This window comes from Scophthalmus maximus, chromosome 20 (genome assembly GCF_022379125.1).
Source record: "Scophthalmus maximus strain ysfricsl-2021 chromosome 20, ASM2237912v1, whole genome shotgun sequence".
In the NCBI taxonomy this organism is placed as follows: domain Eukaryota; kingdom Metazoa; phylum Chordata; class Actinopteri; order Pleuronectiformes; family Scophthalmidae; genus Scophthalmus; species Scophthalmus maximus.
The window spans coordinates 17,523,195-17,667,373 of record NC_061534.1 but is presented as its reverse complement, the minus strand read 5'-3'; the positions used below and the strand labels follow the sequence as shown (position 1 = coordinate 17,667,373).

Below are 144,179 nucleotides of genomic sequence, written 5' to 3'. Positions count from 1 at the left end.
AAGCTTTTGATATCGTTTCATCCCATGGGTCTTTAGATGACACACGACAAATTTGAAGTAGCTCATGTGAAATTTGTAGTAGTAGTTCATTAAAATATGGCACGTGAAATATGGATTTTGACACAAAATGGCCGACTTCCTGTTGGTCATAGGAAATTTTGCCAAGAGGTTTTTTGTCAGGTCCGACAAGATGTATCTGCCTCCCAAATTTCATTTATGTAGGATACTCCAAATTTTTTTTTCCTATACCTGCTGATTTTTCCAGGGGGCGCTGTGAAGCCCCTGGGCCACACCCAGTGCCGGGCCTCTAGGCCTGAGTAGCGGGAGCAGTTTCTGACGTGTGTGCCAATTTTCATCCGTTTTCGCATATGGGAACAGGGTGTAAAATGAGTGAACGATGCTGAATAAGAATAATAATAATTAAAGCTGCGAGCAGCGATGATCGGGCCCTCGCACTCTTGCCGTCGGGGACGCGCCGGCAGCCGCTCTCCACGCGTCCGCCGGGTCTCGCGACGGCCGGTCGGGACGCGACGATTTCTCTTCACCACCCTAGGGAAGCGGGCTCCGGAAACCGTCCAGTGGCAAGAAGCGGCCCATGTCGCGGAGTGGACGTCCCCAACCCCCCCTTGCCCGGCTCCCCGGGGGTCCTAAAAATAGGCGGCGAAGTGTACGTACACTTCAAAATACCTTAGAGCTGAGGTCAGGGTATTCCAACTGGACAAAGGCAAGGTGGTCTCTTCCACCCGGCCAGCACAGTCCTCCTCAGTGGGGGGAACATGTCCACTCGGTGGAAGTGCAACCTACCCCTGGTACCCCTGGGTTACCCCCCGGCACCCCTCGGGCCCTCCTCCCAAAGTCGGCAAGTGAGTTTTGGGCCGATTGGACTCTTGGCCCCCGGGGGCCCCCGGGGGCCCCTTGTGCCAGAGCCCCCGGTGTCGGCAAGTGAGTTCTGGGATAATTGGACTTTTGGCCCCCGGGGGCCCCTGGTACTCCCGGGCCCCCCTCAGGCCTCTCCCCCCGATGTCGGCAAGTGAGTTCTGGGCTAATTGGACTTTTGGCCCCCGGGGGCCCCTGGTACTCCCGGGCCCCCCTCAGGCCTCTCCCCCCCGATGTCGGCAAGTGAGTTCTGGGCTAATTGGACTTTTGGCCCCCGGGGGCCCCTGGTACTCCCGGGCCCCCCTCAGGCCTCTCCCCCCCGATGTCGGCAAGTGAGTTCTGGGCTAATTGGACTTTCGGCCCCCGGGGGCCCCGGGGGCCCCTGGTACCCCGCCCCAGAGTCGGCAAGCGAGTTTTGGGCAAAAGGGGGCCATTTACCCAGAGTGGACAAATATTCCTCCGATTGGACATATTTACTGTACCGTACTGTACTACCATGACAAGTTCTGCGATGTCGACAAATGTACCACGAAGCGGACACCCAAAAATTTACAAAGTGAATGAAGTGGACAAAAAGGTCCATCAGTTGGACAGGTGTACGAGTTAGGGAAGTGGTAGGGGCCCCTGTGTCCAACGGCAATACCCGGGGCCCCCCTCCCCCAGCCCAGAAAGGAGTGATAGCGCCACCGACAGGCGCAGTGGCTTCAGCACACTTTGCGTCCAATTCGTGATCTTAGTCACAGCCATATGACACCCTAACAGGGACGCAAGTCCATTGTGATGACCTTTGACCAATGGCAGGAAAATGCCCATTCATTCTCAGCCACGAAGTGGAAAATTCCCTTACCCGTGTCCCGTAGGAGGAGTTCGTCAAAGTGCGTCGCCTTTCGTTCACTGCTTACCCCAAGGTAAAATCCAAAATGGCTGACTTCCGGTTGGGCGGAGCTAATTGCTCCAAGAGGCTTTTTGGTAGGTCGTCGGGAGGTACATGAGCCGACCGAATTTGGTTCTTCTAAGTCAAATTTAAAGGCGTTAGAATTGACTTTGAAATGTTGTAGGGGGCGCTATGGAGCCATTTTGACACAATTGGACAAAAGACACATATCAGACATATTGTCTTTCCACTCTGAACATGTCTGCCAAGTTTCATGAGAAACAAAGCATCATAAGTGCCTCAAATATGTAACGTATTTGATGGCGAACAGGGCGTCACCATGGCAACAGCGTTTGACATATGGTCAAAAATTTCACAGTACAATATCAGCCATGTCTCACAACTACGCTGACCAAATTTGAGGTTTCTCCAGTGAACCTGCGAGGCAGAGGACGTAAAAGAAGAATTTCAAACTTCCTATCACCATTAGGTGGCGCTATGACTTATGTCCAATATTGACATGTAGATGTGTTTAGGGTTGGACTGTTATCACGCCTGAGAAGTTTGGATCAGATTAGACCATGTAGCTTTGATTTGGAGCAACTTCCTGTTCATGGTGAATCACGCCTCACCGCGGCCACGCCTTTCGATGTGGAGTAAATCTTTTGATATCGTTTGATCCGGAAGGCCTCCTCTACGCGTTGCTAAAGTTTGAGGCGAATCCGAATAACCGCCTAGGAGGAGTTCGTCAAAGTACGTCACCTTCCGTTCACTGCTTACACCAAGGTAAAATCCGAAATGGCTGACTTCCGGTTGGGCGGAGCTAATTGCTCCAAGAGGCTTTTTGGTAGGTCGTCGAGAGGTACATGAGCCGACCGAATTTAGTTCTTCTACGTCAGATTTAAAGGTGCGATAATTGACTTTTAAGTTTTGTAGGGGGCGCTATGGAGCCATTTTGACACAATTGGACAAAAGACACATATCGGACATATTGTCTTGCCACTCTGAACATGTCTGCCAAGTTTCGTGACAAACAAATTATCATAAGTGCCTCAAATATGTAACGTATTTGATGGCGAACAGGGCGTCACCATGGCAACAGCGTTTGACACATGGTCAAAATTTTCAAAGTATCATATCAGCCATGTCTCACAACTAAGCTGACCAAATTTGAGGTTGCCTCAGTGAACCTGCGAGGCAGAGGACATAAAAGAAGAATTTCAAACTTCCTATCACCATTAGGTGGCGCTATGACTTATGTCCAATATTGACATGAAGATGTTTTCAGGGCGGGACTGTTATCATGCCTGAGAAGTTTGGATCAGATTAGACCATGTACCTTTGATTTGGAGCAACTTCCTGTTCATGGCGAATCACGCTTCACCGCGGCCACGCCTTTCGATTTAGACAAAATCTTTTGATATCGTTTGATCCGGAAGGCCTCCTCTACGCGTTGCCCAAGTTTGAGGCGGATCCCATGAACCGCCTAGGAGGAGTTCGCGAAAGTACGAGGCCTTCCGTTCGCCCCTTACGCCAAGGTAAAATCAAAATGGCGGACTTCCGGTTGGGCGGAGCTAATTGCTCCAAGAGGCTTTTTCGTAGGTCGTCGGGAGGTACATGAGCCCACCGAATTTGGTTCTTCTACGTCAAATTTAAAGGTGGGATAATTGACTTTTAAGTTTTGTAGGGGGCGCTATGGAGCCATTTTGACACAATTGGACAAAAGACACATATCGGACATATTGTCTTGCCACTCTGAACATGTCTGCCAAGTTTCGTGAGACACAAAGCATCATAAGTGCCTCAAATATGTATTCGTATTTTATGGCGAACAAGGCGTCACCATGGCGACAGCGTTTGACATATGGTCACAAATTTCATAGTACCACGTTAGCAACTTCTTACAACTTAGCTGACCAAATTTGACGATGATGTGGTCAACCTATAAGACAGAGGGCGTAAAAGTGTAGACACATGTTACTTCCTGTTGCCAGTAGGTGGCGCTATGACCTATGTCCAATATTGACATGGTAATCTGTTCAGGGCGAGACTGTTATCATGCCTGAGAAGTTTGGGTCCGATCGGAGCATGTACCTTCGATTACGAGCGACTTCCATTTTCATGGCGAGGGATCGAAATTCGCCACATTTTCGCCACGCCGTCACAGCATGGGCCTCTGACGTACACTCAAGCTTTTGATATCGTTTCATCCCATGGGTCTTTAGATGACACACGACAAATTTGAAGTAGCTCATGTGAAATTTGTAGTAGTAGTTCATTAAAATATGGCACGTGAAATATGGATTTTGACACAAAATGGCCGACTTCCTGTTGGTCATAGGAAATTTTGCCAAGAGGTTTTTTGTCAGGTCCGACAAGATGTATCTGCCTCCCAAATTTCATTTATGTAGGATACTCCAAATTTTTTTTTCCTATACCTGCTGATTTTTCCAGGGGGCGCTGTGAAGCCCCTGGGCCACACCCAGTGCCGGGCCTCTAGGCCTGAGTAGCGGGAGCAGTTTCTGACGTGTGTGCCAATTTTCATCCGTTTTCGCATATGGGAACAGGGTGTAAAATGAGTGAACGATGCTGAATAAGAATAATAATAATAATCCTTACGGAAACAATAGGGCCTTGCACCTCGGTGCATGCGGCCCTGGTGCATGCAATGCCCCAGGTCCGCGCACCTCGTGCTCGGGCCCTAATTAAAGCTGCGAGCAGCGATGATCGGGCCCTCGCACTCTTGCCGTCGGGGACGCGCCGGCAGCCGCTCTCCACGCGTCCGCCGGGTCTCGCGACGGCCGGTCGGGACGCGACGATTTCTCTTCCCCACCCTAGGGAAGCGGGCTCCGGAAACCGTCCAGTGGCAAGAAGCGGCCCATGTCGCGGCGTGGACGTCCCCAACCCCCCCTTGCCCGGCTCCCCGGGGGTCCTAAAAATAGGCGGCGAAGTGTACGTACACTTCAAAATACCTTAGAGCTGAGGTCAGGGTATTCCAACTGGACAAAGGCAAGGTGGTCTTTTCCACCCGGCCAGCACAGTCCTCCTCAGTGGGGGGAACATGTCCACTCGGTGGAAGTGCAACCTACCCCAGGGGCCCCCAGGTACCCCCTGGGGGCCCCTGGTACCCCTGGGGTACCCCCCGGCACCCCTCGGGCCCTCCTCCCAAAGTCGGCAAGTGAGTTTTGGGCCGATTGGACTCTTGGCCCCCGGTGGCCCCCGGGGGCCCCTTGTGCCCAAGCCCCCGGTGTCGGCAAGTGAGTTCTGGGCTAATTGGACTTTTGGCCCCCGGGGGCCCCTGGTACTCCCGGGCCCCCCTCAGGCCTCTCCCCCCGATGTCGGCAAGTGAGTTCTGGGCTAATTGGACTTTTGGCCCCCGGGGGCCCCTGGTACTCCCGGGCCCCCCTCAGGCCTCTCCCCCCGATGTCGGCAAGTGAGTTCTGGGCTAATTGGACTTTTGGCCCCCGGGGGCCCCTGGTACTCCCGGACCCCCTCAGGCCTCTCCCCCCCGATGTCGGCAAGTGAGTTCTGGGCTAATTGGACTTTTGGCCCCTGGGGGCCCCGGGGGCCCCTGGTACCCCTCCCCAGAGTCGGCAAGCGAGTTTTGGGCAAAAGGGGGCCATTTACCCAGAGTGGACAAATATTCCTCCGATTGGACATATTTACTGTACCGTACTGTACTACCATGACAAGTTCTGCGATGTCGACAAATGTACCACGAAGCGGACACCCAAAAATTTACAAAGTGAATGAAGTGGACAAAAAGGTCCATCAGTTGGACAGGTGTACGAGTTAGGGAAGTGGTAGGGGCCCCTGTGTCCAACGGCAATACCCGGGGCCCCCCCCCCCCCAGCCCAGAAAGGAGTGATAGCGCCACCGACAGGCGCAGTGGCTTCAGCACACTTTGCGTCCAATTCGTGATCTTAGTCACAGCCATATGACACCCTAACAGGGACGCAAGTCCATTGTGATGACCTTTGACCAATGGCAGGAAAATGCCCATTCATTCTCAGCCACGAAGTGGAAAATTCCCTTACCCGTGTCCCGTAGGAGGAGTTCGTCAAAGTGCGTCGCCTTTCGTTCACTGCCTACCCCAAGGTAAAATCCAAAATGGCTGACTTCCGGTTGGGCGGAGCTAATTGCTCCAAGAGGCTTTTTGGTAGGTCGTCGGGAGGTACATGAGCCGACCGAATTTGGTTCTTCTAAGTCAAATTTAAAGGCGTTAGAATTGACTTTGAAATGTTGTAGGGGGCGCTATGGAGCCATTTTGACACAATTGGACAAAAGACACATATCAGACATATTGTCTTGCCACTCTGAACATGTCTGCCAAGTTTCATGAGAAACAAAGCATCATAAGTGCCTCAAATATGTAACGTATTTGATGGCGAACAGGGCGTCACCATGGCAACAGCGTTTGACGTATGGTCAAAAATTTCACAGTACAATATCAGCCATGTCTCACAACTAAGCTGACCAAATTTGAGGTTTCTCCAGTGAACCTGCGAGGCAGAGGACGTAAAAGAAGAATTTCAAACTTCCTATCACCATTAGGTGGCGCTATGACTTATGTCCAATATTGACATGTAGATGTGTTTAGGGTGGGACTGTTATCACGCCTGAGAAGTTTGGATCAGATTAGACCATGTAGCTTTGATTTGGAGCAACTTCCTGTTCATGGTGAATCACGCCTCACCGCGGCCACGCCTTTCGATGTGGAGTAAATCTTTTGATATCGTTTGATCAGGGATGCCTCCTCTACGCGTTGCTAAAGTTTGAGGCGGATCCGAATAACCGCCTAGGAGGAGTTCGTCAAAGTACGTCACCTTCCGTTCACTGCTTACACCAAGGTAAAATCCGAAATGGCTGACTTCCGGTTGGGCGGAGCTAATTGCTCCAAGAGGCTTTTTGGTAGGTCGTCGAGAGGTACATGAGCCGACCGAATTTACTTCTTCTACGTCAAATTTAAAGGTGCGATAATTGACTTTTAAGTTTTGTAGGGGGCGCTATGGAGCCATTTTGACACAATTGGACAAAAGACACATATCGGACATATTGTCTTGCCATTCTGAACATGTCTGCCAAGTTTCGTGACAGACAGATTATCATAAGTGCCTCAAATATGTAACGTATTTGATGGCGAACAGGGCGTCACCATGGCAACAGCATTTGACACATGGTCAAAATTTTCAAAGTATCATATCAGCCATGTCTCACAACTAAGCTGACCAAATTTGAGGTTGCTCCAGTGAACCTGCGAGGCAGAGGACATAAAAGAAGAATTTCAAAATTCCTATCACCATTAGGTGGCGCTATGACTTATGTCCAATATTGACATGAAGATGTTTTCAGGGCGGGACTGTTATCATGCCTGAGAAGTTTGGATCAGATTAGACCATGTACCTTTGATTTGGAGCAACTTCCTGTTCATGGCGAATCACGCTTCACCGCGGCCACGCCTTTCGATTTAGACAAAATCTTTTGATATCGTTTGATCTGGAAGGCCTCCTCTACGCGTTGCCCAAGTTTGAGGCGGATCCCATGAACCGCCTAGGAGGAGTTCGCGAAAGTACGAGGCCTTCCGTTCGCCCCTTACGCCAAGGTAAAATCAAAATGGCGGACTTCCGGTTGGGCGGAGCTAATTGCTCCAAGAGGCTTTTTCGTAGGTCGTCGGGAGGTACATGAGCCCACCGAATTTGGTTCTTCTACGTCAAATTTAAAGGTGGGATAATTGACTTTTAAGTTTTGTAGGGGGCGCTATGGAGCCATTTTGACACAATTGGACAAAAGACACATATCGGACATATTGTCTTGCCACTCTGAACATGTCTGCCAAGTTTCGTGAGACACAAAGCATCATAAGTGCCTCAAATATGTATTCGTATTTTATGGCGAACAAGGCGTCACCATGGCGACAGCGTTTGACATATGGTCACAAATTTCATAGTACCACGTTAGCAACTTCTTACAACTTAGCTGACCAAATTTGACGATGATGTGGTCAACCTATAAGACAGAGGGCGTAAAAGTGTAGACACATGTTACTTCCTGTTGCCAGTAGGTGGCGCTATGACCTATGTCCAATATTGACATGGTAATCTGTTCAGGGCGAGACTGTTATCATGCCTGAGAAGTTTGGGTCCGATCGGAGCATGTACCTTCGATTACGAGCGACTTCCATTTTCATGGCGAGGGATCGAAATTCGCCACATTTTCGCCACGCCGTCAAAGCATGGGCCTCTGACGTACACTCAAGCTTTTGATATCGTTTCATCCCATGGGTCTTTAGATGACACACGACAAATTTGAAGTAGCTCATGTGAAATTTGTAGTAGTAGTTCATTAAAATATGGCACGTGAAATATGGATTTTGACACAAAATGGCCGACTTCCTGTTGGTCATAGGAAATTTTGCCAAGAGGTTTTTTGTCAGGTCCGACAAGATGTATCTGCCACCCAAATTTCATTTATGTAGGATACTCCAAATTTTTTTTTCCTATACCTGCTGATTTTTCCAGGGGGCGCTGTGAAGCCCCTGGGCCACACCCAGTGCCGGGCCTCTAGGCCTGAGTAGCGGGAGCAGTTTCTGACGTGTGTGCCAATTTTCATCCGTTTTCGCATATGGGAACAGGGTGTAAAATGAGTGAACGATGCTGAATAAGAATAATAATAATAATCCTTACGGAAACAATAGGGCCTTGCACCTCGGTGCATGCGGCCCTGGTGCATGCAATGCCCCAGGTCCGCGCACCTCGTGCTCGGGCCCTAATAATCCTTACGGAAACAATAGGGCCTTGCACCTCGGTGCATGCGGCCCTGGTGCATGCAATGCCCCAGGTCCGCGCACCTCGTGCTCGGGCCCTAAAAAGTGTACTGTCTTCCTAAGCAGTCTTGGCCTTGAATTAGATGGTATGTACAGTGAGTACATACAAACCAAAAAAGGAAAACAATTATCAACATACAGAATCAGTTCACATGCTTTAAACTGCCAGAAAAATAAAAAAAAACCCTGCTGTGGTGAACAGTCATATTTAAGGCTCTATCTCAAAACACACAGCATAAATAGGAGCGACAAAGATATCTCTGGTTATCACGAAACCTGCAAAACACACAAGACAAGTGCACCCTTCTCCTCGTGAGCCACACGAGAAACAAAGCCGTAGTGTGATGGCAGAAGTGGCTTGCTTCCAGGATTAGCCTCGGTAAGCCTCAGGATGAAGAGACAAGTAAATACAGTACACTCGAAGACCTGTAAGCACATAGACACAAAGGCTACAGGAGCAGGTCGTGGCAGCGAGCTGACCATTACCAACCCGCTCATGTGAGAAGAGATTCTGCTCTGGACCCCCATCGTCTTGTTTTGGCAACAGAGGGCAGGGGGACTGAGTGCTGAGCCAGGACAATATGTTTTTTCAAATGCCCCTCAGCCAATATTTATTTAGCTACAAGCTGGCACATCTGAGGAGCTCGGAGCAGCCAAGAAGGGCGCACAACGGTGAATTTAAAGATGTTATAAACATCAGGCTATAATATGATTCTGACATCACTAATGTTCAATGAATCACAGATGAGTTTTGTGTGTGATGACTGCAGCAATGCCACATCTGATGATGCACCTGGCACTTTAAGAGGACAAGTTAGTTATTAAGAAGGGAAACAGATGGAATCAAATAGAAATTAAAATGTTTATTTCTCATTCTGGCCAGTACATGGCAATAGAGATGTGATACAATCACAGCATTTTTCTTAATGATACTGTAGTTTACAAATGGTGAAGGATGAGGTGCAGGATAAAAGCAGAGGTCTGCATATACTGTAGAATTGTGGTAAAAGAAGAAAATGGGGTAAAGAGGAAGCACGAGAGAAGAAGAGAGAGAGAGGGCCCTTTATTTATTTATTTCTAGCTTTTAAAACAGATGGTTCCTTATGTGGTGAGCGGAAGTGTCTGTTAACTCGGTTGGCTCTCGATTGGTGGCTGCCGGCCAATGACAACAACGGGATCGGGGAGTGTGAGCAACAGTGCAGTTTGGTTTCTTCTGATGCTCTGCGAACAGAAGGAATGGCAGCCTGCAGATACTGTTGCACGGCCGCCCGAGCCTAGCAGTGCCAGAGCCGGCACTTATTGCACCTTGCGGCGGCACCCACGCCGCCTCTCTGCTGCAAGTGTGGGCCATAGGACAAACAGAGGCCAAGAGCACAGGGAGGAGATTGAGTTGTAAATCTAAATATGAAACTCACTATAACAGGTTGTTGATTGATAATACTTGGTGGGAAACTTGTTTATGATTTGGTTTAGTATTTTTTCTGGGGGGCGGTTGCTTTTTTTCACCGGCTTTTAACTGGTCCCACAATATGACCCAATTCAATTCAATTCAATTTTATTTGTATAGCGCCATATCACAACATACATTGTCTCAAGGCACTTTACATAGTGAGGTCAATATTACAATATTAAAGGGAAAACCCAACAAATAGCACAATGAGCAAAGCACTTGGCAACGGTGGAGAGAAAAAACTCCCTTTTAACAGGAAGAAATCTCAGATATCAGATAAGTAGGACTTAAACCATTCTACTGCTGTTCCTTTAATCCCAATGTGTTCTAGTCTCTGTAACAGAATTTTGTGATCGATGGTATCAAATGCAGCACTAAGATCTAATAGGACGAGAATAGAAACATGTCCACTGTCTGAGGCCATGAGAAGGTCGTTGGTAACCTTCAGTAGTGCTGTTTCTGTACTATGATGTTTTCTAAACCCTGACTGAAAGTCTTCAAGCAGACTATTCCTGTGTAAATAGTTACATAACTGGTTAGGAAGAGTTTTTTGTATACCAAAACGCATTTGGACAAAAGTATCTTCCTAAACGTATGTCCTTGTTGTATTGTTTTGCTTTAAGATTATTAACTTCTTAATCCTCTTGAAAAAGACATTAAGTAAGTCATGCAGCATCATACTACTTCCATATTTACAGCTCGCAGTCATTACAGTCACGAGATGTTGGAAAAAAACTTAAACAAAGGTAATTTTTCTCGGTGAGGATGTTCTTGTTCCAACAAGTCCTCCTAAAATATCCCCTTTCCTGGCGGTGTACGCCACAAATATTTTTCGCCTCAGAGCATCGTGGGGTTTTATTTGATTTACCAACACATGGTTAACGAGCTTGTAAAGGTAAGGGTGATGGTTAGGGCTAGGGTTACATTGCATAGAACCAGCACGATTACTTTACGGTATATGAGCATAACCCTTGAAATACACAAACTTGACGGACTTACCAGGTCCACCGCTGACCTCTAGTGGCCGTGTACATAACGCCCGCTAGAGGGCGTTATGTACACGGCTTATATATAAGTTATATATATTTATTTAATAAAACAAATATTTCTGCTGTTGTCTAGTTTAAGGATTGAGATGTCCTGTTACTTCTCTTATTTGGCTTTAAATGCTGTTTTGATGCAACACTCTGGACTGCCTTTGTGTTTGTGCTATACAAAAAGAAAAGAATCTTACCTTACCTCTCCTGACAGAATAATGAAATTACTGATGAACTCTATATGTCTTCACACCAAGAGGCCCGGGAAGCATAATCAGCCTATAGGAAATCTGTCTAATTACCCAGCTGATTAATCAGTATGCTAATGAAACCATATTGATACAGCTTCATGTATCTGGTTTGGGGCCTAGCAAGGGACGAGATTAAATCACAGCAGTGGGACAGTTGCTTCGCTAAAAAGATACAACGAATGTCTGGCAATATGTTCCTCCACACTGAGGAAAAAAAGAAAACAACACAGAAACACTTCTCTGTCTATCCATATGGCTGCGTCTGCGGTGCATCTGGCTCAGCATGCCGTATACAGTTACCAACCTATATTTCCAGTTGTATTCGCACCTCACGATGCCACGCGCAAAGTGAAAATTAAAGGCAGAAGGCTTGTGTGACGGGATTAATTAGACGGAGGCCAAGTGAAGTCACACTCCTCGTGGCAAACATGCTCCAATCCTCAATTACTCACAGTGAACAAAGCAATTAAAAGGTCTGTCCTATGGAGTTACCTGGGACTGGATTGTGAGCTGTATATAGTGAAATCCCCGGGGGCCAAAGGAGCTGTGCTTGCCAGGTCCACAGGTAGGTAATTACTATTGATCAACTGGCGTTAGAGCATGTGAAACAACATTGTTATTTTTGCCAGCACTATTTTAGGTGTCCACAATTCGACAGCAAGAACAGTAGATAGATAGATAGATAGATATTTTTATATTAAGTGTTTAAAACCTAAGGTTAAGTGCACGGCTAGTTTGTGGAGGGAGGAGTAAAATGAGGAAGCAATACAATTCAATTGAAATGGCAACTTTTGAGAAACAGAAATCCCATTATTCGCTATTTATTAATATAATTTTTGTGTTATTTTGAGTAAAGGGGCTGCTAAGTTATACTTAAAAAAGAAGATTCGCCAAGTTGTGTCCTATAATTATCTAAATGCAATTTCAGTACCTGGAAAAACTCACACCATGTTCAACATGTTTTTAAAATTCTTGCTGTCTGCAATAACAATTCAAAGCAACTATGGTGTTGATTAGGTTAAGGAAAAGATTGTGGTTAAAACACAATGCACGTCCTTTGAATGAAATGACAACATAATAATGACAAACGTTTGTCCTCAACATATGCTGAAATAAATATGTTTCTTCTGACCGTGACAATCACAAAAATAAATCTATAAATCCAGGGAAAAGTAATGGTTTGGTTAGAATTACTACGTTGTGATGGTTGGAAAAACTTTGTTCTCCTCCATGGAAGTCGAACGGTGCCACCGCATAGACCTCTACATCCTGTCTACATAAAGAACTCATTCTGTCCTGCAAAGGCACTGAATGCTGACACTGGACATGAACTGTGACTCAATCCCCCCATATGGACATAAGTCGTAGGGAGCTGGATGCAGACGCATGACATCTCTGATAACGTGGCAGTGAACTTTCTGTGAGCTTCCTCTCCCCCATTTGCTACAACCACAGAATACGAACCCTGTGCTTACCCAGTCATTGTGTACATGCTGCTGCAATACAATAGACACAAACAATGCTCTTTTATGAACTCTGCAGCATGCTTCCCATCAATAGATTAATTCACACATGCGCGCGTGCACACACACACACACACAGACATGGATATACAGTAAACATGTATTTCAATTCCTGCTCTGACCACATCAGTGACCTCGTGTCAGGGTACACCCCGGCACCACACTGATACCACACACACACACACACACATTTCAGAAACTTGATTGATTTAGATTGATCGTTACAGTGACGTGCTTTGTCCCCTGCCAGATCACCAGATCCCACTGATGATGTTTTCTTCGTTTGACTCCTTGACAGAGACATTGTCTTATTCACACTCCCTTCTGAGTTATTTTTTTCTCTGTCGCCCACTACCTATTTTTTTTCCTCCCTCTCTCTCCCTCTCCACCTTTCGTGTTGCCTCACTTTCCTCACTTTGGTGCTTTCCCCCCTCTCCTGCAGCTATTCTTAGCCGGGAGCTGTGTGCAGTGACTGTCTCTACCTCACAAACAAAAAACCTTGAGGGAAGAATGATTAGAATACAGGTTTGTACCTCAAAGCAATGACTTTTTTTCTTCTTTTTTTTCGAGACGGTAGAAGTCCATCCAAAAAGTGCCTGTACTCTGGTTCCTTGGAGGCCTTTCAAAGTTTAATGTGCTGTAATTGAAACTCCAACAGAAGATCCAAAGAGTCTTCCAAGAAATTATCCTCTAGCATCAAACTAAACAGCATTTTAGTGTTGACTAAACAGGATATTTTTTTCAGATGTCGGCTTTTTTATATATATTTTTAAATAGAGTGTCACCTTATTGTAAACCTTTGTAAAATACTAGGCTATTCATGTATATAAGGGTATACAAAATCTACTAAAGGCAAATTAAGTTAAACAAAATGTTTCTGCAATTGTGGACAAGTACTCATAAAATGACTTCAATGGTTAGGGTTAAACATTAATTTAGTAGCCAACAACTATTTCTTAAGATATTGTGGTGTAAAGGTGTTTTAAATTGTGAATGAGTCAGAGTTGTGGTGTGAGCGTCTGTGCTCTTTGGTTTGGTAGCCGGGCGCAAATTCATGTATTGCACATGAGCGAACGTGTCAGTGGATGTGAATCCCTCCCATTACCAATCAAAACCATTAGTTTTTCTTACATTTTTAAAGTGAGATGGCTCCAGCTCAGATATCTAAATTTTCTCAGATGTCCTGCCGTGAAGTCTTTCAGAGCAAACAAATACTGTTGAACCAGAAACACGGCAGGTACATTTTATTTTTATTCAGTCTTGTGATGCGTTCATACCAAACGTGAAGCCAATTTTTTTGGGGCCCCCCCCCCAAAAAAATTGGCTTCACGTTTGGGGAGTTTTTTTGGAGTTTACATAAGTCAACTTTTGCAAATTTGCGTCGACGTCCACAATAGAACTGGCAAATGATTTCTGGGTTGTTTATCTGTGTTACTTGAGTGAGTAAACACAAATGATCTTGTGGCAAAACTGATAAAACACAAAAATTTGCTTTGCGTTTGGTGTGAACTTGGTGTAAGTGCTATGCACAGAGCAGCAATGTTAGCCATGCTCACTAGCTGCTAGCCAAGAAGCAACAACCTGCAGACGAGACTCAATGTATCAATTTTTACCAGTTTGCACGGCAGCTAGCTGAATTATTATCATCATTATATGTTGTATTTGGCTCTCATGTACACAGTAACTTTATTCAGTTAGGGTCTTTTGGTTTGGGGGCTAAACCTCGCGGGAGAGTATTTGACGCTGGGAGCATTGGTTTTGGTCTGAGATTCTGGTGCTGGCAGTGAACATGTATATGTACATTTCAAATATCTACATTTTCGGGTTTACTTGGCAAGTTACGTAATGCAGAAGACGATCATGGAAATGTGAGCCCAAAGTCTGAAGATGCTAAATGGAACCCAAGACTGCTGTTTCAAAGGTCCATAAGCTAACCTGGATGAGAAAAATCTACATCTACATTTCATTGACAACTTGGTGCGTTGTATTTGATGAAAAGGATTGTGTGCTGTGATTGAAAGCTCCAGAACAGTCACTAAATCGACCTTGTGAAGAGACTAGGCTTTTGAAGCAAAAATGAATGTTAATTACCTTGATGGTGGAAAGAAAAACAACCTTATAACTAAACAAAAATCAACATATTTGCTTCTCGGGAATGCCAAAGCTAGAAAACATTTACCTCAGCTCCTTTCCTGTTCAACATCAACACATCAATCAGGGATTACAAATTAATTCTTGAATATCAGATTGACTCAGAAACAGTTCTATGTCTGTTCTACTGCTGCTGCTGCTGTGTCTGTGTGTGCGCACTGCTAATGAAATCAAACCTTCTTAGGGAGAAGGAAAAAAAAACAGGCTCAACTTCAGCAATCCTTGGCTTAATTCTCATTGAAACCCAAAATTGACATGTCTCCCTTGTGATCTTGACATATTATTAAGATTTAATGGTGGAATTATGATCATTAAAACAACATGACTGATACAGGGGGCAGATGATGAGCTATTCATTTAACCTACTCTTCCTGTAATAATATTGAAACAGACAGTCTGCCAGTTATTAGATCATAATTAGCTGGTGCAATCTGTACGGAATCTGAGGAAATGACGCCAAGTTAGCTGCACAGTGCGGTGAAGCCCGCTCTCTTTTTAGCCTGAGAGAGACATGCAGACTGGCGTGTTGGGGTTTTAAAGCAGCCGTTTTCTGTCAGTTTCATGAAACAGGCAGAGTGCATGAGTCCATGTTTGAATAAGCAGGAACATAATGAACCAGATGGTGGCTAATGAAAATAACTGGCACTGTTTTAATGATACCACTTCCACCCAAACATCAGGCGTTGTTTTGACTGACATTGAATGTGTTGTTGTTGTTTTTTTTCTGACTTGGAACCAAGAAAAACAAGTGAAGGTTCATATAATGGATCATCTTTGTGTGTGCACCTTTACTGTGCCAGTTTAGCAATGAAAAATCTGCAGCCTCAGCTGTTTTCCCCCTTTGCCCAGAAGATACAAAAGTGCACCACGCTACTCCAGGCATCCCTCTCTTCCAGCTCCCCCCTCCCTCCGGCATTTCTCCAGGTAGCGTTCACCAAAGTCGCCCCATTAATAAGCAACATATTTGATTTTCAATGTGAAACGCGTCGTCTGTGAGCCGTATGGTCGGGGCAGAATTATTCAGAGGAGTCGGAGAGTGTGGGAGAGGTGTCACGCTACCCTGGGGCGCCCAACATGCTTTGGGTGGGTGAGAACGTGGAACCGTGGAGCTCACCAGCTCAGACGCCCCAGGTGAGCAGGGAGCCGAGAACGCCTAAACCTCAGAATTAGATTCATTCATTTTCCTTGTCACAACATGAAATGTTGAACACACACAACCCACGGAAGCTCAAATAATCCTTTAACAACTGATCAGAAGACGTCAGTTATGGATTAAAATGTCTTTATATACAAATATGTAAATGTCAAAATTATAAGTTGTGCTTTCATGGGACATTTCTTTAGTGACTTTCTAATTTTGCTGTCTAGAGATAGCCAAATAGCAGTTTACTTCTGCCTTCAGTCCTTATGCTAAGCTAAACCAACCATCTCCTGGTTCTAGCTCAATAGATAATGTACCTTAAATCATCATTCTTTTTACATGTAGTTGTTTAACTGTATGTTAATATCAAAAATAAAGCTTAATGCTTGTTGTGGCCTGGTATTGAAAAAAACACAAAGCATGATGGTACACAGATTCTGAACCGTTCTGCAGTCAGTTTTTAGCAACACATCTTAAGGTTGTTCCTTAAGAGTGGAAGTTGGCGTTTTCCTTTTATACTGATTTGGATAAACTTCCTTCCTTGTTCTTTTTGAACACTTCCTTCATAGATTTTACTTGGGCTACTGGATCGATTTTCTTTTCTTCAGTATTTTAAGAGCTCTATTCAAAGGAACCTGAAATTGTGCTCAAGTTAAAATAAAATATAATGTTACAGCAAGCTTGAGTCGCTCCAAAAGCACAATAATCAGGACACACGGTCCCATGTGGAAAAAAATAACAGTTCAGACAGTTCATAGACCTGCAAAACTAAAAGTAGTTCTTGTCATAATTATTATAACAAAAGTGTTTTCAATCTTAAGCAAACCTGCTATTTCACATAAGTGTTCGAAGAGAAGAACGAAGGAAGTTCATCTGTCATGGTCTGCGAGGAACAAGACGTCTTTTGGACATTTTTGAGATTGATGAACTCTTGGAGTTCTCTCTGGACTCTGTTGGTTATTATTTCTGAGATTGCCCTTCCTTTTGTGTCTCTGTTCATGTACAGTTTCTTTCCTGTGATCCTTGTGTTTTTCTTCATCTTGAGTGCTGTATTTCCTGTTTTATTTTGTAATTTATTTCCTGTGCTCCTGTGTCTGGTTTTCTGTTACTTTACGTTTCTTGTGTTTCCCTGTGATTGTCTGCACCTGTTGTGTTTAATGTGTCTCACCTGTGTCTCATTACCTGTGCCCTCTTGTGTGTTTATAGTCTTTGTGCCGTTCTTTGTTCTTGTTGGAGCGTATGTGTAGCCCTGTGTATCTGTGTTATGCGTCAGCTTTGTACTTTGTGTCCAAGTTAAGATTTGGATTTCCTGAGTTTGGGATTTAGTTTATTTTTCCCCCCTAAAAGTCTGTTTTTGTTCTTTATGAAATACCCTTTCCCCCTCTAACCTGCATTCTGGGTCCTGCTCTACCAAATCGTAACATTACACAAATCCGTGTAAAAGGGAAACACAACCTCCCAGGTTTTCCTTCCTTGTCTTTTGTCTGTAAAACTGGTCCTTGTGTGTCATTGTTAAGAAATTTGTTTTGTTTTGTTCTTGGGTTTTTGGGGGACTTTTTACTGTACAGCACTTTGGTCAACTGTTGTTGATTATAAATGTGCTTAATAAATAAATTTGATTTGATTTTCCTTTTCATGCAGCTGTGAAAAGTTTTAAGTCTCATGACAACATGAAACTCTGTTGTAGCTTTCCAGGGGGGAAATCAAACATGTAGGATGTGGAGACTCAAACAAGAACACGTCAGACTTTCTATATGCAGACAAAACAATATCACGAGATGGAAACCTGCTGCTGGGCCTATTGCTGCCCTTGGTTAGGGAGTGGTGATCAGCGGTGACTGTGTCCTGTGCTGATTACAGAACTGATGGGCCTCCGTTTGTCACTGCTCTTGCTAGCTCCAGCTCCGAGCAGCAGGGTTCCCTGATTACTTAATTGCTTGTAAGAGCTCATTAAAGCTTCCTATCCATCATAAGTCGTATGGCGAGTATCAATTTCAGAGTGAGAGAGGCAGAGAGACGCCAAGAACTCTGATGAGCAATTAAGTGACGTGAAACGCCTTTGAATTGTTATAGTTTAATTTCTTTGGGAAATATGTGGAATTCATCACATGGATGGATGCTGCTGTGTTACCAAGTGATAAACACAACCCCACTTTCTCTTTCTTCTTCACCTCCGAAAGTTTTTGTGTGAAAAAAACTGGGGAGAGTGGGTCTTGTTTTCAGACGGTGGATGGGTGAAGTTGTTTATTGTAGAAATTAAAATACATTCTAATAATATATAAATTAGGGAGGGTGCTTGTTTTTCTTCCTCTTTGTGGCATTTTTCTATTGTTGCTTCAGGATAGACAACACACTTTCTTACATTTCTCGCTTATGAAACTTCCTCACCTAAATAACCTTTTTTATCATCTATCATCTTTTATCAACAACTCTCAAGCTAAATGGTCATTTTTACGGTTTCCACTGATGTTTGCCTTGCCGGGTTATGGACTTTTTTTTTTCCTGCTATGATCCCAAAAAGAAGGCGAGAAAAAACAAAAACATCGAGTAATTTCGATCCATAACTTAGAAGAGCTTTAAAAGATACTCACAATCTTACCAGGTGCAAAATTAGAATTGGATGCTGTTCATATTAATTGGTGATCATTTGCAAAGCGGGTGGAAAAAACGTCTTTTGCCAAGAGCAAGTCTTACAAGCCCCCAGCTGGGGTTGTCAGGGGCAGGCTTGTTGGCATTGTGGCAGCATATGTTTGGTGCCAAGAACACCATTGATTTGCATTTCTTTTATATGAATTTTACAAAGCAGAAATGCTCTTTTGTCTAGAAGTGATCCCAAAAGTGAGTGTTGCAATTAATCACAAGTGAAATTTATCTGCTGATGAAAAGCCATAATTCTACTTGCAATCTTTTTTCCTTCTTTTTGTTTTTTTTTTATAAGAAAAAGTGGCAGCATCTGCAGTGCACTCGCACTCGCTTTTTGATGAATGTGCCTTTAAAGCTGTGCAGTTTGGCTCCATTTAAAACTGGCTTGAAGGAAGAAAAACAGCAGTGCGATTTTGAGACACTGCAAATGCCATAAGTCATGAAAATAGTTCTGTCTCGAAAAAAAACACGGCATAATGTCATGGTGTGGCGCAAACTTGAAAAAGTGCTTGCATGTTTGAAATGAGATTCTGACATGAGAAAATGAATATTAAATATGATTTGAAACTGCATCCGAGATGCAAATGGCTCCCGGCACTAAATAACCTGGATGCAATAACCACACGGTTCTTTCAAATATTTGGATCATCATTTTTTTATGCACCTACTGCTCGTCATTGGGACCTATTGGGACATCTAATTGATCCAATTAAGCAATTAATTCTTTGGTAGGATTAGAGACGATCAGCCTTGTATGTGCGGAGATAAAAACCGGCTCTGCCAAGAGATGGACAAGCTCCAGATTTTTGCTTCATCTCCAAGATGGCTCCAGATGGGTCGGGGGCTTGAGGCTCCTCTGTGGCCAACTGGTCTAAAACACACACTGAGACTAGGCTACAGTATTACAAACCCACAGTCCCTAAACAACACTCTGCAAATTATTCCTGTATAATTTCAATATTGGAAAATCGTTATGAAATATGCATTTCCCTGCTGACTTCTATCCTCTATGTGCTTTTAAGGAGCCCTGTGGATTTTCCTTGTAGACAAACAGTCGTGTATATGTTCTCTTCTCAATGCAGTGTTTCATCGTGGTCTAACAAACAGGTTGAATGTGTTCCCTGTTAAAGCAGCTGTAATTTATGATAATGCATCAAAAGACAATGTGAAAACAATGTGAAAGGGGTCTGTCGGTTATACAATAGTTATACTGTGATTTGGCGCTATACAATAAACATTGATTTATTGATTGTCAAAGTGATGAACCACCACACAATTATCCAACAGATCTGAAGGTCCCCTGTGTCTATTTGTTGGTTAGGTAAAAACTTCCAAATCCATTGCAAACTTGGTGGAAGGATGGGATCGAGGCCTGAGAGGAACCCCTTGAATTTTAGTGGGAATGCAGATTAAGGGGCAGATCCAGGAATTTATTCTAATTTCTTTTACTGTTTTTGTTCTTTCCCTTGTTGAGTTTGCTCCTCACTGCTGTGTGTGTGTGTGTGTGTGTGTGTGTGTGTGTGTGTGTGTGTGTGTGTGTGTGTGTGTGTGTGTGTGTGTGCGTACGTGTGTGCGTGTGTGCTGTGGGTGTGTGCTGTGGGTGTGGCTATCCTCCTTGGCACCTGGCTGATGGGCTTTACAACTGCTCCTGATCATGTAGGGATGCTGCTCAGTGCTACGACATGCAGTCCACACTCTTGTGATTCTCATAAGTAGTTTTTGATTCTTGTGGATTTTTCTTGCTGGAAACATATGCCAATCTGTTTTGCCCAAGACTTGACCTGTCTGTCCTGCTCTCATGGAGATTGCCGATGCCTGGAAGCCTCAGCCTTTTGCCTCAAGCCGTTTGCCTGCCTCGCCCCTGCTCTCCCTCTATCCGGCTCTGTATCACAATCTCTGTTCATCATCCTATAACCTGTTTTCTATTCAATACTTTAAACGTCTCCATGTGTCTGTGGTCTGCATTCGAGTCCTAAACCTTGGTGAAACATAACCATTTTATAACGAACTAGAGCACTCATAGTGCACAGACCTCGGCCAAGCCCTTGCAACCCCCATCTAGTTTTTCATTGGTTTCCAATCTCCATCTGACCTACATATTTAAAAAAAATTGTAGAAAATAGAAAAATAGTAAATAGAAAAAACATTGCAGAATGCTTTTGCAAAAGCACCTAAAAGGCAGAGAGAATTAAAATACATTTTATGACGAGATGTATTTGAGATGATAAGACTTAAAATATCAAGTTTTGCCCTCATCTCACCATGGTGAAAAATCCTTCAAAAACCCTCCCAAGTTTTAATCAACTGTTATCATGACTAAGAACTAGCTTTGATAAAATGTTCTTGCAAATCCTTCCATAACTTTTTGAGTAGTCTTGCTATTTAAAAAAAAGAAAAGAAACAATAACCTCCTTGGTGGAGGAAATAAATCAGTTCGATTTTCAGACCACTTCCTTTCCCTTTTTCTTTTCTTTTATATTCCTTCTAGTGCCACTTTTAGTTGCTAGTACAGCGCTTAGTGTCATGCCACATTACCTCTAGATGTCAATGGACATGGACATGTATCTATGCTTTTGGTCAAAGGGGGAGGAGGGAAAAAAATACTTCTCCAACCTGTCCATGGCTCACAGTCCCAAGTTGATTAATTCTTTACAATCAGTTCACAAATATAAAGTTTGAATTAAAAAAGAAGGGTTTCAAGAAATGACTAATGTCGTAGAAGGCCGTGTATTTGGAATATTTTCAACAGCTGAGTGTATGTGGGACTGAATCAAAATAAACTGATAACTTTTTAGAAAAGACGAAGGGGAATACGTTTCATCAGGCATTGGCCGCACAGACAATAGTTCCTTTTTTGATTGGTTGATTGTTTTTGACTTTCCATGCTATTTGTTCACTATTTGACAAAGATTTCAGGTGCAAATCATGCAACGACAGTCAGTTTAACAGACATGGTAGGAGATGTGAAACAGTTCCGGACAGTCGACGAGCAGCAGAACACTCAAACTGGCCCTGGTGACAGAAAAGTATTTGGTGTGAGAAAGAGTAAACTGTTGATCCAACAAACTTTCCCAGCTTTCCAAAGCTACTTTGCATCCTCTAAGAGATCCCCAGTGATCAATATTAAACAGGGGAAGTACAGAGTTCCACCAAGGGCTCCGTGGATAAACCTGCCCTTCTCCTCCTCGTCCACTATAGCGACTCTCTGAAAGCCTTGAGTTATGTTCCTGTAATTAGCTAAGTATCCACACTGGCTCTCTCGCACATGGAGCTCCTGCAAGAGTCCCTGTCGGCTCAGTGCGCTCATCCCTGTAGATAGAAGATGCAATCAGAAAAACAGCAACACGGGAGGTGAAGGCAGGGGGGGGAATCAACGCATCAAAAAACAAACTTTTAACAATGACCCTACTTCTCGTCTGCAACTTTTTCCCCTTACACCAAGCATTTTTTTCTTCTGTCACGAGCATAAGGGGCAAGAGCGATGCATCCCTTTTTTCCTCTTCCAAGGATAATGATTTACAAAATGCCTCTCATCAAAGAATTCATTACCAAGGAACGTTAATTAAAAAATAAATGAGTAAACATCAATATCAAATCTCAGCACTGTGGAAGGGAATACATTATGCAGAGTAATGATGTTTGAAAGGGGCTTTAGCACCTCTGTGGGACTCTTTTAAACCCCTTACCTCTTAGGCAGTTGCTTATTTTGCAACCCTTTGTTGTTTAACAACAAAGAGAATGGGCTCTCATAATGTTATATTAATCAGTGGATTAATATTTCAATTTGATTTGCTTTATAGTTGAGGTGCTGTTGGCATTTCCATTTTCCCTCCATATGTGCAGCGATGTTAAGTGGTATCATTACCATTTTCTACCTGGGGGTTCAGGGAGATAACAGGCACCAGTGATAGCTCTATTTTGCAGAGGGAGAGAGAGGTTTTTGGGGGGCGCTCATGCATTTTTAAAGGGCGTGTTTGGTTTGCCTTCACATCCATTATTCTCCAGTGTTGCATGCAAACCGCTGAGTCACAGCCTTTCTGGCCGCCACAGGACAACGTGAAACAATAACAACCTCTGATTCAAAGTCAGCGTGCCCAGTATGACGCCGTCCGCAGAAGACCAGTCAAAGGGGATTTATTAATTCTAAAATGTGTTTGACAGCCGTTGATCCTGCAGGAGTCTGCAGATGAAGTTGAGACCTGGGTTATAATGTAATGGGACAAAGAAGAGTCTGTGGTGCCCTGATTTATAAAATAAAGACTCTGTAAAACTGTAGTTATTACTAAAATGTTCACTTTGAGTAATAACTTACTACACCCTGATATATATTTTTATAAATATGGATCTCTGGACCTGTTCATACCAGACATTGACAAGAATCTTGGGTGATCCCATCACAAGTAGACTGCTCATAGTATGTCAGTTCTCAGTATGACGTACAGGAGTTTCATCACATCACACTTACCGCATAGACTTCAACCCTCAACTTCCCAACTTACTTACATTTTTGAGTTAATCACTTATCACTCGCTGCTTCCTTTTTTAATTGACAAACTGAGAAAATTTAAAATGTAATCAATAGAAGTGATCCAGGATTTGTTTCCTCATAAGTTACAGCCTTACAGCTAGCTTTCAATCAAATGATATCCACGCCCCAATGCAAACCGTGCGTTATGATGTGTTTTACTTGAGCTCGGACCATAATTTACTAAATAAACATCATGTTGTATTGAAGAAGGCATGAAACTTGCGATTGAGACGATGAACTCCTCAGGAAAATGTTTAGAAATATAAATAAGTGAGGTGTAGAGTCATTTTCTCATAGACTTCTATAGAAACAGACAGACTCTGCTGTTCATTTGATAGAATACAGGTTTCATGGACTTTTGCATTGGCTTCACTTTCCGGAAGATTATTCTTTTAATTTATTCCCATAATCAACATGATAAAGTGACACATAAACAAGAATAGAATAGAACTTTATTGTGCACCAAAGTGGAAAATTGTCTTTGACTCACCAGTAAACGGACAAAAACATGAAGACAGACATTCATTAAAACAAGCAACAGAGACAGACAAAAAAAAAAAAGCAAGTAACTACATTGAAACAATGTCAAACCAATGATTGGATTGATCTCAGAATTTCCTGGATTTATTTTTGTGTGATTTATATAATTTCATCAGACTATCAACATTTTGTGATGAATCATTATTTTGTATTTCAAAATCACAGGACGGGCAGCAACAGGCATAAAAAGCCTGCCTATGGCTGCTAAACATAACCTGTATGATCCGTCTGAACTTTGCTTTACTCTGATGCAGCTAATCACATCCTATCAGCGACTCACGTCTTAAGGAAAACAGAAAAGCAATTAGGACATGGATTATTTGTCATATTCGCTGCCATGCAAATGCATCATAATTGCCCAGCAGACCTTGAGTGACAAGTCATTAGGTGATTTTTCACAACGGTTGATTATGTTACGACAAGCGTGTCTCTCTGGATACATTGCCAAAGTAAAGTGTTGACATCATGTGAGAGGCCTCTGCTCATCACATCCCAACCCTAAAAAGAACCGCCACATCGCTACAAGCAAACCGATCATGTGTTTCAATTGCTGAATACAAGACGGAATGAAAACCACCAGATCAGGTGCCTGAATCAGACAATACTTAGTTTTTTCATATTTTAATAATGCCATTTCCTATAGAATTAATAATGAGGTATTTTATGCCATTTGATGAAAAAGGATTGGTTAATCCAAATATTCTTTAAACCGAGTCTCTAATCTTTTTGGTTGCAAAGTTATAAAAATGTATTGTCTGAACTGAAATAAGTGAATGAAATGCACATATTACAAACATATTTTCAAAATGCATACACATGCGTATGCCCTCATACACAAATGTTACCATATGTGAACATGTTTGTATCCATAAAAGAATAAAAATATATAGCTACACACACTGATCAATATGCAGAAACACTTTTGATTTTGATAAATCATTGTTTCTTAGGGACGTTGAACCGAACTCTGGCTCATTTGACACGTGACATGGTCACCAGCAAGGACACAACCAAGATTCTTGAAATAGGCGTCATTAGTATATTTGATATTTATTTGTTTCAGCGGGCATGTAGGTTTAAAAGGAAATTATATATATATATTGGTCATTGATATGTATTGCACCCTAAACTCCATGGGTCCTCCCCTAACTTTAACTCCATTAACCCCGTTCTGTGACTATATTTTATTTGGAGAAATATCATCCTCATGGTCATTTTTATTAGTTTCTCCTATTATTTTATTTCAAAAAATTGTATTTCAATAAATGTGTGGTCAAAAAATGAGAACTGTCACATGTTAATAGAGTGGGAAGTAAATTTTCTTCTTCAGTTATGTTTCTGTTTTGATATAAAAAGCAGAAATTTGTGTTTACTGGCAACAAATATGTGATTTTTATTTATTTTCCCTTTAAAGAAATTAGTGTTTTTCAGGGTCATGCTACATATTCTCCTCCCAATTGATCTGAAATGCTTCCTGAATACCGTAGTGACCCCTGTGTCTACATCTGTGAATGTGTGTCTGCATGCAGTCACTTACACATGTTAATATGTGTATGTGTATGTGTATGAGCACGTGCACCGCTGCCCTTCATAATCAGGGGTCTGAAAGATCCCCCACTCTGCCAATGAATTGCTCACAGCTGCGGGCCCCCTGTCGCGCTGGCAGCCTCGGCCCTGTCATCGTGCGTCCGCCTATCTGACCTGCTAATTTGGAGCATATGTAAGTGCTCTTAAAGTGGCGAGCCTTTCGACGTGCCACAAACAGCAGCTGTGGCAGCTGCCCCGAAGGAAAGATTTATTTAATTCAATTACATCTTTTGGAGATATGTAAACGAGGAGCTGAGGGGCTGGGGGGAGGAAGGAGGAGGAGGGAAAGGTGCGTGACAGGAGGGTGGTCTGTCCTCCCCTTCCTTCACCCTGCTACCTATCCTCATCGTATCCCTCCAGCTTTCCCCTCTCTTGTCCCCAAAAGACCCTCCACCCTTTCTCATCACCATCACCTCCTTCTCCAATTCGAAACCCCAAAGTGTCGAGTCCCAGGTGGCTTGATAGGCAAATGATTGGGTGAGTAACTGTTGAAAAAAAAAAACTAACCCTTACCTCCCCTTTTGAGTCCCTCCTCACCCGCCTCACCACCACCCCTGCTCTCTGTCTCTCCAGTGAGGGGAGTCTGAGGGGGATAATCAGGGTCAGGATCCTCTGCCACACTGATCAGTACGTCTCAACCCCCGGGCAGCCCTGCAATTAATGCGCCGTTGAAAGGGAGCGAAAATATTCACCATCTGGCAATTAGGGCTCATAGGCTCCCTCTCTCTTCTCCCTTCTCCTTTTCCCACTCTTGAGTTTAAATGCAATTGTGATCTTATTTTTGTTCCAGCTCCAGCGCCTCACACTGGCCCAAGGCCCATTCGTCGCTCAGAGGGCCTATATAGGAATGAACGAACGCAGGAGCGCAATCCAGGGCAATTCAGAAACCCCTCTCAGTCCCAAAATTAAGACATGATAACGACTCTTCTTGTTACCCCCCCCCATGCGCCCCACCTTCCCTCTGCACCGCACTCTGTTCATCCCATCTCTTGCTCTTCCAGCCCCAGCTGCTGCTGCTGGCCTGAAAAGGGGCTTGAAAGAGGCTGGTGTCATCATGAGAAAATTAACTCTTTCTCTTTGGATGGGAGCAAAGGTTGTGAATGGAACTGTCGTCTGTAGTCGGGGTTTTTTTCTTATTTAAACACATCAATGATGTTATGATTAGTCATTTTGCTGCCTACAATGACCGCCAAATGCGCATGAATGCCCTTTCCAGTCAAAGAGGAGTGGAGGGCTGTTGAAAGACATCGATTTCGAGAGAAGTCAGACATCTTATATATTCTTTTTGCCTCCCTCCTCCTCTTCTCCACACATTCATTGTGAAATTCAAATCTGGGGATGACAAATAGAGTGATTACGTTCGGCATTGATCTGGCGAGTTTTGAGTTGCAAATGTGTAACATTTGGCTACTGCGAATTGAGGGACAATGGAGAAGCAAATTTGAGGAAGTAGTAGGTTGCAGATGCCGCACACGGACAGCGGTTGGAGACGCTGCAAAGGCAAGCTACAACAAAGGCCCAGAAGTTCCCACTAATGAAGACATTTATTTTTTTGAAACATCAAGATGTGAGGATGTTTCAAAATGTTCAAGCAGACGAGAGAACAGAAGTAAACCCTTAATTCTGAGCCTGTTTCTCATGTAACAACACCTGTAGGGTCAGCATTCATCAACTCGACGAGAACCCCCTCCCCACACACATGCACTCACACACTGCCTCCCTCGATCAGCTGACCACCATCTTTCTCGTCTTTAATTGCTACCACCATCCCTACCGCAAGCCGCCACCATTGTGTTTTCCTGTAAAGCGATAATTACGCATATTGAATTATTAACAGTTATTATCAAAGCTTGTGCTTAACTTGTTTTGTTGTAGTGTCAGGTTCCTGTGATCTTGGGCAGTCATTACTTATTAACACACTGGATGCTTTTCCCCAAGTTGCGTGTCGACGCTTGGCGTTAATGACGCACTCATCCTGTTTGCCCCCATTTTAGCTGCAGCTAAACGGCAGAAATAAAACTGGGGTTTCACTACAGGGGGAAAGAAGCATAGCAAAGATTACTATTTATTGGCTCAGATGAAATCATTATCATAAAGGGAAATTAATTAAACCAGTATTTTGAATCAACTGTTTACATAGCCGAGTGTTTTTTTCTTTTCTTGTCGGGGCTCGGCTGAGATTAAATGGCACCGTTTCTTTAGGGAGATGCCGGATTACAATTCGAACCCAGTCGGACAAGCAAACAAACATTAATTGGTATTTTACTGAGGTCCGGAGAAAAATGTGTCTCCAACATGTGAACTTTGCCGTAATAGACAGATTTACTACAGTCAAATTTATTCTACATTTCTTTGTTCTTGTATAAAGACTCCCAACCAGCAGCGCCTGCACCAAACAGGGCACTATGATAACATGAAAAAAGGTCAGTGATTTGATGAGATAGAAATTCTGATTTGGTTTAAAGAAACACATATCCATTAATTGAGTCAGCTGGAACACCTGAACACCACGTTATGAGTAAGAAAGGATAAAAAAATAGTCGCCAAGTGAAAGAGATGTTGAAAGAGCTGAAATCTTTAGTTCAAAGCGATGGGTGTAACGGCTGACAGGTCTAGAATGAAAAGTTTAAATGTACACCTGTCAGTCCCAGTAACAGTATGATTGCGAACTGAACTAAACATTGCAAAAAGTATTGTAAAAATGTTTTAACATCCACTTACACGTCCACTTTTATACCATTTTGGAGAACAGTCATTTTCAACTGCAATTTTTTTTTAAATGCAGTAAAGTCACAACATTTTCAATTAATAAACACAAATGTGTGTCTGTAAACCTCGTAATACATAAAGAATTCTACATATGACAAATAACAAAATTGAAGAGTCACTCTGTTGTCAAAATGGACAGAAAAATCTCGTTGACATGATTATATAAAAGACACGATAGTGAAGGAAGAAAAAAAAATTACTACAAGCTTCCCCTGTTCTTATTTTGTCCAAGTGTCACCATCAGTGTTGAAATCATACTTTTAAATGTTGCAGGGTAAAAATACAACTTACATCTTTAATTCTCAACATGTGTAATGGGGAAAGCAGACGGCCACAGAATGCATCTTAAAAGTTATGCCTAACATTAGGCTCTCAGGTGCACCTTTGGGGATAGGTACTCCTGAAATACCCTGATTGACCTTCAAAAACATCACCACGTGACTCTAAATTCGGCTCCATCCAAATGGAACCAGAGTATGGAAATAGAAAGGCAAACATTGAGGGCGGAAAACGTGACAGACAACTGTGACCTGCGTGCCATTTTCTAACCCCTTCCTGTGCTGAGACGTCTCCTGGAAATAACCCCGGGGGCTGGAAGGGGCAGGTATTACATGTCGAAACAAAATACCAGGTCTGAGAGACAGACTGCGGTCGTGGATGAGGAGCTTTCATAGGTACATAGACAAATCGCAAACAGGTCGCAGAGTGGGGGGAAGGGGGGGGAATCGCTGCAGCACTTCAACACAGAGCTTTTTTGCACATGCAAATGTGACGCTGGTGTGAGTGGCATGCCAGGCTGCAGCAAAACAGGCAGAGAGAGAAGAAGGGAGTCAGGCTGAACCCTCACCTGCACAAGCTCCACCCAACCAACGGCAAACCACCACACATATCCATAAGTCTTTTATTCTCTTCTCTGCTCTTTAGTTGCTCAGGATTTTTTAGTCTGTGGTGTTTGTAGGGGTAAACTTCAGATTCCTCACATGATTGAAAGTTTATATATTAAAACAAAATTTAAATGCTGTTACACGTAAACGTCCTGAATTCAATTTATCGCGTTTTGTATATAAAATACTGGACATCAGAGTAATTCCAGCTGTCATGGAAATGGGAAAATACTTAAAACTCCTTTACATTTTTTTACTCTTTCAATACTTTAAAAATCTTAAATGTTTTCCACCGCATTTTATTCCTTCTCTAAGACAGGAGGCTAAAAACTCCCGGTTTGATCTGAAAAGGTTGTGGGGTTTTCCTTATAATTCCGTCCATTTTAATCTTTTGTTCTCAGATCCTCCTCTTTTCTTTTTCAATTCTCTGTCCTTTTGTGCATCATGCTCCTCTTCCCATCTCCCTCTTTTTCCCCCCTCGCGTTTCTCCTCTTCCCTTCCTCTGGACCTTTACTCTTCCCACTCATCAGCTGTGTTAACTGAGCTGCCATTTGAGCTCTCCTCTCTCCCCTGTCTGTCTCCCCCACTCCCTCTCTCTGCTCTCCTTTCCCTGCGTTGAACAAATGGGTAATAAGTGCCACTTTGTACCTCTCTCCTCTTTCAGATCCAGAGTGAAGAGTCTGATTAAATAATCATTGGAGGAGCGGTGTGCGTGCGGCTTTCCCCCTGCTCCTCACCTTGGGGACATATTGTCCCCTGTCACTGAAACCTCAGGGACAGAAGGCTCCGCCGTGGGGAGGCTCAGCGGGGGAGCAAGGAGCTGATGAAACGAAGATCGGGTAATGAAGGCATGGCCCATGGCTTCCGTGGCTCCGCCATATGTTTCACCAAATGCAAATTGCCCCCAATTCAAACAACTTTTTCATCTTGATATATGCAAATGTGTTTATAAATACTGGCTTATAAATATAGCATTACAGTTTTCAAGGAGGGAGCTTTGAATCACTTTTTCCATCATGCTGTTGTTATGTGTGGCAGCGGCGCAGCGTGACTAGTTTTAACGAACAGGCTCGGACCTGGCGGCGCCCTAATGGAGTCCTGGGGGACAGGAGGTGCAGTGGTCAAAGGGAGGGGAGCGCTGGCTGGCCAGCAAACCAATGAGAGCGGCCCCTGATGGATGCATCAACCAATTAGAATTAGGCCAGTTATCACACAAGCCAATGACAAATCAAAGGGGACACGTTAACAGATGAGCACTTGAGGTGAGGTGGCCACACGTGAACTTTTGACATTTCAAAACCTGGATTAATTTAGTTTTTTGTAGAATATTTTGGACTTTCACAAAAAGCTCTAATCCACAGAGAAGCATCTTAAAATACAAAATGAATTATCTATAAAAACAATAATGATACTGGATAAACAAATACGAAGTTTATTGCGTTTACATGAGCACAGATCCTGTGAGGCAACATCACCTAAATATTAAGAGCTGGTGTATTATATGAGTCTGTGCTCTGAGCAATGAACCCGAAAAACATCAACATCAAAGAAGCAAAATGTTAAATAATGATAAAGCCTTGATTACAGTCTCATTAACTCGATTGAACTACTAAAGAGCTAAACAGTTTCTGTGTTTCTGTTCTGACCTGGAAAAACTTTGTGGTACATCTTCATCCAACAGTGGAAAAATAAAAAACTAATTTTAATCTTAAAATATTGATTATTGATCATTTAATTGAAACACTGTAACACCATCGTCAGACTCGTCTCCTCACATGTCACGTCAGGTCATTTGTCTTTTATCAGCCTCCTATATCCTTGTCATTCAGGCCTGTTGGGGACAGCCGACGGTGTTAGCAGCTCCAGGTCGGGGGTGCAGTCAGGTGTCAGTCGCTGCGGAGATGATCAGATTGTCACAGTCCCGCTGGTTCCCTCGGAGACGGCACCTGAGTCGACGCCTGTGCCAACATCTTCATCATCACCCGCGGCAACAGCAGCTGGCGGCTCTGGACCAGACCCACGGGCCAAGTGGGTCAGACCTCACCAAGAGGTAGTCAACCGTGAGGACTGTTGTTGCTGTAGTCGAGCATGGTGCATTATGGGAGGTCTGGAATCAGCAGTTTGTTATAAATTAGGATGACCAGGACGTTTTTGTGAAATGAGGTAAGTACCGTTTAGCTGGTGTCCTGGCATATGCGTGTTCCCTGGTAGTGTCTTTTGTAATGACACACTTAAGGTCCATAGTTTGTTTAAAAACACACAAACTTTATTCCAACGAAGTTACAAAAATGAAAATAAAATAACAAACACGGACACGGACACGATATAAAAACCATGTGACTCCACTTTCCGACTACCTGGAACACGAAACAAGTGCACTCTCTTAAAGCGACAGCAACGTAAAGTTTTATCCTCCATTACAACAAGCCTTTGTTAATCAAAACGACACATAATAACAAGAATTGTTATGAAAATACGATGACGAACTATGAGAAAAACAATGAGACACATATGGCTCATACATTTTGTACCTTTTTAACATATTCAAACACCAGGACCCAACATAAACAGTTATTGATTTAATATCAACCACCAACATTGTAGGGCAGTCTTGCTTTACTTAGTTACACTTTAGAGTAATGTAATCACTTTTTTTGTAGTAGTGCACGGGATTACGAATTGAAAATGTAGTAATTACATTACAGCTACTAATTACAGTTACTTTGACATGTAGCGGTTAGATACAGATTTACTGGGAGTTTGATGGAGCATGGAAAAAAGGAAACTTTAATTGTTCCAAAAGTGAAGCTGGTTGGCTGATACGTTGAAGGGTGTGTGGTCAGGTTTCTGAAGAGCTGTGTGCAGTCACAGAGGCTAAGTTAACAGCTGGATGGTCAGTAAATCTGTGAAAAAACTGTGCAACTTCCTGCTTGTTAAACAGAAGTTCAATTTTTTCTACATCTATGTGTTAAATACAAAAGCTGTGGCGAGTGAGTGTGGATGATACAGGGTTGGATAAATCCATCTTGGACAGAGCTCACAGTGGAGCAAAGTAACAAGTAATGTAGCACATTACTTTTGTTACTAGTGAAGTAATGTAATTTCTATTTAAGTAATGTGTAATAGATTGCAGCTTCTTGGAACAATTGTATTTGACTGAACAGAGGCAATTGTATATTTTACTGTTACAATACCTCAGTGGTTTCAGTGCCGTTTGTGCCACCTTTGTTCTCACACCTCAATTTACACTATTTGTAACCTCTGAGCAGAAAACTCAAGTGAACTGTTTCTCCTAATTGGCAGGTTTTGATCTCCACAGAGTCATTATAACAATGAGTTCTGTGGCACAGACTTTTGTCTATACACAAACATTGTGAAATAAACTTGTTGCAAAGAGCAATTTCACAATCAATGGTCAAGACTTAGGGAAACCATTTCACGCACAAATTACATTTAGTACTAAGGGTCAGAGTTCATTTTTGAGCAAGCTAAGAGTTCCATTGAGGGGCTGTTCTGGAGCATGTTTTTTACTCATCTACTCATTTTAAATTAAGCAAATGTGGACTAGATGAACTCAGGGGGAAAAAAAAGTTTTTCTCAAAACCAAAGAAATTTTTCCAATTTTCCAACAAAGGCCCCTATCGCTCAATAATCCTTGTGGTGAGATTGTTGTGTCAACTGCCGTTTCCATGGTCAAGCGTAACTTAAGATTTAATGATCTTAACCCTCAAGCTCAAGAGCATTGGATCATTTAAGTCGGAGGGCAAGACTAATGCTCATTTATTTTTACTGTAGGCAGGGAAGAAATAAGTGACAGGGGCTGGGTGGGGAGGATGAACATACTGTTGAGTTAAAGGTGAGGCAAGTCATCCAAAAAGTCACCTAAAGATCTTTGATGAAATAAAGCATTGTGCTGATACACGATCTGTCAGGTTATGCACACAGATTGACTGGACATAAGAATCATTTAATAGATTTCCACCTGGTTCAAGCAAGTGGCAACTACCATGACATCACCCGCTGGTCTGAGAGCTGCCGTTTTAAAGCCTCGAGTTTAGTTGGGCATAGAAATGGGGATGGGTCTGACCAGCTATCAATCACGCTATAATCACGGTACAATGTAAACGGTGTTTTATTGTCTATTTGACTCTAAATGGACCATAAACTTCTCAGGAAAATGTTTACTGAGGTTATAAATCAAGTGAGAAGTACAGTCATTTTCTCATAGACTTTTATAGAAACAACCAGTGAGTCACCCTCTGCGTAGAAAACAGGCTTCAGGCACTTCAGCATTGGTTTTGTTTTCCGGACCCGGTGAATACGTCTATATTCATATACAGTCTAGGGGTGCAAGTGATTACCTCTGCTAAGGAGGTTATGTTAGCAGGATTATTCAAAAAGTTATGGATGGATTCTGCATGAAAATGTCATCAGTCAATCCTAATAATAGTATACTGTACATTAAATATGTCATCTTATTTCTTCATGTATAGGCTCAGAAAAAACTGGTTAAACCCTATGTTTCTCATTTGATGACTTAAAGTTGTATTTCACACTTCAACAGAAGGACACACTCTCGCATCGTCTTGCACGTGGACGTACCATCCAGCTGATCCAAGGCCTGTGTGAGTCCACCAAGTCTTTAGGTTTTGACAGATGAGTTGCGTCGGTTACTGTGACCTCCGGGTTCACAGTCAGCTCATTAGCCCAAGTGCTCTGCTGCTGCTAATTCAGGGGGGTTACGAACTGGAGGCTAATTAATCACAGACAGAGAGACGACCTGGCATATAACTGCAGACAAAGCAGCAGTGAACGCTGCTGCCATGTACTGTGGGCGTTACACTCGAGAGCTGTTTGTGGATGAACGTGGCACAGAATTGGAGACTGTGTATTCCGGGGGAAAAAATGACAGAAAGTACACAAAGAAGGCAGTGAAGCGACTGTGTGATCACAGGGAGCTTATAGATGAGCTAGTCAAAAGGGTGTGATTGATACCTTTTAATTGGTCGTGATGAGAGGTTTTGATGGCTCAATCATAAAAAAGATGAATTCACTGTCAGGTTTTTTGTTTTGTTTTTCTTTTTCTTTCAACCTTTATTTTGACTTGAATCTTGTTGAGTTTGCCATATTTACAATTACGTTAAATGAGCAAACATTGTCAGAAACAATCACACAAAAGATTGATCAATGTTATCAATTCAGAAAATATCAATTCCACTGATATAAACAATTAATTGATATTTATATGAAATGTATGTATTCATAAACCTGTAATCACTTTACATTAAACATTTACAGGTGAAATAAAATGAAACCATGAAAACAGATCAGTTACTCATATTTCATTATTCTTGATGAATTCATTTTAGTGTAGTACAGTGTGGTATTGTATGGCAATTGATTTTAGCTTTCTTCTTTTTCATCTAACTGTTAGTTAGTACACTGTAAGTACAATATTCATTGTTTTTGTTTCCTCTATCTCCTGGTGGAAAGGTACAACTCTTTAGCTGCTAAATGCTCCACTACATTTACCTGTAGGTGGCTAACTTTTATATATTGGCAGTTTGGTTGTGGACTGGTACAATCAGAGTAATCAGAGCTTTGGAAACAGGTTTTTTAGCAGGAACTAAAAAAAACAGTTGAGTTTTCCGCCATAAAACCAAAACAATGAAGCAGAAACGCTCTGAAGAGCTCTGGCCAACCACAGAGTCAGGTGATATTTATTTCCTGTCTTGTCACGAGTGACCCCTAACATGGTTATTTTACCTGTTACTGACCTCTTAAATTTGGCCTGGACCTGGGCCTTTACATTAAGAACATCCAGTTGATTTTGGCTAATGTGGCTACATCCACATTACTACATTTTCTTTTTGTAATGCATCACTTTTGCTATGTTTAGACCTGACATCCACACTACTACTACTAAAACGGAAAGCGTTGAAAACTGCTGACCCCATCTGAATGGTCAGGTGACATCAAACTGGTCTACCAGGTATTATAAAGAACAGGGTTTTCCATATACAGTGCAAATACATAGTACATAGTGCAATGCAATTTCAAATAAAACCAGCAGTTACCTGTAAGTGTTGCCGACTGCTACTCAGAGTTAATTTGTTCATAAGACGTAAAGGACATGACGACATAATATAAATAAACTTTGATTGAACATTAAATGGAAGTTGAAGACTTGAAAGATGGAGTGTGTGTGTGTGTGTGTGTGTGTGTGTGTGTGTGTGTCGATCAGAGCTACAATGGCTCCCTCTTGAGGTTTTGTTGTGAGGAAACAGGAGAGACCAGAGGGGGAAAGAGACAAACAAGACAGTCTTCATCAGTTTGGGGATTCATGTAGAGGATTTATCATAATTGAGATAACACTGTGTTTTCTTCAAGAGCTAAATTAAAATCTGACTCTAGCGTTGTACTTTTATTGTCATTTGTATATAAGGGATTTAATATAATTGCAGCCGATTTTTGGTAACTGTGTCTTTAAATTAAATATACAAACTTTGAACTTATGGAGTTTTTTTAATCAAGTGTCATCCGTCATTTTCATGTTTTTTTCTGTTTCTTCAATTCATTTTTGTTTGGGTACACAATAGGATTGTCTCCTATTTGTTTTATATAAATGATGTGACGGGAACGTCACAATATTCCAAACATTATTCGGGGAAAACATGTTTTTTGTTTTTGTGGATGTAGAACATTACTGTAATAGTATAATAACATACATCACAAAGCAAGCTTATGTTGTTCGACTTGTACTTGCACCTGTACAAACACGTACTTATTGTGTGTATGTGTGTGTGTGTGTGTGCGTGTATGTCCCGTGTGCCCTCATTATCGCCACAGTATCTCGACTGAAATGAAACACCAGCCAGCTGCATTGTTGATCACATGGCAATAAAACAACGATACATGTAAATATTATTGTTGGACTGATTCAGTGTGATACAGTAATAATTGATTATGCTGTAAGTGAGTCTGAATATCATGAAGCGAGCAGGTCAACACACTCGTACACCAGAGGGCAGCAAATAACAACATGTCCCCTGAAGTAAGGGCTGTAAAGGTGAACACAGCTGTAAAATGTAACTGTGAAATACAACATAAAGACGGTGTTATGTTAAGATTGAAGAATGAAGAATGAAGAATAATATAAATACAAGAAATATGAAGTATAGAAATAATATATTTTAACAGAATTACACATTTTACATAATTCTTGCTTTTCTAATTTTGCTTCTCCTACTCCTCCAACTACTTCTATAACTTCCTCTTATCCTCATCATCTGAGTCTGCATTATATGCAATATATTTTAATATTCATAACTTTGCAGGCGTGGTCCTTGTTAGTGAAGTGAAGCTGTGCGACAGGACAAAGACACTAAAAGGCAGAGGGGAGCTGCAGAGAAGTGTGATAATTTGTCTCTTTGAGTAAAACCTTATTAAAACTTTTCACATTTGTTCCAGATTTTGTTCCATATAAAAACATTAACTCAGATTAATGCAGCTTTATAATTGTTCATCTGGGAAAGCCACTCAAACATTTTCCAACTTGAGCCAACTGAAGTTTCAAATGAATTTATTTGCTGTTTGTAAACTATTGTCACGTGAGGATTATCAAACAGTCCCACGCGGTTTGCTCAGAGGACAAGGGCGCTGAGGCATGGTGAAGCGTTGAAGGGAAGGGAGTTCTCTTTTACACTGGCACTCACTAAAACAAATGTCTTGACTATCAACCCCAACCCCCTCAACCCATAGCTCAATGCAGTTAACCCCCTGTGGATCAGAAAGCTGAGCCACTACTCTCCATTTACTCTCCCCCCTTACACACACACACACACACACACACACACACACACACACACATGGAGCGACGTGCAGCTTTGTGTTTTCTACTCTTTTTCTCACATTATGATGATTCCCTCCAGACACTTCTGTATTAAACAGCCAGGGATTTGAATGTATGTATGCACTGTAATTGGCGGATTATAAATTCCTACACACTGTGGCACTGTTGACATTGCCATCTCTGATCCCCCGGTGTATTTGTTTCAAAGGCCTCTATTTGTAGCCTTTTGGTTAAAAAAAAACCAACAACCCACAGTTTAATAATGTGAGTCCTGCAGCCCCAGTGTGGTGAAATAAACACGTTATAATTGGGTCCTTTTACGCGTCGATATATTATGCATGAACTTAATGGTTGGGGTTTGTGGCCCCTGCTGATGTTGAAACTGCAAGGCTTTGATAAAAACTCTGTGGGGAATCAGCAGAAAAAAAACATAAGACATATATACCTTGGGTCTGTCTGCATATGTATTCATTAAAATCATATGTGGTCACTGTATCTTTGTAATGATGAGATAAAAAAATAAGCAGTGTGACATTTTCTATTCACAGTTTTTATGTGATTAAACACTGATTTGCACATTTGACTAATTTCTCCACATATACTGTGCTTGGTAAATGAGCTCGTGCTGCTTCTAATTAGGGCCGACAGAGTTTTTTTCGTTCAGATAAGAATAACTCTGTGGCTTCATCCAGCCAGTCAGCAGTTACACGGGAGCAGTCGTGCAACGACAAGAGAGACTCAGTTGGCGTTCAAAGGAATCTTAATCAGCTTTTTTTATTTTTTTTTATTTGGGAACAAACCTCCTCACCAACATGCAGACACATGCACACACATTTTGAATGTAGCGTCAGTGTCACATACAGGGAGGAGAAATAACCACCACATGCTGCCGGCTGTGACAAGTTTTTCTACTTTCCCAGCTGACTATTGGCAGGAAACCAACACTTATTAGGTGCTATTGTGTGTTAATATATATGTTCAGCTGTCTAAATGAAAGTTGACTTTATGGAATTACTAGTTTAGGTTGCTTTTAACTGTGATAAACAGGTTTGTAGTGTTGTGAAGGGCAGTAGAATCTTAAGCTAAATTGAAGTCATGTTTATCTTTAAAAAAGTCATACATTTTTATCTAATTTTGTTTAGATTACTATGTATACTATACTATACTTATGTATAGTATAGTATATTATATACTATAACTCTCTGTACATGGGGTTGTCTGACTCCTCCCTGTCCCGATTACAAATTGTCTGAGCCGTCGGCTAGACTTCTAACATGGCATCAAAAAAAAAAACACACATCGCTCCCTGTTCTGGCAAACCTGCACTGGCTACCAGTTGAATACAGAACAGATTTAAAGATTTGACTTTTTGTTCACAAAGCTGGTCTTGCCTTTTGACTTTTAACCCTTCTTATCTCTTAATTATCAGAACTTTAACACGTCTCTTTGTTATCCGACAGATATGAACTCAGACTACTTTCGCATTTCACTTATAAGTCAAGTCTCTCAGGTGCCTTGACATTGCCTGATCTAGTGACTGCTGTCTGTTCAGGATGATTTCCTGTGGTTCTAAGGTGGATCCTGGTTCTCCTAAGAACACCTCTGTCAGTCTCTACATAGTATGACCTTGGCATGTTATCAGTTCTTAATACTCTTCCCGGAGTTTCCTCTGTTGTGATCCGGAATTTCTGTGAGCTCTGGAAGTGTTCTGGAAGAGTGACCATTTAGGAACCAGTTTGTTTGAAGGCTGAGGTAGTGCTGTGTGCGCAGGTGTCTCCCCATCAGTAGCTGCGCTGGTGAGAACCCATACTCCATTAGTGTAGCTCAGTATGCCTGCAGTGCTCTGATTTGGTCAGTGTCTTATTTCAATAGACTCTCTCTCAATCTGACAGTCTGAACTGCACGTTCAGCCTCACCATTTGCTTGTGGGTAACAAGGACTGCTCGTGATGTGCGTGAAGCTGCGCTCTCGTGCAAATGTTCTGAATGTCTCTGAGGAGAACTGTAGTCCGTTGTCGGATATTACAGTTTCTGGGTATCAATGACGAGCAAAAGCTTCATTCACAGCTCAAACGGTGGCCTCAGCTGATATGACTCTTAGCTCTGCCACCTCAATGTACCTTGAGAAATAGTCCACTATAGGCAGGTATGTCTTCATTGACCACTCAAACAAGTCCATTCAAACCTTTTGCTGTGGTCAGTCAGGAACTGTGGTTTGGATCAGCGGCTCTCTGTACTATGTTTCTGACAAATTTCATATTTGTTGACTGTCTCCCTGATTAGAGCAGAGATACCCAGCCACCAAACTGATTCCTGAGCTGTGGCCCGGCACTTGGAAATTCCATGATGACCTTCATGGAGTTTGTTCATTACATCGCTTCTGAGTGCCCTTAGGTATGACAAGTCGCTCCCCTTTCATGAGAAGGTCTCTTGAGATGTAGGTTGTTGCTTGAGAACAGCACCTATGCCATATGCTGACGCATTTGCTGCTACTTTTTGTCTGGCTGTGTTTGAGTACTGAGCAAGTAAAGTTGGTGAGCTCAGTCCTGCTTACAGCTGTTGGCAGTCTGTTGAGGTTCTCCCCAGACCCACTAATTTTTCCCCTCGGCAGGTCTTTCGATGGCATGGTGACCATAGCCAGTTGTGGCACAAACTTGCCCAGATAGTTTGCCATGCACCTGAGGCACCGCACGTCTTCCACCTAAGTTGGCGGGTCGACCCGCGTTTAAAAAACCCGGGTCTACAAGGTAATTTTAGTGTGAAAGAGGTATGGGAGAGAGAGTGTGTGTGTGTGTGTGTGTGTGAATACAGTCAGTCACAGCATTTACATATACAACATCCAGTGTAGCTTTTCAAAACAATTAAAGTATGAAGGAATTCAACAGTTTAATGCGTTTTGAGAAGATTCAGATGAAAGTAATTATGTTTTTTGCTGTCTATCTTTGAAAAAATTTAATAAAATGTATTTTCTCCAACCAATTTCACTTTTACATTACTCATAGAGTTTCACACGTTTTATTTTTGCGGTGTGCCCACTGTGGCTTCCGGTGTGGTCAACGCTTACAGGGATGTCGAAGAAAACTAGCCAACAACCACGGGAGGCACAAACACTAACCAATCAGAGGCAAAACAGGGCGGGTCATGCATGCGCTGTCATCCTGGAGTTGTTGACAGTACGTTCAGTGAGGAGAGTGAGCACGAGATAGAGAGCAAGGCCAAATAAGCAACTACACTTTAGAAACAAGCCCAAAAAAAGACCTCTAATAATAAGCGTGTGACTCAAAACCTTGATTACAAAACAGCAAGTTGTGTAGTAAGAACGTTACAGTAATCCTACGACTTCAAAAATCATGTAGTGTGTCAAAGGCATTAGTTGCTGCTCTCCCTGCCTCAGACTTTCCATGTTATCACATGGAGGGTGTGGAGGTGTGCTCTCCCTTTCTTAAAGTGTTCAATGTGTGCACGAAGGGCAGGGAGGTTAGGTTTGCCTAGTATGGTTGTGTAAGGGGGTCATTAGCTGTTGCTGTCCAGTACTCATTTTCCATGAAGGCTGTGCTCCCTGTACAATGAACTTGTCAGTGACACCAGGTAGATAAAAGTATCCCTATCATTATATCAAGAGGGCATACATGCAAATCTTGCAGTGCAATCTCATATGGAGAATTCTATATTCTGCACTTGCGTAATTTACATTGCACAAATTTATGAATATCCTAAATATTATGCAGACTTATGATGACATGTATTAGGTGCATCAAATTAGAGCCAGACTACTTAAATAACATATTTTACAAGCCTTGAATCTTAACATGAATGTAAAAATAACATGTAGCAGCATATGGTGGACATTTGGACATAATCATGAATGTAATCTTATACAATAAACCAAATATCTTTGCAATATCCAAGCTTTCTCTATTTCAGTAATTTTCAGCTGTTACCTTAGATAGCTTTGGTGTAGGTTTAATGGTTTTATTACAAGTAATTTTGTCTACTTGGCCTTTCCTATGTAACTAACTCCTCATGCTGTCGCTTCCACCCAGCGCATAGAAAGCCAGGGTTTTTTGCCTGACATGGCCATTTGGGGGTCTTTAGCTACCACTCTCCCTAACTCAAACATTTATGCATGTGGAAGGGCAGGGAGGTTAGGTTTGCCTGGTATGTTTTCTTTTTTTTTTTGGCTGCTGCTATCCCCTCCTCACATTCCATGAGCCTTCATGGAATGTGAGGAAGCTTTATTGTTCCACCTGTATTTCGTTTTGAAAAAATCATAAGAAACAAGCTGAAATTTATATATACACATACATATATGATATATATCCGCGCAAACTTGATCTGGATTTCAAAGCCACGCAAGAATCTCTTCAAAACAATTTGGCTTTTCAATGTATAGATGAATAAGGGAGTCTTGTGTGCTCTCCCACCTTTGGTCACTTAGGGTCAGCGGTCCGTCAAGAGTCTGCATCAGGAGCCTGATGGCAAAGTTTTCCACAAGGTGGACAAACGAAACACAGACTGAAATTTGAAAATAACTTTGTTTGTCTCCTTCTCTGGCCTTCAGACAAACGCATATGTCATGACTCTCTGCTTCACTGGTGGGGTTATGTAGCTCAACACTGACCTTTGACCTGGATGGGTTGTCATCTGCTTTTTGAATGGTACAGACTTTTCCTTGATTTACCTTGTTTATATGTGCTGCACTTCCCTATTAGTTCCCTGTTAGTTTTGTACATTGACACATACTGTCAAGATTGAGCAAGAATTGAACCCAAATTCAGAGGTGGTCGAAAAAAGGATATTTAATAATAAATGAAAACAGTCTTACGTCTCTGATAAACAAGAACAAAATACAACTGAAGATGTCCACGAGATGTAGCAAAAACAGGTAATCCAAATACTGGCGCCAGGGGGAAAAGCACAGAAACAGAATGGGGCAAATAGCAGAAACAGACTGGGAAAAATGCAGGAACAGACCAGGGAAGACGACCAGAAAGACAACAGGAACAGACGTCTCAGGACAGACTGGGGAAACAAAACAGACGACCCAACACAGACAAAGGGAAGCACAGAGACTAATTTCACACAAGGTGGGCGGGGCAAATAGAACGCAGGTGAGACACATTAGGAACAGGTGCAGACAATCACAGGGGCAGGAGACACTGGCAAATTAAAGAAAACAGACAAGACAGGGAAACAGGAAGTGCAAAGTAATTCAAAATAAAACAGGAAATGAAAACATGAGATCATGACATATCCCACAGAGCAGCATGAAGAGGATACGATTCTTACTGATTGTTGTACATCTTTCAGGTGAGTGAACTTTTATACTTGTAATGTCTGACAGTGTTTATTACTGTATTATATTGTAATACTGAGATTATAAATATTTATTTTATATTAGTTTTTGCCATTGGTGAAGAGATTAGAAGGGCACTGCTGGCACATTTAACTGTACGTATTACATGTATATATTACAATCTGCCAAGCTTAACAAATGTAAGTACCGAGACAATTCAGAAATACTCTTATTACAAGTAAAATACAACAAAGTATTAAAGTGTCATCTGCCGAATGTACTCAAATGTAAAAGGAATGTGTGAACTGAACTCCTGACTGAATAAAGTTTATTCAAACAACAAATGCATCTTCAGCAATGTTGACAAGAAGTGAGAGAGGCAGTATTTCAGAACTTTGTGCAACATAATCAATGGGCATTGATCGGTTTGTTCAGAGATCCTCACATTTACTGGTCCGACGGGAGTGGCTGCTCATTCCGCAACTGGCCAACAATTATTTAGTATGTGGTGTTGCAGATTTGCAGAAGTCGGAAAATGGAACTTAATTTCCTGTGGAAGAAAACAAACATTTGTCTGCTACAGTATCCTTCGTGAGTGCTTTTCTGTCCCGCTGTTGAATCAAGAGAATACCTTGAACAATAGTTATAGCTTGACGATACATCAGCAAATGGAAATTCTTAGAACATTAACACATAAATTTAAAAAAAAAAAATAATGCACAAAAATAGTTCAATCAGGAGAGACAAGTGAATGTTTTTTTTTTGTTTTTTTTTTACAGGTTTAACAGGATGATATGTGATGAAAAATTATTTGTTGGGTTATTGGCACTTAGACTCCATTGGGAGATATGTAGCAGAGGGCATCAGTCCCGAGCGACAGCAAAGTAAATGCCCAGGAGTCCAGACACTGGTGGTGATGGTGGTTGATGACTTGCTGAGTTGATGGATTGAAGAATCCCCTGAGTCTGCACTGACTAGGCGGTGATGGGGAGGTGGAGGGTGCGAATGCATGAGTGAATGACAGCCAGGATGAATGAGAATTAAAGTACACTCGGAGCAAGCATGAGAAGTCTTCCTGTCTGAACTTAAGCTAGAGCTACATTTCTATCAGGAAAGACAAGTGAATGAAGAAATTATATTTATTACAGGTTCAACAAGATGATATTTGATGATAAAAAATTGATAGAGTCTAAGGCGCTTAGACTCCATGGGGAGATAGCAGCAAGCATCCCTGAAACACAGCTTAATATTTCCCCCAAAAGAAAAATGCTTACTTACCTAGGAAGGCAGAACAAACCACGACTGATTCAACAGGGTGCTTTAATCTGCTGAGGATGAGAGAAAACAACATCTTATACCATGCATGAGAATTAGACGGAAATTATTCTTATTACTTTATTTATTAATGCTAAAGAGACAACACCCTGCATGTAATGAATTACCTGTAGCCAGCAAAGCTAGTCCCGGTACTCTGTAATGAATTTGCTGTAGCCAGCAATGCTAAGGGCCGGTACTCTGATTGCGATGAATTAGCTGTATCAGCGATGGCTGAAGGGCTGGAACACTACTTACAGTGAATTAGCTGTAGCCAGCAATGCTAAGGCCCGGTACTCTGATAATGAATTAGCTGTGGTCAGCGATTGCCAAATGGTGGATGCCCTGTGTATTGAATTCCCACGAGGTGGCAGTATTAGCCCGGTAGAGGAGGGAGAACAGAAAGGCTAACGGGGACAACTTGGCATGAACAGGGTTCCTTCACTGCTCATGCAGCTCCTTATTCCACTCGTGACTGCTAAGGAGTGAATGTTGTACGTGTGTAAATGAATGACTGTAGTTTGGTTAGTGAAATGCAATACGAGTTTTAGTTACTTTGGTGCTTGGGAACCATGATTTCCTGTTTGAGAGACTGAATAAAAGTTTATTTGTTCCAAATGGTGTTTTGTGTATGCGCCAATGCTAGTCCGATGGCCCTGCATGCTAATGCTAGTTGATGCTAATGAGATATTTGCAATGATTATGTTGGATTTCTGTGATATTTACTATTGTGATAATTTTTCCAGGTACCATACATAACTACAAACTTAAATATGTCCATGCCTATATAAATAGAGCACTGTACCTGTTGGACTGCGGCAGCTACTAAGCAATAGTAAAGTTTGAGTGGAACCAATATCTCTGCTTATATTTCTCTAAATGGAGATCCACTGTAGATAAGGAGCTGGCCCGCATCTGTTTGAGATGGATTAGCAGTAGCAGTATAGCTAAAGGGCTAGTGCCCTGTAGAGGAGAATTAGCAGTAGCAGTAATGGCTAAAGGGCCATTATTGTGATTTCTTTTTTTTTTTATAAACCTGAAATTTGACAAAAATGGGTGAAACCAAAGAGGGTAACAGAGACCTGACGAAAAGTAATGAAGGGAGTGCTAAAGATAAGTGAAACGAACACCACCAACCACCAGTTATATGCAAATGCTTTAGAGGGCCAATGCCCTGCTGGAGATGAATGGATGGTGGCCATTGTAGCTAAGAGGGGGGGGTTTTTTGGGGGGGGGGGGGGGTGGTTACGGTGAACACCAAGACATAGGAAGAATGAGTAGGCAGATGATTATCAGCAGCCCAGTCTGGGATGGCCTAGCTTGCTTGGAGGATGCAGCAAGAATACAAAGGAAAACATTTGAATATAGGGAGAACGACCCTGGCTTGAAACCTGATAAAATTTACATCGATACATGCGGTAAAGGCCCACTATCCGCAAGCAGGGGATACTGAATAGCAGTTGCTGGTCAGACTAAAAATGGGTTGGAAAAATGGGTCGGACATCTAGCATGAACTGATACTGGCGACTCAACCGTTAATATGCAGAGACTTGACTATGGGATGACAAATAGTTTTAGTACTAAACTTTACTTATAAAACCTGACAGATTCTAAAAATTACCACAGGAAAGCTGAATTTAATACAAGACAATGATTAGGAGGAGGACCTGTTGAGGCCAACAGACGCAAAATCCTCCTGAATACCTGAAAAATAAAGTGAGATAGGGAGACTGCAATGAAAGGGTATGGCATGCACAAGCTGTCTGTGATAGGGCAATGATGCATGGCTGATCGCAAAGTAATGCTTCTCGTGATTAGCAGAATTTTTTTAACTAGCCTTTATTTGTAATGCTTACTACTGCTTCGATGACGTGCTGCCTATATGAGTTTGCGTTGCCAGAACGTTGCCAGTGTGACGTGCAAATGATGGGATGAAATGCAGCCAGTGCATGGGAGGGAAGTACGCGGAATAGCTGCATGAGAGGACTCAGGCAGGGAGAGAAACCATATTTGAACAGACAGCAGCAAGATGATAGATTTAAGAGGCAGGTGTGAGAAAATACTATTGGACAGATTAAATCAGCTGATTAACAGCAATGAATAAACTGATGAGGGCGCATGCGTGAGTGTATGACAGCAGAATTAAAGTACAACTGAAGCAAGCATGAGAGTAGTCTTCCTGTCTGAACCTACGCTAGAGCTACATTTAGTCAGACCAGGCCAGAGAAAGAAGCTGGAAATGTCTTGTTGTGCCTTCTAGTGTGTTATTTTCTTTCATGTTTCATTCAAAAAGAAATTGCAATCAGAATGTGATCTTTTTAAAAAAAAAAAAAAACGGCTAGTTTGGCGCCTTGACTCCACAGAAAAGCTTTGACTTTAGAGCATTTGTCCACACAACTCATCCAGTTCAGTTGCATAGCTGCAACTGGTTTTTTTCATCATTGCGAGCGTGTCCACACAAACCAGACATGCCAGCTTGTCTTTTATTTATAAAAAAGTGTTTTTTCTTGGAAAGCCCAACATTTTTGCATCTCCTTGTGTTAAACAGCCAGAAGGGGTCATGCTGAGAACAGAGAAGTTACCCTATCATTTGGTTTGATTTGATTTAATTTAATTTCAGTTAATGGCAGGAAAAACCAAGACAAAACTGTCAAGAGAATTGATATGTAAATCTGAGTTGATTTTTATTGTAATTATGAATTGTCTTGCAGGCCGCAACATGGCGCCCTGGAGGCCAGAGGTTCCACACCCGTTTTAAATAAAAGATCTGAGCACTTCTGTCACCACAGGAAGTACTGTAGGTCTCACAGAACTGCTACCTTAGTATACGTGTGTTTCGTTTCTCTCCTCATTCTTTGTTTGAGCAGTTAAGAGGCAAATGGTGAAGCTAAGGATGAAGCTGGGGTACTCCTCTGTGGACCTGCATAACCCTGCTGTGAAAGCAGACATCCTGAAAAAGGCGACGCTCAGATATCTTTACACCTTGGATGGATGTGTGATGGAGTTTGATAACATCAAATAACAAGCCGCCACGGATGCTTTAACAGATTACACTGCAAAGCAGCCACACATACTTCATGTCATTTCCTTTTCTTATAGTGCGATCTAAACATAACGAATAATTTTTCCACGCATTGGACATGAATACTCTAGATTTGCTGGGTGTTTTTTGTTTTTGTCTTCTTAGCTCATGCAAATGTTCAAATGTTCCACCAGACAAATGTGTTGGTAGCCAGTGACCACTATGTCCATTTATGGAGTCACTGTCATCTAGGAAGTAAAGGCCCATAAAAATAAAGATTAAAAAAATGTGTCTGGTGATCAGGAAACAGTTGCATTTTGACCTATTGGCTGCCATTTATGTATTCCAGCTCCAGGACAGAGTGAAGGAGAGAAGACTGAGTGGAAAAATCTTCCGTGAGGGAAAAAAACATTGAGGAGAAACAATAAAGAGACTGCTCTGAACTTTAGGTTTTATGTCTGCTGAAACATGAACACGCTATCATCACTGTACAAAGTTTAATCATTACTCTGAAGGCATCATGTCATAAAAGTTTGACCCTCATTATGATTACTGTTATGTTATCATATTTATGCCTATTATTTTCAACTACCGCCACATTTAACTGACACTAAGCAGGTACATCCCTGCTCAGTATCACCAATATAGGTTTGGTTGTATTATATAATAGTTTTTTCTCCTTTATTCATACAAGTAGATTATTACTGTTTGCTGTATTTATTTTGAATGCTTTGAGTTCCTAGAAAAGCGCTCTATAAATCCCATGTATTATCATTTTCTTCAAAATGAAACATGCGAGATGCGGTTTGGATTTTGTGAACCAGTGTGTAAAACTCAAAGACGGTGATGTGAGGCATTTCGTCAAGGGCGCAGGCTAAGAGCACTTCACCTGAGGCAACGCATTTTGTTTTTTTAATTTAGACAAAATACATCAATATTCAATTACATAGAGTCAATACACTCAAGAAAGTCGTTTCATCAAATCATTATATTGAAATTTCATAGTTCCTACATTGATGTTCATCACAAAGAAAACTACGACAATACATAGACTTGTCAAAACTGGATTTGATAAAATAAATGTAAATGGTCTAAATAAGGAAATGTAAATTAAAAAATGGTATTAATAAGTTAATGCTAATGGTTTGGATAATATCTGTAACACTCAAAATCCAGATGGTGGGGTTACGGTGAAATGTAAATGATGTGTGAGCACACGGTATGTAAGACTGCACATAAACAAGTCTGCGAACAGGAATCCCTGCAAAATTTTGGGGGTGAACAATAAAATAGATAAAATATAAAAGCAAGATCTTGTTGACTCACAAGTGTCATGGGTGAGCAGGAACTGGACCCAAATGCAGAGGGGGTCGAAAAAAAAGGATATTTAATAATAAAAGAAAAAAGACTTACAACATTTCTGATAAACAAGATCAAAATACAACTGAAGGTGTCCACGAGATGTAGCAAAAACAGGTAATCCAAATACTGGCGCCAGGGGGAAAAGCACAGAAACAGAATGGGTCAAATAGCAGAAACAGACCGGGAAAAATGCAGGAACAGACCGGGAAAGACGACCAGGAAGACAACAGGAACAGACGTCTCAGGACAGACTGGGGAAACAAAACAGCCGACTCAACACAGACAAAGGGAAGCACAGAGACTAAATACGCACAAGGTGGGCGGGGCTAATAGAACACAGGTGAGACACATTAGGAACAGGTGCAGACAATCACAGGGGCAGGAGACAGGAAAAATAAGACACCAGAAAAAAGACACAGGTTCACAAGGAAGTGAATCAACACGTGGGAAGGGACTTCAGAATAAAACAGGAAACCAAAACACGGAATCATGACACAGGGGCAGGAGACACGGGCAAAGTAAAAAGGAACCGACGAAGACTGGGAAACAGGAAGTGCAAAACTAATTCAAAATTAAACAGGAAATCAAAAACAAGATCATGACAACAAGTCAATTTTACATGTATAATGTGCAAAAAAAAGCAAACTACAATATCAAAAATACTGTTAAGAGAATAAATAAACTAAAAAAACATTTTGTTGAAATGTTTGTGATGAAATGTTACCGAAGATCAGAACAAAAAAAATGTAAAAACAAAAAAACTACACAAACAAAACACCCCACAATTGTATTAGTCCTCCACAGGTGAAGGCCAGCAGCAATCATATTTTCCCATAATATACCAGTGTTGTTTTGCTGCACTATCCTGTGTCACATTAAAAGACCAGGTTTACACTTGTTGGCTGGGAGCAAATTGGTGTCCCCACTGTGTATGAATTGCAGATACATTCAGTATCCTCTCAACTTGGTCCATCTTTCCTGCAGCACTAGAGGCATCTGAGCTCAGTCGCGATAACATTTTCTAAAGTCAGATTATCTCACTTTACTGTGTCTAATGCTGAGAATAAACCATCAGACATGAATCGTCTGATATTCAGATCATACTTCTCTTTCACAAGTAACTATTCTCTCAAATGTCTGTTTCTATGTGCTACTGAAACACAGATGCACATAACATACATGAATACCAGGAGAGTAAAATTCATGGACATGGATTCATGTGGACCTTAAATTGTTCCTTTGATAATTGATGTTGGTAAATATATCCGTTTCATGCATCTTACCCAAGTTCAGCTGTTAAACTTACCTTGGTGAACACTGCAGAAACCGTGTGTGTTCTTGGACATGCAGGCAGCAGGTGAGTACGTTAAGGAAGTATCGAAGGCAGTGAGTGTTTAAAGTCTGTAGAATCACGAGCATGAGTCAACTTGAGCATAGTTCATACTGAATAGACTCACCAGCACTAAAGGATGTTTGACAATACAGTTTGGAAAAACATGTATTTGACATGATTGAATACATCTGGGTGTTAACTATGGAGCTGGATCAACCCGTAGTTTAGGAAGCAGGGGGAAACAACTAGTTGAGATCTGCCCAAAGTTCACAAATATATCTACCATGCCTACAGAGCTCACCACAGTACAATATACTCCATCTCCTTGTCACAGCTGCTGAGATGAGTGCACCACCCACTGGGCTGCCATATGTTTCTGAATAGGTGAAGTGTCACTTGCTCACAGCAGTGAAACATTAGGGGAAAGGGGTTCTGTGTTTCTTGCTCTTTGATTTGTTTTTTTATAACCCCTTTCCTGTGGTTGAAGCAACAGATAATAATTTTTCCTGTTTGTATCAAGCTCAGTCTTTTTTTATTAATTTGTATGTGTGAAAACTACAGTTATTGTGCTTGTAACACGCTCCTCATTTTGTGAAGGTGCTAACCATTTCTGTCTGTGCTTCTCCTAGGTGCTCCTGATGAGTGAACTGATTGAATGGTGCCCTGCCCCAAGGCTGAAGGAAATGTCTCTCTCTCGGTCCTGAACCAGAAGCAGCCTGCACCTTAGTGTTTAGATTGTCTCTTTGTTGGTTTCTTTCTTGTTGGTGCTGCGAGTCTGGTAGTCCTATTTTCCCGGCCAGTTTAGATGCTTTAAAGTTCTGGATTGTTTATGGGGAAGTTGTGGGTCCTACGGCCTATCGCTGGTTGGCCCACACTTCTCCCCCTTTTGTTCTTTTTAGCTGTCTTTCAGTCTCTCAATGGTTTGGTAAAATTCAGCAATTTATTTAATTATGTTGCTATAAATAAAATTATTTTTGTGAAAAATTGATCCTCGGGTATATGACGTCCTCATATGCTGCTGGTCACAAGATTGAGTCAGAATGTTTTGTTAATGTTTGTTGTGGCCGTAACATATATGGGGGTTCATGAAAACGATTGTTTATGGTAAGTGCGGTTTTGGTGATGTAATTTTACTACTGTTGTGTGCCGTGATTTAGGGCTACTGTTAATCGGGTTCATTGTAATGTGCTGCCTATGTGAGGGTAGTCCTTGGGAGGTCCTCGTGTGAGCACTGTTCGTGTTACTTTGTAGCATTTTGTATGCACATGTCAGTTTCTGCTCCAAGACAGAAAATAAATGGGTCTGAATCCATCAGCCAGGAGGTAAAAGGAGAAATGTCAATGACTTAAATAAGAGGCTACAGTTTTCTCAGTAAATGTGTATCTGCAGTACCACCTGACTGCAGACTGTTCTGTACCAGCCACAGTGTATTACCATCCACACTCCTCCGCCTCTCCCCAATTTCACCATGGGATGAAATTGGGTTTTGTTACAGCTGCTCTGACCAGGAAGAGAAATATATGCATGGAATTATAATAAAAACAACTAAATAAAAACAAAATGTTATCATTATACTAAACCATCTGAAAATGTGTAAGAGAAAACAACCAGTCCTTCATAAATTCTCTTTTTTTATTCATCAGCTTGTTCTCAGAATGCTAGAATAATGAAGATTCAATCTGGCCAATAAATTATGTTACCTTGAAAACATCACAAGGTCAATATTATATCTAATAATATATAATTTATCTAACATTTGCTTTAGGTTTAGAAGAGACCCAATAAGTAGATCAGATTTAAAGAGGAGAGACAATAAGTGATAGCTGAGGTAAAAGCTTAATGATGTTAATATATGTGAACACTGGTAGATCATTTACTCTGCTACTGGCCGTCTCTCAGGTTAGACCAATAACAGTAAACATCCGTGATGAAATTCCTCCTTTTGACAAAGCCGCCGTCTGCGACAGGCCACGAGACAAACAGAGCGCTGATGCCTGTTGTTATTCGACTTCACGGCACCATCATTTTGGGTTCAAGTTACACTTTTGTCCCACACAGGCTGAGCTCACAGCACCTGCTGGAGGGAGCATCAACAATCCGTAGAGCAGGAAGTACGTTATCATTAACCTACTGGCTGTTGTCATTCTGTTTGCTCAGTGACATCATGGCGCCGAATCATGTGAGTAATGGAGGTTTGTTTGTTGAGATGGTGGACCAAGGACGTCAGCACAAAGAAATAAAGTTTTATTAATCTTAGTTTCTTCTTACTCTCTCTTGTGTTTCAGCCATGTTGAAAGGCAGTGTCTGCTAGACTTTGATCCAAACTGAAATGTCTCAGCAAGCATTGAATGTATTGATATAAAATGTTGTACAGATTTTTCTGTTATGATTCGCTATAAGCTGAGTTTTTACTGTGTTTTACTGAGTTTTCACAAAGTCACAGGTTGAATGAAAAAAGTACTGAAGGACTTCTCAGGATGGCAGAGGAGAGAAAAGGTGTGGACATTGACATAAACAATCAGTTTATATTGGTCCAATATAAAACTAGCTTTCACCATGTTATTCTCTTGGCCATCTGGACACAGTTTTCACAGAAAAATGATGCCTCAATTTACGGCACAAAGGAACCATGACAACAAGGAAGATAATACCATTCCCCTGGCATTTATCCCCAGTGAGGGAAATGAAAGATGGTGGAACAGCTGAAGTGACAAAAACAACTCACCCTTGACATTTCCCTCTGGTAAGTCATTGTGATAGAAGGCGGAGGTTTAGAATTGATTTTAAGGCTTTTAATGATTCGTTTAATAATTTTCCTCTAGCACCATCATCGAGTCAACATTTTAAAATAATCCAGTACTTTAACCCTTGAAGAACTAAATATTTGAAGTCTAATGTTGCCCCCTTTCTCTTGAGAATAGTTGTCTATTTTTAGTGGGATTCTTCTCAAAGATAGTTTCCCATTACTCTTTACTGATATATTCAGTGGTTCCTAAATACCCATCAAACTGTCTGATTTAACAGGAAATGAATATCGTCCAACCTGCCATCTTGTGCTTGAATAATTCAGGCTTTCATTTGGGGAGACCACTTGCAATCAATCAACAGCGGGAGCAAAGGAACATCCCTATTAGGAAATGCTAATTCTGTGAAACTTCCTTTGGTCTGACTGGTGCTTGATCTTGTGTGTGTTGTGAACAGGTCCTAGCTGTTTGCTAAAAGGGCTTTCTTAGAACGTCAACCCACCAAAACAGAGGAGCCCTGATTAAAATGTCTTTCCGTCCTTATCACAACGAGGAGCCCATTGTGTAACTGTGTGGCCCTTTTGTGTTTCCTGGTCAGCGAGCATACTAACTAGGGGGAGAGAGTAGATTTCCCTCCACTCTCGCCTCATTAGAATGCAAGTGGGGCTGAGGTCTCTGATGGATATGACGGCCTTTTGTGTCGGAGCTGAAGTACGACCAATTTGTCCCGCTGTCTCAACAGTGACGCAGGAGTTTAATAGCTGGAGGTTGACCTAGTTGCCTTGTCTCACCTGCACCTGTCTCACCAAGCATTTGAGAGTGAAAGGAAAGAGAGAGAAAAAGGGAGGAACTGGGGTATGCCCCCCCTTCCCCTGCTGAGTGGTGGGACAGCTGAGGGTGACAGTGTGGCAGGAAAACAAACCCACATATTCGCACTGCTCCAACTGCAGAAATAGAACTGCAGAATCTATGAAGGCATGTGGTGCTCGCGGAGGCCGACAGGCAAGATGTTGTGAAAATAACTTATCACCACAATCACTATACCAGGGGTATTCAATTCAAATTCAAGGAGGACCAGTTGGATGTTCCTCAAGCAAAGGTATGGAACCATAATGTCATAATGTATAACTTGCGTTATGATTAAGTGCCATTTTAAAGAAGGCTGGTTGTATCGACATCTAGCCTAATTATCAACAACTGACTGTCAAATCGAATAAAGAAATAAGGCCTGCAATTCAATAACATTTCAACAATGTCAATTGTCAGTTTTCATATTGAACTAGAGGGCTCTAATAATGTTTTCTTCTCACATAAAATAAAAAAAGTAAAAAGTAAAATAAAAACAATCCATACCAAACAATAATAACTTCCTAAAAAGGTAATAAATATCAAGGACCCCCTCAGCTGCAACTAAGGCCATGCACAAGGCCATTTTTCACAGTTCCTAATTTTATTTTATCTTTTAATGTAAACAGTGAATTCACTCATGGTAATTAGAAAATATGCAAACGAACTACCATCAGAGCCTAGTTGACTCTCACGTGAATTGACGCAAGTGTTTGAATAAGCGCTCTTGTCACTTCCCAACACAGGTGAGCTCTGTAAATATTTAAAGGTGGCGCCCAGGCGGATTTTATTGACTGAACATATAAGGCATCTCACATGCAGTACCCGTCAGCTTGTTATTTGTCATCCCAGTGATCTCGTTTCACTGTGACCATCAGGAAGCAATATGTTTACAGGCTCTATTACCTTTAAACTCTCTGTTTTACAGCCAGATCGTGCTGTCAGGCCGGAAATTCCTCCACGGGATTCCCATAAAGTCCATCTTATCATATCTCACTTGTCCTCAGGGTGTTTTAGCAAAGCTGTGTTGTCAGCTCTCAAATGTAGTAGATGTCATAAAGAGCTACACAGTCAATTCAAAGTAGCCCGTGTCCACACAAACACTCACAGTAACGCCGACATGCTTTGAGACAAAAGAAATCAAACCAGAGGACATGTTTTGTCAGCATTCCCAGATTGGGATTTTAAAGCTCTGGGGTAGCCCTCAACACATCACAATCTGTGTCAAGCCACAACAAGTTGCGTGAAATTGTCGAGGCACTATTATTGACCTGAGTTTAAAAAAATAAAAAAAACTTCTGATACTGAATGACAATAGCTAATGAGGGATTGTTCTCCTTCCTAGAACTGCTTCTGCCCACTTGTTTGTCCAGCAGATAGTGTGCGGGGCCTGTGGCAAAGGCTTCCTGCAGGACCAGGATGCACCTGCTCTGATCTAACAGGTCTCCATCGCACCAAACATGTCATGAGCAGGCGTTTGTGTGTGTGTGTGTGTGTGTGTAGGGGGGAGCCTATTGTGCTGAAAGCTGCTAAACTTGTAGAACATTATCCAGTTGTCAAAGAACACAGTCACAGGCTGTTCTGTTTTGTTGCACTATGAACTATAGAAATAGTGCAGCAACACATCTCTGGTCTATATTTCCCCCTGATTTAACTTCCTCTTTTTGCGTCACACACTTTTCCTTCCATTCAAGTTTTTCCAGCAACAACATAAATGGCAGGCGCTGAAACTGCAGCTGTGTGAAAGAAAAACTTCCCTTGAAATCCCCAGACTAAATTTCCTGTTGCATGGTTGACAAGCACATTTGAAAGTGGACGCCAGCTAATCTTCACCTGTATATTAGATTTTCCAAATAAAGCTTTTGTGGCTTTTCAGGGTGGAACAGTGGAGGCACCAGTGAAAAATGCACTGATTGCTCCTCCGGCTGAACAAGGCATCATTTGTCTTGTCCTGTGTTTTTAGAGACAGGTGAGTTGAAGGTGGACACACAATCTACTTTTGAAGTCTCTGCTTTCAGTCCCCTGCGTGTCTCCAAGCTCAGGGGCCTCGCTGCAGCAAATCAAACACAGCCCAAAGACAAAGGCGTTTTGTGATTTTCCCCCTTTCCTTTTTTTTCATAGCCACAAAGATAGACTGCTAATGAGGCTCCAGTCTCTCAGCTCAGATCTGGCTTTAGGACTCTTGTCTCGTGTTTCAGCTCATATTGAGAAAAGAAAAGAAACTCTATCAGTCTGCTGTGGTTTGTGCAGCTCAACTTCAGCTCCGAGAGATTTCTAAGCCTCTTTTTTAAGTGGTTTGTGTTTTTTCAGAATAAATTTAAAGATCTGATATTACTAAAATTAATTTGCCTTTGGTTTTGCACATCACTCCAGAAATACTACATGACATATTTTACAAGCATGTTGGAGTATGAATGTTTATTCTTTGTCAGGAGTCAGATTTTGCTGCTGAATATTGATCAGCAGACTTTAATTAGTGATGGTTTTCATTATTCATTTTGCTATAGATGGTATAGATGGCTGCTGGTGTTTAATTTTCCCTTTTTCAGACATAAATAACCATTTTTATTTAGGGTATTCCAATTGTTCTGCCAATAGATTCATAAATGTAAATTTAAATACATATCAGAGGTTTATTCACGTGGGATAAACCCCTTAAGTTTTTGAGTCCAAAACACGTTCAAAAGGTAAACAAAACAATACAAGGGAGAAACAATAAGGAAAAATACAACACATAACCAGGAAAAAAAAATAATTGCTGGACGTACTTAAATACAGGAAAAAGTAAATAAAAAAATTACTGGAGCAACCTGTTGCTCTATGAAAAGAGAGGAATAACCTCTTGGTTTGTGACCAGGAACAAAACATGATTTAATCTTGTTTTCTGTAAATGCAGACAGGGGAGATGGAACAACTTTGGAGATTTGTCTGAATGCGATATGGCTTGACTTGGTCTTTCTTTCACAAAACAGTCAACACATATGACAAGAGCTGGATGTAACAGAGTGGATACTGGGAATCAGGTACCAGTAAAACTCTCCAGACACTCAGACTTTGTCTAAGTCTTGGTGATGTGTTCAAGTGCAGGGTTTTTCCCTACCATTTTTTTCCAACCAGGCTGCAGGACATTTCCTCCATCCATTAATAATACGTCTCATTAAAATTCCAAACCGTACAAACACATATTTCTTTTTGTGCCAAGAAAATGTGTGTTAATTTGTTTGTGTAGATGTTATTTATATCTCAACAGTTGATGTGCAGTGACAAAATGAAGTTCCCAATCTGGAGCAGCCCACGGACATTCAATACTATTGGGCTCTGATGGAGTCATAATTATCTGAAAACCACAACTATTTCTCACCAGACATTTTTTTTTATCAGAGCATTTCATGAGAAGGGTTTTTCCAGAGTAAATGAACTCATTAAGGCTGACGATGCCAAATGGAGGTGGTGACAGATTCATGTGGGTCACTCTGCTCTTTGAAGGACAAGTCTAATTGCATGTGAAGTATAGAAGATTACTCTGCTTTAACTGGACTGTCGGCCTTTTCCAAGAAGATCAGATGAGCCACAGGCTCACTGAGTGGTCCCTGTTTAACCAAGAGGTTGTTTCAGGAATCTGAATTAAAATACTCCAATCATCTGACGGATTAAATAAGGGGGGGGAACATGCAAGGTTTTACTGAGGGTAAAAGGAGCACTGTAGGAGGGAAAAGGGGTAAGAGGCTTAACGTTGGCTCGGTGACAGTGAGCGCATTGTATGGTGAATTTACTGCTACATGAGTAGAATAAAGAAAAGGGAGGTGGACGTGATGGTGGTGAAGTATACTGTACTTTACTCTAACAAGCATCAGTTGTTGTCATAAATAGTTAATTGTTCTAGAGCAGGCGATTTAAAGTGGGAGCTCCCAAACTTTAAAATAAAGATGCCAGAGACTTGCCGCCCCGACAATCCCCAGAAAAACAAATGGCATTGATCGGAGAATTATACATTTCATGTGTTGTGATGTGTCCTGTGGTGCAGTGAACTGACCTGCTGCAACTGATGCTGTTACTAATCTGTGACCATGTGAATACAAAACTGGAAAAAAATCTCCACTAACTGACGCCTGATCACAATAAAGGCTGCTCCAAATTTGTGCACAGGAGGGTTCTGAACTCAGGTCCACCAGCTGGCTGCACCATCAGTTTGTCTACAAACTACAACTAGTTAGAGTAATAAGCTTCAGACATGGTTTCTGGAAAATGTCTGAAAGACTGTTCCCAGATATTTTCCGGATTTTGCCTTCCACACATGACGAATGCAGTAGGAGATTTTCAGACACGTTCACACCAACAGGAACATTTCTGGAACAGTCTGTGGCGTCTGGGTGGAGGATGCAGGAGGCAGACTTCACTCTCGCACGGCCTACGAGTAACATTTGGGTTCTCACATGCAGCCCCTCCGAAAATGTTCAGACTTCATTGAATGTCTAAAAGCGGCTATAGTTAACAAGGTGAAGATTTGTAGGTTGCTTTTATAAGAGTTTGAAAGTAAGTAGCCTAAGCAAGTTGTGTTACTGAGGGCACCATATGTGTGAGAGGGAGCCTGACTTTAATTCATTTGGATTTTTGGCTCTGGGGGTGATCAGACGTAAACCAGTCAACCCTTGAATCAGTTGCCCCCTTACCCCCGAGGTTTTTTCTCTCCATGTGTAGGAGTTGGTGTCTGGTTCTCACAGAAAATCTGAAGACTGATAGTTCCACTCTACACCCAGCGTCTGATACAGCAGCAGAGGGGAGTTGATAAGATTTCTGATGGGTTAAAATGTTGACTTTTTGGGCTTTTTTTTAAAAAAAGGTCGCAAGTTCACCCTGCAGCTGATAAGACAAAGTGCAGCGTCTCCACCCTCAGAGATGAGCTCAGAAGGAGACGGGGTTCCCCAGGCTTCACAGAAACTGTGATGCAGATAAGAGGCAACACAGAGAACCGTGAAAACCCAGACTCAATAAAAAAACGAACTAATCAATCCTGCCTTATCAGCTACTTCTGCTCAGCTGTAGGTCAGATGGTCATGAAACAAGGCAGAAAATTGTGGCTTCAGGAAGATGCAAGCTCCTGCAGTGAAGGGCTGGCTCTGATCGCCATGGAAATCGAGGCAGATTGCGAAGCTATGGTGAGAAAGTCAGGAGCGTTAATCATTAACGAACATCCATAAAACAACCCCCCCTCGTCCCCTCCCGTCCCGTTCCTTCCTCTTCCCTGCTAAAAAGGGTCCAGTTCATTATTCAGCCTTGCCTTCCTTTGCAGTTAATGAACTCCTGGTAGAGACTCCTCATGCTGTGTGAATACCTTTATCAATGTTGTTGCTGATATCAGGGGAGTCACGCTGTTTAGACCAGGAGGAGGTCAGCAGTGACCAGCTTCATTACACGAGGAGAGAAGAAAAAACAACAAACCTGTTGAGAATGTCAGACAGAGACGGTGGTGATTAGGTTTCACAGCTGATTAAATTTGTAATGTGATTTCAATAAGAACAACTGGATTCTGAGCAGCTATGTTTGGAGTCTCAAAGGGCTCAAGAGGAGAGGACAAACATTTTTTATCAACAATTAGGTAGGACACATCGGATCTGATAGATGAAATTCAGTTTAGTTGATGACATTTCTGAGGATGTAACGAACCAGTTTAGACCCAAACGCGAGACACACGTAGCTCAGTCGGTAATCAACTTTATTGTGGAGAACACAAGCAAGGCTCAGAGTCAGGGACAGAAGGTGGACGTCTTTTCCGGGATCGTGGCGAGATGGGAAGGTCGGGGACAGCAGGCAGAGATCTTTACCAGGATTCAGGCGAAACGGGGAAACCAGGGACAAAGGCAGGGTCGTAACCAGGGCTGAGACGATACGGGGAAGTCGGGGGCAGAACCAGAGTCGAAACCGGGAGATCCGTCCGTGGGTTAACGCTGGAAAGTCTGACATGGAGTACAAAGAACAATCTGGCGGTGAGTGACTGAGTGAGAGGAGGTTAAATACAGACCTGATTGGTGATGAGCTGCAGCTGCGGGGCCAGGTGAGGTGATGAGGTGGGTGTAGCTGATTGCTCGTGCGGGACAGAGGGGAGGTGACGTGGGAACCTACTGGGCATGACGGTGGCTGACTGTGACAGAGGAAGATTGTTTTTTCCAAATAACACAATGTTCCTCAACTATACTGCAGGACCAGATTACACTCAGCAAGCATTTAATTGTCGTGCGCATAAACATAAATAATCCTGCAGCCAAACTCGCACGAGTAATGCGATGTGAAAATTTGCTTCCAGTATGGTGTGAACAAAGCTTTTGGCTACATTCATACTTCTATATATTTTTTCATTTTAAAACGGCTTTTTAAAACAACAACGATCTCCATCCATTCAAGTGTTTTATTCAAGTTTAATCTCCTAACACACCTGAAAACATATATTACATGACCATTCACATACACTGGGCATACGCGTGCGGGTGAAAACAGGAAGCACACTCTAAAAAGCCTATTCTGGAGTCACTCACTGCCGTTGCTTACTTACAGGAAATAGGTATTTCTTCCCTTGGACCGACAAAAACTGTTACTGACATGAAGTTTTTACAACATGTTGCCTTCAAGGCTGGTAGTCGACTGGTGGCTGAAAAGAACCAATCAGGAAGCGAAGGCGGGTGACTGTGTCATGATTTCGAAACGTCTTTGTTTTTGCCCGTCCATACTACAAAGCAGAGTTACTATAACAGGGCGAGCTGCATTGACGAACTTCTCTACTTTAAGCGCTCATAAACTTCAGAGTAGTGCGGCCGGCAGGCCACTCGGGAGGCCTCCAAAGTTCACTGAACTCTCCATCATGTTCATGAAACAATATCGGGACGACTTTACTTTGAGACACTTGTAGATCATTATCCTGCTAGGTGGTTAACTTTGGCCTTCTGGGATCAACAACAAAACTCAAAGACTGTGGCATTCTGATGATGATTGATAAGCTTAAGGCTAATAAGGACAAGACAATATTACATCACCAGCAGCAGCCTGTTGAAACAAGGCAGGTTATTGGGTCAACCCGACCACCTACAGCCTTAGCAGAAATCCAGATCCATCAGATCAAACGACTTGTTTCCAGCATTCAACTGTCCAGTTTTTAGTGAGACTGTGTGCACTGCAGCCTCAGATTTCTGTTGTTGACTGACAGGAGAGGAACCAGACAAGGTCTTCTGCCGTTTTAGAACCATAAACTGTAGAAAGAAATGAACATATATATATCAGTGGAAAGGCCAAAATTTGAGTCTATCGAATTTATTCTAAGATGTTGTAATGATTGTAAGCAATATCTTGTTGAAGGTGTAATTGCTTAGTCACACCACAAGGGCAAGTATTCTCCAGCGTGAGCACTGGTTGTAGTGAGGCAGCATAAGGCTCACATTTTTCAGACAGCCTGCAGACCTAACGCAACTGACGTCTCGTGTCTCTACTTTTCCTGCACAAAACAGGTAAGTAGTGTGTTTATTTTATCACAATGCACTTATAAGGATGTGCATTGTGTTAATGTTGAAGAAGTAACAGGTTTTGGTCAGGTGAGAGATTACTCTGATTCACCTTTGCACAGTATGTAGTAATGGAGTTTGCTCACATGTGAATAAGCTAACAAAATGGCGACTGTCCTATCGATATTTTTGGTTGTAGAAACAATCGCTCCTTGACATGTGAAACCTTATTTGTTTTTGTTGTTTTAAATGAAAATGTATTTGAGTAAATCTTTCTATTTAGTTACTAAGGTAAATTCATTATTGTAAAACTGTGAAGCAGAGGACCAGAGTGTTAAGACACATGAGGTACAGTTTAAATTTGGTTTATGAATTCTGTTGAATAAAGACAGAGAACAGCCTGCAGACCAAATGCAAATGACGTCTTGTGTCTCTACTTCTCCTGCCCAAAACAGATCCAAGGCCTGTAACATGTAAAACTATCCACCACATGTTGTGCATTCAGAGATGCTTCTCTGCTCACCACGCAGTTCCTTAAGCTTTAACGTCAGCTCCTCCTCTGACCTCTTTCATCAACAAAACGTCTCTGCCCACAGGGCCGCTGCTCACTGGATGTTTTCTGTTTCCCACGCTAGACTTTCACTGTTGTGTGAAAATCCCAGAAGAAACGACCAGCCCGTAAGACAACAACAATCATGCCAAGCTCAAAGTCACTCAGATCGGGTTTTTTTAACTCTCCATTCTGATGGTTGAAGTGAACATGGACCGAAGCTCCTGATCTGTATTTGCACAATTTTATGCACTGCACTGACTGTATGTAGATTGGGTTACCATACTTAAATATTTCCCACTTGTTCTAAACTGCATGACTATTTTTAACTGTAAAAAAAGTACATATTTACGCACAAATGGTTAGCAGTCAAGCTTAAAACAATTTTGACAACTGTTATTTTTAAAAAGTTTTATACCAGATTGTGATGCATGACATTTTTGCTTAATCTTTGCCACCAGAAGTTTTAGTGTCTTCACCAAATTGAGTAAATCACTAGTTTGAAACTAGCTAGTTATTACCAACACGGATTTAGGGATGGATTTATAAATCAGTGGCGTAACCCAAACCCGTCCTGACAGTGCACATGAAGCAGTTCTCTAATTAAGTTTTCTTGAAAAAGAAGACGAGCGTACAACCTCTGTGTGACGCTTTCTTCTTTGGTTTGGGAATTCATTTCAGGGGCTGACACTGCCAAGAGGCCTTTAAGTGAATCACAGACAGTATCTGTTTTGAATTTCAACTATCACAAATAAAACAGAGCGTCTAGACAAAACAACCCTCCTGGGTGTACAAAAAGTCTTCTGACAAGCAGATCAACCTGCAACAGATGCATGAAATAATTTAGGAGGCAAAAACAAGAGACCTTTGTGTCATGTCAAACATAAATCTTGCGTTAAAATTTTCCTTAGAAATGGGATTATTTCCACACATCCCTCCATTCCACACAACGTTGATGCTTCCATACTTGAATCTGATTAAAGCTGGGATCTGATTATGACTGTATTGTCACTGGTTTTGGTTCTTTCCAGAGATTGAAAGTAACTCAATTGTAACTCATTACTTATCAAGAAAGAAAAATATATATTTTTGTTATCAGAACGTAGCTACAGGCTACATAAGCATTGCCATAAAAACACAGCAAAAAAAATCTCAAAGACGAAAAAGGGGGAAAGGGTTTCCTTGGCTTTCTATGAGAGAGGAATTCTTTGTGGTTATTCTTTCAGGACAGAGCCCAGAAACAGCTGATAAGGAGGTGTTTCCATCTTTCCATTTTTAAGTGTTCAAATGAACATTAAAAACTTTTTCTTGTACAAAGGGGGATTTTTTGTAATATAATACTTAAAAAGAATACATGGATGGAAACATAGCTTTTGTATTAAAGTTCAAATTGTATGTACATTTCTTGTTTTTTTTGTTTTTTGTTAGACTTTGTTAGTCTTTTACCCTCACTTAAAACAGGGAGAACAGGAATAAAGAAAAATTGCTGATCACAGATGACAATTTCATTTCAAGATTTTCCTCTTTTTAGAAATTATTGTTAAGCTTATTAGTTAACAGGATCCAAATTGATGACCACATATTAGGCAGTAATGAGGACAGAGAGTTAAGTCAATAAAGGGGAGGTTTACAGACTTTCTTGGGTTGGCAGACAAGCCGGCAAAGAGAAACTCAGGAGATCCAAACAAATTCCAACTCAGGCAGTGAACAGGTTTAAAATTCACGAACGATGAAAAAGAACTCAAATGGGATAAAAACCCATCTAAGAACAGAGTTGGAACAAAAAAGAAAAACCAAAAAAAAAATTGGTCCAAGCACGGGGTTCCCAAATGTTCCTTTACTGTGCAGATCCTAATTCTTCTCTCCTGACCTTGCCATACTTTTCATTCTTTTAATTATTGTATCATTCTTTATTTTCCTCCTTCTGTCCTACCTTCAACTAAAATTAATTCTTGGAAAAACATCATTAAACTTTTCCCCTATCTTGATATTGCCATGTATAAAAGTATTTATTCTCAACTATTTTGGAGGCCTCTCTTCTGTTAAATGATGAAACACGATGCAACAACTCTGAGCACAATCCGCACTGTGACTTTCCACATCAGTTTGTGTGCGAACATAAAGCTTTGGAGACCACAGCCTAAACCCACCATAATCCCTCATGCCCAAACAAGACCACAGACAGATTTCACAGGCTTGTGCCTCACAATACCCAGACTGGAGGGGACACAGTTCTTTATGGAGCCAATTTGTGTCTGGACTTTGGGGGCACTATGCGGCTGTTGAGTGGGTGTAACCGCGGAGCCCAAGGTTCAAGGTCAAAGTGGAGGAGAGAATGAAAAATTAATTTGCCCATCATCTTCTTTCAGGCCCCCAAACATACAGATTTCATGTCCATTCCCACTCCAGCTGCTGACTGTCATGCTCTCTGACAGAGTCTGAGAGGAGAAAGAGCAATCGTCACCTCAACAATGAGCCTTTCACACAGGCTGAACCAAGGAATGTCATCCCGTGAACTCTTTCAACCATCCAACTCAGTTGCAGCACACAACTAATACCTAACAGTTTAGTACAACAATGAACTGTTCATGTCCTCTAAGTAAAGGCTAATTTCGGCTTTGCTTAAAGGTACTGTTACCAGATTTTGGTGCAGGCTACAGTTTGTAGTATTTACATCAAAACAGTCTTATAGTTGCTGTCACAGATTTATTCATTACAAAATCTTACCCTGTGTTTGGCATTTTCATTTAAAGTGTTGGTGCAATTCTTGTCAACAGAAAAATTAATTTGGCTTTGTAGATCTAAAAGTTTGAATGGTTAAACAACTATATGGCCCAAGCGCTCGATCAGACTTTAATTTGATGCCTGATAAAGTTGGGAATATTTTAAGCATGATCTCATTGTCCTGTCTTTCAGCCATGCGTTGGGCTCGCAGGGACAATGCATTCGACAAGTTGAATAGTTGGAGGGGCTTCAAAGTAAAATTCTATGTTCCAAACTGTTCAACATCAAAAGCCTGAAGTAAAAGCCAAGGAAACTGAGTGGTCTGTTCATCCAGTCTCTTGTAGGTCTGGTTTATATTGATGTTTAAAAAGAGGAGAGCACCTGATACAAGTCCCTGAACTTTGATCATCCACATTCCTGCTCTGAATTTTATGACATGATTTATATTGTACAGTATACCGAAAACACTGGTGTACATGAAAACAAACTTTTCATTGTAATTCTGTCTTTCAATAGTGACTTAAAGCATGAGACGTGACGCATTGACTAGTCCAATATGTAACTAAACGTATGACCTGAATTTAGATTAGTTCTGTTCTTTGTTTATCCATACTGGAAGTCTCCTCCGGCCTTTTGCCTGTGACTTTTGTGAAGTATAAGTGTGTCTTACTTCCGTTCCAACCACAAATACATTTTATAAAATATGATCATGTCTTGTCACTGTTGCTTTGGATTTCCATCCATATGTCTAGAGATTGTCAGTCATCCAAACAGACTGTATTTATATTGCATATAGCACTTTTCTAGTCATATAGCCCACTCAAAGCGCTTTACAGGAAAGTCACATTCACCCATTCACACACAACCGTACAGCACTGCTATTTACCTCGCATTTATCTGTCACATTCATAGACATTCATAGTCGGAAGAGTGTCTTGTCCAAGGACACTGGCAGAAGCCGGGATCGAACCACCAACCTTTGAGTTGTCGAACAAACGACTTCACATTCTGAGCCACAGCCACCCATGGTATCACCAGGAGTTGTATAGTTTGTTGAAGTCACTGCATATTGACAGAACCTACCCACCAAACACCAGACGTCATTAGGACGTTGTTTTTTGGACTAAATCTGGTTGGTCCAACATAGCCTTAATTTAGCCCTAAAATAGTTGTTGATTATTGGGTTGTGTAGGGTAGAGACTTTATAAATGCGTCTTTTCAACGACAAGAAAATTGCGGCTTTTCACCTTTCACTTTTCAACCAAAATTAGACTTTTCAGCAATTTTTTTTGCTGGGTAGTATGCACAGCTCCTGGTGACATCCAAATGTTGCATACATCTTTAACAGAATTAGGCAAAAGACATTAATGCAAACAAAGCACATTTCCATCCAAGGCCGTTTTGCGAATATGAGAGTTGGTTTGCTAATTTTCCATTAAACCATTGCAAAAGCAGCAGGCACAACAACATGATGCCAGTTAAACAGTGAAAAGCAATGCTTGCGATTTTTTGTCTTTTAGCTTAGCATTAGATGTTTAAGTGACTTACTTCATATGCAAGTTTTCTTTCCATTACACTTTGTCACATTTAGCTTTTAGGATACAATTTATTTTGTTATCTTGTTTTGCAATATTTCAAATTTGAAAATGCTATATTTCTAGTCTACATTTCAAGGCACACAATTAAAATATATTAGAAAAGGATATTTAGAACAACTATAAAGAAGTGGTTGGACCAGCCATAGTCACAAATTAGTTTTACAAACTAGCTTCTTTAAAACACTGATACTTTTCCAGCACACAGCGTGAGACAGCTTTCTTCTACTACGTTTATTGTGTTGCACTCAATTGTACACAACAAACGCTGTCCGACAATTCCTAAATTACTGCATTTGAAGAATACCGATGCCTTCAACATAGTCCAAGAAGAAATTACATTTCCTGCAAAAATTTAAGGAGCCGCTAACAGAATTTTTTTTACAGGCATCATAACATTGCCACATAATTAACAATTTTTTCACTAAATAAATATGTTAACATTGGTATGAGACCAATAAAACACAATCTATGTCTGTTTTGCCTCTGTTCACTTTGGCACAGTTCGCTCTTTCTGTCTCCTTGGTTCCTGAGGATTAATAAAACCAGCTCCACTCCAGCTCCTCACACAGCGTATCCCTCCTCTACCTCCCCCCACTCCCCTTGCAGGTGGCCCCCTTCAGCTACTGTGAGCAAGGCTGCAGGCCTGCGGGAGGAATTCACATGTAAATAGGCCACTCGCTCTCAGTAGACTGGGGGAAGAAAAATAAATCCTGTCATGATAACCTTGCATAACAAGCAGGGAGCTGGGGAGTATGCATATATTGCGGCGACCCCCTTTTTTTAAGTACACAACAGGACAAATGTCACAACTCAGCAAAATAAGCTAACCCTCTGGAGGTGGGTTTGTGGGAAAGTGCAACCGTGCGGTTTGACACAAACATCACTGAGTGACGCACATGCAGAACAAAAGTCTTATGATATACATTATAAATTCAGGCTCCTCTATTTACCTACAGTTACATTAAACTATATATCAAAATTATATATCAAACTCCAAAGGAAGATTTTAACAGTTTGGGTCTGCGAATTCATGAGCCGTTGCTAGCAGGGTTCCCCAGGGTTCAAGGTCAAAAAGGGTATTCACACATTGTCTACACCGCCATATATGGATGCACTCAAATTTCCCTTTTAGCTCATATTTGTATTGACCTTATTTCCAAGCAGGTATTTTTTAAATTACACCTTGATTCATCCAATCAAACCTCTGCTTAGCTTCTAGCTTGAGTGTAATTTGTCATTGGGCATGATGATTCATTACTCTGCCTTAAACTGCAGCTCTAGTCAGTCTTTGAAAGCACCTCTGAGGCTAAGGCTCATGGGATATGTTGTTTTTTAGTGCTAACAAAATATCTACAAATTCATTTTTAGAAAAACTAACATGCACACTTCAAGTTTGACTTGGCAGTACAATAAAGATGCTCTTTTATTTTCTTGGGTGAAGCTAGTTGAATAGAAAGGGATTATTTTTAAAAAAGGAGGCCTGACTAGGTTTTGGCAACTTGTGTGACACAGATATCCACATTGTTCGTCTGCTGCTTCACAGTGGCTGTTGCAGACATCACACCTGTGCGAGCTGGCATATCTGAAAGATAAGACGCACACCCACTAAATACTTACAATTTGCATTAAGTCAGGTTTTTCTTAGCCCTGTCCATGAATACTTCAATATATTTTTTTCTTGTGCAACGTGGCCCAAAACATTCTTTGTTTTCCTGAGTGACTGAAAATACTGATCTTGTGTCCCTTAAAAGCGAAGCAAATTTTTGCTGCAATTTGTCTTTACTTGTGCAAGTAATGATGCATTCACAGTATACCAAACACAAAGTTTTGTCACAGTATCATTTGCATATCTTTATATATTTATGTATCTCCCCGATCTGTCTGATGCGGTAGTCAGGGTTAGAATTTTATGTCTTTGCGTCATTCTTGTCTACTTGCGTCTCTGCATCGACTTTGTATGTAATCTCATCGTGCGAAAAATTTGCTTCACATTTGGTGTGAACGCAAAATTATTTGTTTTAAATTTTTATTTTAAAATTTTAGGTTAAAATATGTCATTTTAAATGAAAATAGTGCACAGAACAAACACTATGACGAGGTACTTGGCATCACGCTGGGTGCCTCAAGGTGAGGTTAACTTTCTGCAAAGACAACATTAGGTTGGTGGCAGTTGGAGCACTTCGGCTCAAACAGGAAAATCTACTGGTTGAGTCATCATTACATGTTATAAAACATTAGCCTTTGTCCATTATGAAGTCAAAGGTACAAGCGACTTAAGTCCACTGCATTTCAAAGACAAGCATCCAATCACAGAACCTGATTTCATATTCGATGCAAGTGAAAGCTTTAATAGTTTGAAGTAGTTAAGTTTACACTTATGAAAGGTTTTATACTGCGTAGAAACCTGCATGTTTAACTTGTTTCAGTCTGGTAACTTCTGAAAACGGAGGCGATGTTCGTTGAATCCAGCAACATGTGGTGCAGCGTTTTGTTCTCAATTACATCAACAAAGTGTCACGAATGATGTAAACCTGTTGTATCGCTTGATTACTGATGAGAGGCCTTGATAACGTGCATTCCTGCAGTAAGCTGAGGGTGTTTCATGGGTTTTTCTAAGCTCAGACACTAAGGATATCATTAAAAGTCAACTCTGACAGTGGAATTTACAACGTTGAGAAGTCCTCCTGGAGCCAGCAGCTCCTCCCACTTTGCAGCTCTATATGTTCTTAAGAAATTCTCATTGCTTCACACAAAACACACACAGCAGAACATTTTGTACAGCCGAGTGCCGCCCAACCTTAATAGTGACTCAGACACAAACGGCTGTGATGGCTCCAGTGTAGAATAAAAGGGATAATGGGTGGGTAACTGGGAATTTTTACATGGATGAGCTGCTCAAAACAACACAGGCAGCGCAGTGTGTTTTTTCATTTCAGGTCAGCGAGAGCGAATCGAGTGGCAAATGGGCTAATGGACAGCCCATGGACAAGAGATTTGCTCACCCTAATGCACTTTTCACCGAGGACTTCACAAGAATGAGGAGGGTTAAGGGATGGGAGAGAGGGACCTCTTTACACAAACGGGAAAGAAATATATATGAACATGAAAACGTTCTTTTTAGACGCTCCATATATTTTTAAAGACCTATTAAACTGAGTCAGCAAAAATAAAGCACAAGCAAAGGGATTAAGATTAATGACTTAGAAAGTTAGTAGTTAACAGTAATCCCTTCATGAAATGACCTGGGGAACTACAATAGAGTAGCTACGGACATATCCAACCTGATTCACACACACAACACACTGACTGAAATCTGACAAGGAAGTAGAATCAGGAAAAGTGAAAATAGAGTTTCCTTCCTTCGCAAACATGAGGCACCTGGGCTTTCCAATGGACAAAAACATATCTCGCTCTCTCGCCATAATTCCTCTTCTGAAACCACTACAGAACACTTTCTGAGTAATTCGAGTTCTACTGTGGCTGTAAACTGAGACAAATGTGTGAAAATCTATTTATATTTTTAAATGCAATACATCCCCTGAGATCCAGCAGCAAAACCCCAAAACAAGCTCATAATTATCACACTGAACTGGAACGGATATTTATATGGTGAGGATGTTTGGTGATTCAGCCAGTGCAAAGCGGCACAAACTACCAAGCTGCATCACGCGCCTGTTTTAGAAAGGACAGCTGCATTGGCCAGCTCGGGCTTACAGTCATTAATTGTTTCAAAGGGATTGGAGAGCAAATGGTGTTAGTGCAAGCATCCGCCCATCTCGTTCCAAAAATACTCTGTAATGCCCCTGGATTCTCCTGCCCAAGCCTGTTGTACTGGGTCTGGCCTCCAGACTGCCCCGACAACATTTTCAAGTCAGCCTGTTTGTGCTGTAACGCATCAGTGCACCTCTTAACCACTCACTTCAGCAGCCAGGAGTAGAAAGACCTTTAAGGTTGTTGTTTTTTTTCAATGTGAAGAGCTTTGGGCACTTTTAACTGCATCTGCTGATATTTACTTCATTGCATGACGTGCAAATATTGCAGCCTAGCGAATTATTTGGGGAGAAAAGCCATGATGAAGAAGGTGTGACGAGTTTTCAAAGTGGCACTGCAAGTACACACAATCATTCTAAATAGACCTTTAAGTTGTGGGTGTGCTCCTGTGTCAACACAAACATTGTGCAAGATGCTCAAAATGAAACCGAGGATGATTTATTGATGTGATAATTGGAGGGCAGGTTGATGGAGCATGAAGTTTGTTTTTCAGAAACCCCTTGAATCGCATTTACTTGAAGCAGAACAAATAGCCCTGTGATGTTCAGCAGTTCAGCAACCCCACTGGGAGAGCTGGTGGTTTAGTGCCATGTTAAAAGTTCTGCACATTTAAATAAACTTCTTAAACCTTAAGCCTTCAACCACCGCATGAATTTAAGGTTACATCTTAAACATCTTTACTTTTTTGAAACAGTGGCCATAAAAATAACATTAAGCAAAGCATTGTCAACATTGTTCTAAATATCTTTTATTAAGCTAAAACTCGATGCATATAATGCCTCTCTATATGGCCAATGAGGACCACCTAGTGTACAGCGGAATCTGTAAATATTTTTGCCCAAACTTTTCCGGTAAAATCACACAATATGCTCTACTTAAAAACTGTAAACTTCATATTACGAAGCAATACTCTAAAGTGCTTTTTAGTAAATCAAGAGATACAGTAAAAGAAGGCAAGCAAGTCGATAATAGCGCATTAATGCATAATAATACTTTTCTATCGCAGAGAAAGTCCAGTGTAAAAAAAAGTTACGATAACAACATATAAAACAATTAAAATAAAACTGATGTTCGTCTCACTGCCCCCCTCTGGTGTAACAACATTGAATCATAAACCAAATAACCCCTCCAAAGACCCCTAGCCTTCTCTTAAATTATAGTTTTGGTAATACTTTTTGGAACAGCCGACAGCCACTCATGAAACGTACAGCACCCTTAAACTTCTATCACCTTTCCAGCCCACAAACCCTCTGTGCATTTTATGCATATAAACATGTCTAGAACTTTCTTGTCTTCATACTGTATTCCCTCACGTGTCACATCCTCATCAGCATCACAAGAACAAGGGTGGGAATCCTTCAGCTCAGTTACGGACTGATAAAACTCAGCATGTTGAATCTGGACCTGCTGCGAACGCTTGAATCCACCCAGGAGACAATCCGTTACGTTTCCTTCACATAAAAAAAACAGCGGGCTTGCAACAGATGTCTTGTCTCGTGACAAGATTATTTCTTCTTCTTCTGCTGCCGAAGCATTTTTCTCCTTTTCAGGATCATGTCGTGGAGTCTGTCCAGGCCGTCCCTGAGCCCGTCTCCAATGATGGCACAGGCCGGCTGCAGATGCCAAGGGGTTGCAGGGCCCAGTTCTTTCAGTGCCAGCAATTTCTCCAGTTCGGCCAATCCCAGAGAGTGTCTCAAGTCCTGTTTGTTGGCCACCACCAGCAGGGGCACACCCTGGTTTTCAGACGTCTTGGCGATTTTATGGAGCTCTGTTTTGGCCTCCTCCATGCGCTCTGCATCGACAGAGTCCACCACAAATATGATGCCATCCGTGCATCGCGTGTACGACTTCCACAGGGGGCGTAACTTCTCCTGACCGCCGACGTCCCAGAAGTGGAACGTCCCAGTCCTGTGGCCACCCAGATACACTTTGACCTTCTCTGCATTAAAACCTTTGGTGGGAACGGTGTTCACAAACTCGTTGAACTGCAGTCTGTACAAAATGGTGGTCTTCCCCGCAGAGTCCAACCCAAGGATGGCGATGTGAAATGACTGGAAGACCGGGATGCTTGAAAGGAAGCTAGGTTGTTCCGACAATCCATTCCCCATCTTTCCTCATGGGGAGGGATTGGTGATGTGGGGAAGTTGGATCCAACTGTCGAGCAGTTAGGCTTAGTTGATTATAATCCAAAACGACTGCGGCAATAACCTGAAAAATACATTGCTCATGTTAGAACAAGTCCTGACTAAGAGTTCTGAATTGGGCAAAAAGAGTATTTTATTGTTTTATTGTTTTATTATGACTTCGAAATTCAAGATTTCCCTCTTTCAAAAGTCACATCATCTCACATTAAAGTTGGAAATCTAAGCTTTTAGGTCACTTTTAGAAACATTTTGGTTTCCTGGCCCAATCACTGTTTGCGGATGGAAGCAGCAGCAGAAGTATATTGATAAAGCCAATCAATGACAAGGATAAGCTGGGAAACAGAAAAGAGAGAATATTAGATTTCCATTTGTCACGTGGTCAGAAAAACCACATAAATATAAATGATAATTCTGCTTTGTGACAGCTGGGGTGTGTTTATAGGCAAATGTTTTTACAAGGGTAGACTGTAGTGGAAATTAAAATTTAAACTGTACTGTCAACAAAGCGCCGAAATGTCATTAGACAAAACAACAAATATCATATTATTTTTTGACTTAATGTGCTGATTACCAATTGTGCTGATAACATATAAGGGGGGAAACTACAGGTGTTTACCATAAAGAAATACACATCAATGTGGATAAACAAATGCAAAAGGCATGAACTATTCTTCCTTTCATTTCAACCAAAACAGTAAAAGTCCACAAATGTTTAATATCTTCAGCCTTTTGAGACCGTGGGGAAAAGACATTTAAAAGTACCATGGCAGAAAATAACTTTAATATACTTCATGTTATACTTGAAGCCTGGGGTTTACTGCTGCGTTATTGTGCTAATTTTTAATGTAAAAGTCCAAATAATGTGTTACAGCCCACTATTGTAGTTTATTTAAATCATATACCCCACATGGTGTCGTCCTAAAGGGCCTTGTTAGTTTTACTGTAATCTTTTTAATAAAACAGCACATCCTTGATTGTTTATTTAAAAATGAATAGTCTAGTCTCCAGGGCCTCTGTATTTTATTTGGATTAATGCACAGAGGACCGACAGGTGGACTCATACATTTTTAACATCGCGACTTGGTTACCTACCAGTCTGATCCATCTGTGGAGAGAAGCATTCAACCTTAGGCCTCGGTGAATACGAAACCGATCGTCTGCAGCGTCTGCACGGCCTGAATGAAAATAACAACCCGAGTCCCCGCTTCTTAATTCCGCAACGACGATAGAAAACCCCTCGGCAGAGGGCGGAGACACATTCCCTGTGTCTTCGTTGTGCCCCGTGTGGATCTGCCGCCGATGACACTGTTGCAGTCGAGTGTGAGCCCAGTCTGGGTCGACGCCCACACGGACACTGCGATTGGCGCTCGTCCTCCCTTCTCTCGCAGCTGATTGGCTAACACGGCTGTCAACCATGCGTCAGCCCGCGGAGCAGGATGACCTGTTGCTCTACTCTGTCACGCCACTCGATTTATGAATGTTGTCGGTTTTTTTTTAAATAAGATTATGTTTGGGGTCCGTTTTTATAAGTACAAGCGCTAATGCCACACTTTAAACAACATTCTAGGTAAAAATCCTCCACTGAAAATATTGCATTTGTAAAATAAGGTTGAAACTAACAAAAAAATGTATTATTATATAATTGCTTTGTCTAAATACCAGAAATATTTAAATTAATTTTAATCAAAGAAAAACATCAACATTTGTAAAGCTGGTACCAGCTTCTTTTTTTTTAAATAAATAAACAATTTTTCCAATCTCTAAATATTTGCTTATTAATTTTCTCTAAATTGAATTAAATTCATCGATTCATGTAAGTAGAAAAATATACTTAAAGTATTAAATGTAAAGAAATGATCAATGCAGGAAAAGTAATTTACTGTTGGCCCTATGGATTATTAGATTATTTATTAATCATTGTTCATTAATATAAAAGCAGGATGGAGCAAATTTTTAATTATTATGCCTGCAACCAATAATTATTTTCATTATGGGATAATCTGCTTTTTTCCCGATTAATTGTTATTAATATATTTTGTGTGGCATTGTTTTTACATGACAAATCACTTTGTGTGTGTGAGTGTGTGAGTGAGTGTGTGTGTGTGTGTGTGTGTGTGTGTGTCAGACACAGCCCCGCCCCCATGCAGCCGCGTGTTTTCGTTTAAACTGATTGGTCAGAGGGCAGGAAGCGCAGTGCAGAGCAATTTGCTCTACAGCCCATCATGCATGAAGAATAACACACAGTGACTGGCTCGGAGCCACCGGCTGCTTTTACATAACACGCCTGTGTGTCTGAACCCTGCTTTTGTTTGGTTTGTGTATTTTTACACACAGATACGCCAGGGACACGCACACATGCAAGACCATGTATGATCAAATGAGATTTGATAGATTAATTTCATTAAAGGGCCCATATTATGGCCCCTTTTACACAAGTTACATTGGTTTTCAGGTGTGTGCACTACATGTCTTTGACATTCCATGTCAAAACACTTCAAGGATCAAGCCACACAGCACCCTCCTCTTTCTGTATAAACAGCCCTGTGAGACTATGGTCGATTCCTGCTCACTCCTCGCCCCCCTCCCTTCGTGTTCCGCAAAGCTCCACCTCGCTCCTCCCCGGGTCTGCTGCGCAACTACAGCGTTGCGCTGCCATGACAACAGTCGCACGTGACAAGGCACAAACACAACGTAGAGACCCGGGAGGCCCAGCGAACACGTTCTCCATAATTACACTCAGAGCACAAGGGGCTGGGCGATAGAACGTTAACGATATCCCGCGAGCCGCGAGCTCCGCCGGCCGGCTGCGAGTCTAGCTTGGCCATGCCCGCGGCCGTCGTTCGCTTGCGAAGAGAAAATTAGGGCGTAGATGCGATCTGTTTTTCCGCACTTTAAGGGGGGAGGTGCTGCTCAGGTTGGGGACTTGGTCGCCCCAGTAGCAGGAGTCCACTTACGTCACTTGACGCCCGGGCTGTGAATGGCTCGTTTACAGACCGTCTGCACGGCCAACCGAAACCACGAATCAACAACTCATTGTTTTCTTTTCATTCTCCGTGGGCTGGCAGACACCCCAGATAACCAAATATACGTGGAGGCATATCTACAGAACACAAGCACACAAACCTCTTTATTTACAAACTTGTCTTACTATTTTTTATTTGTGTGTTTGTTATTAGGGAAGGACCTGCCTGAAGGAGTCCACTGTGTTGACCATGTTCTGTCTCCAAGAGCAAAGAAGAAAAATGAATCACTCAGTTCTTGTCATTACATGTACTGTTACACAGCTTTTAAAATATATTTAAATCACACAAACCTGTTATTGCTTAAGGTTTTATCTGTAGTTATCTGCAGTTATCTGTATATTATTTGTCAATTAATAGTCAGATTTGAATGTGAAATCTCACATATTCAGTCACTATTAAAGACAAAAATAGTTAAAATATAAACATAATTTATGAGCCAGAACCAGACGTTATCGATCAACTCTCAGATTTATTTTTAGTGAAAGTACAAAACACAAAAAGGTGTACAATATTAAAATTGTAGAACACATTTAATATACAGACTTGACCTGTACAAGCGGTAACAGCTGAGCTCAGAATGAGCCCAGAGCTGCAGAGTCCATGTGGTGGGAGGAGAAGGGGATACAGTGTGGGACTGTAGGGGAGGGGAAGGGCAGAGGTAATAAGTGTTGTAGCTATAGTTGGTATTTTTAATCAACATTGATGAACATAAAATAAACTCAACATTGTCCATGATAGTCAGGGATCTGTTTAGGCTTAACAAAGTGTGACCTGAAGGCCGAATTCAATAGCAGTGACACTGCCAACTGTAGCAGTTACAGGTCCCCTTCACAAGGTGCTGGAGGTGAGTCTGCTGCAGGTCGTCTTCATGTTGACCAGCCTGATGCTACTGATCTCCCTCAGGTTGTCGTCACCACAGTGGATGATGAGGACGTCAGCTGTTGCTCTTCCTCACGGAGTGGAAACAGAGTGGAAGAAGGCTTTTCCAACCCAGTCCACCAGCCAAACAGCACGCCAAGGTCTGAAGCTCTCTGGACACCTCGACGGAAAACTCATCAACACGTCCACATTGTGACTGTAGGATCAAAATTAATAAATGAGTGATAAATGCTTCAGATACTGAAAAATGTGAGGTCCACTCAAGAGTGTAGCTCACATTTTTATGTTAACACTGTTATGTCACATCTGTAGGATAAAATGGAACTAAAGAGCTACATCTCAGAATATAGATGAGTCTCTAATACTTTATTTTTAGACAGACTATATAACTGTAAAGTCAAGCAGCCACGACTGGTACTGGTTTGTTTTGCGCAGCTAGTGGAAGCATCACAGGTGAACTGAACAACAACCAATGTGCTGGAAGTAATAACATCATGTAACAAATATAAAAGTGCCTTTCTTACAGTCAAATTCAAAGTGATAATCTGGTACAGTAATGTCTATAGTAGGACAGGTAAGGTAGACTACCACGGACTTCTGTCAGTGTGAAAACTTGATCTGTGCACTGTTTACGACAGTGGAGTGGGGAATTATAGTTTTTCTGTTTTCTTGTTTGGTGTATGTGTATGTCCCTTAATGCCAAAATAAATGAATAAATGACAATAATAACTAAAACTACAAGCCAGTGTCAATAAAACAATTACAATTGTTAACATACAAACAATTGTATGCCAAGAACACTGACCATCACATTTTAACTTCTGTTTAGTTAACGTTTATTTGATTTAATTTATTAGAATCAAAATATAGTGGTGCAAACTACCACTAATACAAATAAAAAATGTAATTTTTAAGACTTATAATTTCAGTAACAAATATTTATTTCAAACGTTGTTCCAGTGTTACTTACCATATGTAACGTTGGCTGGGACGACTGGTCCCGGAGCTCACGTTACCGCAGTCAGTACCGACCCGGTTCAGCCTCGGGGTCGCGACGCTAGCCGGCTCTCACTTAGCCTATCTTATTAGCTTAGCTCCTTAGCCTCAGCTAACTGGGAAGCTTGGACGTAGGTGTCCATGTTTCAGCGACCGGTCTGCATCCGGCACACCTCTATGTCCATATTTGGATTAGACGGGTAAAGGAGGAGTCAGGCCCTGGCAAGATGGCGAGGGCTGAGCCGCTGCGGAACCGGCCACTTTGGGCTTCAAAACCGGCCAGCAGAAACCAATGGGTGACGTCACGGACGCTACGTCCATGTTTATATACAGTCTATGGTACCGACAGCTCCACCATCTCCACGAGCGTCAGCGAGGACGGACGGTAGAAAGAGGCCGGGAGGGAATGAAGAGGCCAGGTTCAAGAGAAAAAGGGCCATTGGAGGAGGTGTCAAACTCACAGAAATGTTTTGGAGAGGACAGACCCAAGTGGCAGCTGGTAAAGAGAGATATAGGCCTAATGGTTAGCAGTGTAATTATTAGGCTAACATTTTAGGCTTAAATATTAGCCTATTTGTATCACCCATAGCGAATCACAGTTTGCTAATTTTATGCAAATATTGATTAAAAAAAACAACAACTTCAAGCTTGATCTGTGTATACAGAAAAATGACCTCTTCATGATTTTTCTTGTAGCTCCCTGCTGAAAATGAGGAAGAGGAGCCAGAGTCCATGACTGCAGAAGGGACAGGTAGAGAGGATAACAGAGCAAACAATATCCATTAAAGTTATTTCATGTACGATTAGATAACACATACATAGAGCAGGAGTGGTGAGAGATTCTATATATCCAGATATTCAGAATGGTGTCAACGTTAGGCTATAGATTTAGAGTAACGCTAGACAGAATTCATTGTGCCGCATAAATGCATTACAATAAAATGGTTGAATAAATAATAGGTTTAAGTTGTTTAAACAAGAGTTCCTATCTGCGGTCATGAAATAACAGTGTCTATGCCCTTCTGCGTTTTTAATGCCATGCAATACAGGGGAGTCCGATGCTGAGAGAGGAGATAAAGAGGCAGTATCCAGTGAGACAACAGCAACCCAGCAGAAGATCCAAGAGGTACAGACAGATGCTAGTGTAGACGAGGAGACCGATCATTTTGATTATTTTGCTCATCCTAAACCACAGGATTCTGACACGTTTTCTATTACCATCCTCAGCAACCCACAAAACACCCCCTGCTAACTTAAGTTTTTCACAGCAAGCATGGCACCAACCGCAAGTGGCTGACATACAGTGAAAGAACACAATCACTGTATTGTTCTGTGTGTTTGGCATTTGCACCTGCAGCAAGTGAAAACATGGAAACATGTTCATCAGCAGATAGAGGTGCATGAGAAATGTAAGATCCACAGATATAGTGCTGATGCTTATTTTCTGTTGGCTAAAATGGCAGATGTAAAAAGCCTTCTGGCTGGCAAACATGTCTCTACATCATGAGCAGGTGAAAAAGAAGCGTCAGGTGATGGAACGCTTCATAGATGTGATAAAAGTCATAGGCAAATGTGGACTTAGTTACAGATGGGGTCAAGCAGAGGCTGCTTATACTCTAGAAAATACTGCAGTCAATCATGGCAACTTTCTAGAGTTGGTCATACTTTTGAGCCGGTATGATCTGTGCCTTCAGCAGCACATTAGCAGTTGTATTGAGCAAAGCAAGAAGCTTCATGACACTGGTGCAAAAGGTAGAGGTTCTCTTGTGACTGTACTTTCAAAGGACATTGTCGGCAAAGTTGTGGATGTTCTCAGCCAGGTGATAAAGGACAAGATTACAGATGAGGTTAGAGAGGCAGGATTTTTTTCAGTTCAAATTGATACAACCCAAGATGTCACATCAAAGGTGTGCACCAGTGAGCTATCATTGTCAGATAAGTCACAAATACCATTCATGAGCGGTTGGTCGCTGTGGTGGACTGTGAAAAATCCACAGGCATGTATTTCACAGAGCTGCTGAAACACACATTAGACAAACTCAGCATTGACATTGGCACGTGTGTGGGCAACTCCACTGATGTTGCAGCAAATATGCAGGGACAGTACAAAGGGTTCTCTGCATTTCTCTCTGCCTTGAGACAATGTATGTTGTGATTTGGCACTATACAAATACAATTGAATTTAATTGAATTGAATACATACTACATACTTCTTTTGTTTTCCCTGTTAACACAGGTCAATACAAGCTTCATTATTAATAGTAAATACATCTATTTTTATGAGATGGAAGATCCGATGAGTGTTTGAAAGAATAACGTGGAGTTAAAATAAGTAGAATACATGGCAGCACATGGGACATGTGGTTTAATGCAGAAAGTGATATGTCTTTCATTTTATATTTAGTCCATGATTTGTATACAGAGTCACGGATGACTCATTAAACACATATGTGCAGCTATGACAGATATGCTTCAAACATGTGCAGGCTTCACATGTTTACAATTCTTGGGGTTCTGAAGGAGCAGCTGTCGGTGGTCCAGCGGGCTTCATCATATGGCGCTGTGAACTCCATGCCACCAGTCACTGCATGTTTTCATGCGGCTGTCTCTGCCCCTTCTGGAAAGACCTCTTCAGTTTCTCCACTCAACAAAAACATAACTTCTGAGAGTCGCAGATTGTTGATTCTGTTTAATGTCTTGTATCTCATTTCAATTTGAATTGCAAACTAAAGTAAATCATATAGCTACCCTGAAGATGGTTAAAAAACACATTAAGAAAAATTTGGAAAATGGCAATTTCACATTATCCATTGTAATTGGAACTTCATGCTTTTGAAAGTATATTATTATCTTCTTATTTACCACATTTCACTAATGAATGTAAATAAACTCACGAAACAAACAAATGAAATATAAATTTAAATTCATAATCTATTTTTCCAGGATCTTGAGAGTTTCTCTTCCACCCGGTCCAGGAATGCACTGTACGTTCCTCTTCTTCTTCGGTGTCTCTGAAAAACAGACACTGTCGGTGTTAGCAAGTGTAACATTAATGTAGGTGTAAATCGAACCTGTTTTAACCGCTGTAAATTTCGATTAGGTTTGATTCCCAACGCTGGAAGTAAGAAAACAAAATGGAACACAATTCACCAGAAACCATGTTGTTTGCTTGTTATAATAATAATAATGATCTACATGTACATCCTTGCTTTTTAAGAACTGATGTAAAGCATAAAATAATGAACCCTTCTGGTAACATGTTTCTATGATCAAATGCACTGATCATCTGTGGGGGAATGATTCAAATAATTAAGTTATCATTATGATGTTAAAAGGAATTGCCTAGTGCAATGGTGATAGAAAACCACCACCCGTGCTTATATTATTCCAATAAAACTTGCCAAGGCCAGCCCAAAGCATAAACGAAAAAAGCGGCTGCCACTGGGGCCCACAAGAGCACCAATGTCCCTCAAAAAAAACTTGCTTTAAAAAAAGTATTTATTTTATTATATACATTTTATATTATGTCAATGGCAATCATACAAACAAAGCACTCATATGTTAACGGGTTGGCAAGCTAATGCTGGTTTAATCAATTCTCAATGCTTCTGTCAGAGGTCCCGTTAATGCTCATGCATGAGCAATGTAACAATGGTCACGATACAACCACAGTCAGTCAGTCAGTCAATGGAAAAGGCAGTAGTGTATAAAGATAAAGCCAATGTCACAAAAAAGGGGACATATCCCTCTGATGCAGAGTAGGCCTGGGCGATATGGAAAAAGATCTTATGAATGAATGAATGATTATTTTTTGCAGCGCATGGTACTATTCTCACGCTACTGAATTCCACGGCCCCAAACAATGTCCTCGTCTTTTGAACATTGGGCTGTGTCCATCGGATGTCTTCCTCGGGAACGCTGTGGCTCGAGTTGATATTTTCTGTCGTCATTTTCTCTTTTATCTCGCGCCCACTCCTGACGTACTGATGTGCACCACTGCAGAAGCCCAAACATTAACACACGACCTGCTGCTTCTGCTACGCTCTGCGCTGTGTGCATCAACCTAACCTGACCTATATCTATTTTAGCCATATGATTGGTTCAGCACGGCACTATTCTAATTATGATTGGCTGTTCGCATAACCAAAACAAGGAGGAGAATAGCTCCCTATATCTTTCCCTAGTGATGGAAAATGACAGACGGTGGAACAGCCGAATTGACCAAAACAACTCAGCCTCGAAGAGAAAATGAATCATGTTGACGGAGGAACAAAAGCAGGAGAAGCAGTGTGATAGAAAAAGAAATTGAACAAGACTGAACCTATGACGGACCCGGAGAGATCCAGGACTTGAGAGGCTTCAAAAACAACTTGAAGATTGTTTTCTTTCTACTAGATCAGTAAGTTACACAATCATCCTACTTATCAATACTACTGAACGTTTAACTCAAGGTAATTTGTTCAAATTGGAATTTTTACAGTTATTTTCTGCTTTGGACATTAGCCAGGCTGCTAGCATTGAGTTGGTCATGATGCTAATACTGCCGCGCTGAGAGACAGAAAACGAAGTAAGAGCTTTAGTGTACAAATGTCTGTTTTGCATTGGTAGCAAGTTATTAATACTTATCAAAGACAATTATTAATAATCATAAACATTTTACTAGAAATTAGTCATTTGGGGCACCACCCTGTAAACAGGGACTAATTAACCAAATCTGTGAAATCTGTCTCGAAGGGGTGTTCACTTAAAATTATCAATATTTATGATATTGAGATCATAAATTTAGCAGTGAAAGTGTGAATCCGAGCACTGACCCTCCCGACCAGCAGTTATTACAACACAATGTGCACAATATATCACAGACAACCTCTCTTTAAATATAGCAGTATTATAATAAAACGATATACATAAATTATACACAAGCATAAATTTACATAAATGGGTGTTTGTGTGAGCGCTAGATAGCATAGGCTTGGTGGTGCTAGCAAGCGCTAATTCAACCTGATACATGCTAATGCTAGGATACAATTGTGTGCGTGGATGTGTGCGCGTGAATGCTGTCAGATTCCACAGTGCTTGAGAAAATGTACTCTCCAGCAATGCATGTGATAGCTTTTGCATGATTAGGTAATCATGTCCTTTTAATCTATACAGTACACAGTGTGCATGATGATTACAGGATCTGGGGTTGTTTTTAATTCAGAGCCTGTGACAGTATGATTTCCAAAGTGATCACTTGTGCAGATATGATGTTAAAACATTTTATACTCACAGTGTAGGAGGCGGATTTTGAAGGCCAGGGTGGCTGAGGGAGGATGAGCCTGGCATCCCATTTAGGCTCTGCAGGTTTATATGTGTCCATCCTTGTCCTGGTGTCCCTCAATCTACAATTTATTTCAGATCTGCTGGTCTGCACTGGGGGAAAAAACAAATATTAATTTGAATGTCAATGAACTGCAATTTAAGATTCAATAAGTTCTGTTGTCACAGATTTTACGAGTATAATCGTGACTGAAGCTCTGTCGCAAAATAAAGTTGTTAAGCAAGTAATAAAAGAAGAAGAACAATGATAAGGATAAGATAAATATACAGTAAAAGCTTAAATGTTTATTTACAAAATAAACACAATAATAAATAAATAAAGAATACTCATTACAAAGACATAATAAGAATGACAGCAACTCAACAATTAAGGGAAACAAGGTTTTGACTGAACAAGACAATATATATATTTATAAATCAATTTGTTTATATATAAAAGTTGAGAATTAGAATATCAAATTTTGCAACAAAGTTTCCAAATATATATTTTTTAACTCCTGCACACGGTCTTTACTGTGGGTTTCCTACATGCAAAATTAAGGAATTAATAACAAAGATCAATTAATTATAATATATACGAGCACATATAATAATAATAATAATAATAAGAAGAATAATAATAATAATAAAAATAAGCCTTCATGCCATACTGTACATGAAGTAAAATAGCCAAAGTGAAAGTTTAAAAAGAAATGGAAATATAACTGATTCCATTTGTAGATGAACCTGTAGGGATACATTTTTTATATTTTTGACAAAGATAATAATGTAAGACATTAAAAAATTCAATAGAAAAACACTATATTAATGTATACATAGACATACATAAAATAACAATAATCAAATTTCACCTCCCTATCAACACTACAGTATATCCATTCATTCAGAATTCAATCAAAGTCAAACTGATTACATTTGTACGAGAAAATATCATAGCATATCAAGAAAGTCAACAGTTGTATTACAAAAACCCTCTACAATGCAACATATACATATAAAAGACATCATGGAAATTCATGAAACATCCCTGCAAACAAGAAAAAATAAATAGGCCTAATGGAATTTCAGTTAATCTACTTACTTGTATCCAACCGCTTTAATTTCAAATTTAGGTCACCAGGATCCCTCTCATGTTTCGTTATTAGTCTGGAATGTCTTCATCAAGCTGAAGTGAGAGGTTCAAAACAAAAAGTTGAATATTATAATTGTAGCCAGGGACCCAGATGAATTCTGGGACCTCATTTCATTTGCTCTGCCAGAATCATTTGAGTATTATTCTTATTGCGCCTGGTTCGTAATTTTGTGTTTACAGCCATCTTGTGGTCAAATCAAATATTACAAGCTTTTCTTAAAAGAACAGCAGGTAAAATATGTGTGACCCTGTTTGCCTTTCTGAGTCTGTGTCTATCGCTATGTCGTGTACAAGGTGCCCATGACAAACATGTAAGAAAGAAAACATACTTTGGGTTGACAGACACTTACCGGTCTGAAGTTATGAAGTTTGGGATTCTTGTAAGGTTCAGAAGGAAACTTTTCCATCTTAACAAACATGAGCTCGGACTCCAGAACGCCAGGAGGCCTGTGCGATGTGATGAACTTCGGAGGGTCTTTCCTCTTGTAACTTTCATGTAAAACATTAGGCAGTATTACTCCAGCCGTCCTATTTGTTCCATTGGTTATTGGGGCTGCTACAATCGCACAGGGTTTTCTTTCTTTCCTCTGAGGGACTGACAGAGATCTGTACAGTCTGAGAGAGAAATCCGGTAGCTTGATGCTCCCCCCCCCCCGTCTCTCACTCTTTGGGAGCTTTAAATATTTACTTCTCGCAAGGCACAGGTTTTGACTTGCAGAGAACTGGATTTGACTTTCAAAAGAGACTGACGGCAACAAACCATATGGAGCCATCTTTAATTGTTGATGGGAAACGCGATATCTGCTTACCTTTAATTTCAATCCCTGGCCGGCCAACGTCTTGAGACTCCACAGAGTTTGAAGTTGTCGCACTGTTTGTACCTGTGGAACACAGTGGGAGCCCCCTAGAGAAAGGGGCACCAGGGTTGATTACTGGCACACAACAAATAAAAAAAGGCTGCTTGGTAACAAAAACCTTTAGTCTTCTTAACAAAAGAAGTAAATTGGGCTGAGCTCAATAGGACATTCAACAAAAACAGAAAACAGTAACTTAGAAACTAAGCGTCCTCTGAATGGCAGAGATCCTGGCACCTTGTAATCTTTTTTTTTCACCTTGTCTATGTAAAGACATACAGCAGAAGGTAGAATATCTATTTAGAGATATAGCAGATTAGGAGTTTTTATACAACCATTTGAAAGATTTACAGTTTTGTTCCTAATTCATGATTAGGACGATATCAGGAATCAGTAAACAGTAATGTTAGCAAGTATTTCTATTTATACTATTTTGTACTTTTACATGACCAAATTTCAGAGAAAAATACTCAACCTTTTGCTCTACAACACTTGACAACTGGAGTTACAGGATATTTTGCAGGTCCACACTATTAATGCAAAATATTATTTAAAAAATCAGATGCACTATCATAGATTAAGTTTATAAAGAGCAATGCATCAGTATTATAATCCGATAATATGATATAAATCATTCTGAAGTGGGTTAATCTACATGATGAATACTTTTTGGCACTATAAGTACATGTTGCAGTTAATGCTTTTGCACTTATTTGAATGATCAAATGACAGAGTTTTATATTGAATACAGTATTTCTACACTGTTGAATTGGAACTTAATATAGAGAACTTCTTCCACCACTCGACAGCACCATCTTATCAAAATTGATGTAGGCTGGTGATGGTACAGGAAGTAACCTTGATGCTACAGGAAGTAGCCTTGATGCTATAGACAATACATTACATTCATTTAGAAGACGCTTTTGTCCAAAGCGACTTACAATAAGTGTATTTAACCATGAAGATATTACCCAAAAGTGCAATAATGAATAGAGTGCATAAACATTTATCAAATAGCTTCAAGTGCTCATCTAGAATTTTTGTTGTTGTTGTAAATAATAAATTGAGGGGGTAAGGTGCAGTCTGAACAGGTAAATTTTCAGTCGGAATTGAACATTTATTTTATTTTATTTTATTAATTGGAATACGTATATACAAAACAAATATGGCATCATATCCATTCATTTACAAAAACCAAAAAATGTAAAATAATTGCCATAGGGAACAGCAAAAGAGGAGAGCAAAACTGAACTGAAATGCATTCAACATAAACGCAATCAAAAAAAGGAAGATGGAAAATAAATAAACAAACAAAAATAAAACAACCTTAATTCGTTAAAAAAAAAAATAATTAAAAAAAGGAAGGGGATTCTATGTTGTGGATATAAAGTTTAGCCAGAAATAAAATTATTCCTGTGTATATAATAGTTCCTGATTTCAGTTTTTCAATATCAAACCAAATTTAATAGAATCTCTACAAGCGGCCTACAGCTCAGAGCAGTCAGCGACCAGATGATAAGACAGTTCACCCTTGTAAAATAAATTCCTTCTCTATACATCATTTGTAAAGGTGAGTGACTGAGGTGACTGAGGAAGAGGAGAAATCATGGTATACGGCAGAGAAAGCCAGGTTCAGTCCATTAGACGTTTGGAGGACTAAATGTTGGAGGTCATGACTTTCATCTAAAAAATGTAAACGTACGGTGAGATAAACTGTCTCGGTGACAGGATAATGAATGCTTCCAGTACATACAGAGTCTCGGGAGGCTGCGATACCGAGCTGTTGCCTCCTCCAGATTTCATGCTGCAGTCGCTCTGGATCCGGAAGCTGTTTTATGTCAACTGTCGATGTTTTTTACAGACTGAATCTCGCAGAAAAAAGTCAGCAAATAGTCGAGAAGTGAGCTTTGAGAGGAGGAGGCTGTTTTTCCTCAATGCCACCACTGTAGTCATTAGTCTCCCATCATGTTTAAGTCTCCGGATGCTGTTTATGACTCATTTGTTTGAGTTTTAGAACTGGTGATCCTGTCCATATATATATAATTAAAATCATCTTGTTTCTTTTTCTTGCTCTCTGCTCATGTGTCAGTGTGTTTGAAATTGTATTATTGTTTTGTATTAACAGTGGATGAAATCAGGGCTCGCTTACAATGATAAATTGTAAGCGATTCGTCTCAGAGCTTTTGAATGTCTTTCAGCTCATTGTTTTGATTTTTGGAGGCTTCAAATGTATTGTTTCAGTTCACACTAACTGCACATCACTGTGGTTTCCAGCAGCAGCAGTTTACTGTGCTGTAACTCCACATCACCAAAGAGCAGAAAGACAAAGTAGGCGACTATAGCTGGTTAACCCATCTGAAGTGTCAGATGTTTCCCCCAGGAGACCAAAACAGAGCTTAAAGTCAAGTAATTATTGGATTTGAATTCATCTAGTGGACAGAAGCACAACTCCAAACAGATGGAAAGGTTCCTCTTTGTCTGCTGGATGTGTAAAATGGTGGCTATTTGTTTGAACACATTCGTACTATCAAATTTCTAAGGTGACATGTATAGGCTATGAGACTAAATCTTATGAGTGGCTGTGGCTCATAAAATAGAAGGGGTCGTCCACTAACCAGAAGGTGAACAGTTTGATCCCCGGCTCCTCCAATCCGCCTGCCCAAGTGTTCTTGGGCCAGACACTTAACCCTAAATTGCCCCTAACAGCTGTGTCCATAGTGTATATAATGTATATAAATTCGAATGTGTTATTTATTGGTCCTTGAAGTGACCACTAGATAAATTATACTTTGAATAAAGTTAGTAGGCGACTATGAATTAAAATATTTGAAAACAGTAAAAAGCCCAAATATTTTTCTGACTGTCATGAGGTGCAACTATTATATAATATAAATATTATCTAATCTAAAACATGTTTTTTTTGTTTTGTGAACACGTCACAAGCACAGGTTTTGAGGTCATACTGGTAGAAAAACTGTAACATCTGAGGTCAGAGCTGTGACTTACAAGAGCCAGACAGAACGGAGAGGAGATCATTGTTCGTGCCGACTCTGACAGCTGACACGAGGGGGACAAAGGCAACAAGAAACCTGAGCTGAGGCCAAAGTGCACCTGTGAAGGAGCCGACCTCGCTGCCCCTGTTAAAAACCAAGAGCCGCCACCTTCAGGGGCTCCTCTCAACCTCTGGCCCCTCAGCCCCACTTCTGAAGAACTTCTGCCATTGTATCCAGTGACATTAAGAGCCGCCTTGCAATCAGTGGCACAATTACAGGAACCTTTTGTCAGACTTGACCGGAGATGTTGCCATTGACCCTGCCGTTCAGTGGCCTCAGAGACGTCTCCATGTCACTCTGGCACTGTGATGTAGGTTAATTGCATTGTTGTTTGAGCAATTTTGAAAAGTACTGCATATGAATCAACCTGTAACACAGAGAAGTTTGTAAATGATGTCTCTTCCACTGCAGGAGGAGATAAAAGCTGAACCTGAAACATTATCCAAGGCTGAACTGAAAAAACTGCTGGTATCATTTCTGGACTTTTTTTATATTCCGTTCTAACGTCTGACTGTGTTTCATGACCTCCATCTGTTTTTACTGTTCATCGAGCGTCGTCATTGAGGGAAGAAAGGAGTTTCAAGTCTCTGCGATCACTGCCCGTCCCATTCGATCAGACGCTCTTCCTTCTGTACTTTTTATCCTGTCTCTGATAGATGAGGGGAGATGCTCTAAATCAAAGCAATCCACAAAAAAATCACATGCAATAAATGTGGATACATGAGCGTGGTCAATAAATCATGTCATGACCCAGCTGCTCTCAGGTCACATTTGTTCTCTACAGTGACAAAACACAAAAGCAGCACAGAGCGACCACACATTCATTAGCTCTGATGGTCGCTCTCCAAAGATGGAAGGTAAAACTACCAACTCAAGTATCTAACTTAGCTCATAGTGGAGGTTAAGGTAATTATATACTGTTTGCTTTCCTCGCATCATTTAGCTGATATCAGATTTCCCACGGGGACACTGCACTGTGCTGCCATTCCTCCCACGTCTGCATAACTGATTATAATGATGGAAAATTGCACAAAATGAGCTGATGAGGCATTTAACCCTCTTTGTTTACAACTTTCCTTCCCCAAAAGGAACAAACTCATACACGTATGTTCGCTTGACATAGATTCATGTTTTCCATCCAAGAGGCCAATTGAGATTTAATTGCCGGTTGTGTTAGGCGTCGGGGTGTGCCGACGGAAAGAAAGTGGGTTTGTACCTGATGGCTATTCCAGGCTCCCACCAGGTTGATGGTCCAGGAGAATTTATGAGGGAGGGGTTGTATATCCCTCCTCCACCTGGGAGTCAAACAGATGAGCGTCAGGCACCTTCAAGCTGCACTGGGAGAAGACAGGAGGATCAGTCTACGACATTCACAGCTGTCAGACTCCTTTTAGATGTGCAGAAGGTTTATTCAGCATGAATCACTAAAGATTTTCTCACTGAAACCTCATGGTTTACTCTTTAGCAAAAGCAAAATCTTTTCTTTTTTTTGAGAGTTTGATAAAAATGTTACCAAAACAATCATCTCCAACAGCTCGCTGAAACACGGAGATAGAAAATCAATCTTAAATAATGTCTTCATTGTTTGAGTCAACAGCTTCTTAAATATGAGTAATCTGATCATCGTAAACTTACTATATATGGGGCTGAATACATTGGGGTCTGGGAAACAGTGATGGACATTTTTCAAAACTCTTTATTATCTTGTGCTCAATGGGCTAAAGGATAAAACAACTAAATGAGAAAGACAATCTTCATATTAATCCATAATTAAAAATTATTGTTAGCTGCAGACCTGCATTGTAGTTGCATGGATTTCCAGTTTATGATTTTGGTAATAAATGAACTGGTGCATAGGATAATTTTCTGTTCAATTCCCTTTATCTTATAATCTTCATCTGCAAAAAAAGGATAATTTTTTGTCAAAATTCTTGCTGAAAAATATATATTCTTTTTAATAATTAGAATTGATCCATCGCTTCTTCCATATCACATTTCCTCTACTAAAGAGATTAGTTTCAGGTCTTTGACAGAACAGTCAGCTCCGGCTCCTCTGCTCCTGCTTTTAAAAAAAACAAACACATCCGAGTAGCACGGCTGCAGTTACAGCATCAGAAAATGGAAACAAGCAGCTTGGAAGGATGTGAATGTGATATCTGACTTGTCCAAAATCCCACTCCTTGGCTAATGCTGCTTGCCTGAAAAATGCAGCATGAGGGCCATCTGTTTTAGTGGTTTGGAGTTCTGACTAATGAAATATCACTGGTGGGCCAATAGTGAGGCTCCATGATTAGACCTTCAGTCTGCTTTTCTTCCGTCCTTAGAAAGAGAGGAAATAAAATTTTACAAAGTGAAGCTGATCCACATTATTTTGGTTGTATCAAATATTTTAGGACTTTTTTTAAACCTCCCTGCTGTTTGGAGAGTATTAGCTTCAGGATAACCATCTTGACCCTGACTAATCTCTTTGCATACTGTATGCAACATTGCATAAAGTTTTACAGGATGCATTTGGACTGCAGTCTTTATTTCAATACTCAACATGTGTTTTTGTGTCATATACCCACTGTGCAAAAGCTTTTAGACACTTTAGATGTTTTGATTCTTAGATTCAGAGACCATGTATATTCAGAGACCAGAAGAACAAGGAGTAAGATGGTCTTGTCCTCACAGAGCCCCGATCTCAACATCATGAAGTCGGTCTAGGATTACACAAGGAGACAAGACGCTTGGAACAACCTTCCTCCCAACTTAGACAAACTGTGCACAAGAGCAATGAGGATAATTGGTGCTGTATTAAAGGGAAGAGGTGATCACATGAGATATTGATATGATTTACTTTGTATGCAGATGTTTTGAAGGTGTGATGGCAGAGCAATTGTGCAGAGAAGAATGATGGCTGGATTAAGATTAAAAACAATAATTGAAAACAGAAATACAAAACATAAAAAGAGTCAAATTAGCCTAATATAAATATTTTAAAAAGTGCATTTTGAGCTGGTGTGAAAGTGAGCTGTGCTTTTTTTAATTTACGTAGAATATTTACATTGCATAAAAGAAAATGAATATTCTTTTTAAAGTTGTGACTTTTTGGTGGTAGGCTTTTATAATGATAATTATTATTATGACCTCCACTAATTCATGTATTAGGTTCTTACATAGGCCTACACTTGTAGATTAAGATGTTTAGTTTTTTCCTTAAACCTGCTCCAATAAGTGTAATTAATATATATATATTTGCCAGTATCCGGCAAATACACAACGTAACCACTTTGACTATTTGCACAAGTCAAACCAAAGTGTGAGCCCAAAATTGCCAAATTCTGACTCTCAAAAACAATGTCGATCTTCAATGACTGAAAAGGAATCCAGTTTCGGCCTAACCGGGGAGTCCTCCAGCTCGGTGCGGAGGTTCTGGAGGTTTGGGTCATGAGACGGTGATGCCCCTCCTAACGCGCTGTGATGCTGCAGCCTGCAGGCAGTCTGTGGTCAGCCGCTGCAGCTCCTGCAAAACCTCCAACGCGACGTGACTGGAACGAGAACCCTCCGGATTTTTCAGTTCGTTTTCGGGGCGATCGGGAAACAGCTGCGCTCCTCTCTTCCCGGGCGCACAGAGGACTTTTGGTGAATCGGTGCCAGTGGCTGGTCACCGCAGCACGATGCGACTCCAAACTCTTGTAAAGCTTCTCCGGGTTGTGTTTTTCTTTCTTAACGCGATGCACGCTCAAACGGGTAAGCTCAGTCCTTTAAGTTATTTTATTTTTTTAAACAATAAAAAAAAAAACTGTTGTAATGCGTCACAGAGGTGCACTGATCACTGTTTTCACAAGTTTAACGGACAACGGTGGTGATGATGACTGCCTGTTTCTTCTGTAGAAAAAAAGTAACACATTCCCACATTTTGAAAACCAAAAATTGGATGACAAATGTGATGTAATCACCTCAGGACTTTTATTAAAAGAGCTGCATGATTCCTCGGGTATAGTTTTTGTCACTCTGCCGTAATGAAGCTGACCCCTCCTCATCCATCATGTCACTGTCATCCAGAGCCACATAGCTGCCCTCATGGTCACAGTGTAATAATGTACTGTGCTGTCATGGAAAGCAGAGACTCAGCAGTTCACTTTCTTTTCACTCACCTGCCACTTGGAGAGTCTGTGTTCAGGTGATGAGGACGGATGTAGAGTGTTTCTTCTTTCCCTCTGCTCTCACGTTTGTGGTCGTTTGATCTGATGATCATGGTTTCAACTTGATCAAACTCTATAAATCTTCTCTTCCTCTTCCGACCTCCTTGGTCACCTGTTGTCCTCCTGATCTGAGTTTTAAAATGACTCAATTCCTTGATCTTTAATATAATGTATGAAAATCTACAATTTCACAGTAAAATCAGTCTTATTAATGCAGTTAATGTTGTTGTTTCCCAACAACTGCTCCTGCTCCTGGATTTAAAGTTAAAGTAAAAGCCTGTTTGTTTTTGTATAATTAATCAAGAGAGAATAATCTTGAATGGGACACACTTGACAAGGCAAAAATGTTTGTGTTTATACTTTATTTAATTTGTTTTCCACACCACATTTTTTCTGTGCTGTAATCTGTTATTCAATACAAGCAAATAGTTGCAAAATAGTTTCTCGTATGAGTGTCTTATCCAGTCCACGCTGGGCAGCACTGTACCTTTTCATCAGCTTTGAAATTCAGTTGGAAACGTTTATCTTGAATGTGGACCAGCTGGACAATATGAACGTCCTCAATCCTCTCTTTGGCCTGCACAAGGCCGTCCAAGTTCTCCTTCATTGATTTTGACAGTCCGGGTGAACATCCAGTGCTTATGTTGTCTCTCTCTGGCTCTTCTTGCAGTGCTCCCTCCTGAATGTGCACCGGGCGGCCACTCCATCCTTCAGAACCCCTACCGCAGCACCACCTTCAGCTCCAGCTGGCTGCAGCAGTCGGCCCTGCAGGACTTCATCTGCGACCACTCCCTCACTCCGGGCTGGTACCAGTTTCAGATTTTTGACAAGCCAGCCAGCATGCCCACTGAGTGTGTGGAGGTAAATGACCTTTCCTGTGAAACCTTTCGCAATGACACGCACTCCCGTAAGATCTAACTTCCCTGCTCTACAGTATATGCAAATAAACACAAACATCATTTCCGTTTACAAAGACTAAATGTGTTGTTGTTTTTAACTGGCGGCAAGCAACAATGTGCTTTGCCTTGCCTAGTCTGCTGCTGGAAATTAAAAGAAGGAGAAGAAATTAAATCAATTCAGACTGGGTCTATTCCTTGGCGTTTTCCTTGGAAAACCAAGTGGCCCAAGATGTGTTATGCACTCGTAATAAATCTCTATGGGCTCGTCTAAAGAATTCCAGACGTTATGGACAAAGTCAGCTTACATGATTTGTGTGATCTGTATTAGTTTGTGAATGAGTGTGTACTTCCTCTTATGCACAGGCCATCAGTTGAGCCCTTCATTGTGGCCTAGGACACATTCACGTACACATGCTCCTTAAAAAATGTGCCCATATGTGGCCATATCCAGACCATTTCAGAATATGGTCGAGAGTGATTGTATCTCAATGTGTCCAAAATACATCTTGGGTCTGTTAACACCTGAACTTCGAGCTCTCCTCTTGTGATTGGTTCAACCATGATGCACGTTTGCTGGAGGAAGAATATTTTGTGATGTCTATCCTTCACACTGCATTTCCATTTATTTTATAACATTGGGTAGGCCTGCAACAAAATACTTTTTTCATTATCGATCGATCTGAATTTTTGATTGATTTCTCAATTAGTTGTTTGGTGCAAAACAAGAAGTCCCATGTTTCCATGGGTCCAAGGTGACATCTTCAAATGCCTTGTTTTCTTTGATAAAAAGCCCCAAACCCCAAAATATTCAGTTTATGTTTATCAGCAATTACTTTTTTCATATATTTGCTCAAGTCAATGGCTTTTCTAATAAATTGATTATTAGAATAATTGCATAAACCATACATTTAAATTTATGATTGTCAGGCGATGTTTGTCACAGTTACATCAGGGTTATAATATAATGCAGCAGAGACTTTTCACATCAATCTGCAGACCTATGCTAATGGATTTTTGCATCTCAAAAATGCCTGCAAAAATGATGCATTCAAAACTGTGCGAGTGAATGTATAGGCGACTTGTAGTCTTGTTTGGTGCAGCTCAAATTTTTAGAAGCCAGAATTAGAAAATATGGCAGGTGGCTTCATATTCCTCAAGTCTTGCTTGTTTGAATGTTTGACGGCTGTGACCTTAATTGAAGGTCATACAATTCTCATGACCCCTGAAATTAGGGAGGTTCATTTTATCATGGCACTCACTTTTGTATTCTCTCTTTAGTAGCATGTGGTGAGATCCAGAGGTGTTAAACAGAAGTATTGATATATGTTTAGTTCAATTTCAAACATCCACACATGAGTCTGTGAAACCTCTCAAGACTCCATCTGTGACCTCGTGTTGAGAAACTCTGACATGTGACGTCTTGTGTGCCAAAAATTGATGTGTGTTTGTTTGATTTTGCAAGCATTGCTACATTTGGCTTTGTGGTTATTGGTGTGTGTGTGTGTGTGCATATTTATGAAGGGGAGTGCAAGGAGAGCTGGAATGTGTCTAATTTCTTGCGGACGGCCTGCTGTGTAAAGCCTGCTGGATCCATCTGAAGTGTCAGCCTCACCCTGCCTTCCCAGAGCATCGCTGCTCTCCCTGGGTGATGGATACCCTTAGGGGTGGGCAGACGAAGGAAGAAAGGATCGCTGTGAACATGTGTTACATAATAAGGCAATGATTTTACGATGATGTTAAATAAATTGCTAGATTTGTCAGGTCAAGGATTTAGCTGCGGCAAACATTGGCTTTTGTCAAACACATATCCAGACTCATTCTGTATTAGAGGAGGAGTGGTTGTGAATGTTCGTGATATGGTTCAAAAGTGGGTATTGTTTTTATTTTGTGTGTTTTCTTCTTGGTTCCTTTTGAAAGTTTACTAACGGGTTCAGTTTCAAGTTTTTGTCCTCGAGCAAAATGCTGTTTTCAGAAACAGAATACATTTATTGGCCATGTACAGTAAGTAAGGACACTCAAAAAAGTTATAAGGTCCTGTGCTCAAGAGGATTCATTTTGGGAAATAACAAAATAAAACATTTATTATTAGGAGCAGGAATGTAAAAGCTTTCATTCATCTGTCATATTAGACAGTCAGCTTAGACAGTCATTTATGCACTTTAAGTATGGTTACTCTCTTCTCTGTGTCTTTGTAAACATCCAGGTGAACCACTGTGGGACCCAGGCCCCAGTGTGGCTGTCTCTGCGTGAAGGAGAGTCCTTGCCTGGGTCTCTGGAGGTCAGGCAGTTGACGGCCTGCGCTGCCTGGCAGTTCTTCCCGAGCAGCAGCAAAGACTGCTGCTTGTTCCGCATCCCGGTCACCGTGCGAAACTGTGGAGACTTCTACGTTTACCTGCTGCAGCCCACACAGGGATGCATGGGATACTGCGCTGAAGGTATGTCTGAGCATGGGATCCTACTCTGATCCCCTGTATGTTTGCAATGTAATGCTCCTGATAAATCTATACAAAAACTACAGTGTATGTTTGTGCCGCTGTGGGACAGAGCTAAATCTCACTGAACCTTGACTGCTGCAACATGTGATTTTGACCAGGCAGTTTTTCCAAGTTCAAATCCCATGTGAGTAAATTCAGTGTTAACATTCCGTCAGTCTCGCTGGCCTGGTCCTTCTCAGACAATCAGCCTGGTTGTAGTCATGGACAAAACAGTTTTTTCACTTCCCACTGTGGAAGAACAACTCATGAGTGAGGGTAGTTCTTTTACTGATGCAGCTTCATATATACTTACATAATTAATCATTACACAATCCCAAACGATCAGAAACATTGCTGTAAGCCTTGATAATGTGGTATGATGCTTTGTAATGACATTAAAAAGTAAGAATAATATTATGAATCACAATAGCTATTGCTATTACGAGTCCATAACTTTCTACATAAGGACTTGAGGTATATTAATGCACAGTATTCAGTGGCCCTTTAAAGCTGAAAAACAAGATGCATGTTGTTATGGACATAATCAAATTAGTTTCACCAGTTGCAGGATCAGGATCAAGCTGAAGTGCAGTTTCTTTGGTTACCTACAGTTAAATACACTCTTTGCACTGACTAGTCATTTGTTTGTTGGTCATCTTCCTTGGACATGGTTTATTGACAATAATGAATGGAGAGTGTGGTTGCTACACTGTCTTTGTGCCAGCTCAGGTTGGCTTTACGTGAGATAAGGATGGACTCACATCAGGCAAGTAGCCTGGACACATCACAGGGCTGACATATAGGGCCCCATCTTACACCCGAAAAAGCGACGCCAAGCAGCATGCAGATGTCTGTGATCGTTGTCATTTTTCTGTCCAGCGCCCAAGTTGTTTAAATAGGAATTGCACTTGAGGTGTGGTCACGCGCATTGTTATCTTGAGGCAGTGGAAAATGATTCTGCGGATGATCAACAAAAATTCAATTCAATTCAATTCAATTTTATTTGTATAGCGCCATATCACAACATACAGTGTCTCAAGGCACTTTACATAGTGAGGTCAATATAACAATATTACAGGGAAAACCCAACAAATCCCACAATGAGGGAAAAACATGGTCTGCGGTCAGTGGTGCAGTATACAGGCACAATATCGAAAGGAAAAGATGAAGGTTTTGGTCAAATCTTACAGTAGACACGTCCTGCCCTGAATATGACAAACCTTCCCTAAAGTTTAACTGGTGCTGTGGCCTAAATATGATGATGAAATATGTTAATCATGCTTAATGAGATAGTTTAGTGATTTTGAAGTGGGGTTGTATGAGGATGATTTTATGGAGTTTGCAGGAGAAATGGATATTCAATGAGCAAAGCACTTGGCGACGGTGGAGAGAAAAAACTCCCTTTTAACAGGAAGAAATCTCTGACAGAACCGAACTCAGTTGTGGGCGGTCATCTGTCTAAACACCTGAGCAGCTCTAACTATAAGCTTTATCAAAGGAAGGTTTAAAGTTTAACTTTAAATGTAGAGAGGGTGTCTGCCTCCCTGACACAAACTGGGAGATGGTTCCAGAGGAGAGGAGCCTAGTGGCTGAAGGTTCTGCCTCCCATTATACTTTTACAGACTCTGGGAACCACAAGTAGTCCTGCGTTTACAGGGCGAAGTGATCTATTGGGATAATATGAAACTATGAGCTCTGTAAGATATGATGGAGCTTGATTATTAAGGGCTTTGTAGGTTAGGAGCAGGATCTTGAATTCTATTCTGAATTTTACAGGAAGCCAATGCAGAGATGCTAACACTGGAGAAATATGATCTCTTTTTCTAGTTCCTGTCAGAACTCGTGCTGCGGCATTTTGGATTAACTTATTGGGGCATCCTGGCAGTAATGAATTACAGTAATCCAGAAGTGACAAATGCATGGACTAGTTTTTCAGCATCCTTTTGAGATAGGATGTTTCTAATGTTCTTCATATTGCGCAGGTGAAAGAAGGCTGTCCTAGAGACTTGTTTTATGTGTGAGTCAAAGGACATGTCCTGGTCAAAGGTAACTCCAAGGTTCCTCACAGTAGAGCTGGAGGCCAAGGTTATACCATCCAAGGTAACTATATGATCAGATAATGTCTCTCTGAGGTGTTTAGGGCCGAGTAAAATTACCTTTTTTCTGAATTTAGAAGTAAAAAAATATAAGTCATCCAGGCCTTTATGTCTTTAAGACAGTCCTGAAGTTTGTCTACCTGATTAGTTTCATCTGGCTTTATAGATAAATACAGCTGGGTATCATCAGCGTAGCAATGGAAATTTATGAGGTGTTTTCTTATATTGCCTAAAGGAAGCATATATAAAGTGAAAAGTATCGGTCCCAGCAGAGAACCTTGTGGTACTCCATTTCTCACTTTTGTATGAATGGAAAATTTGTTGTTAACGTTAACAAACTGAAAAATATCAGATAAGTAGGACTTAAACCATTCTAATGCTGTTCCTTTAATCCCAATTAGTTCTAGTTCTAGTCTCTGTAACAGAATGGGTTACCCCTTGTGATCGATGGTATCAAATATAGCAAAAGTTGGAGCTCTACTGTTGCAGGGAGACCAACTCTGTTCAATTGTACGCTAAATAATGTACTTTTTTCACTGCTTTAGTTTGTGTGGCTTACTTAAGCTATCTAGGACACAACATCAACACACAACTCCAAGTGTTGAGAGACAAATTAAAAGTGAAAACAAAACCACAGTCTTATTAGACATAGTACAACAAATGAAAAGTTCTAAAGTGCTTGTTGGTGTCAAACTCACAATCTCTTCTCTGTATAATGTATAATCTATGATGTTAATATTTTTTTATTTAAAACTCACTGTTTTTCTCCATCTATATATCTATCTATATATCTAACAGAGATGTCGGACACTTTACCCTCAACGTTGCTGACCTGTGACCCTGACGAAGTGAACGTCGATGGAACATGTATAAGTAAGGATCCTGCAGCTTTGTTTATGGCCTACGCTTGTCTCCTCATGTTAGGTCAAACAGCAAAACAATCAGGAGGTCAGGGAGTTGCCATGTGGTCAGGAATGCACCACCGGCCCCCTCACCGCTCCTCTTAATGAGCTGAGCATGTGTCCCGGTGTCCACTGGGCCTTGTCTCCATGGTGACGGCCTTCAGCCAGGACGTGAATTATACCAGGGCAGGTTTTGGGAAGCTGGCAGAGGTGGAAAGAAAGAGGTGGGGAGTTGAATTTGAGTTAGATGAAAGATCATTGTTTTAAATGAGGGAATCCAAGTTGCTGTGATTCCCGTGCTCAACGTGCTCGTGCTTATGACAAAATTTATGTGGGATGAATAGTAGTATAACATTTTACAACATTGTTACTAAATCTGTCTGGAATAAAAATTAACATCAGTCTCCAGTTGTTGCAAATGTTGTTGATTTGATTTTCGATCGTCTCCTTTTTTCTCTCATCTGAAAAAAAGGAGGTTGGACAACAACAAGAAGTTTGGACAATAAATCAAACTGAAGCCGTAAAAGTTGAGAGGAAGTGGAAATGTAATCCTTGAGGACACGTAAATGTCAATCCTATGGAGAGTGTGATTGTTGAACATCTCCTTTTACAACCTTGGTTATCGTGTTGCTGTCTCTACTCTTAAGAGTAGGGCTTTCCAAGAAAAGTTTTACCCTGGCTGCAGGGATTTGCTCCAATTCAGCCATTAGCCATTTGTGATGTTCGGTGATGAGGCCTGGCTTACAATCTGAGTTTTAGTTTGTACCGATTGTGCTAGATGAGGTTGAGGGCTCAGTGCAACCTACTTTCCCGGTTCTTCCTTGCCAAACTGGGAAAATCATTTATAATTTTTTATGAAGAGCAGAAGCCTTCCCCAAATACTTTTGGCCATAAAATGTATATTCCGACCATTGATGAGGATGTAAAATAGCATTTTCAAATGTGAACAAACCCTTGTAAGAGATGGTTGAAGAAACCATGGACTAAAATTTGATAATGTTGCAAAATTTGGACATGTCATACATTTGCTGTATGAAATCTCCTTGCAGAATGCAGAAAACAATGCTTTATACTATATATAATTTCTTGTATAGTGTAGACCCCACTAATGCACCTTCTCTTTCTGCTTCCCCCATGTCAGCCAAGCAGCCACCCTCTCCCTCTGTACCAGTGATCGTCTCAGAGGTGACAGGTAATACCGTCTACCTGAAGTGCAGCTTTGACAGCAGCTCCAACAGCTCTCTGGGTTACGTGGTGGCCTGGTCTCGTCTCTCACCTGAGGGCAGGAAGGAGGAGCTAAAGCAGGAGACCACCATCCAGACCTCCACCTTCATCGAACTGGATGGCTTCAACCTCCGCCTGGGGGACAAGGTCTGATGCAGGACTGCAGTAACTTTTTTCTGTAACTTAAAGGGATAGTTCAGTGATTTTGAAGTGGGGTTGTATGAGCTACTTATGCATAGTTAATATGTTACCTTATGGAGATGGTTATTAGCGATGTCATTTAACCGATTTGGAGGGGAAATGCAAGTAACGAAAGGCTCAGTCCCACAGGGACCACCGAAAAACGTCTTTTACGCCACATTTTAAATCGTTACCTAAAAAAAGACTTATTTTGTCACTTCTTTAGTTTTCCGCCAGACAGCCGTTTAAGTTTCACGCCTACTTCGGCCATGTATTACTGCGCCAACTCGCTGCGGTAGCTTTGAGTCAAACAGCTGATTTGCGGAGTGATACCGCACCGGGGCGAATTGGTACAGTAAATACATGGCCGAAGCACGCAAGAACGAGAAAAACCCCCCAATAAAGCCTGTTTACTCCTGCAAAAGACAGGTGAAATGACACAAGTGAATATTTACTTATAATTTGCAGATATAATGTATTTTTAAGAACAACTAACATGTTAACAATCCAAATTAAAACAATCCTAAGCTAATCAAAGCTAATTTGGGGCTAACTTAAACTCATTTCAGGCAGAGCTAGCTAGGTTGCTAGCCTACACTGTTAGCTTCGTTTTTGGCTAAAATCATTTTTAGCACTGGCTAAATAGCACTTATTAATAACAACACCACTGTATCTAGCTTATCGCATGCTAGGAAAGATAGTTGACACTCAGGTCCGATTTAACTTCATTTGTTAAAAGAAGTGGGCTTAAATTAGCTCTTGCTAACAGAATTGGCTAATGACAGCGCAGCTATCTAGCTAAGGGTCATAACAATAGCCAATTTTGACCTTGGCTAATTATTATTGAACAGGGCTTATATTTTTCCCTCTTTATTTACTATGTTATTCTTTTCTATCAAAATAGTTTTCAATGACCTTGATTAAGTTTAGTATGCCAATTCGTTGTTCAAGGTTTAAAATGTTGGCACAATGATAAAGAAAATGAATGGTATGCACATTACTGCAATAGAAAGAAAAACAAATGTCTCTATTGCTCTCTCTTTCCATCCCTCTCTCAGATTTACTGTTCCAGTTCCAGTTTTTTCTTGGAGTCCCCTGACGTCAGGGGTGTTTCAGTGGAAAGTCAGGAGTATTTTGCTGGGATTCGGGTATTGAACCATTATCTGAAATTTTTAAATTGTGGTATATCCTGATCAACTGGCTCTATTTTTGGAGTGAAGAGAAACTATGTTTATTTATGTTTTTTGCATCTATGTTTATTTGGTTCTGTTCTAATATATTCCTGTACAAGTGTCTGTAAATAATTAAATTTTACAGTTCAACATTCTGGAAAGAAAAATATTTGTTTGCTCAATAACTTTACCTCTGAATATCATGTGCTGGTTGTAAAGTTTGTATGTTAAAAGGGCTGACGACTATTATATGCAGCTTATACCAGAGGTGATCGTTGTATCTGAGGATGGGAGACTGTATGAGTTGGTGGTTGAGAGCACGGTTCCTGTCCCATGTGTGGAAGAGTCGTCCTCCTCTACACAACAGTGCACACTGTCGCTGCAGCTCAGCACAAGTAGTAAGGGTAAGGACGCACAGTAAGATACAGACACAATAGCTTGTTATTGACCCTGTGAGAATCTGGCAACTTGTCCTATCATGAATGGAATTGGACTGTATTTATATAGTGCTTTTTTAGTCATATAGACCACTCAAAGCGCTTTACAGGAAAGTCACAGTTACCCATTCACACACATTCATACAGTGTTGCTATTCACCGCGCTTTTTTCTATCATAAGCCACAGTAGTTATTGTTGCTTCGCAATCTAGAAATCTAAATGGTGACTCAAACAAAAAAACAGGCAGAAACAAGGTTGTGAGGATGAGGATAAACATAATTTTAAGTAGAGTCTTTAATTAGTTTCCCTAAATTTGACATTAAATAGCATCTGAACTGGTGGTGTTACAACAGCTCCTTTGAATGAATGAATGCGTCAATCGTGAACAGGGCTTTTCATCTTAACCTGTAAACCTGCGTTATAATGTGTTTTCTTTAGGATATAAACATTTTTGGACCGTGAATATTTTAACAACTGTAGGTAAAGAGCTGCATACAGAAACAGCAGAGAAACTCACCATGTACAATATTTTCCTTAAGACTGCAGTCCATCAAATCTTTCAATCCCTATCTTAGACATGTTAGACCTCATTAATCAAAGCTCTCTTCTCTCCTTTCAACAAGCGCATATAGGGGATAATTCTACAATTATTGGTAAGAGATATAAGTGTAGTTGATTGCAGATTCCACTGGATTTACTAACCATTCTGCGATTTAGTCTTAAAAAAAAAATCTGCACAGGTAAATCTAAGAGGGTGTGGAGCGGAGGTCATTTTATTGTACTGTATCTTGTACCGCAGCCAAAGGGTGACTTTAGTCAAATTTTCTGGAAGGAGTTGTCTTTTCTAGCTATGTGTTTTGAATTTTACGTAGATTCTTGTTGTGTTGCAGACGAGGGTTTGTTGGGTGCAGATCTGTCTCTGTCCTCCTGCGTGGTGGATCTGTCCCGGGGCCCCTGCCGGGATGGGGTTTGCAGCCGAGCTCTGATCCACTTCAGCCCAACCACAGACTTTGTCAAAGATGGTAACAGGACAACTCAGATCTCTGTTAAACCCTTCTTCACTCAAAATTTTCTGTGGAACGGATACTCACCAGAGCCTGTCGAGGTAAATAGATCAACCTGTCCTGGTTGAATCAAGGGCGGCAGCCTACTAATTCACAACATTTCAATTTCTGTATATTAGTAGTTGCTGCATCATAATGTTTGCTGCATTTGTACAAGTGCATAATTCTGCATCCTGAGTATTTCATTTTAATTGATCTCTCATTTTTCAGATCACAGTAAAGGATGTTCCCTCAGCCTACTGCTACTCCTTCACTGATCCTCACATTATCACATTTGATGGCAGGTACTTCAGTCTATTATGCAGTAAATTAGGGAACATCATACAATCAACTATATTTATGCAGTTTCACAGAATTCGTTACATATTGAAGTTTTTCTGTCTATTTTTGTAAAATAAAAAATAGCAAATATACAACGATCTAATGACAGGAACCAAATGGGAAAAAGGGTTTAATATTTTCCTTTTTTTCACACAGGCACTATGAGAGCTACCATATAGGCACCTTTGTCCTGTTTAAAAGCACTTTCTGGCAGTTTGAGGTGCACGTACGTCAGTGGGAGTGCGGCAGCGTGCTGCATGCTGCCTCGTGCGTCTGCGGCTTTGTGGCGAGGGACGGTGGCGATGTCATTGCTTTTGACATGTGCAACGGGGAAATGGGGGAAACCAAGCCTCAACTCTCCGTGAAGAACAGAGACTTGAGCAAGAGCGGCATCCGGATCACGGAGTCCTACCAGGGACGCAAAGTCACTGTGAGTGAGGACGAGACAATTCAAAAATACAAATGTTGTTCAACTTCTTAAATTGTTCCATTTTGACTTTAGACCATGTGTATATCATTGTTATCATCATAACATGTTTATGGGGGAATATAAAAATAATAATGTGTTTGTCATATCAAACACTTTTGCTCGTTCCAACATCCCCACCAACTTACAGAGCGCAGCCAGAAAGATATAAAGCTTTTTTGAAACACCAATACTGAGTCATTGTAAGAAGACAAATAAATAATAATGGAAATATGACTGAAAAACATAAAATTACATCCACTACTAAGACAAAAGACATCACTAAAATGTTAGTGTGAGTTGATTGCAGTCAAGTGTAAGGAAAGAAATATTGTAGGTTTCTTGCTGAGAGGTTTATGAGATTATATCACTCAAGTCGTGGTACTCAGTATGGAACTAGAGCCAGGATGCTATTTACTTAGCTTAGGATAAGGCTGGTAGCAGGGTAATAAAGAGAAATAGTTCTTTCTCTGTCACCACAAATTCACATTTTTACACAAATACACAAACAAAATACAACACATTAATTTGTGAGCTTTAGAGGCGCTTGCTGTTTGAGTTTTTAACTTTGGAGAAAGTCATGGATCAAGAGAGTCTGTTTCCTACTAATCTTCAGTCTTGGTGCAAAGCTAATAAAAAAAGTCTCTTGGTTTCAAAATTTAACTGGCTGCTTCATACTGAAGATAAGACGATTATTTGTGTCCATGTGTTTGTCTCAAGATTACTTTCTCATCTGGAGCGTTTGTTCGTGCTGATGTTTCTGACTGGGGAATGAGTCTGACGCTGAGAGCCCCCAGTTCAGATTGGGGTCACACTGAGGGTCTGTGTGGAACTTACGACGGACAGTCGGACAACGACTTCCACTCAGCAGGGGGCACCACACTGGAGGATCTGCATGCTTTTATCTCTGAATGGAGGTCAGTTTTTTTTTTTAAATGTCCAATGAGGAGTTTCTGATAAGATTTGTGCTGTTGTACTACGTTTGTGTTTGAGCCTCTTTCCTCTTCACTGACACCTTTTTCTTTTTTCCCTCCATCAGACTTCCTCCAGGAACCAGCCTCTTTGACACCATGCCATCCCGTCTGAGTAAACCAAGCCCCCGCAAGTACTGTACCTGTCAGACCAAGCCCCGCCTCGCATCTTCCAGAGCTCGATCGCAACCTGTCACCTCCCCTGACTCCACCTGCTCTCATTTTGGCAACCTGCATCTCCTCAGTGTCATCCCCACTCTAGATGTCACAGCCGAGTATATCGGCTCAGTGGAGTTACTCAAAGGCAATGACAGACAGTTGCTGCCTCCGGGTCACTCCATCCAAAAGACCCGGGATCACGGAATTGATGCTCATCTGCATGAAAAAGGCTTCCGCTTGAGAGCTTTCAGGGATGAATCTTTGACCTCATCCCAGCAGCAGCAGCGCAGGGGAGGGCGGCAGGCCCATCGTTACATTTCCAACTCCCCTCACCAAAGCCTCAGCCAGTCTGACTTAGAGGGATTGACCTACTTCTTCCCGGAGGACCACGAACCAGCAGTTCAAACAGACACTTCCCCAACATGGCCGACACCCTCTGGTCTCACCGAACCGCAGGCCCGGGCTCAGTGCCAGAAGGCCGTGGAACATTCCAGCATTGTAGTAGGTTGCGGCCGCCTGCTAGAAGAGTCACTTGTTAGCCATGCAGTGGCTATGTGTGTTACTGACCTACAGCTGAAGGATGAGCTGTCATGGCTGAATGCAACGTTACCGCTGCTGGAGAACGAGTGTGAGAGGAGGCTGGTTGAGGACAGGAAGAGAGAGGAAGAGCATCAGGATGTTGCGGCCATCCTCAAGTGTCCCAATCTGTGCAACGGGAATGGCCAGTGCTCGGAATGGGGTTGTGTGTGTTTCCCAGGATTTGGGTCCTATGACTGCAGTGTGCTGTCTGGTAACATACCACACCTAGACAAACACAAATACACTCTAGTCCTGTAGAGGTCTTTGGTTACATTGATATGTCAGCCAATTTTGGCTTATTGCAGATTCACAGAATGTAAAAGCCCAAAAAATGGGATTGTTGTACAGAAACAACAGAGATATGTCTGAGATAATTTAGAAACGATGATGTGATTGTTTTCTGGAATCCATAGTGAGACATATTAATAGCTACATTAGCTACACTGAAAAAAGGAAAACTTAGAATCAGATAAATAAACACTCAATTTAAGGACAAAATTACTGAATACAAGTGAAATAATTTTTCCATACAGCAAGATGATTTTTACTTGACAAGAAGTCTTGAATTGTCAAGAAATTCAAAAATATTAACAAGCAAATAACTTTTAAAGCAAGATAATTCATCTTAGATTTTAAATGTTGGCAGGCACAACAATTTGCAGTGCAGAATAATATCTAACAAAACCAAGCCGTGTTTTTTTCTCATACAGGCCAAACTGTATTTGATGTTGTTAACCTGAACCAACACCATAACAACATTTCAATGTATCTCTCTTTCTAGCCTTGCTGGAATACATTTAACACTCACATGCACACATCTTGCTTCCACTGGACCTCTATGATGACAGACGTATGACTGTTAGACATATGGTTTGTGATTTTGACCTAATTCCTGCATCTAACGGTCCCTGCTCGTCTTTCCCTTTTTGACGTTGGTGTTGTGAAGACCAGATCCCAGAGATCACCGAGTTGGAGAAGGAGGGTCTGTGTGATGTGCGACAGGGAGACTGCTCCACTGTCCAGGTCTACGGTCAAGGCTTCAAGGACTCCTACGATCTCAAGTGTGAGTTTGTTAAAGAAAAGGTACTTCGGGTTTTTTTCCCTTATCTACTGTGCATGTGTTCTCTTTTGTGGCACATCATTAAAAAATGTTTTTTACATTATAATGAGGAGTTGTCAATTTCTTCTTCCTTTAGTTGGCCATTGAGCTGCTCTGCCGAGATCGACACATTCTTTACTGGCAAAAAAACATGAAGCAGCAAACTTCAAAATGCCATCATGTAGACCATAACTTTGTAGATCATTTAGCAATTCAGATTTCAAGTTAATTGTTTTGAGTATTCTGATCTGAATTAAAGGCGGCTGTGGCTCAGGAGGTAGAGTGGGTCGTCCTCAAACCCGAAGGTTGGCGATTTGAACCCAACTTCCCCCCAGTACGCATGCCGATGTTTCGTCAAGACACTTTACCCTGAACTGCCTCTGACGGCTCTCCCGACAGTGTATGGATGTGTATGAATGTGATAGAGAAAAAGTACGGTAAATAGCAGCAGCGCTGTATGAATATGGGTGAATGTGATTTGTGTGACACTTTGAGTGGTCAATAAGACTAGAAAATTGATATATAAATATAGTCCATTATTCCATTTACCATCTTGTGTATTATCTCACATCTATTGTCCATATCCAGATGTTATCTGTGTGTAGATCAGAAAGCTCTGATAGCTCAACTGGAACAGCCCATTACAAGGGGCCTTGGTGTAGCTGATTAAGCTAAGTTAGCTGCAGCAGCTAAGTCACAGCTGACGATCAGGACCAAGATTTATCTAATATCAATTAAACGTTATTAGCTGTTGGATTGATTGGGTTCTGTCTTGCTACTATGTGCACTTATTAATCCCTTTTCTCTGGCCCTTTCCTGGTGTCATCTTCAATGTCTCTTTCTTTTCGCCCTCCTCATCATCAAGTTTGTGGACAGGGATTGGGTCCTGGACGAGCCCCAGTTCGTCCTGGCCACCTTTCTGGACGTCACGGCCCTGGAGTGCCAGCTCCCCTTGGAGGACAGTCGGACTCCTGCAGGCCTGGACCTAGCAACTGCAACAAACAGACCACTAGCCCGCTGGCAGATCAAAGTTTGTTACTTCTCGTATCCATTTCTCTAATGTACACTGAAATGATTGGGAAATGCATCGATCCACTGCCCTTTTCTCACTCCCAATGCTTTCCAATTCTCATGTCCGTCTCAAAACTAAGGATAAATATGAAACCATTATTCTTCTTTTGCAAGATCTATAAAAAAAATATCAGTATGCTCCCACAGTAAATTCTGCACCTCGTTCAGTTTATTTGTTTAATGCCTTTTCACAGTGATCCACAGTAATCAACTCTCATCTGATGGCAGGTATCCAATGATGGCTACAGCTACAGTAATGCCAAGATATTGACTCTGTATGACGGAGCCTGCCAGATCTGCAGCCTCAGCACTGAAGTCCTCTGCACCCTGAGGGTAAGACAACTTACTCAAAAAGTAGCAGTATCTCCAAAAAACATTTTCCTTAATCCTTTAACTGCAACATCCTCAACCACACTCTTAGTCCAAAATGTGTTTTAGAGCTTTATCACCTTCTGAGCTTTCATTGATTTAACATCATTGAGCAAAGCTCAGGACCAGCAGCTTTATCTAATCTGTCGAGTATTTCTACAGCTCAGTGTGAAGAAAATAAAGTTTAATCAAACTTCCGACAGCCAGCAGTGATGTTTTCAAATAACGTTTTTTTTTTTATCCAATATTGTTTACAATGATGTACAAAATATATAAAAACAGCAACTGAAGCAGGGATGAGCAAATGTTTAGCATTTATGCTTCAGGGTAAATTATTCATGAGTTGCCAAAATAATTGGTAATTAATTATTTTTTGACCGACTGAGTTTATCAAATTTGATGGAAAGAATCAAAAATCCACATAATTCAAAATGTTTCTGATTTTGAAAAGGTCTGAGTTTTTGCCAAAACAAATGAAATAAAAGTCCAAAATCATCCAATGACAACATGGAGGATTTGCTTAAAGACACAGAATTAGGAAACTGGTGCGTTAACTGAACATTAGAGCATGTAAACCTGTTCAAATAAAATGCAAATTTAAAAAATGAACCTGAATATGAGCATGATTTGTCTCCCTTTAAATTCTCTGTATTGGTTTGTGATAAGCAATTGATTTGAAAGACTACTTCAAAAACCGCCTGTTCCCTACATGTAGTAATGTGGACAGTGTCAAATATTTTTGAATACAATTCATTTTATCAACTACATTTTGGTGATTTTATTTTTCTATTTTGTAAAATATTGTGTTTTCAGGTTTTTGTACATTTTCATCGTATTTTCTGCAAGAGACTGAACATTCATCAATGCACAATGTCACTGATCTGCCTGTAATTAAGAGCAGCTGAACGTGTGAGGTATTCTCCAACACAGGAAACAAATGTATCTTGCCTTGATCCCTTGATGCCATGTTCTGTGCAGCCTTTACAAAAACCTGTGTCGCTCACTGAGTTATGTCAGGGTTGCATATGTTTGATAAGTGGCTGTGTTATGAAAGGCAGGTTGTTACGTAGAGAAATGAACACTGAACATATATTTTTTGTAATGTATTGTCTTTGCGGCCCAGGAGAAAACCTGCAACATCGACGGCCTGTGTTACAGCGAGGGAGAGTCCAATCCCAGCAGCCCTTGCATTACATGCCAACCGGACTCGTCCAAACACACGTGGTCCATAGCAGAGAGTATGTACTCAAACATGTCGGTGTCCCTCATCTGTTTTGTCTCATTCATTTGTTCATATTCAACTGCAGAAAGAGAGTCTAAACTTCACCGTACCTGATGTAACAAGAGCTGAGGTTGGATAGCCATCGCTGAGTTTTGTGATTGGTGGTTGCTCAGGGCTGTTTTGATAATTTGTCAGCAGCTCTGTGCAGATTGGAGCCATTGAAGTCGCTTCAGTCCCCCGGCACCAACAGAAGAGCTTACCTCACTGCTACACTTTCTGACCGACTTTACTTCTTCAACTTAAAGTAGGTCAAACGGTTCACTGCTCCCCTCAGAGGAAATTCAGCATCAACTTCACAGGCGTTAAAGGATAATGATGACAGGGCGAGGTGGCGATTTTTGATTAGGCTGATTGTATCTACTCGTAAATATATTTCGATCATTTGATCATGCATGCATTTAATCAATTATTCATTCATAAAAAAAATTTAAATTGAAGTTAACACTGAAATTTGAGAGTAGGAAATATGAGAACAGTAACAATTTGTTTTCATTTTTTTTAAACAACAACATTTTAGGTTTTCACCAAGATATGTACCGAGCGGGGTATTTCACGGGGAAAAAAGCAACATTAACAGAAAATGGCATAAATGAAAAACGAAATGAAAAAAAAAGTTAATATTGCTGGAAATAAACTTATCAAGTGTCATTATATTCATTTTGCAGTCACAACTTATAACCATCCATTTTTTGACTCACATCAAGGTAGTTAGCATTAAGGACCCACACTGGATTCTTTTGGTGTTTTTTGCCATGGCTTGGAATCGAACTCCAACATTTTGTAGCAAAGTCAGCGGTGCAACTCACCAAGCTATTCCAGTATCCAGTATCAATAAACAGAGTGTCATCGTGGCCTAGTGGTTAAGACACATATAATACGCTGTCACAATACCTGTCACTCTCTCTACCTCACAACGCAGTTGCTGTACAAACTATAAACAATTACAAATATGCTACAAAAACATACTATCATTGAGATGAGATAAAAAGGGTTGGGTGATTATGGCCAAAAATGATATCACGCTTAAAATTGTCATATCAGTCAATATTGATATTTGTCAATATAAACGTAAAATGCCTTGTTTTTTTTTTATTTATGTCTCTTTTTTTTTCATACATTGCCATTTAGACACCTGTGATTCAGCACCTTTTACATCCAGGCTGTTCTTCACTACATGTTGACTTGGCTTATTCAGTCACTTGCTTTGTTTCTTCTGTGTTATGCTCCGTCAGAGAACACGCCTCCGGTGCTGCAGCCGCTGCCATTTCGCCTTCGTTCTTTCCAGGGGGAGAACTTCATCTACCAGCTACAAGCTCAGGACTCTGAGGGCTCGGCTGTCAGCTTCAACCTGGTATCAGGCCCTGAAGGAGCATCTCTGTCTCCGGCTGGCCTGCTCATGTGGAAGGCCACAGCTGAAACCACAGACAAGCATACGTTCTACTTTACCATGACGGACGACTGTAACGCTGAGGCCAGAGCCTCGGTACAGGTAACGCTTGGGCTGGTTTTGTGTTGCACCAGCTTATTCCTCGTACAACTACAATCGCTGAACTATGTCATTGGCGCGCAGGGTTGTCAGTGTCTGTGTATGATATTTTTGGTGTGTCAGTAAATTCTTGACAGATGCAAAAGCACCTAACTTATGGTGAAGAAAACCTTTGGTTTTCAATCTTTGCTGCAACCTGCCACTAAGGGGAGCTACAGATATGTCATTCTCTACTTAAGGTGCTGTGTCACAATTCTATACTACACATTTATTCTTAGCAGTGATAGATTTGCTCCAAGGACGTTTCAGAAAAAAAATAATGGGGATTGCATTTCTCTTTATAAATTCACAGTTTGATGGACACATATCATCATAGATATTTTGTCATTTCCTGTTTGTACAATGTTGTAAAGTGCATTGACGTCTTGTAAGCTGCTAGCTGCAAAAACATGGAAATAGAAAATAGAAAACAGTATATGCTGTATAGTAGTAGTAATATGCAACTAGGACATTGTTTTGGCAGAAGACAGAAACAATATTTTACAATATTTAATTATAAATGTGAGGTAAGTGAGGGTTTTCTGGTTTTCTAAGTACTTTTAGTTGTAGATCTTTTTTAAGCTTTACGTAATGAAATAAACCTGTTGATATTTATGTGAAAAACAGTGAAAAATCTCATAGTTTTGAACCAAATCTGTGTTCTGATGTTCACGGTAAAATCAAGGTAACAAGATTCATCATGTTGCGAATTCTCCAAATTTTATATTGATAGATAAATCTCTGTCGACCATCTCACTAAATGAGTTAACTATCAGCTATGTATCCAGTGTTTTTGTTTGTTTATATGTATATTTGTTCATTTTTTTACTTATTAAGTTAAATACGACCGTACTCCACCTTGAGTGTGGAATCAAGCAAGTCTCTAGAAACTCCAACACCAAAGAGGAGTAATACACCAATCTGCCACACTAATCTTATGTTGTTTATGAATAATGGATCAAAGTAAAAAAAGACATTTTATTTCTGTTTCTGCCAGGTGTCTGTGCAATCCTGTGAATGTCTGAACAGAGCCTCCTGCGTAACCAACGTCAACCTCCCCGTCGGCAGCGGGGAATACCTGTGTGTTTGTCTCAATGGATTTAAAGGGGAAAGGTGTGAGGTGGACATCGATGACTGTAAACCTAACCCCTGCAGACTGGGCCGCTGTATCGACGGGCCAGACTCCTTCTCCTGTATCTGCCCACCTGGGATGACAGGTAGGGATAGACCCGCAGAACAGTTTCCTTAGCACAGAGATGAAAAAGGCTCTGGAGATTCCTTTTTGCAGGGCTGCACTTTAATGGTGAATAAAATGTTGGGTCTTTTTTACCTTAACTGGTGGCCAGTGGAATTACAACGACATTGATTATTCTGCAAAAATGAATGAACTGCCTTAAGAATATATATATATATCGCCACCATTCTTATTTTTGAAGTTGTGGTCAATTCTTTGCAATGCAAAAATATTCCTGCTAGACACTGCTTGACCCAGGAGTGCTAGTGTAGGTACAGCCACACGACTGGAGAGACAGTTTTGGGTGTATTGTGCCTTTATCGAACCTTCAACACTAGAGCGATGCAGAATAATAAGCAACAAGGATCCCAGAGTGGATGTGAACCTGGGATTCATTAACTTGGGTTCAATAGGTCAGCCCGAAACCATGTTTTATCCTATAATTAATATTCACAGTAATGTATTATCTTAACCATTTATATTTAAGTTAAGTTAAAGCAAATACGAAAAACAAATACCATACCATACCACAGTGTCCATTGAAAATATCCAGTGGAAGATACATCATCTCCTGATGCAACTTTGACCTGCTGTACTTGTTGTATGAGTTTTATTCTAGAGTATTTTAATACAACTGACAATTCTGGACTGTTTTTAATTCCACTAGTGGAACTTGTCCTGTTATTATTGGAAATTTTACAGCAGTGGCCTGAGGTGTTGTTGCATCCCGTTCGCTGTCATCATCACTGATAGCAGTTGTGGCTGAAACTCAGAAGCATGTTGAAGAAAAACCTAATTTAAGATTAGATAGAATTAGATTGTTTTATTCAAATGCCACAAAATCCTTACTTTGTTTTTCTTGATTCATTTGTAAAATTTGAATGTCTGTCTATAGGTTTTGTAAGTTGTGGAGTATTTGCTGTATTTTCAGGTCGAACATGCAGAGAAGATCTGGATGAGTGCGTCTCTCAGCCTTGTTTCCCTGGAGTGAGCTGTAACAACACGCTGGGCTCCTTCATCTGTGGAGTCTGCCCACAGGGATTCAGCGGTGATGGAAAAAACTGCACTCGTAAGTCCTCATCCTCAAATTTTATTTAGAAAAAAATTAATCATTTGCTAAAGGATAAGGTGATCATATTCTATATTTGTGTAATCATCCACACTCCCATTGTGTTAGTCTGTGTATTAACAATGTCTCCTACTCTCATCTCTAAAACTATACGTTCCAACCAAAGAAATAAAAACGTAAAAAGAATGTTCAAAGATTTAGTTTGATTAAAATATACAAGTAATTTCCTTTAACAGCTTTAACATTATTACCTAAAAATAATGTTTACAACTTAATAGTCAACTTTATTTGACTATTATTGTGTGTTCACTAAATTAAACTTTTGTTGGTTCATGGTCGTCAAGAATAAGTCAGCCAGAGCAACAGGGGCTCCCTGATGATAACATAACAGGCTATGGATGACAATGGAGCTCAGTAGCACAGAGGAATTAAATATGTCAGGTTTTGACTACATAGACAATACCTCATTCATTGTTGGTTATGTCTTTTTATGGGATTTGTTAACAATAACAACAATTAAGCACATCACCACAAGTATAATGCTGTATGTAGATTTATTGGCTCATTTGTTTAACGTATATACATAAAAAAAGACAATTCTTATTGGCTAGTTAAAGGAAGCTCTCATCCTCTTTGTCCCCAAGGTAACGCAGACTCTTCTGCCAAAGATGTAACCACACCAGCGAGAGTACCGCAGGTTTTGCTGAGGCTCAAACCCTCGGGCCTGTCGCCGTGCAGCAGGACTCCCTGTTACCCTGGGGTTCAGTGTTTTGAGAGCACCCACGTCTCTGCAGGCTTTGTCTGTGGGCCCTGCCCTATGGGACTCCGTGGAAACGGAAGAACATGCACACTTGCGGGTGAGAGTGAAGCAGATCTTATTATTTTAGATTTTTAAAGGTATGTTGGTGAAAGGTTCGCAGGGACAATGTAGCAGTGGTCTGTAGGAAAACCTGAATGAGCAAGAATCTTATTTTCATAATAATAATAATAATAATAATAATTTCAGCTTTTAATTTTCTGTTTCATTCTAGAGTCAATTATTCTGTTGATAAGGCAAGAGTTTTGTTGCATCACCATTTTATTATTTCAATGCAAAGTGTGAGAAATGTACTCCTACTGATGAATGTGAACACGAGTACATACATAAAATAAATTTTGTATTCATGTTTTTTTACACAAATTCACACATATGCACTTGACATTAATGGACAATATTTACAAAAATATTTCTTGCTTATTAAATAAAGTCGCAGTGATGCACTGTGTTTAATGATAGGGCTGTAAATTAAATAAAAGTATATACTTCAGACATCTGACAGACAGCACATTAAAAATAACAACAGTTGAACAACGGGCTTTACAATCACGGCAAAGACAATAATAATACAAGTATTGATTAAAAGAATAAGTAGAATCAAAATCAAGGCAAGAGAAAAATGCTGTAAAAGTCACAGCAGACCAGATAAAAATATAATAAAAGGAAATAATGACGGTCATTAACAGAGACCGAATCAGGCAGGTAAAAGTTAAGTTAATTGGACAGGAGACTTGGGGGCAGCAAACAGAGGAAGCTTGAAAGCCTGATGGTGTGTAAAACCTAGGACTGTCGTCTCCATGGAAACCTGAATGTCTTCATGTTGCCAAACCATGGCTACATTTTTGGCTACAAGTCATATCCTCTAACTTCCAGTGTTTTACAGGTCAGGGGACCGCAGCCAATGGAGCAGATGGTCACATTCACATCACCAAATCGAATTCCAGCAAGGAAATGACTCCCACCTCCTCTTCCTCCTCCTCCTCCTCATCATCCCCCACCTCACCCAGACGAACCTCTGACAGGAGGACGAAACCAGAAGCCACCATCCCCACTGGCAGAAGAGTTTCTGCCACCGAGAGAAAGACCACAGTGACCCCGCACAATCAAACTGTAACAGGAGTATTTGCCTCCGGTATGCCCGACCTCAGCACCGGCGTCGAAAGGGGGACACCATCTCACCATGTGACCTGTGCCGACTCCCCATGTTTCCTGGAAGTTCCCTGTGAGCCCACCTTCACTGGGTCCTTCAGGTGTGGTGGCTGCCCATACGGTTACACTGGGGACGGAGTCACATGTAAAGGTAGTGATTCTGATAATGGCAGGAAAGTAGATGTTCAGGTGCCAGATAAACCACAGGAAATGCACGTATACAATTGCTTCTGGATGTAAATGGACTGGATTTTATTTGTTGGATGTACACTCATGCATTGTTCAAATCAGAGTAGTAGTCATGTAAAATATCTGGTAAAGTGAAATCTGTCACTAACAATATCTGTAACCCTAACCATAACCAAGATATCCAGGTTTTTTTTCTTTCTAGTAAATCCCAAATACACTTTGATTTCACAGTGTTTTAACTGACTCATCATTCCAGCACTAATTAAATGTCCTATACAGTAGTTGCTCACATTGAAGCAGTGTATAATCATCCCATGATGGATGGATGCCATCTAATGAACATTTGATTTACGTGTTATCCAGCTGTGTGCAGGTATCAGTGTGGGAGGAACATGGAGTGCTCTCTGCCCAACACCTGCACCTGTAAAGAAGGTTATACCGGATACAACTGTCACATAGGTGAGAAGGATTCACCTCACTCATTCATTCCATCACCTCGGCGACTCATCAGACCCGCCGCTTCTCTTCCCTCAGCCGTGTGTCGACCCGACTGCAAGAACCAGGGGAAATGTGTGAAACCCAATGTGTGTGAATGTCCCGCGGGCTACAGTGGGCCCACGTGTGAAGGAGGTAATCTGAACTCGTACTCACACCTGTTTAAAATGCTGGCACACACACACAATGATCAAAAAATTCTGATGAGTCTCTTTGTGTTGTTTACAACCCTGTGGCGGTGTGTAGCGAGCTGCGAGCCGCCATGCCAGCATGGGGGCACCTGTCTGGCCAGAAACCTGTGCACATGCCCCTACGGCTACGTGGGACCCAGATGTGGAATCAGTGAGATTTTACTTTTGTTATATATTATATTTATATAAACGTTTTACTTTTTGATCTTGTGAAAAGTTTTGTCGCATGTTAACAATTTGTACTCAAGTGTAGCCTGTGGACAGTATGCATTGAGATGAAACACTGACTATGAGAAGAAACATCTCACTTGGAAAATACACTATTCACAGGAATATTTGGAATTTGTGAATTTGAATCGTTATCTGTCTCAGTGGTGTGTAACAGGCACTGTGAAAATGGAGGCGAGTGTGTCTCACCTGATGTCTGTAGATGCAAACCAGGCTGGAACGGACCGACATGTAACTCAGGTACAACAACGCTACGCAGTGTAATGTAATACCAATCTAATTCAGGCAACAATTCCAGGTGGCAAAACATTGTATCTTAAAATATATGATTAGAATTTGCAATTTGGAACTTGTCATTGTTGCCAAAACCATAAAGTAAATCTTACGTCATGCACAACAAAACATACAAGCTCTCCTTTAACATATATATACTGTAAAATAAAGCATTTCAGACACCAAATATTACATATGCTGGATCTAAATGTAGCATCTTGTCCGTGCAGCTCTCTGTAGCCCTGTCTGTCTGAATGGAGGAACATGCATGAAGCCCAGCATCTGTGCCTGTCCCAGCGGCTTCTATGGCTCCCAGTGTCAAATTGGTGAGTCTGTCATTAATAAACATTCAAATAGAAAGTCACCCAGTAGAGCACCTACACCAAAGCAGAACAATCCCACACATGATCCTCTAGTTCTTTTTGTAGAACTAGAGAAAGAAAAAACTAAAGAGGTCTGATAACCTAAATATATGTATTTACCATAAAACAAAGATGAAGAAACTGAAAAAAAAAAAATCTTTCCCTTTAATAAGCATTCACACCAGGTTAATGGGTTCTATCCAGATGCAGGCCCCATCCCTCCTCCAAGTTTGGTGCAGTCAGTTTTGGTAGTTTTTGCATAGACTGGCTTACAAAAAAACAATTATAAACAAACTGACACGGGTGAAAACATAACCCCCTTGTCAGAGGTAATGACACATTTTACTCCTCTGCTGCTCTTCCAAATCTGAGAGGATTTGTAAAAAAAAAATTCAAAATATTGTAAATGCTTACTTTCTGTATGATCAAATAAGGATCTATGAGTTGGTAAGTTGAATGATACATTTCTTCAATCAGGGCTAAAGACATTTACTGGCTTTGAATTGATGTAAGTTATAAATCGTGTGCTGCCATTTCATCTGTTTTACTCTGTAATTCTTTGTTAAATTAATGTTTTCTTCAGTGAGCATCACATTTTCCAAAGTTTCTCTGAATATTTAATAATATGGCAGACCACCAGGACTTGTACAAACCCAAACTTGAAGAATTTCTTTACTGTACATTTAAATAGATTCAATGAAGAGAGACCCATAATAGTTTCAAAGGCAAGAATGACACTACGTTAAAAAAGGAATTCTGGTTGAGTTTGATATTAAAATACCAAATATAATGAGTGGATATTGTCAGTTCTTCTTGAAACCTCCACAGTTGAGTCTTGTTGTCTGTTTCAGCTGTGTGCAGTCCTCCGTGTAAGAACGGAGGTCAGTGTATGAGGAACAACGTGTGCTCCTGTCCCGACGGCTACACAGGAAAAAGGTGTCAGAAGAGTAAGTAGGTTTACTGCCTGTGAAGCAGAATGCAGGTTCGCTTGAAGTAACCCTCGTCACTGGCAGCTCACAGTTCGGAATATGACGGGGGAAAAAAAAAATTATGTTCCAGGTGTGTGTGAGCCGATGTGCATGAACAAAGGCAAGTGTGTGGGACCGAACACATGCTCGTGTGCATCAGGATGGAGCGGGAGCAGGTGTAACATACGTGAGTGTCTCCATGTTTTCTGCTATACAAAACAAATACATCACAGGTGGTATAGAGATTATATATGCACTCTACGTGTTTAGATTTAAAATCAAAAGTTTAACCTGCACAAGCTTGTCTAGGCTGAGGGGCGGTTGTTTTCACCCTGATTTCAAATGTCTGAAACTCCTCCCATTTTTCAGTCACTCAAGTAATGAAAAATAAATGACTTTTTACAACAGTGACATGTACAGTGTACACATTAATTTAACAATATGTGCCATAAAATAAAACTTCAAATCAGCCACTTCAGTTTCCATCCAAGCAAACATTGTATCTTAAGTTATTATGCCTCACATGGCAGGTGAATATAAAGGTAAAGACTAAATGTCTTATCGCTTTACACTTTTGAATTACTGATCCTTTCATTATGACCCACTTCAGTATTTTGATTCAACAGATTCAAGGACTCTGACTCCCATTTGCAATCTTAACATTAAATGTACCAGCTGTGGTCAAGCGTGTCCTGCAGAACATTAAGGAGCGTGTGCACAGACACAGAGGTTCAGTTTTGGGCAAAATGTCTGTGTTGCCCACAATGTAAACGGTTTTTCACTGTGAATTTATTTGCAAAATACTGTACTTTTATTCATCACATAGCAGTAGGTGAGCGTTGCAGAGAAGATGCTTTGACCATCCTAATTCTATGTACTTTAGCCACCACAAAGACAAAATTTAGGTCCAAGCGTTTCATAATCAACTGATATAATTTTATCTTGCAGTGACTAGTAGTAACCACTCATCAGTGAAAAGATGTTGTTTCAATGTTTTCAATATCAATACCTATTTTCATTTCCTTTCATCATTTACAACATCTGTGGCCATAGTTGGCCCCTGCAGCCAAGTCAAAGATGATGTGTGGTGATGTTTTGTGCTAAAAATGATTTCCCGAGCTGCTGAAGACTGTTATTTTTCATCTTTCTCTGTGTTCTGACCGAAGCTGTGTGTCTGCAAAAGTGTAAAAATGGTGGCGAATGTGTTGGACCAAACACTTGCCACTGTGCCATCGGCTGGGAAGGCCTGCAGTGTCAAACACGTGAGTATAGTATAGTAATATAGAGACTGTTCTACCAGGATACATTTAGATTATTTGTTTCTTAATTATTAAATCACAACAGTTTACTTAAATATTGATTCCCTCCACAGCTGTGTGTAAACAGCGTTGCCTGAACGGAGGGAGGTGTGTCCTACCAGAATACTGCCACTGTCGGAAAGGCTACAAGGGCCTAACCTGCACAGTAAAGGTCAGCTTCAGGGTGACGCTTTATATGGAGTACATGACTGTATGCTCAGTGGCATTAAGTACCTAACTGCACTAATAATTCCAGGGTTGAAGGTTGTATTCCCTCTGAGGTTGTCCTTACCACAGTTTGTAGCTTTACATTTGCATCCAAAGATCCATGTTGTCTGGCTATAAGGAAGGAAGCTTGACAAGGGGGTTTAAAATATTTTTCATCATGCAACGGATGGAATGTTTTTTCATCCAGATGTTTAAGAGGAGTCTTTGGCGATTCAGAAAATACCTTGAGAACAGTGGTATTTTCAAACGTCATTAAATGAGCCTCTGGGTTTTTCAAACATCAATTGACGCTCGGCTCCCTGACTTGGATGCAACGCTGATACACAAGGCGCAAACTGCAGCTACAAAAAATATATATTCAAAATAATGTAATTCACTCAGGATCAAAAGACTTAGCTTTGAATATGTGGAAATATGTATCTATGTGAAATGTAATTTTATTGAATTCATGTTTCACCTTCACAGGCATCACAAGCATGATGGGAACGGAAAGAGTGAAAGAAGCGTCAAAATGCACAAAGCAAGAAGAAAGCACCATGACTGTGTGTATGTGTCTGTGTGTGTGCGTGTGTATTGGCATGTGCTTGAATGTGTGGCTCTGTGCAAATTTGAACTGGAACGGGGGGACTTGATGTATTGCACTTGCCTTTTTGTTCCTGTATATCACTACCTCAAGGCTAAAAGTAACACATCTGTTCAAGACATCAGCAGATATTTAATACAGATGTGTATGTGTTTTTGCAGAGTATTATGTAGAAAAAACTAAACAATAAATTAATCTGTTTCAGTAATTTCTCATTCATAAGGCTTTAACCAAGCTTTAGCCAAATTATAGCCTGGTTTAACTTTTACCAAACTGATGTTCGTTGTTTGTTCCTTACTTAATAAATGAATGTCTACTTTGTCTTATTCTGCCTAACGTAGATGACACACATCACTAATCTGTTTTAAACACTAATATGAATATGTTGAAATGTAACTTTTTTTAAATGTATTTTCAATCTGGCCAATTGAAGTTGTGGGCTGTTACACATTTATACTGATATTAGGGGTATGTATTAAAGTAATGACAACATATTTGATTAAGGTTATCTTCAATTTTTTTTTATCAGCACCAGATTACACTGTGGTACAGGTAACATGACAAAATAAAGAAAATGAACTATTTCTATGCTTTTGTTTTCCTAAAAGACTTGTGATAATACAAACAGTTCATTTTTTAATCCATTTAATTACACAAATTACAGTAAAGTACATTGCATGTTATGTTTGTACAGTCAAATGAGAATTTAACAAAAGAAAAAAAAAATTACATATAAAGTCCCAGATTGGGCCATGTTGACCTCTGACCGCCTGGCCGGGTCACTCTAGTGAGACTCTTTCCTGTCCTCACAGCGAGGGCCGGAATAAGGTGGGCGACAGCGGCATTTGTTTGGAGAGATGCACTTCCCTCCATTCAGGCAGGGCTGGGTGCACACAGCTACAGACAACAACAAAAAACAAAGATGTTAATCATTTGAAAAAACCTGAGAAAGTTGAAGTGACTGTGGAAGGATATACAACAGATGTTGTAAATTCTAACACCACAAATCCAGCAACTGGTGTGTTGCCATGTCTGGGTTTGGTCACATCTGGAAAAACACTGAGTTATGAAATTTCCTTCAGTAAACACCTGCAGAACAATTAATGGAATTCTTTTTGGTTTGGGCAGACTGATGTCTGTAATATTATTATTCTTTTGTATACTATGTACAGGGATCTCAGGATGTACAATCCAACTAAAAAGAGGTTGAACGAGGGGGAGGGGAAGAAGAGAGACAGAAGAATTCATGCTTGTAAAGCTCATTGATGCATATGAATGTTCCCGGTGGTTTGGGAGCAGTTTGAACTCACCAGTGTGGCAGGCGCCGCCCAGCCATCCCTCCGGACAGCTGCAGATTCCTGGAGCCACACAGATTCCCCCGTTCCTGCAGCCCTGAGGACAACTTGCTGCGCCGGGAACAAACCATAGAGACATTCTCAGCAAGCAAATCTGACCTCTAGCTTCAAGTTGCACATATTTGATGGAAGCAGAGTTGCCCAAGGTTGCTAACCGAGACATTATAACACATTAATTGAGAGCTAAATCCTTAGTTTTCAGGCGTGTTTCTTAATAATTGTTTAACAGATTGCCATGGGATTTGATATGGACATCCGTTGACCTTGATGATGTTTGTCCAATACATTTTTGTTTATGAGCAAAAACATTAAAAACTAATGACATTCCCTTCAGCCTCAGCTGCACTTTGTATTCAGTGCTAGTATGCAAAAGCTGCTAGCGTGGGCACAGAGCTGCTAGCATGGCTGTGAAGGATAATGAATCTGTCTTAAATTATACTACATACAAATTACGTATAGAATGTGCCTCGGTCCTAGTCTACCGATTAGCAGTTAGCGCACAAAAAGCTTGTTTTGATTTATACTAACTTACTAACTACTAAATTATTGGCGTCAATTGTCAAAATGCGGCTTTGAAATGTCACCATTTGTTATATTATTACTACTACTACTATTAATAATAATAATACTATTTTAAAGATGTATAACCACCAACTACAACTTATTAAATTTTGTTTTAGCTTTGAGCAGTCCTTGAAAGCAGTGCATTATGGGCGAATAGTGTGCATCAATAGTACACTTAAAATCCATGTTTTCAGTGTACTATTGTGGAAGATAAAAGTATTATCTACTATGTAGTATGGAGTTGGGACATACCATAGGCTCTGTTCAGTCAATATTACGAGAAAATGTTTCCTGCCTCGACAGATATACAGTATATTTGTAAAGCTAAATCAAATTTGTATTAATTGCCAAGAAAGTCTTAATCATCATGAACAAGCTGTGGAACTCAATATGCTTTTCATAACCACCAAGACAAACTGGTATTTGCGAGGATTGATTGAACATCACATCCCAACTGTCAAAAGCCTTAGAAATGTGTTACTTGGCTACTGCTGATGAGGAGTTGCAGCTGAGAGGCCGGCTCCATAAAGACACTTTAACCTTTGGTGTTAATAGGGCAATTGGATACGGCTATAAACAGACCCTCTTGGCATTTTGAGCCGCTCCAGCTTGAGGGGCAGTTGCACTTGGCCACTCCGTTGACAGCAATGCATTCCCCTCCGTTCCAACATCCTCCATCACAAGTCACTGCCAAAAGACAAACATACCTGTCAGCAGTGATAACATATAGTTATACCAGTCCTCAAGTGTCTTTTGGCAGCATCAAAGTCATATTTAAAAAAAAAAAAATTGTGTCTCCAAGCAAAATTGTCTCAATTAGAGCTCTAGCATACTTGTGGTTAAAAAAGCAAGGATTTAAGAAAGTGTAGTACAAATTAACATAACATTATGTTTCTGTTCAATTCATTGCCTTGTGACTTCTCAGATTTATCTTTCAACCATTTTTTGGGTCCCAGAGGGTTGGAACCTGACAAAGGGGGTCACCAGTTGATAAAATTACCAATACACACAGAAATAAATACTCAGGACATAGAGATCATGTCCTTAATATCCTCATTATAGCTGCAGCTCTGACACCGATATGCTAACCCATGAGTTCCCTTACGATAACAGCACACAAAGTTGAGCAAGTGGAAAAGTTTTGACTCCAAGTTTACTGAACTGCTTCTGCAGTTTTGTGTGATAAGTGATCGTATGTACAGCAGGAAAAAAGCACCAGTTATTCATTAGTGCGTATGTGTGGATATGCAGTAGTATCATACAGAATAAGGAAAATACAGGATACAACGTGTAACATTAATTGGATTTAGAATGAATGCATGGCATAAAGTGCACACCTTCCTAATTGTCCGAATCACTGCAGCCACAATCTTGTCCACAATAATTGGTCCGACTGGATTTATAATTCACATTTAAACTCCAAATAAACCTGCTTGCCTTTGTGACAGTATCTTCCTCCAAATCCAGGAGGACATCTGCATTTTCCAGGGCGAAGACACTCTCCTCCATTCTTACACTTGGGATAACAATTGGCTGCATTCACACAAGAACATGAGGTTTTGCCGTTACTGGTAAAGGTTTAGGGGTTCAAAGTTTTGGTATTACAAAGAAAAATCTGTAGTCAAATAACTTGTTCTTAAAGAACATGAAAGGTCATATTGGTTGAATTGGCAGACATTAGAAATTAGCTCTACCATTGGGGTTTGTATATGACTTTTAATTACCTCTGCGATAAACTGATGTATTTTACATTAATAAGACTTTAAAGGGGAACCATGTAACATAAAACTGCAGGGATTAGTCGATTAATCGATTGGTAAATTAACAAATCAAGAAATTGTTTCTGTTGTTTTTCTGCGGGGAAAATGCTAAAACATTCGCTGTAACCAGATTTTCAAATAAATGGATTTGCTATTTTTCTTTGTCTTACATGATTAGCTTCAATTTTTGTCAAAACAAACTGAAAATGTTTTCATGTCTTCAGGGAAATTGTATTTTTCTTGACCAAACGATTAATCAATTACTTGATTAAATAATTGGCAGATTAATGGATAATGAATGTAAAATGCTTTTCATTGGTGTTTAGATTTGTGCTCGTTTTAGAACATGCACTCACTTATGACTCAAGGTCTTGACTGTATTGTAAAGATTATAGAAGTTATTGTGCAGGAAAAAGGCATATACATTATATACAACTGACACACAAAGCACATAGAAGTTAGACACTACATGCACTTGTAAATGAACGTGGACAAAGGCTGTGCAACATCACCATACTGGCAGGTCTCCCCTTCGTAGCCCCTGGAGCAGAAGCATGTGTTGTTGCGGATGCAGATTCCTGCGTGTTCGCACGGAGGCTCGCACTTCGCTTTGGGGTCGAAAACGAACCCGACCGCGACTCCCCGCGGGGCGTCGGAGCCCGCGGCGCAAACGCCGGCGATGGCAACCACGGAACCCAGGAGGAGAAGCGTCGAGCCGAGACCCGGAACGCCCATGATTTTGAGTCTCAGGACCGTCGAGTGGAAGAAGGGACGGGGACGGAGACAGAGAGTGAGAGAGGCTGAGGAAGGCGATGGAGGAGGAAGTCCCCTGCGAAGTACCGAGACTCCTCCACACGTCGCCCCTGCTGCTGCAGGCGGAGAAACTCCACCACAGGCTGGTTCCGCGCCGGGGGGAGCCGGTAAGGCGGGGCGAGGAGGGGCGGGGAGGCTCTCCGGTGGTGGTGGTGGTGGAGGTGGAGGAGGGGGCCGGGGCCGGGTGGCTTGTCTGAAACTGACCACGTGTACACACAAACATTTGGTGGAGGAAAACACAACACAACCGAACAACTGTCTCGAAGTTGAAAGTGCTAACGGTGACGTCGACGTGTAAGCTAACTGTTAGCTAAGTAGCGGCGTTGGCTAGCTAACGGTTTTCCTCTCCCTTTATCCAGTTGAGGAGCTTTAAACTGACCGACTGAGGGTCCGGCGTCTGTTATAAAGCAGCTTATGAAGTTTTGACTACAGTAAGTTTCAATAAAAGGCTGTCGTAAATCTGACAATAGTTAAATGTGACGTAGCTACTGTTCCAGTTTATTAGGTACACCTAGCTAAAACAAGGGTAGTCTAAATATGTCAGTCCTGAAATAAATCTATATTGATGTTCAAGGTGTTGGTTTAACTGTGTGGTTATTTCAGAGGCTGTAGTTGGTGGTGCTGTTTAGCTGCATTTGAAAGGTGTTTCTATCATTTAGGCCAGCTTCCATTATTATCACTGAGAGGAAGGCCAGAAAATAACAGGAACTCCTCTTAGTATGATGTAGCACAGTTGCTTTATTAAGATCCTAAAGTTGTCAACTATGTCAGACTGGAAGATTCCTAGCCTTGAATATTTCACAAAATATTTCACATATCTTAAAGCTTAGATGAAGAGTTGGGAAAACATGATACTGAATATGTATGATACTGTCAGACACAGTTGAATGATATGGTTTTAAAATGGGAAAACTGCCATTAACAGTAATGTACAATTTTTTTTCTGATCCATCATGTAGTATCATCAGCAGACTTACACCTGAATTCTGACTCGATCTACTCTCAGATGGGAAACTCTGAGTTTTCGGTTCCAGAAAAGCAGTGCTGAGTAAGTAAGATCAACTCTGATTATTTTCACACAGAGGTACGCGTGTGCCAGCTGAATATAAAAAGCCATCATCAATGGAGCTCCGATACTATGATTCACCATGGCAACCGAGGCGAAAACAAGGTCCTCCTACGTCACGCCGTTAGAGTTGGACATACTACTTACGGAGAAAATAAGCACATTCTGAGAAAGCTGAGCATCACATGATGCAGCTGATAAGGAGAGACAGTTGGTGTGGAAGACAGTTACTGCCTGAATCAACATGTAAGACTCAATAAAATAACCAATTGATTTGAAAACATTGTGATATTTTCTCCGTAAATTTCTTGTCAAAGATGCTGGTGTAGTGGTTAGTGATGCTGTCGGGTGGCAAGCAACTGGGGTTCAATTCTTGTTGCTCACGTCTGAAAAACATGCAATGTTAATTATTTTGAATTTAGGTTTCAATCCCATGGGCAAAAAAATAAACATGGCTGCAGCGGAAAATTAATTATAAGAATATAGTGCAGATAGGTAAAGCATATGGTTTCAATCAGATTCCACATGTTAAACCAAGAAAACATCAGTGGCTATTTCAACTTGTTGTACAGAAAACCCCCGTTCGAAAAAAATCTAAGGGCAAAGACTTTGCTCTGGTCGGAGCATTTTCCTGCAATATTAAAATGGTGGAAATAAGGCCAGAGATTATTGCTCAGATATGTCATAGATTGTGAGAGAAATGGTAAAGTTCTACTTAGTAGTCATCGGGGAATGGAAGCATCGGGTCTGAACATTCTCTCTGACGTGAGGTTACTGAATAAATTCTGCTTCCATAGCGATCGGGTTGACGACGAAAGGACACGTGATTTTTTGACAGCTAGATCAGGTTGAGGAAAAGGGAGGAGTTTAGGAGAAACTGCATTTTTTTCAAGAAAACCTGCCAGCGAGCAGGTTAGGTTCACAGCGTCAGTTAAACATGGTAACTGACCTACAGCTTAAGTTCACTCGCTTTCTGGATTGGAAAACCAAGAGTTTCCCTCTTTTCAGGGTTAAAATACTCAGAGTTTTAGCAAAACCTGCTTCCTGGAACAGGCCAGAGGCCTGTACTACGAAGCAAGGTTAATCTACTCCAATTCAGCACGGGGTTAACCACTAACCTCAAGGCTGACAAAGTCTGGCTACCCAACTTAGAGGTAAACGGTACTACGAAGGTGGTCATGATGTTCGTCTGTCAAGTCGGCGTTAACTGACCCAGAGTAAGTAGCCTTGGAAGAGCGCACGGTTAAAGGGGGCGTGTTCGGCAGAGTATTTCTGAGGAAGAGCACACAGTGATTCTGATGAGATACGAGAGTTTAAGTAAACTTAACGGTGAAATGTGACTCGGTGGCAGCAGCAGAGTCTGGGAGGCTTGTTAACAACGCATTGTCAAGTAAAGTAAATTCATGAGCAACGTGTGTTTTTTAAATGATATTTACTCTAGAATCTTAATTAATCGCTAATATGATTGACACATAAGGACACGCGAAGATATTCTCCATAAAGCTCTTAGACTGTATGAGTATGATGCTGGTGTGTTAGGTATTTACTTCATACTTCACACAAAATTTTAAACTCTTTTTTTTTTAGAAAACATATTTCAACTGAGAATCGTAAAAAGTGTATTAAGTGCAGGTGTAGAGCAGCAGGTTTAATAAAATCATTGTGGGAGAAAGGAAACTGTTTATACTGTGATGAACTGATTGACCTTTTGGCTCATCCTGTATGAGCCAAAAGGAATGAACTGCTGAACTGGTTCATATTGAAGCTGTATTTTATTGATCACTGTGTAACGATTGGTTGAGATAATATATTAAAGTTGGGTACGTTTGAGGGAAATACTTTTGCTGCACATGTTTAATATTTTGTGAGTCATATTGTACAGTGTGCTTCTGTCTGAGCCTGTGTGTAAACTGTTTTCAAAATGTGATGTGGCCAAAAATGTTTAAGCAGCTGAAAACATCTATTTTGTTCTCATCATTAATTCTAAGTACAGATGTGACATGTATCTACATTTATGAAAAAACTTGTGATGTGTTAAAGAAGCTGAAATCAGCTGAACTGGAGGAGAAAACCTCCTGCAATGTTTCCACAGGCAGATTAGTTGGTCAGAGCAAATAATAAATGAAGGCTCATGATGGAGTTTGAGGGTCAATCAGTTCTGATCCTGGTGGTAATATGGTGATATCATATGACCTGGTTTATTTAAAATCATTTGATGTAGGTCACATGTCTTATATGCAGTTCAGGGGAAACTTTCCATTCTAACAAAACGAAATCCACCACCTAATGTTTCTTTGTCCTGAATATTAAAATACATAGACTATAACAAAGTAATCTTGTCCATTCAAATAGGATATAATTCAATTTTAGATTCATAATCCTCCTCATGTTGTGCCTATGGGGATATACTGTATGTGCAGTAGTCAGAGCACAAATAGCAGCATAATAGTCCAGCACAAACCATTATCAGGAATCCTTTAGAAAATATATGTTTGGTATGTAGGCCTGCTACTAGAAATAGGCTGGACTTTTAGTTATACTGCGAATCCTGTGATCGTATAAAAAGCATTATTGATTGTGAGAAAAAATTTTAATGTCCAGGGAACACGACTAACACATCCAGCCTGCGAACTGCACATCATACAGAATAATGGATCACATGATCAGTATCACCGATGGAAAACAAAGCGTCCGGTGGATAAAAGGCACAAAGAAGGACACAGTGAGGGCTGAAAGTTGTGAAAGACAGTAAATATATGTTTCATAAAGACCATCATTGGTTTGTCCCGGTGGATTCTGACGGTCTGTAAACTCTGCCCCCTGCGCAGTGATCCTCTCATATTCTTTACGCCAACACGGTTTTGGTTCTTGTGCGCATGGGTGGGGCTTATACAGGTAAACACAGAGTTAACCACCAACAAAAACAGCTCGGAGCAGTTTTAAGATCAAGAGTAAATTACCATGATAACATGCCCCGGGTCAAACCTATCCGCCTTTCATAGTACTGGTTGACTGGGAAGTTACCCCCGACGTCACGAAATTACTCCTGAACTTACAATGGTAAGCCAGTTACCTTGCTTCGTAGTACAGGCCTCAGGTTAGATTAAACAAAGAAAGAGCCATGTGTAATCTGTCCCCACAGATTCATAATTCCTACCCACAGATCCGTTATCCGTACCCACATTTTTTAAACTGTGTGTGTACATTTAACCTCTTCTTTCTTCAGGGAGCAAGGGAGTCATTAAGGAATGTTTTGTTGGCTTAACGTCACTTAATGTGCCAAAGCAGCAATCAATAATCACCAAATTTATCTCATATGTCTTGTCATAAACACTAAAGACGGATTGCAAAACCATGGGTATGGATAACAAATCTGTGGGTATGATTTAAACAGTACAGCATATGAACAGCTTAACAAAAAATTGTGCAAAATGCAACTATATGAAGAGAAAGATGGTTGTATTATATTGCGTTACTATAGTCTTTTCTGTTTCCTGTGGATGAAGATTCAGTCCAAAAAACACGGGTGTATAGTAACCGCTTTTACATCTGTTCATTTTAATTTGACATTTCATTCACACAAATTTAGAAATCAAAACACAATATTTTACATTTACCATAAGAGCTGTGTTGCCCTGCAGATTAATATTTATTTACCCAAGTTTAGCGATTTCTTCAAAAAGGGGACTTTAGACCTGTTTTAAACTATGTTCATATAGAATACATGTGGAAAAGCCATTTCCTTTAACCCAGAGTTCAGAAGTGCTGGGCCCATATGTGGGGACTATGGGGTGAGGGGTCTGTCTGCTGTAATGACAATAACACAACCACATCAGTAGCGGATGTGGCTGCCTTCTCCACGAGGCCTCTGTACTTTTAAACCTGTTGGCCAGGAGCGAGTAGGAAATTTGTTTTCCATACGGTTCAGTTTATGCAAAAAAAACCAACTAACTTTTGCCATGTTTCCATAAAAACCCTTTTGACTGCTTTTGTGCCTTAACTTTCACATTCAATGACAGTTCATAAAAATAGTGTCATCCTGTAACTTTAAAGTTACTGAGTCCATTAGCGAGACTTTAAATCACCTCTACTGCTCATTCATTACAAGTCGCTGGTAAGCAGCTCAATAGGCTGGAAAACAAATCAGACAGTTCATCTTTTGCATTGACTGCAACAGGAAACACTTATTCACAAACTGGTTTGTTGAACATAGTTAGGTCCAGTCTTGGCAGAGAGACGAAACTCTTAGATTCTCATTTTTCCATGCAGCCTGGACTGAGACAGTCTGACTGCGACTTCTCAATTTAGATCCAGATAAATTGCGAATTTTCTTCTGGGTGGGGAAACTGAATCAATACAGAATTGTGTGGGAAAAATGTGAAAAGTGAAAACTTGCATATCAATGTGGACGCAACGAGAAGTATAATCACAAACTAAAGACAAAAGACGATAACACTATAAATGATGGCAAAACAGAATAATGGCAGACATGTACATAAATGTTTAAGGCTAAAGTTTACGTTTTAGAGTGCAACTTAAAATTAATGTTATCTCAGGTATTTTTGACGAATACATTGCACAAACATTTTTTGACAAAGATGTGCACTGGGGCAGAGTATAACCGTAAAAATAACAGAAAAGAAAAGTCCTTTTACAACAATAAACTTCTAAAAAATAAAAAAAATAAAAAATGAAATATCTGTGTACTGCAATTCTTTTTACAAATATAAATAAGATATCATTCCACACATATAGACAACATTAATAATAACCACTTCGATTACATTTTGTGTCATACAATAAAATGTTTATCTTCGTAATTTGAATCCTGCGAAACACAAAAATACAGTCTTTGCAAGCAGACGGACAGAAAACTGAAGGCACTCACTGGTTGAGTACTCGTGTGTTTTCTTTTGGCCTCATGTATTTGAGTGTAGCTCTGGTCCAAACCACTGACCTGGATCTTAGAGAAGAACTGAACTGGAGCTTTAATGAGAGCAACAGATGTGATCACAGGAGACTTTGTGAGCTTCCAGCTTCAGCAAGAGCCCTGTACTGAGCAACACTTTCACACACACATACAGTACAGCCAAGACAAGCCAAAAATATTTGGGAACTATATGTGATGTTAGTTATATTCAAATGATACGCGGCAACTTTTTTGTTTTGTTTTAGAAAAACAGCTTTGGCATTCTAAATAGAGTCTTAAATATAACTAGATAAAACAGTTATGTATCACAAAAAGATGTCAGAAAATCTCAAAAACTGAATATACATTTGTGTAGCAAAACATTGTTTTTTAAAATTCTAAATAAACAAGTTTCTATTTTAGCCTGTCTTCCAGCATGTTTTTTAGTCTAAATGAAAAGTAATTAAACAGTTTATTTGTAATCATTTTAATAATCTGAAAAATATGCACATTATTGATGATTAATGCATTTAAAAAACAGTGAACTAACTATCAGTTTTGGGATCTTCAGCAGTGGTGAATGATACTGTACTTTCGCTGAGCACTCGGCTCCACACAGTGTGCACAGAGAATATTACAGGCACATACAAGAAAAGAAAAAAGGAAACTTTCCAAGTACTTCATGATTTTATTTTCAGCTTCATGCATTAAAAACACAAAAACATTGAGATGTTAGGCAGGAACAATAAAGTATTCATATCTACACTGTTATTAGATGTCATGAAGGCTTTGATCTAGGGTTACAGTTTTCTGATGACTAGAATTCATATTATCTGTCCGAATTTCCTACCTGTGTGATCACAACTCAGATCAGAAATTTTTAACTTTGAAATTATTTTTGCATCTGGTATTTCTGTGTTACTGGCAACATAAAAAGTCAGTAATGTAAACTGTTTGTGGTGTTGTACAACAAAAATACAAGAGCATTCAGTTACACAATGTCTTTGACTTAAGGCAAACCAGTCCAGAATGATGAGAAGTGACAGACAAAAATCTCTATAATTAAAATTAACAAAAGCAGTATACTCAAAATTTAATTTAAAGATTCAGATTTGATTAATAAAGCTGTGACACTTAAATCCACAAAAAAACACAAACTTGTTTAAGGGGAAAAGTTACTTCCAGACCAAACACTAAATCTGAATCTGAAGTATTTAGAAGCAAACCAGAAGTAGATATTTTATATTTACACATTTTTGTATTTTAATAGCCCATTGTAATGCTCCCACATTTGCTATGGAAATGGAAATATTATCCCTTTTTTTTTCATTATTAGATGGCAAAAAATGTTTTTGATTATTCATTTGAGATATGCTGATGTTCAAGTCTTCACAGTTGTCACATTTGCTGGTGGATGACTGATAAACAAGAAAAGAACTGCTATTACCAACCTTTACTCAAGCTGAGAATAAGGAATTCTGAACCGAAAAAGAAAGGATGAAGATATAAAGATGACTCATCAAATATATTACACTATATCATATCAAGAATTTTATTTCATGGAAAAATAAAATAAAAGAATGACTTCAGTAGGAAGGAATGAAGAGGGAAAAGTAAAAAAAAAAGTCAAGTACCCTCACATCTTAATTATTGTGTTTTCCCTAAATTTTCCCATTCATCAAGAGTATTTAAATGGGATAAAGAACAGTAGGGGGCATATTCATTCAACATTTGTATTGCTCTCTGTAGATAAGGAACGAACAGGCCAAAGTGCATCATACCTGAAACCACTGTAATTTCTTTCCATCGATCTCTATATATATATATATATATATCTCTATTTTTGTCGGAACCAGGTTGGAAAAATGACGACAACCTTTGAGTTGAGTCCTGCAAAAATCTGGCTGTGGCAGGTAAGTTTTTTCGGCTGTGAAAAATGACATTATTTTTTTTTTGAAATTGCAAAATAAAAAGATTGAACATATCTTACCTATAAATGAAAAAAGAGGTAAGGACCTTAAAAATGCTGTGACTAATTAAAAAAAGCCATTGCAGTCGATCTCTGAGAACCTCAGTTACAGCAGTTACATGACACCCTGGGTCTTTTCTCTCGCCTTACTGGTAGACCTGCACCTGTCCATGCAAGGAGGTAGTGTTCCCCCCACAGTCCACATACTGGTACATCTCCTGGGAGACCTGCTCCGCGTGTCCGAAGTACGACGTCGTCACCGTCACCCTGAAAAAACAACAGAGTCAACTACTGCACAGAAAACAACAAGGTTAGACATGTCGAGTTAGTTGGTCAGTTCAAAACCCTGCAATATACAAGATCTTAGTTTTATTAGATTATAATTATTTATCATATAATTCACATAATATAGAAGTTTTTGCCCTTTAATGTAAACAAGATCTCAAGAACCACAGGAGTTGACTATGATTAAATATGTGAAATTGACGTCTTTTTCTCGCATTGATTCATGATTATGACGTTCATGCTGTTGAAAAGTCTGTAGACTTTTAAACTTTCAAGTCTTGGTTTATGTGTGTGAGACTATTATATCTAGTTTGAACCTGGAAAGTCTTCATTGACCATTTAAAAAAAATGATCAGTTCCCCCAGAAAATATTGGTGATATAGTCATTAGAGCCACAGACACATTGCCCCCCCAATAATAAATAAAAAACAATCAGTTGGGCTTTAATAGTGATGTTTTATTTCTGTTCTCCTGGTAAAAGCAGCTGTTTTCTTCATCCTCCTCAGACTGAACTGATTTCTAAAATAAACATGGCCCATTTTTGTTTAACAAACCGTTTTTTTCAGTTGGCTTTATAATATTTGCTGCTTCTTTTCTTTCCGGTTTCCCCTGAAGTTTAGTCTCATGATACTTGGCAAGAAAAAATTAATTTGGGTTTTACTACTGAGGATTAAGTCAACTGAAGCTTAATCATGTGACTCAAGGATAAAAATCACAAAAACTAACGACAATATTAAATGAAATGTTAAAACAACATTGACAATGTTTTACTTACTGCATCATGACCACTATGTTGTGAACTTTAATGGTTGGCAAAGTGCAGTAGTCACTGTAAGAACAGAGGTTATATAAGATTAAACATTTTACTGATTCAAGTGTCAATAGCACATTTATAGGACTGTTACTTAATTACTTACAACATATAACTCATCTCATCAGCAATGGTGGTGGGGACTGTGTAGTCAATCTGCAATAACACAATTTATAAAGCATCTGAGACAGAAAAATATCAAGATATTACATTTTTGCAAATTAAAACAAAAGCAAAAGTAGTTTGGTAGTTAACGTTTTCAATTCAGTTCAATCATTGGCCAGGAGTGAGAGGTGGAACCAAGATTTATAATATGATGTCTCAAAACATTTGACATTTGGATTTTGCAGAAATATAATTTAATTTTTAGAGCAGTCACATGAAAAGTGTGTGAGTAAAGTCGGACAGAATCAAGATGCTGGAAAAATAAAAGTGGATCAGAAGTCCGTTGCCTTCACATCTCTGAACCCTGAGAAAAAATGTATTTGTTTTTTTCACCACCTATGGATTCTTTCTTTGTGTATGAACAGTAAGAAGTACTTGGACCCACCTGGTGTTCATCCAATGGTGTGATCACTGTGCTGTTGTTAAACTTGGCCTTCCCTATCACCGTCTTGGAAAACTGCACTTGTGCTGTGATGTTGGTCACAGATATGGCGTAGTAGTTGTTATTGGTGATGTTCAGATTGTTCTGAGTGGAAGAGGAATAAAAGGTGTGAGAATAATGTAATTGCTAATTTACAATGGTTTAGATTTGTTTGGTCACTTGGGGGCAGCTGAAACAAGCTGTAGACACAACACTGACTTATCACAATGTAAGTTAGTTAGTTGAAGGAGTTAGATAAAGGTGGCTAATATACACATGTAGAAGACATTGGAGCAACATTATAATTCATTTGCACTCATGTTTCTGGACAGCTAGTGAATCTGAGTCCAACATTCCCTCTCTTTTAGCTCTGTTTTTGGTCTCCACACACCCCTGAGGGAAACATCTGCCCATTTAGCTGCTACATGCTCAACAGTATGTACATTCAGATTCTCCTGCAGTGTATTATAACAGTGTTATTTTTAAGGTATACCATGTAGAATGAAAATAAACTAAAGATGAATATTTAATTTCCCTGATTCACTGCTTTTTTTCTCGCTAACACTGCTCCCTCTCTTCATTAACTCTGCAGCTCACTCGACCACCAATGCGCTCTCTCTCTCTCTCTCTCTCTCTCTCTCTCACAGCGTGGAGACTTTTTAAGTGGTCCAGACTAGGACCTGCAGCGTCTCTGTTCTGGCTCCTGGAGGAGCCTCTGGTGTGGGGGGCCCGGCTGGATCTCCACGACGGAAGCAGACCCGGACTCACCGACAGGCTAACGGGAGCTGGGTTGACGAAACTTGGGGGGATTGTGGAGGCTGCTGGTCCTGGTCTCCAGAACACGGAGGCAGTGGCCTCCCTGCTGGGCCTGAGGTCGGCCCGCCACACCAGGACAATGCTGAACGAGTGGAACAGCAGATTGGACAGTGGGGAGAAGGAGATGCTGCAGGACTATTCTGATGGAACCGAAGCCCCCGACTCGGGGGACCCTTTTCCGGACATTGGTTTTTTAGTACGTCATGCTGACCCACCGGACACTGCTGCTGATTTTCACATGCAAACTGGGAAAGGTTTGTACGGACACTGTGTTCTGGCCACTCAGAGGAAGTCGCTGGGTGGGAGGAAGGACATGGTGTGGAAGGACAGACTCCCACGGGACAGCAAGCCGGTGTGGAGACTCTTGTACAAGCCTCCACTGAACAAGAGGTCTGGAGACCTGCAGTGGAGGATCCTCCACGGGGCGCTGGCGGTGAATCTCTTTCTGTCCAAGATAAATCCCACCGTGTCCTCCACCTGTCCATTCTGTCCACACCCGGAGACCATCGTTCACTGTTATCTGGACTGTCACAGACTCAAACCTCTTTTTAACATGTTAAAAACAGTGTTTTTCGACTGTGGGGAAATGTTTACGGGCTTCTGGCTACAGAAAACAAGATGCTGCAAAGTGGCAGTTGCTGAATTTTGTGGTTGGTCAGGCCAAGTTGTCGATCTATAAAAGCAGGAAGGACAAGATAGGCAATGTGTCCGGACACGAGCTGACACATGTAGTGTCTCTGGTGAGAGCCAGAGTGAGAGTGGGCTTCAGGTTCCACTCTCTGATGAACGACATGCAAGAGTTTTTGAATCAGTGGTGTTTCACCACGGCTGTGTGTTCAGTGGAGGAGGGTGAGCTCATCTTTCACTCTGTGTTTATGACCTGATTCATTCTGGTTTTCTGTTATTTTGTTGTTGTGTTTTTTTTTACTCATTTCATTTGTAGAGGACCGTGATGTTCTCTTGTAAATCTTAATAAACATTGTTTTTTAAAAATCAAAAATCTAAAATCTCTCTCTCTCTCTCTCTGGTTGAACTGGGGAGAAGTGGCCGACTTTGGACGGTGTATTTTCACTTTTAACTGAGGCGATTATAGTTAAGCAGTGCTCCAGACTCCACTGTCCTGAAAAACAACCTTAACTGAATCTAAACTGCCCTGAAGTCGAAATGTTGTTTCTTGTGGTTGGACGATTCTCAGTCAGTCAGTCATTATATAGTTAGATGTTTGCAGCCTGCTGCAGTCCCGTTTCTGGCAGGCAGCAGTTCTGCTCTGCTCACATCTTAGAGAATATAATTAATATTATCCTCATCAATAATTTAGCATTTCACCACATGCAACCCATTCGCTTTTAATTAGATCTGCCCGATCTGCGGATTTACCAAGGTGCTAAGTCCTACCAGCAGGTTTTGACCGGGATAGATGGGCCGGCGTAGTGCACCAGGACATGGTTGTAACACTAGTCAGCATTTGAGTTTAAAAAGATTTATTTCGTTCCTGGAGGCATCTCGGAGAAGAACTCTGTTCGTCCCAAACTCTGGATTATTTGAAGCCATTACTGTTTAACCCTGAATTTTGTTTAATAGGATCCCCATTGACTACAGCATTGTCATCTTACTGTGATGTTGAGATAGACAATTCGTTTGTCCTGGTCGTAGGAGACATAGGCAGACTTCACTCCCACGTAGGAGACGTCGATGGAGCGAGGGAAAAGGAAGAAAACAGCCAGGCCAGACAGCAGCAGGCAAAGAGCCACGGATATTGTGACATATAGTTTTCTGCAGGAGAGAAGAAAGAGAAGTGTGACCCTGAAAGCAGCAGATGACTACAGAATCTAACATATGACTGTGTGTTCAAGCTGTTTCGTCATATACAGCTTACGCAGCTAATCTGTAAAAAGAACACTGAGAGCTGACTTACGTCCTGCTTGGCCTGAGCCTTTGGTCGCTATATGGAATCAGAGCCACGAGCTGATTCTCTTGACCTGTTATTTAAGAAGAGGAAAGATGTAACTTTGATGTTGACAGTGAGTGCAGGTTGTACGTTTTGCACTAGTTAACACTGCTGTAGAACTCAGGCCCAAGAAGAATCATAGCCATATTGTGAAGTGGACTTTTTCATGTTTCTGGTAGTTTACTATCACCAATCAACTATCAACTTTACTTTATGCTCCAGTTTAGAGCCACAACACATGTGCAGGTACTTCCTATTGCTATATAAACATATTTTCATATTATTCAGATTCCTACTGTAAATAATTGTGTCCTATTTGTACACTCATTTTTTTTGCCAAAGGGAAACATTTTTATACTTTGATTATCTAATTGTTTTTTTGTACTTTGTGTTTTTTTGTGCAATATTTTGATGTCAGTTGTCACTGTCAATCAAATGTGACAAAACTAGTGCTGTCAATCGATTAAAAGATTGAGAACTAATTAATCACACAATTTGCTGTGATTAATCACAAGATTTTTTCTTGAGACTGCAGTTGGTAATAATGGATATTTAAATGTAAAATGATGGAATTAATGTAGAATCAACACAAAGCAAGTATTTAAATTCAAATACTATTGTTTAATATCATATTTTTTACTTTGAGCACAGATTTTCTCATGTAAACTACAAATTTCCAAAAAACCATCAAGGCCAAAGTGACTCACGATGTGTCCAGATATCTAACAGCTAAATATCTGGACACGTCGGGGAGCCTGTCTCCTGTAGTGTGAGCTGTGATGTGACATGCAGTGAGTGTGTCAACCTGGAAACCACAACAACACTCTTCACCTATATTTTCTGCCTTTTCCGTAATGTGATGTAGCAGTTGATATTTATTTCTGAACATAAATTTGAATGAATATTCAAGGTTGCAGAAAAATAAAGTTTTCAGGGGTTTTAATGCCACAGCTCCTCATACAGCCTTAAAATTGATATTGATAATGGTAATCGAGTAAGATAAGATAATCCATTATTTGTCCCACAGTGGGGAGATTTTTTACAGAATCAAAGGGGATTGTAAAGGTAAGAAGCATTAGTGGACACAGCAATAATATAAACAATTTAAACAGGATTACAAATGGAAAGATATTGAGATTCCACAGTCAAGTGAAGTACTGCACAGTTTAAATGAAATTACAGGGAATTAGTAGTTTGTCATAACTGGTCTACATGGATCTAGATCAAGATAATCTACAGCTCCCAGTAGACTAGATATCGATTACCAATATCTAGAAAGTTTTACCTCGTGGGATTCTGCCGGTGCCCTGACACGTCGGGCATGTTACGCTGTCCCGTCCGGTGAACTCCACGTAGGGGAACTGAGACACATCTCCATTTTTGCCATCCTCTTCTCTCTGACCGTCTCTGTACTCGCCTTCACTCGTCAACACGTCCTGACTCTCGTCTTTGTGTTTGGCCAAGAGTGACTGGGACTTGCCCATAGCTGCACCTGTTTGTGAACAACACAAAAGATGGCACGAATAGACCAAGAGGATGATAGAGAAGCAGCGGTAGAGGTGCACCAGGACGTGCTGACTAAGCACATGCCAAGCAGACGTTTGAATGTGAAATTGGACCGGTACAGATTCCAGGAAACAATTCAACCGGTGCACTGTCCATGATGAAGAAAGTACAAATCCCCTGTAATACCTCAGAAATCAAACTAGAAAGTTTATTTTCACGTAGCGCTGCAATGATTAGTTGATCATTCAATCAAAAGCACATTTATTCAAATTGAGCTGTTTTACAATCAAATAGAGTTTCATTATTTATTTATTAAAATGTATTTAACCAGGACAGTGATATTAAAATAAATATCTATGGCTTTTGGACAAAACATGTTGTCTGAAGAATATGTCACAGTGGAAAGTATAAACGAATATTGTTCACTACCTTTCACAAATCAATACGTTTTTTTTAAAATCAATAAAAAAAAAGTTGTTTAATTGAGAAAATAAGGGGCAAATTAATCGATAATACAAAATTAATTAGTTACAACTCTAATTTCAATGCTTATACTTTTACTGTGAACAAACTGATTTTGAGCCCATTTTTTTCAAATTTAAGTTATCAGTTGTGTTAATTTAAGTTGGACAAACTTCATTCACAATTGTTTTGACTAGTTTTCTTTTAAGTTGGTAAACAATATTCTTTTTTCAGTATATTTTTACTTTCTACTCGTTTTGAGTGTTTCTATAATTAATGGCACTTTGTACTTGACTACATTTCTTTGGGAAAGGTTATGCTTTTACACACACTTTACTTCATCAATTTTACCTCGTCAGTTTCTAGATCTTTTTTGCATTTGGGTTTCACATTTTACAAACACTTACGTATTAAATAAGTGGTTCCAAATTACTGACATTTAAGTTCCACATATCTACATTGCGGCAGTTCCACTTCCACATCTCTAATGATGCACAATTACACGAGTACAATTACTTTTGCTACTTTAGTTACATTTCTACTCAGGATACACGAGTACAATTACTTTTGCTACTTTAGTTACATTTCTACTCAGGATACACGAGTACTTTTCCTTGAGTAGGGTGAATAATGGCGCATTTTGAAGCTGTGGTGCTTGGGCACCACTGACGTTAGGCCACAGCAGCTGCTGGTAATGACCGCGAACGTCACACGGTGTGAAACAGAGGAACACGATGCCAACGAGAATTGCTGCCCGCGTGAAGCCGCAGCTTGTTGCGCGGAGACACGGTGCGGGACGTTTGTCGCGTCCGCATGCATGTGAACAACACAGGGAGCGACCGAGCTCGGACCGCCATGCTACTGAGCCTCAGCCGAGGACACGACGTGCCGACCGGAGGAACACGACCACCAAAAGAGACATTTCACGTATACTTCTTGTTTGTTTTTGTTTTGTTTTTGATTTACAAACACAACTGTTCATGTCGTCGCGTCAATCCAGCATTACATTAACAAATGGCACGTATCGGAGGTTGCTCTTTGCACACGAGTCCGCACCGCATTGAGGCCCTTGAAGGCATCACGGACAGTGTAATCCCATACACGTTGTTTCACCGTTGGTATCGCCTTACTTGTTTCTGTCGTTTATTCTGTCTCGTTCCCCATTCGTTCTGTTTCGGTTCACGCAGCCGATGAGGGACGAGGAATGACGGCGACGTGAACGCCCCCTCCCCTCCCCTCCCCATTGGACGGACTCCTGTCGGCGCTGACGTCGGTGTCCGGCTTGCACACACCAAAACAACAGACGGTGTTTTACAGCAGCAAAGCCTCTGCAGGAACACAAGAGGACTAACTGTTGTACAAAATACCACAAAGTATGACCAGATCACTATGGAGCTAACATCCTGATAAGTACCATAGAAGTGTTCACCTATTTTACTGAGGAAGAAATACATTCAAAGCTCCAAAATTCAAAACTTAACTGAGTTGAAAAGTGTTTTCGGATAAAAGGTACTTTAAGTATCTAAAAAAAAAAAAAAAAATCAGAGAGCAAAAACTAAGAAGTAGGTTTACTAGAAGTAAACATACTCTATTACAAGTAAAAGCCCATGGGTTCAAAATGTCACCAAGGCATAAAGTAATCACAGTTAAATACACTTCCAATATCAAAAGTAAAAGTACTAAGAGTGACCTCTTTTGGGGTGAATAAATAAAATGGAATAAAAGAGGAAATGCTCAAGTACCTCAAAACTGTACTAAGTCCAGTACTCCAGTAAATGTACTAATTATATCTATAATATCCATTGGATCATTTAGGCTGTAGGGATATTTGAATATTACCCATCACTTATCTAAAATAACAATATTTAGTTTTGTAAGGACATAATATGATGGTGATATTAATTCAAGTAGTTAAGAAATTGTCTCAGAATATTTTTTATTTCGGACAAGTGTCCGAAACATAAACAAGAGAAGATGTTTTGTTCAGCAGGACAAGATATTCAGTTTACTGTTAAAACAGTATGTGGAATCTAAAGCCTCATCCTCACACCACAAGGAAAAACTGTCCCATATACTGTGATGATCCATGGCTGGTTGCACTTCCTGGAAAATCTTGTCATCTGACAGACAAAATGTCCAAAAAGTTTCTCGCTGTGACCAAGTTTTTTTCAACAAGCTCTGCCATTGTTACTCTTGATCGCCTATAATGTGCCACGTTATTGCATTAAGCTGCTCAAAATAGACATTTCTCTGTGGGAAATGCATCTCAGAGGATTGAAAAACAGATGCCAAGAGGTTTAAATTCAGTAAAGTTAACATTTAATGTGGAAAGTCTTTGTATTATTAAACCAATATGTTAGGACTAGTGTATTCTTCTCACATGAATCAATGCTCTCAACCAAAATACTGACTGCATTTAAAGCATATAGAAACATTAAACATTTTATTCAAGATTTCTTTAAAGCCGCTGTCGGTAGGATTTGCAAAAATATCAATTTTTTTTTGCTGATTTCATTTGCTGAAACTGTCGCTAAATGCTGGTAGTAATATGTGAGACAGATCGTCTGTGACAGACTCTGGGTCATTCAGCTCCCTCTACTGCCTTTAATGCCATTTGCCAGAAAACATCGCGGCCGAGGAAAAATGTCCAATCACAGCCAGGGGGCGTCTCTCCGCGCTGTCAGTCATCCGGGTACGAGCGGCGCAGCGCTGCAGTCCCGGAGCATAGCCCCACTTGCTCGGTCACGACCAAGCTCACGTCTTCACAACGAGGAGCTCGCAGCAGAAGCGGAGTTAGTTTGAAAACACCGCCGCAGAGAAACGCCAAGCGTCGAAAAAACGTCCCGGCTCCGTTGCCAGAAACTGCATATACGACAAAGACCACGAGCTAAAAGGAGCTGAAAGGAAGGAAGCAGATCGAGCAGATTTGAACATCGGAGCGGCTCCACAGAAGCAACGACACCGACAGGGTTCACATACGATAGTTATCTCTGTTTCATTTATCTTTTATTTTCCACGTTATTGTCGCACTCTGTGACTGTGTTGCTACTGTGCTGTGGTGATCAGGCTGCTCGTTCTAGGTCCACAGTGCTACGGCTAGTGGTTAGCGGTGTTTGTAGCATAATATCTGTGAATATGTTTGTGTCAAAGCGGTCTAATCTGTTTTGAGAGTTTTCCAGACTTGTGTGTCGTTGTCTGTGCTCTCGCGACCAAATGCTTTAGTTAGCCTCACTATTTTATCCCCAACGTAGTATCCCGTGCTATGCAAAATGTGAAGTATGTTTCACTATTCATGTTGCTTTTCTCCACAGATGCTGACTTTTATTGGGGGGACAGCTGAGGAAGGAATATTCAACACAACTACTGTATTTTATCATGTGCAAAATAAAGCTTGACAATATTTCATCATTGTGTACTTTTTATGCTTTTGTTTGAGCTACTGCAACGTAGTACTGAACCAGTGAATCTGATTACCCCAAATTAATATATTTGTAATGCTTTGAATTGATTCAAAAAGGTATATTGATAGTAGTAAGTAATCTTCACATTGTTGTATATTTATGCAATGAGAAACCAATCACTTTCAAAATACACTTTATGGCAAAGCAAATACTGAAGTTTCATAAATATTAAAATATAACCTTGAACTTCGTTCAAAAACACTGACGATGTTGTTTTCACAAAAAGTCACAGGTAAATAACGCGAGGCAACGATAACTAAAAAAACGTGTAATGGTCTATCAATGTGGACAGTAGTCCGTCTTAGCTTCGGGTTATCTTCTTACCGGTGGGAACGTCATGTTACGTACCGTGCCTGGCTTCGGTTGCCATGGTAGCGTGTACGGGCACGGAGGGCCGGGAGGAGCTGTGGAGGCGGAACCGAATAGCAGCGGAGTGGGAGGGGGAGGGAGCGGAGGGGGAGGGAGCATGAATTCTGAGACTATGTCCACACTTCTCTCAATCCTACCGACAGCAGCTTTAAATTAGAAACTATTCCTGGTAGACAAAAGAACAGACTGCATCGTCTGAGTTTTATCCTGTTTACAGTGCTTTCAGGACGTGCTCTCCATCAGCCAGACGATGGCAGTGTCCTGCCACGTGTGAGTGCATCACTCAGAAGCAGCGAATCCTCTTGACAACAAGGCAACATCAAATTATAGCAATAATAGATTTATTTTAATCGGTTTAATCCCTCCATGTCGGAGCAGCCACTCTGAATAATGCATGACCTGGCAAGCTGAGGGGAGAGTACACTTAGAAAATAGCTAATAGAAGTAATAAACCGTAATGCCTGAACACTGACCTGGGCCAAGATAATACGGGCAAATATCAATCAGTGTTTGTTTTAAGCACCAGCTGGATTTTGTTTTAATCTGTAGGACAAAAGATATTCAGGGTTTTACTTTCCTGTGATTGTACAGTGCTGTGTGCAGCAACCATCTGGCAGTAACATAAAAAATGTGCTAAAAATAAATTGCGAAGGGTTTTTGACACTGGTCAAAATGATCTAATTGGCCTGTATGCTCAACAGGTTTGTTTTAACACCAGTGCTAAATGACAAATCTGCATCAACAGTGGCCCTGAATATCCCCTTAAATAGGGATTCGGCACAGAGAAAATATGTTTTTAATTACGTGCATTCAGAGTGTTTTCTAAGTGTGTCATGACCAATACATACTGCTTTTCCTTAAGTTTCAAAAAGAATCAACATTAACTTGTTGTTGAACCTGGAGGAGCGGAAAATGTGTCCTCCAAAAGATTTGGAGAGCAGATCTGCTGCCGCTGATTCAAGAGTTTGGGATCAGAGTACTTCCTCTTCAATTATTTACTGGGTTGGAAATTACCGTCAGCTCCGTCCAAGTCGGTGGTGGTGGATTTGTAACTCTGCACTTTGGAAAGAAACTGCCCATTGTTCAGAGCTCCGGTTGCATCTAAAGCAGGCCAGGTTTGTTTTCTCTGCTCTTAGCCATTGTGGGAAAGTTTTCCTGTTTTTCGTGATCTTTGTTCCCACCCGGCACATATTTAAAAAAAATTGATTTCCATTTCCTGATTCCACGATCAACTGCACTGCTGCTTTCTCTGCTGTTCATTCCAGCTCCTTTCTGTCGTTTCATTTTGTTACACTTTGCTTCCAAACCATACTGTATATAAAAATGGACATAGTCACCGGGTCCGGAAAATGAAGCCAATGCGGAAGTGCCTGAAGACTGTATTCTTTGGAATCACCAGCTGAGGGCAAATCCACTGGTTGTTTCTATAGAAGTCTATGAGAAAATTACTCTACTTCTCAATTGATTTATAGCGTCAGTGCAACAGTTAACATTTTTGTTTATTTTAGGAGTTTAAGGTTCAGTGTATAGTTTGAAGTCTTCTCAAATACAGCATGATGAATTTTTGAAACTGTGGTCTCATTTAAAGTAAAATAGGCGATAAGGCACTGTATCAATTGGAGCGTGGATGCAGTGTGATTGACAGCTGGTCCATCCAGTTACTACGCGGTTGCAGGTGTAGGTGGACGTACAGTGGTCCATCTCTGAGTCAGACCCGTACCCCGCTCCTACCTCAGGTTGCAAAAAAAAACCCAGATGGCGCTGGTCAAAATGCTAAACTCGAGGCTTCACAAAACCTCGGCAGTTCACAAACCGACAGGTGACGTCACGGTGGGTTGACACTTGTTCCAAACATGGGAAACTCATGGCTTTCAAATAAAATTATTTTTCACCTTAAAGCCTTGTGTGTTCTAATTGTTTTTAGTGGTAAGTTTGCATCATTTAACACTGCATTTTGCTTGAGAGAAGCTTGACATCTTTATTTTCAGACATCATAGTGGGGACAATTGATCTGACCACCTGCCAGACAATCCAACCATAGAGGAAAATGTGCCGTTAACAGTCTCGTTACAAACTTTGTGCTTGCCAGTGGGCAAATGGGTTTCGCTTCCCGCCCTGCTTACTCACGCTTTCGTCCCCAATCTGAAGAGTCCTCCCCTGTCACTGCAACTCACAGCACCAGTGTATTTGTGTAGTGCACAGAGAGGACTAATTCATTCTGAAACACCTTGAGGCCCACACATGAAAACACCTCAGCACTAGTCTTAGGAGAAAGGTTAACAGTGGCTGCTCTGGTCCAGTCTGCTGTGTGAGGAAGCTGCCTGTGTGTTCCCGATAAGAGGGAGTGACTGGTGAGGACGCGTTAGCCCACTTCAGGTGTCAGCACTTCAAACCAGCAGCACAGCTTCAGAGGGAATGTGTAAAACTCTATATTGCAGAGGAGGTGAAGTGGAGGATATTCTGATTTTGTAATATTTGATTAAAAGAGAGAGAGAGAGAGAGAGAGAGAGAGAGAGAGAGAGAGAGAGAGAGAGAGAGAGAGAGAAAGAGAGAGAGAGAGAGAGAAATGAATCCTTGGAGTGACTCACCGGATTTTTGCCCTTGCAAGCTGTTTTTTTTTCTCATCCTGTGGCACAGCGAGAGCGTCCACTTTATATTTAATAGACAAGCCTCTCATGGTATATTACAGCAATTTACAGCATTGTAGCGAAAGGCCACTCGAGTTATTAGACATGATCAAACATATGATAGCATATAACACCAAGCCTGTTTGACATAATTAGAAATTACTGAGAGGTGTAGACATATCAGTCCCTGCCAGAGGCTGTTGGACGGGTGATAAACCGAGCAGTGACAGTGCAAATAAACAACAACAACTGGGCTCTTAAATCCTATATTACCAGCCTCTTAAGTGAATTGCGATGTACTTGGCTTAATTGCTTTGAACAAACTGCTAAAATGCAGTAAAGACGGATGGAATGAATTCTCACGATTTTCTGATCTCATAAAAAGTAATCATAATAATCTTATAAGTAAAATAAATAAATAAGAATCACTGCCCGGGCTGGTGACAGAGTAAACATTAATTTGGGATATTTGTCTGAGACAGAGCAGAATCATCTTGCGCCTCTGTATTTAACTGAGCTTATTACACCATATACACCTGCACAACCTCTTCACTCCCTCCATGCTTGTCTCTTAGTTAATCCTTAAGTAAACAAAAAATATGTTTGTTACAGAGCATTTTCCTACCGTGCACCTCATCTCTGATATAGCTTCCCACTACATGTCCAAGAAGCTCACTCAGTAGAATTTTTTTTAATCTTCATTGAAAACCCACCTATACCCATTATATTATAGCAGATCAAAGCAAATCATCACCTATTTTTCAACTTATTGTTTTTATGTATTTCTTTTTATTGTTTTATAATAAATGTTTCAATGTCGCTCAATAGTCTTATTACTGTCTATTACTTTTAAATGTTCCTTTAATTGTAAAGTGCATTGAGACCCTGTTTAATGGTGATTTTACATTTTTAAAATGGATTCTCTGAAGAAA

At 40.7% G+C, this 144,179-nt stretch overlaps 5 protein-coding genes and 1 long non-coding RNA gene across 7 annotated transcripts; 1 reads left to right on the top strand and 5 right to left on the bottom strand.

Annotated features, from left to right (window-relative positions):
• Window positions 1-42,538: 42,538 nt before the first annotated feature.
• On the bottom strand, window positions 42,539-48,136 carry LOC118285528. Its single transcript, XR_004785124.2, has 3 exons — window positions 47,974-48,136; window positions 43,503-43,552; window positions 42,539-43,198 (listed from the first exon to the last, which is right to left on the bottom strand). It is a non-coding gene; the product is annotated as an uncharacterized LOC118285528 (long non-coding RNA).
• Window positions 48,137-69,391: 21,255 nt separating this feature from the next.
• Window positions 69,392-72,434, bottom strand: arl4aa (ADP-ribosylation factor-like 4aa). The gene is made up of 2 exons (XM_035608756.2): window positions 72,212-72,434; window positions 69,392-71,183 (listed from the first exon to the last, which is right to left on the bottom strand). The coding sequence occupies exon 2, from the start codon at window positions 71,081-71,083 to the stop codon at window positions 70,481-70,483; it is 603 nt and encodes a 200-aa protein (XP_035464649.1). The 5' UTR covers window positions 71,084-71,183; window positions 72,212-72,434; the 3' UTR covers window positions 69,392-70,480.
• A 6,096-nt stretch (window positions 72,435-78,530) lies between these two features.
• On the bottom strand, window positions 78,531-83,244 carry si:dkey-30e9.6 (uncharacterized protein LOC564083 homolog). The gene is made up of 4 exons (XM_047329630.1): window positions 83,232-83,244; window positions 82,822-83,066; window positions 81,290-81,427; window positions 78,531-79,028 (listed from the first exon to the last, which is right to left on the bottom strand). Exons 1-4 carry the CDS (start codon window positions 83,242-83,244, stop codon window positions 78,942-78,944), a joined length of 483 nt encoding a protein of 160 aa, XP_047185586.1. The 3' UTR covers window positions 78,531-78,941.
• A 6,604-nt stretch (window positions 83,245-89,848) lies between these two features.
• On the top strand, window positions 89,849-118,524 carry vwdel (von Willebrand factor D and EGF domains-like). The gene is made up of 31 exons (XM_035608153.2): window positions 89,849-90,110; window positions 91,236-91,426; window positions 93,668-93,899; window positions 96,833-96,907; window positions 98,078-98,307; window positions 99,399-99,488; window positions 99,769-99,916; window positions 100,841-101,055; window positions 101,225-101,298; window positions 101,492-101,765; window positions 102,522-102,718; window positions 102,841-103,721; window positions 104,457-104,593; window positions 105,475-105,639; window positions 105,909-106,013; window positions 107,173-107,287; window positions 108,564-108,820; window positions 109,854-110,073; window positions 111,022-111,159; window positions 111,804-112,016; window positions 112,860-113,276; window positions 113,678-113,773; window positions 113,849-113,944; window positions 114,056-114,151; window positions 114,373-114,468; window positions 114,732-114,827; window positions 115,715-115,810; window positions 115,923-116,018; window positions 116,998-117,093; window positions 117,204-117,301; window positions 117,823-118,524. The coding sequence occupies exons 1-31, from the start codon at window positions 90,038-90,040 to the stop codon at window positions 117,835-117,837; spliced, it is 5,328 nt and encodes a 1,775-aa protein (XP_035464046.2). The 5' UTR covers window positions 89,849-90,037; the 3' UTR covers window positions 117,838-118,524.
• A 44-nt stretch (window positions 118,525-118,568) lies between these two features.
• vwde (von Willebrand factor D and EGF domains) lies at window positions 118,569-127,459 on the bottom strand. Its single transcript, XM_035609139.2, has 6 exons — window positions 127,451-127,459; window positions 122,132-122,735; window positions 121,297-121,392; window positions 120,442-120,546; window positions 119,251-119,346; window positions 118,569-118,837 (listed from the first exon to the last, which is right to left on the bottom strand). The coding sequence occupies exons 1-6, from the start codon at window positions 127,457-127,459 to the stop codon at window positions 118,725-118,727; spliced, it is 1,023 nt and encodes a 340-aa protein (XP_035465032.2). The 3' UTR covers window positions 118,569-118,724.
• A 1,616-nt stretch (window positions 127,460-129,075) lies between these two features.
• tmem106ba (transmembrane protein 106Ba) lies at window positions 129,076-138,067 on the bottom strand. Of its 2 annotated transcripts, none has more exons than XM_035608154.2 (8): window positions 137,921-138,067; window positions 136,108-136,314; window positions 134,790-134,853; window positions 134,488-134,647; window positions 132,023-132,163; window positions 131,579-131,628; window positions 131,437-131,490; window positions 129,076-130,643 (listed from the first exon to the last, which is right to left on the bottom strand). In XM_035608154.2, exons 2-8 carry the CDS (start codon window positions 136,304-136,306, stop codon window positions 130,523-130,525), a joined length of 789 nt encoding a protein of 262 aa, XP_035464047.1. In that variant the 5' UTR covers window positions 136,307-136,314; window positions 137,921-138,067; the 3' UTR covers window positions 129,076-130,522. The 2 variants fall into 2 exon arrangements, with proteins under 2 accessions (XP_035464047.1, XP_035464048.1); XM_035608155.2 differs by lacking the exon at window positions 137,921-138,067 and adding an exon at window positions 137,847-137,871.
• Window positions 138,068-144,179: the final 6,112 nt, after the last annotated feature.

Excerpts from the sequence above, each read along its gene's own strand:
- si:dkey-30e9.6 (XM_047329630.1), bottom strand. Across the intron at positions 81,428-82,821 it reads AACTTCATAACTTCAGACCG|ACCAGCAGATCTGAAATAAA; the intron begins GTAAGTGTCTGT and ends CCCCCAGTGCAG. Across the intron at positions 79,029-81,289 it reads CAAAATCCGCCTCCTACACT|AGACACCGAAGAAGAAGAGG; the intron begins GTGAGTATAAAA and ends TCTGTTTTTCAG.
- tmem106ba (XM_035608154.2), bottom strand. The coding sequence starts at position 136,306 with ATGGGCAAGTCCCAGTCACTCTTGGCCAAACACAAAGACGAGAGTCAG. Across the intron at positions 134,648-134,789 it reads AGGCTCAGGCCAAGCAGGAC|AAAACTATATGTCACAATAT; the intron begins GTAAGTCAGCTC and ends TCTCTCCTGCAG. Across the intron at positions 132,164-134,487 it reads TTGTCTATCTCAACATCACA|AACAATCTGAACATCACCAA; the intron begins GTAAGATGACAA and ends TCTTCCACTCAG.
- arl4aa (XM_035608756.2), bottom strand. The coding sequence starts at position 71,083 with ATGGGGAATGGATTGTCGGAACAACCTAGCTTCCTTTCAAGCATCCCG.
- vwde (XM_035609139.2), bottom strand. Across the intron at positions 121,393-122,131 it reads AGGGGAGACCTGCCAGTATG|CCAATTGTTATCCCAAGTGT; the intron begins GTGATGTTGCAC and ends GTGTGAATGCAG. Across the intron at positions 118,838-119,250 it reads GGGCGGCGCCTGCCACACTG|CTGTGTGCACCCAGCCCTGC; the intron begins GTGAGTTCAAAC and ends TGTTGTCTGTAG.
- vwdel (XM_035608153.2), top strand. The coding sequence starts at position 90,038 with ATGCGACTCCAAACTCTTGTAAAGCTTCTCCGGGTTGTGTTTTTCTTT. Across the intron at positions 114,828-115,714 it reads TGGCTCCCAGTGTCAAATTG|CTGTGTGCAGTCCTCCGTGT; the intron begins GTGAGTCTGTCA and ends TGTCTGTTTCAG. Across the intron at positions 116,019-116,997 it reads CGGGAGCAGGTGTAACATAC|CTGTGTGTCTGCAAAAGTGT; the intron begins GTGAGTGTCTCC and ends TTCTGACCGAAG.